This window comes from Talpa occidentalis, unplaced genomic scaffold (genome assembly GCF_014898055.3).
Source record: "Talpa occidentalis isolate TD23 unplaced genomic scaffold, MPIMG_talOcc4v2.1 talOcc4.11, whole genome shotgun sequence".
In the NCBI taxonomy this organism is placed as follows: Eukaryota; Metazoa; Chordata; class Mammalia; order Eulipotyphla; family Talpidae; genus Talpa; species Talpa occidentalis.
The window spans coordinates 3,450,850-3,563,421 of NW_023601104.1; the positions used below are offsets into that span (position 1 = coordinate 3,450,850).

A 112,572-nucleotide genomic window follows, 5' to 3' on the forward strand; every position below is an offset into this window, starting at 1 on the left:
GCCTCGGCTTCCAAACTGCGAGCGGCGCGTCAACAGGAGCCGCGCGCGCCCCGCGTCAGCCCGCGCGCGCCCCGCGTCAGCCCGCGCGCCCGGGGCCAGCCGCCTCCCGCGGACCCGGAGGGGCGCCCCGGCCGGGGAGGAGGCGTCCCCGGCGGAGGCGCCGGGCCTGTGGCGCGGGGGAGCCCCAGCGCCGGCCGTGGGCTCCGTGGGCCGGCGACGACCCGGCGCGACCCCGGGCTGCCGTCCGCGCCGGCCCGGCCCGCTGACCGCCGCGCCGCGCCCAGCAGACGTCCGGGCGGCGGGGACCCGACTCGCCCCTGCCTCCGGCGCCCCCGCATCCGCAGCGGGCAGCGCGGGGCTGCTCCGTTATGCGCGCGCGCCGCTCCCGCCAGGCCCGAGAGGATCCCGGCCTCGCGAGCGGCGGGCGGCGGTGCACACCCTCCTGCTAGCCGGCCCCGCACACCCTCCTGCTGGCCGGCCCCGCACACCCTCCTGCTGGCCGGCCCCGCACACCCTCCTGCTAGCCGGCCCCGCGGGGCGTGCACCGGAGACACAACAGGTGGCCGGGCGCGCCGCTTCGCTGTCAGATCCATGCGGGAGGCGCCCCTCGCCCGGCTCGACCGCGGGACGCTCACGGATACAGAACTGCGGATCCCCGCCCGACCCGGTGCTGGTGCTGGTGCGGGGCAGGCTTTCCCTGCTGCGGAGGCCATGGCGCGGAGCCCCAGCCCCGGGCCCGGGGAGAGAGCGCGATAGCTCTGCCTACGAACAAAGTTACACAAGATTGGCTTTGTTCCTTTTTCTTTTCCTCAAATTTTGTTTTTCAGCTGCTGGTAGTGTGTGTGCACTTTCTAGGACTTCTGCTTGACTTCCGAGTAGCTGGATTCTTATTGGGTGCTTTTTGTGCTGTGTTAATCAAGGTCATTGAGGGTTGTTGGGTTTTTGTTTTTTTTTTTTTTTTTTAAAGTTTTCTGTCTTTGCGATCAAACATAACTAGTGTAGGTGGAAGGATTTTGTGGGGTTTCCCTTTTTTCTTTGACCTAAAGAAAACGGAAAATGCATCCTCCAGAAACCACCACCAAGATGGCTTCAGTTCGGTTCATGGTCACACCAACAAAGATCGATGACATTCCAGGCTTGTCAGACACCAGCCCGGACCTCAGCTCACGGTCCAGTTCCCGAGTGAGGTTTAGCTCCCGGGAAAGTGTGCCCGAAACCAGCCGGAGTGAGCCTATGAGTGAGACGTCTGGGGTCACCACTTCCCTTGCAACTGTTGCGCTGGATCCAGCCAGTGACCGGACTTCAAACCCCCAGGATGTTACTGAGGGTAAGTAGACTTACAGGTGATAGGATGCTTTCACTGCTGCCTTGTTTATCTGGGATGACTGTCTGCTGAGAGCTCGTTTTCTATTATATAATCATCATGATCCAAGGCCCCTCTTTTTGAGATGCTTAGGAACCCTTTGGAATAGTGGTTAGCGCTGTGGCTCTCTGCATTTGGCATGTGGAAAGGTAATTGGCAAGAAGGAAAGTAGATGTATGTGTTGACTTTCTCATTTTAGTCTCCTTAGAATTGAAATGAATATTTCGGGTGGGTATCAGAATTTTCTTGTTTTTTAACCCAGAATCCTAAATCGTAGTGGAGAACTTCAAGACCAACTATGAAAACATAGTTACTGATCTTAGCTTTTGGCTTTCATGCAGGCACTTGTATGAAATTGTGTCTGATATGAAATTATCAGATAATTGTATCAGAAAATTCTATTTAAAAATCTACATTTTTATGAGATAATGGTTAAAGTAGCCAAGCTCACTTGGGATGTGGCTAGGTAGATTTGATGTGTGTTCTGGCAAATTGGATAACTTTAAAGAGGCTTTACATTCCCTCAGAATTGTTTCTCATTGACCTTCAAGTGGAAATGTACCCCATCTTCGAAGTCAGAAGTAGCACACAGGCACTTTGAACTTAGTGACCACTGCAGACCTTCAGTTTCCTAAACCAGTGTATGTCAGTCTTGGGTGTTTTCATGGGATTTGTTGGGAAGAGACATAAAATGGAGAGGTCATAACATTTTTCATGCTCTGGAATAGAAAAGTTTGAGAACTGTTGTACTGCTGTATATATTTAGTCTTATGCTGTGTTCTAGCTAACGTACAGCCCTCTGGTAGTGACTGCTTACTTTAAGCAGCTTCAAGACTCACATGATGATATTCTGAACAAATTTTGAAAACTGTGTCTTCAGCCACTGACTTGTGAAAGCGAGACTGTCTTGCCAAATTTTATGTCAAGAAATACCATTCCCCTAACCTAAAGGGTGCAGGAACTAGATGTTTAGTTCCTCCTTTTTGTTTGTGTTCTTAGTCTCTGAGATGAGGCACATTTGGTAAAGTCTGTAGATCTAGAATTCACTTATTCTTGACTAATCTTTTTTTTTTTAAGATTTATTTATTTATTTATATTAGAACCGGGGTAGTCAAAAGCGTGGGAGGGTGAGAGAATTCACCAGAGCGGGGAACAGAACAGACAGACCGACGAAATACACTGCTGAGGGGAACAGCGGGCGGCAGGAGAGGTCTGCGCGCCATGTGGGACCCTCGCTGGTGGCCGGGGATCGAACTGGCGCTGCAGAGGCTGTGGGCAGCTTCGCAGCCCAGCGCTCAACCGCTGCGCCACCAGGGGAGGCCCTTGACTAATCATTTTTTAAAAAAGGTTTATTTTTATTTATGCATGCAAGAACAGGGGTCTAGGCCAGAGGTGCAAGGGGTGAGAGGATTCACCAGAGACAGAGAGGGGAGCAGAAAAGGAAGATCTACTGAAATACACTGCTGAGGGAAGCAGCAGGAGAGACAGGAGAGGTCTGCTGCACCAGGTGGGTAGCTCCCTGGCTGGGGATCCAACTCAGGCCAAAGTGGCTGGTGATAGCTTTATAGTTCTGAGACTTTAACCCCTGTGCTGCCACGGAGGCCCTAATCATTTCTTTTCTGAAGATATTACATGTTGGTTCCTGAGCTTAACTGTTTTCAACCTCTTGACAAACTTTACACTATGTACCAATTACATTATGGGATGAAAAATAATTTATCATTTCTACTTCCTCAAAATTAATTCTAAATTGTAGACTTAGTTTTTGTCTATTTTATTTATTTAGACTGTAAAAATACCAGATTAAGACTATTCAGATTGCTCCTCAGCCTTTTGGCTAAGATCAAGTGAAGACTAGTCAGTGTTGATTGTTTGATGCTGTAATTGTCATTAGGTAATTTATAGTTAAGTGTTGCTAGATGTGTGACTATATGTTATTGTATTTTCTGTTCTTTTTTAAAAATGGACTTAATTTAGTAATGTTTTAGCCTTTCGGTTACAGGATCTTATCCATGGTGCTGCTTATCTTGTCCGTAAGCTTTCTTTACAGTCTAGACTGGTGTTTTACATTATAGGGTAAAACTGGGGACATGATTATGTGAAATCTCTGTTGTTTAGGTGGTACAGAGTTAAATTTTGGCTCTCTTTCCAACACATTCCTTAATATTTAAATATTCTCTGGTACCAGATAAAAGGGAAATTAACAGTCCAGTCATTAAATCTTTTCCCCTAGTCTGGTGTAACTAGTTTCCTCCTTTCCCAGGTACCTGTTTTTCTCTTCTTATTTCTTCTCTCATCATGGAAATTTTTTTATTTTTTTTATTTTTCTTAGCGAGAACCACCCCATCCCCATACTTGCTTGCTTTTTTTTTTTTTTTTTTTTTAAGATTTATTTATGCATACAAGAACTAGGGTACAAGCCAGAGGTATTGGGGGAGGGGTGGAGAGGATTTACCAGAGACAGAGTGGGGAACAGAACAGGCAGATTCACTGAAATACACTGCTGAGGGGAGCAGCAGGAGAGACAGGAGAGGTCTGCTGTGCCATGTGGGTAGTTCCCTGGCTGGGATTGAACTTGTGCCACAGTGGCTGCCAATAGCTTCATAAGTTGCGCCTTAACCCCTTGTGCCATCAGGGAGGCCTGGAAATTTTTTTTTTTAAGATTATTATGGACATTTTTTAAATTAAAATTTTTAATTAAAATTTTCATGATTATTATCCTATGAATTATTTTCCTATGAATTATTTTCCTATGAATTATTCCCACTATTAGAAGAAACTGGCTAGAAACATACTTATTTCACCTTTGACTTTTTTTTTATTTATTTTTAAAGATTTATTTTATTTATTTATGCATACAAAAACTGAGGTATAAGTGTGGGGGGTGAGAGGATTCTCCAGAGTAGGGAGCAAAACAGGCGGATCTACTGAAATACACTGCTGAGGGGAGCAATGGGCGCCACAGGAGAGGTCTACGCCATGTGGGTTAGCTTTGTGACCAGGAATCGAACTCATGCCACACCAGGAAGGCCCCACCTTTAACTTTTATAATATGTGGATACCCTAGTTAGACTTAAATGTACATCTTCAAAGGATATTATTGGAAAGACAATCAAGGACATACTGTTAAATTACATATGTGTCTGAGCTGAATTTAGTGTAGGAAACAAATTACTTTTCTGCAATTGACTGTTCATAAGCTCATAGTATATTTCAGAATTGTGTTTGCTCTTCACATTTGTAATTATATAATTTTTAAAATTTATTCTTTTTTTTAAAAAGATTTATTTATTTATGCATACAAGAGCTGGGGTACAGGCCAGAGGTGTGGGGGGGTGAGAGGATTCCCCAGAGACAGAGTGGGGAACAGAACAGGCAGACTGACTGAAATACACTGCTGTGGGGAGCAGCTAGCGAGTCAGGAGAGGTCTGATGCGCCATGTGGGTTGCTCCCTTGGCTGGCCGGGGATCGAACTCGTGCTGCAGTGGCTGTGGATTGCTTCGATTGCGTCTTATCCCTTGCGCCACCAGGGAGGCCTCTATATGATTTTTTAAAAATCTTTTCTACATCCTTCTGTGGTTGTGACATTAGTATGATTTGTTCTCCTTTCCCCACAACTCCCATACCTCCCACATTTCTTTCTGTAGAAAATTTCCCACCTTAATTTTTTTTTGTCCCTTTTGTTCACATTGCATTGCATAGCCAGTGGCCAGGGGAGTGAGGCGCTGGAGGCTGTAGTTACACATGAAGTTTTAAATACTTCTATCAGTGCTTTAATTTTTTCTGCTGTTGGCCCTCTGAGTACATAGTTCTTTCTCTGCAATCAAAATATTTATAGTTCTCTTTTCATTTTGTCAAGGTTCCATTAGGTTCCATTTTGTCAAGGTTCACAGGACTGCCCAGTTGGTAAATAAAATCAAGAATCTTAGCACTTAAAAATACAGAACAAACTGTTGATAGTGGAAACATCTAGGGAGTGACTTACGCAAACAGCATGGAGAGTGGAAATTTTCCTTTAGCTGAATAATTGAGAAGGACATGCACAATTTTTTATAGAGTGTATCATTTTTATAATAAAAAATTTTAAGGGGTAAAGCATGTTAAGAAATCTTAGGTGATCTAGAATATAGTTCTGGTCAAACCTGATTTTTATTAATGAGAAAACTTAGATTGACAGAGATGGTTTTTTGTAGATGACAGTGGCAAAACTAAGACTGAAGCATACCTCTTCACTTCTATATGCAGTGCTTTCTATTATGTATTTTGCTTCCAAGTTGAGCATGTTTTGCATTTGCCTAATTACTACCTGGTTAACTTTAATGATTGTTAATAATAACAAAATTATTTTGCTAAACTACTTTTTATGTATCTTATGCAATCTTTTACAATGCAACAGATAGTCCGTGAGGCTGTGGTATGTGTAGGGAACCCAGATAGGAATTATGGGAAGTATGCAGATAAAATATAGATTCTGCATTTGGAAATTCATGGGATAGTGGTGAAAATGACAAGAATATGTTATCCATTCCTTCACCAACACTTACTAAATGTTTATTATGGGTTAGGCCCTGTTTTGGGTGTTAAGGATACAGGCTGAGAAAAAGAACCCAGTATCTGTTCTAAGGAAAGTTATGACCTAATACTTAAAGAAAACACATTTTCACATAAGCTCTAATGCTCTGTGATAAATGCAACAATAGAAATATATAATAATGAAAAAATTAGAAAAATATAGCAAATTTTAGAATTACATATTAGAAAAATACAGTAAAGAAAAATAGGTGAAAGTAAAAAGGAGCCACTAAGCAGTTGGAAGACTTAATGAGGTAAAGTAACAGTGAAACATATAGAAGGATTAAAGGCTAGAGTCAGACAGTTGAATGATCAAGTTCATGGTTTCAGAGGTTGGGGCAGTTCCAGTGTTAACATGATCTAGTGTGCGGCCTTGGGAGTGGGTGTCTAACGTGAAGAAGTAAATGCCAGTTGACTCAGAGAAGCTGTAGTTATACCAACTTTGAGGCTGGGTGTTACCAAGTTTTTATTCAGGGGTGATAGGTGGTGGAGATGCAAAAAAGAACTTAAATTAGTCCCTTCACCTCTCTGAAACTTTTTCAGTCAACCCCACACTCAGAATAGGTCAGTTCAAGCTATTACTGTAGTACCAAATTTTATTTAATTTTGTTGTTTTTATTTGCGTATTTTCATTTTCACCCAGTCTGTAAGGTTCTTGAAGGCAAGGACACAGTTATTTATCACTGCATCTTTGGTACCTACTGATGCCCCACATAACTTGTATTTGAATATATATGGAGTCAGAAGACATTCTTGACTAAAAAGACATTCTTGACTAAGGCAAACATAAACACAAATTTTAAAGCTGCAATGATAAATGCAAGTAGAATGTATGTACTAGAGCAGTGGTGCTTTGACTCCGTATTGGAACGCTCCAGAGAACTTTGTTTTTGAATACTGATTTATTTATACAAGAACCCAGGTACAAGCCAGATGTGCAGGAGGGTGAAAGGATTCACCAGAGATGGAGTGGGGAACAGAACAGGCAGATTGACAAAATACACTGCTGAGGGGAGCAGCGGGTGAGACAAGAGAGGTCTGCTGCGCCATGTGGGTAGCTCCCCGCCAGCCAGGATCGAACCCGCACTGCAGAGGCTGCGGACAGTTTCACAGCGCTGTGCTCAACCGGCTACGCCACCAGGAGGCCCCCCAGAGAACTTTTTTTAAAAGACGTCTCCCCCATCCCCAAGGATTCTGATTTAATTCATTGACAGGTTTTAGAAGCTCTTCAGGTAATACAGAGTCACCATTGAGGACCACAGTTCAAAAAAGAAGAGTTACATGCATGGGAAAAAACTTTCCCACCTGAGCTCAGCTTTGGAGACTAAGCAGTAGTTCACCAAGTAGATAAGGCACCTGGGCAAGTGTTTAATTAAATGTCAGTAGATCTTAAAGAATATTTATCTGCATTTGGAACTATTACATCACACATGAATGAGTTAGCCTACTGGGCTCATCTACCAATTAATTCCATAATCTGTTATAAGTAGCTCTTCATTTTTTTCAAATTTTTGTGTAGAAGAACGGAGGTGTAGGCCAGAGGTAGAGGGGTATGGTGGGGGTGTGTGTGAGAGAGTATTCACCAGAGAAACAGTGGGGTATTACCCGCCTTTTAAATGTTTACTGAGTGCTGCTCAGTTTACTTTGGCACTCTGTGGTTGAGCTGTAATGTATAAGGGAGTAAGATGGGTAGTTTTATTTAGAGAAACAAAGCATTAATTTGGTAACTTCTTTGCTTGGTAACATCCTCAGATAGGTTTTTTGTTTTAAAGGAGCTTTTCATTATCACTTACTTAAAACATTTTGGTTATATGTCACAACTGTTTCCTATTCTTCTCCATATTGCATTGCCAGTGGTTAAATTTTATAATATCTTAGTGTGCACTACAGGAAAAATCAGCCCAATTCTGAATATGGGAAATGTAGGGAATAACTAGATTCCACACAAATGAATGATGCAGAATGGAGGGCCAATGGGAATGGAGGGAAAACTGTTACAGATAAAGAGCAGAGTACTGAAGCGCAGTGTGTGCACTTTGGATCCTGATGTGAACGAATGTGTAAGAAAACGGGCTCATCAAGGAGAGCCTTATAAAATGTTACGTTTTGCTATTTAAGGATGACAGAAGATGGGAATGTCCCAGTGCTCTGAGGACAGTGTTATGCCTGATAAACATGTCTGGACTAGCAAGATCTTTGTGCAGATTCTGAAAAGGTGCCCCTTCCAGCATCACCGGAGAGGGGCAGGTTAGAGCACAGTCCCGCAGCTTCCCCTTCCCCTTTCGCCTGACAGTTTGCAGAGCTGTGCTTGGTGGGCTTATTGACTCAGAATAAACACAAATTGAAAGTGTTTCAGTTCTTGGTGATGTGTTTCTTAGCGTAGGCAAGGAAGTTTGAAGAGCTATATTGCAGAAGCTAGGAAAGCTTTTTAAGTAATGAAATGTAAGACAATGCATAATTCTTAGTGAGATTTCATAAGAAAATGGAAAAACAAGAAATTATTCCCTATTAAATCCTGTGATTAGTACTTTGGTGTATTTTGTAGAATTCTAGCAATTATATTTGAAGATATAGGCACAACAGTGCAAAATATACAACATTCTCATATACACACACACACACACAATTTTGTTTTAACTGCAAAAGTTCAATAGTTGATTAATAGGACATATTATTACCATACTTGCTCAGTTCTAATATGTATATTGGTCATGTTTTTAACATTTCTATCAGGAGCATTAGAATTTTAAGCTACTGTTAAATCATTGACAGAATTTACAGTTAAGAAAATTCCCTGGTGGCACAGGGAGTTGAGCGCAGCGCTATAAAGCTGTCTGCAGCCTCTGCAGCACAGGTTTGATCCTGGCCAGCCAGCGAGATACCCACATGGCACAGCACACCTCTCCTGTCTCGCCCGCTTCTCTGCTCAGCAGTGTTTTCGGTCCGTCTGCCTGTTCTGTTCCCTGTTCTGTCTCTGGTGAATCCTCTCACTCTCCCGCGCTTCTGGCCTATACCCCGGTTCTTGTATGCATAAATAAATAGTAATTATAATAAAAAAGATAAACTTAAAAAGAGAGAGAGAGCGGGCCTCCCCGGTGGCACAGTGGTTGAGCGCTGGGTTGCAAAGCTGCCTGCAGCGTCTGGTTCGATCCCCGGCTGCTCCCCGGCCACCAGAGGCGGGTCCCACATGGCGCGCAGACCTCTCCTGCCGCCCGCTGCTCCCCTCAGCAGTGTACTTCGGTCCTTCTGCCTGCTCTGCTCCCCGCTCTGGCTCTGGTGAATTCTCTCACCCTCCCGCGCTTCTGACTGTACCCAGTGCTTGTATAAATAAATAAACAAATCTTTTAAAAAAAAAGAGAGAGAGAAAGAAAAAAGAAAAAAAGAAAATTTGAGGGGGGCCGTCCTGGTGGCCTAGGGGTTAAGTCTCAGTGCTGTCACTTCTATGGACTGAGTTCAAGTCCCAGTAAGGAAGCTAACCCACATGGCACAGCAGACCTCTTCTTTCTGGCCCGCTGCTCCCCTCAGCAAAATATTTCAGTGGATCTGCCTGTTCTGCTCTTCACTCTGTCTCTGGTGAATCCTCTCACTCCCCTCATCCCTACCTCTGGCCTACACCCTAGTTCTTCTATGCATAAATAAATAAATCTTTAAAAAAGTATTTCAGAATTCAGTCAATAATGTAAATCAACCTGAGAGACAATGCAACCTGAAATTTAAATGTGACCTTTGGATGTCTTAACTGTACAGATTAAGGGCTTTTTACTTTTTAACATAGAATTTTTTATAGATGAAAGGCAAGAAAATAGAAAACAGAAGCTCTTAACCTTAACTTTAGTTTTGTTTTTCATTTTGAAATTTCCTGTTATCTTAGCCCAGAACTGGGTTTCAGTTTCCTTCTTTGTAAAATAAGTCAGTGATAGGTTCTGCTTTGCATTTTTACTGTTAGGTTGCTAAAATTTATTAGATTTTTTCTTTTTTTTAAAGGTTTATTTATGCATGAGAGCTGGGTACAGGCCAGAGGTGTGGGGGGTGAGAGGATTCACCAGAGACAGAGTGGGGAGCAGAACAGGTGGACTGACTGAAATACACTTCAGAGGGGAGCAGCTGGGCATGTCAGGAGAGGTCTCCTGCACCATGTGGGTAGCTCCATAGCCGCCCAGGGCTGCCAATAGCTTCACAGTGCTGTGCTTAACACCACCAGGGAGGCCCCCTAAACTTTATTAGCGTTCTAATGGCCTTTAGAAATCCATGCAAGATAATCAGTTCATCTCTTCACAGTCATAGCCATTTGAAACATAGCTTTAATTGTTGCCAAACTCAGGTTCCAAAATTTCCTTTTATTTACCAGACAAATTTGTTTCTACTTCGGGGTGAAGCTATACATTTTTCATATTGCTAGTTTAAAAAAAGAAAACATCAATAAGTTTAAAAAAAAAACACACTTCATATACATGGGCATTTTCCTTTTTTTAGATTTATTTTTACTTTATTTATGTAGACAAGAACTGGGGTGTAGGCCAGAGGTGAGCAGGGTGAGAGGACTCACCAGAGACAGAGTGGGGAGCAGAACAGGCAGATCCACTGAAATACACTGCTGAGGGGAGCAGTGGGGTGAGACAGGAGAGGTTTGCTGTGCTATGTGGGTTAGCTCCCTGGCCAGGGATAGAACTCATGCCTCCAGGGATCCGACTCATGCCCAGTGGTTGGCAATAGCTTGATAGCACTGAGACTTTACCCCCTGTACCACCAGGGAAGCCCTACATGGACATTTCACTTTGAAGAGCTATGAGAAATGGAATCCAACTATCATTATGCTATTTTGAGAGCATTTGCTACATTTAAACTTTTTTCTTCATACAAATATTTTAGTTTCATTTTAAAACCATTTACATATAGGGCCTCCCTGGTGGTGCAAGGGATTAAGACACAACCTATGAAACTAACCACAGCCACTGCAGCACTAGTTCGATCCCCAGCCAGCGAGTTACCCACATGGTGCAACAGACCTCTCCTGACTCCCCCACTGCTTCCCTCAGCAGTGTTCTGTTCTGCTCCCTACTCTATCTCTGGTGAATCCTCTCACCCCCCCACACCTCTGGCCTGTATCCCACTTCTTGTATGCATAAATAAATAAATCTTTTAAAAAAAACTTTTACATATATTCATACAGAGAAAAATAAATTTCAACATGGAACCTTGGGACTATGGTAGTTTATTTTTTAAAGATTTATTTATTTATGCATACAAGAACTGGGGTACAGGCCAGAGGTGCAGGGGTGAGAGGATTCACCAGAGATAGAGTGGGGAACAGAACAGGCAGACTGACTGAAATACACTGCTGAGGGGAGCAGCAGGGAGACGGGAGGTCTACTGCGCCATGTGGGTAGCTCCCAGGGGATTGAACTTGCACTGCAGAGGCTGTGGACAACTTCACAGTGCTGCGCTTAACCCCTTGAGCCACCAGGGAGGCCTGACCATGGTAGTTTAAATAAAAAAATCACTCTGATCATTAACTACTAAAGACAAGACAAGAGGCTCAGTAGTCATTTCTGGGGGTTAGATAGTCATTTCTCCCCACACAGGGGACAGATGAGAAGAATACAAGATGCTTCCTCATCTTCCTCCAATCTTCACCTTGTGCAGATTTATGGGGCTAGGAGATTTTTTAACAATTTCCCTTAGAAACATTTTAAGAAGTATAGCAAAGGCCTGTGGTAACTAACACTAAACTCCCCTCTTTGTTAGGAATTTGGCAAGCTAGCAATTCCTGAACCAACTTTCTGGAAGAGTTAGCTCAATTCCTACTTGCAGGTCTCTCTAAAAGGAGGAGGGATTGCTCTACTCATCATATCCCTTGTTCCACTTACTCTGTCCTCTCACCAAAAGCCCAGAACTAAGTCCTTTTGTCTGAGCTCGTCTAGTTCCCTTAAGCTCGTTGCACAAATAGGCCTTCCTCCTGCTCCAAACACACTCTGAGCAATTGACTTGCCAGAACCTAGAACCCCTAGGTGATGGCAGCATCACTACAATATGCAACATCGTGTTCATGGAGTTGATTGACCACCAGGAGAGGTCCAATGACAGAACTATGGGACCCCTATTAAAACTCAGCTGTGCCGTGCCAAATCAACATTTAAATCAAGCAGGCTAATTCCTAATGCATCCCAGTCTATCTACAGTCAACGTAGAGGTGCACAGTAGAAGAACTTCCCCCACACAGCTGTCTGAGGAAGCTGTGCTATTATCAATTCCCAGTAAAAGTTGGGGGTAAGGATAGACATTACAGAGTAGTGCACCCTAACAGAAATGGCAACTGATGATAGCAATTACCCTTTATCTTTGGGTCCTACTCAAAAAGCAGCATGAAGAAGGGGCAAAATGAACAGAGAGAAGTACCTTGAATTGCCAAGGGATTCAGAGACAGCACAGCTCATTTTCCTACAATTCTGTAGAAACTAGAACACTACCACCCCTATATTGAGGCAGCTCCTAACATGGACACATTTAGAGATGAATTCTTGGGACTAGTCACTCTCTTTATAATCCTGAGTTACATTGAAAGCATCTCTCTTAGGCCCAATTCTCAGAAAAGGCAAGTCTGCTGCACCGGGGACTCTGGGGTGCTTGGCAGAAGTTTCTTCGGTTTCCTGTGACTCTACCAGGGAGTCATTCATCTTGGAGGTCTGAGGGCTGGAGGACACAGTGATACATTCTGGTCCTGGAGGAATTTGGCCGCCAACTCATCTCCAGAGGCCTCTCCCAAAGACTTAAAACCTCAAAGATTAGGGTCCCTGAGGTACAGGAGCCAGCCCTCAACTTCTCCTGCCACAGGGCCTTGCCCTGGATGAAATACCTGGCCAACTTCCTGAGTGTGTTGGCACCAGCTCAAACATTGCTATGGGGGCTGACAGTTCTTGTTCCATAGATGCTGTGCAACCAGCTTTGGGGCATCTGGTGTGGGTTGGAGGAAGGAGTAAGGAGGGGGCTGAAGTTTTTCTTTATAGCCAGAAATAATACTTATTTTCACAGCTGGCAAATTTACATCATAAGATGCTTATAAAAGATTATGCTCTGTTGAGTATTTTTTCCAGCTTAGCAGTATGCTAATTTTCAAATAAAATGTTAAAAATTAATGGAACATAGAAAACATTCTTTCCTACTAAATAAGGTTAATTCTTTACTGAAAAATCATCAGCTTTTCATTGTAGAAAAAGTAATTTTCTTATAAACTAAGGTGGGATTTTTTCCTCATCTGTGAGAAAACTAAAGCAGATAAGGTTAAGTAGCCTGCCTGGGTCATACAAGCAATTGAAGAGCTGTGATTTGAATCCAAGTGTGTATGATTCTAATACCAGTATTGTTGTCATGCTCTCTCTGTTATGTAGAGAGTAGTTGTCGAAACATTATGTTTAAGGTATAGGGTAGAAGATGCATAAGAGAAATACAATTTTTATGTTCTAGGCACATTTTTGTAATTATATCGCCTGACATTGGGGGCACAAAAGTTAAATAGTTAAAAAAAAAGTAGTAAAATGAGATGCTGCCTGGACAGCTTAAGGTAGTACGTTCCTCAGAGGGATCTGGCTTGAGGGTGTGTGTCTCACTGTCTCTTACACACATGATCTGCAAATGCGCATGGCGGTGTTTTTAATGCTGAATTACATGAAGTGACTAATTTTATTACCTTAGTCCATCTGTCGCAGAGTTAATGACTATTCATATTTTGACCCAAGTCTAAGTAGATCTATTTTAAGGTGAAATTTTGTTGCAGAGGAGGAAGAAAACAATCTCTCATAAAAGCACTTGTTCTCTGAGGTGAAAAATTAACATGGAAATTTTGTTTTGAATTTTTTTTAAAGATTTATTTTTTATTTGTACAAGAGCTGGGGTGCAGTCCAGAGGGTGAGTCGCGGGAGGGTGAGTCTCTGGAGTCTCTGTCTCACCAGAGACAGAGCAGGGAGCAGATTAGGCAGACGGACCAAAATACACTGCTGAGGGGAGCAATGGGCAAGACAGGAGAGGTCTGCCTCGCCATTTGGGATTCTCCCTGGCCAGCCAGGAATTGAACCAGCGCTGTGGAGGCTGCGGACAGCTTCACAGCACTGCGCTCAACCTGCTGCACCACCAGGGAGGCCCCTGTTTTGAATTTTTTTCATTGTCATTTACATTTTAGAAACATGTCCAAAGTTTGTTTTGTTTTTTTTTTTAATAGAGGCATGTTTTTATTTATTTATTTGTTTGTTTTTTTGTTTATACAAGCACTGGGTACAGTCAGAAGCACGGGAGGGTGAGAGAATTCTCCAGAGCCAGAGCGGGGAGCAGAGCAGGCAGAAGGACCGAAGTACACTGCTGAGGGGAGCAGCGGGCGGCAGGAGAGGTCTGCGCGCCATGTGGGACCCTCCTCCTGTGGCCGGGGAGCAGCCGGGGATCGAACCAGCGCTGCAGAAGCCGCGGGCAGCTTCGCAACCCAGCGCTCAACTGCTGCGCCACCGGGGAGGCCCATGTCCAAAGTTTTGACAGTGTTGCTTAACGTCAGTTTTCTTTTTTAAAAAATATATTTTTATTTATTTATGCATACAAGAACTGGGGTATGGGCCAGAGGTGCAGGGGGCGAGAGAATTCACCAGAGACAGAGTGGGGAGCAGAACAGGCAGCTCTACTGAAATGCACTGCTGAGGGGAGCAGCGGGTGAGACTAGAGAGGACTGCTGTGCCACGTGGGTAGCTCCCTGGCCAGGGATCGAACTCATGCCTCAGTGGCTGGCTATAGCTTGATAGCGCTGAGGCTTTAAACCCTGTGCCACCAGAAAGGCCCAGTCAGTTTCATTTTCTATATACTACAGTGTTGACTAGAAGCCTATCTAGCAGTATTTCATATTAGAAATACATCATACATCAACAATAAACTTCAAAGAGTTACAGAGTAGTCCTTGTGCATAGCTGCCAGTGGTTGATCTCTGCTTGGTGAGTCTTGGGTCTGATCACACCTCAGCTACAATGACATTAGACTAATGAAAGAGATGGGCAGACTTACCTAGAGAGTTGCATTGTTATGAAAAAGGTAATATTGCAATATGAGCTCTCTAAGTACTCAGTCTTTTCGTTATACTGCCTTTAGTATTTGGGTCAGCAACGAAAATGACTGACGCGGCTAACACATTAGCTAACTATCAGCTGCCTTACTGCATTCTTTACTATAGTGAGGGTTCACAACCGTAAGTCCCTGAGGAAGTAACTGGGCATGGTGTTAGCGTGCTGTACTTGTGAGGTTCTTTGCGTGTGCTCCTTTGTGCGCATGCGCACGGACACACACACAATTGAATTACAGTCCTGGGTAATACTCTGTTGTATTTACACAGTTCTGGTTTTGTATTACTGTTTATTCCATAGTTAATTGGACAACAAGGCTATAGCTCCTGAAGGAAGGAATAGTGTCTTGTTTTCCATTGAACTCCTATTTCCTGGTGCATACCAAACAGATACATATCGAATAAAATGTATAACTCCTTTGTCCTAAATACAGCATGACATTTTAGTTCAGAGAATTCCTGGCTTTACAATATTATGAATTAATCAAAAATGATGTCTTTTACATATTATCTTTCAGTTGTTAGCCTCTAAAATATATAGTCATTACCAATGCCATTTTATAAAAATCTATTTCGTTGACAATTTTATGTAATTTTGAGATTTACAAGTTTTAAGTTCTTCCTTTCCATGATAGTTGCTCTTTACCAAAATGATGATTAATTCATGTAAAGCTTATAATTGACTGTATAGAAGGTAAAATTTAGAATTTGTGATCATTTTGATATTTCAGACTACCTTAAGTCCTCACTTAGAGTTGTCAATAAGTTCTCAGAAACTGCAATGAGGTATAACAAAAGCAGGTACTCAAAAATAATGTGGTTTTGTACAACCTCTGTGACGATTGTTTTGTTCTCATCACTTAGAACCACAAAGAACAAAGCGATGTTGAGGACCTGTTGTTTACTGTCCCATTATCAGAGGGAGAAAAGAATTTGTGGAAAATAAGGAACATAGATACACATCTCTGATTTTAAAATGAAAGTCAGTATATTTTTCAGAGTCTGGATAGAGTTCTAAAGTTAAGTAAGTGAAATGCTCATCCTCCTCTAGTAAAATATTTACAACTGTCTGTAATAGAGCTTTTCAGTTTGGTATGCAGACTGAGCTGGTCTCTGAGCTGTTTACTGCTTGTTGTGAGGCGGTAAGTTCAGAAATTTGAGAATTTCTAGAAACTTACATAGCAATTTGATAATTCAGTATTTTTAAAGAAATTCTTTAATTTAGACTTTCCCTGTCAACATCTCTCTTAACAGAATGAATTATTACAGATAGATTGTTGTAAAGACTTAAAGATTAAAAACTATGAAGGGTTTACAGCTGAGAACGAAACAATATACCTTTGTCACTCAAAGTTCTTTACCTTGATAGAGAAAATTAAAGTATAATATAGTTAATTTTCTACTTAAATTTAGTTGCTGGCTTGTTAATCACTCAATAGGAATGTGCTCAGTAAATATCTTGAAATAACAAAATTCCACTTTATTTACTCTTTCTGTTAAAACACCATTTGTAACAAAGCAAATAATGTAAGCACAGTACCATTTATGGTTACAATATTAAAGCTTTCCAGATGTGTATGGCTAGACTTCAGTAGTGGGGAAAGCATGCTGAATTGTATCTTCAAGTTTAGGAGACCTGAGTCTGTTCTTTGCTCAGCACGCCCCTGAACTTCTATGTATGTGCGTGAATCTTTTAGGTACTTGTGTAAAACCTTGTGTGTGTTAAGATTGAGAATTTTGTGAGAAGGTGTAGAGGGGTAAAAGGGATTGTCTACATTGTATGTGCTATTGCAATCTATTCTCTTATATTTTGTACCTTTCCAGCTTTTTAAAAAAGATTTATTTATTTATGCGTGCAAGAGCTGGGGTGTAGGCCAGAGGTGCAGAGGGTGAGAGGATTCACAGGAGACAGAGTGGGGAGCAGAACAGGCAGTGAAATACACTGCTGAGGGGAATAGCGGGCGAGACAGGAGAGGTCTGCTGTGCCATGTGGGTTACCTCCCTAGCCAGGGATAGAACTTGTGCTGCAGTGGCTGCTGATAGCTGCATAGTACTGAGAGTTAACCCCTTGCGCCACCAGGGAGGCCCATCTTTCCAGCTTTTTAAATAACATGCTGTTCTTTAATAGGTCCTTTTGATCAGCATTAGTTTCAGTTCTTATTTTAAAAAAGAGTGCTGGGCCCCCTGGTGGCGCAGTTGGTTGAGTGCAGCGCTGTGAAGCTGTCCGCAGCCTCTCCAACACTGTTCTATCCCGGCTGGCCAGGGAGATACCCACATGGCGTGGCAGACCTCTCCTGTCGTGCCCGCTGCTCCCCTCAGCAGTGTATTTTAGTCAGTTTGCCTGTTCTGCTCGCCACTCTGTCTCTGGTGAGTCCTCTCACCCTCCCGCACACCTGACCTGTACCCTTGTTCTTGTATGCATGAATAAATAAATCTTAAAAAAAAAAGAGTGCTACTGAATATGTTACTAAAACCATAAGTCATGTTTACATGATGCTCTTAAGATGAACAAAAGGACACTTGGTAGATCTCGTACTCAAAATCAATGTGGCTTTTTAATCCCAGGGATTTTGCTTACTGCTCATTGAAGTTTTCCTGCATCATCATCATGGATTTTTTTTTTAAGTTTTATTTATTTATGCATACAAGAACTGGGGTACAAGCCAGAGGTGCGGTGTGTGTGTGGGTGAGAGAGAGAGAGAGAGGATTCACCAGAGACAGAGCAGGGAACAGAACAGGCAGACTGACTGAAATACACTGCTGAGGGGAGCAGCGGGCAAGTCAGGAGAGGTCTGCTGCGCCATGTGGGTTAACTCCCTGACCAGGATCAAACTTGTGCTGTAGTGGCTGTGGTGAGCTTCATAGGTTGCATCTTAACCCCTTGCACCACCAGGGAGGCCAGCGTCATGGATCCATTTTAAGCTTGATTTACTTTACTGGATTCTTTTTAAGGAATCATTTATTTCAAAAATAAGATATGGTGGTTTTGGTTTGTATGGCTTTCAATTGTACACAGTCCTTAGTTTCTGAAACTATGGAAATACATGATTTCCTATAAAATGGAGTGATTTTTTGTGATATGGTATAACAATCTATTACAATTGAACATTGAACCCTTACTGTTGAAAATAATTTCCCACTGACTTTCCCTTAATTGTTTTAATCTTTTTACTAAATTGAACTTTTTTTTTTTAAATGGGCGGGATAAGGCAAAACACTGCTTATTGTTAGCTGTGACTTAAAGTAAGTGAGTAATGTAGCATGGTAAATTGTACTTTCAAAATATTATCAGAATGGGCACACTGTTGTTTGTAATAAACCTGATACAGTCATCATATGTTTTACTGAAGTAAAGTAGATTATAAATATGATATTATATTTGGTCTAGTATATAAAACACTGTGGGAGTAATGCCATTTTAACTACCCCTTTTGCGCTTACCTGACTATGCCTTTCTACTTAAAAATACCATAGTTCTTTTCTGTTATAATGTAAATATTTCAAACCTGTCTGATGACTCATTTCAAACAACTTTCAATACTCTCAAATTATTTTTTTTAAAGATTAATTTATGTCTGCATACAGGACTGGGGTGTAAGCCAGTGGTGCGGGGTGGAGGGGTGAGAAGATTCACCAGAGTCAGAGTGGGAAGCAAAACAGGCGAATCTACTCAAATACAGTGCTGAGGGGAGCAGTGGGTAAAACTGGAGAGTTCTGCTGTGCCATGTGAGTAGCTCCATGGCCTGCCAGGAATCCAACTCGTGCTGCAGTGGCTGGCTATAGCTTGATAGTGCTATCTTTAGCCTATGTGCCACCAGGGAGGCCCAGTACTCTAAAATTACAGAAAAAGCATTTGTGCAACTCCCCAAATTTTAGGTGAAATGCAATTTGACCTGTAAATGATTTGCTTTATTTTAAAATCCAAAGATTTTTAGATTTTAGCTCATTGTAATTTTTAAAAAGGATTTTATTTATGCATCCAAGAGCTGGGGTGCAGGCAAGAGGTGCAGAAGGGTGGTGTTGAGAGGATTCACCAGAGACAGGGACAGCAGACCAAGCAAATCCACCGAAATACTCTGCTGAGGGAAACAGTGGTCAAGACAGGAGATGTCTGCTACACCATGTGGATCAGCTCCCTGGCGGCCTGGGCTGGAACTTGTGCTATAGAGGCTGAAGATAGCTTCACAGTGCTGTGCTTCACCCCTTGCGCCACCAGGGAGGCCCAGTTCATTGTAATTTTTTCCAATATTTTACTATGAAAAATTTCAAACATACAGAAAAATTGAAGAATTATCTTCCAGATGCTACAATGAAAATTTTGCTGTTTTATCACATAATTATCACTTCCTTTGATCCTTCTTTTTTTTTTTTTTAAGAGGCATGTTTTATTTATTTGTTTGTTTGTTTGTTTGTTTGTTTGTTTTGTTTATACATGTACTGGGTACAGTCAGAAGCACGGGAGGGTGAGAGAATTCACCAGAGCCAGAGCAGGGAGCAGAGCAGGCAGAAGGACCGAAGCAGCGGGAGGCAGGAGAGGTCTGCGGGCCATGTGGGACCCTCCTCCGGTGGCCGGGGAGCAGCCGGGGATCTAACCGGCGCCGCAGAGGCTGCAGGCAGCTTTGCAACCCAGCGCTCAACCGCTGCGCCACCGGGGAGGCCCTGATCCTTCTATTTTTGAAGCATTTTAAAGTAGATTGCAAACATCAGTATACTTTATCCCTGAACACCTCATTATGCATATAATTGATGTATTACTTATAATGCATAATGTTTTTTAAGATTCCTCTTTGTTATTGACTGTATTAAGTTGTTCTTTCCTGTTTATTGTTGGGTAATTGTATAGCGTGTAAATATACTATAGGTTATTTATCCTATTGATGGAGACCTGGGTTGTTTCCTAGTTGGGCTGTAATGAATAAAGCCAATATAAACGTAGCTACTCCAACTTTTTTTTGTGGATTTACGAATCTGTTTCCCTTGGGTAAATACCCAGGAGAGAAATTGTTTCATCATAGAGTAGGGGATGTGTAAAGTTATTTTTAAAACTGCCAGAACTTTTTCCAGTGTTTGTACCATTTTATATTCTTCTTCTTCTTATTATTATTATTCTTATTATAAGAATATTCTTATATTTGTATTCCTACAGTTTTCAATTTGCTTTTCCCTGATGGCCAGTGGTTTTGAGCGCTTTGTCAAGTGCATTGGCCTTTTGTATAATTTCCTTTGTGAATGATGTGCTCAAATCTTTTGCCCATTTTTCTCATTTTTAAATGACCTTTTTTAAAGAGAATTTTTAGGTTCATAACAGAATTGAGAGGAAGGTACCGAGATTTCCTGTATAATCCCTGCTGCTATTGATGATATATATATACATAACTCCTCCACTGTAATATCCACTATCAAAATCCCGTCTAGAGTGGGTAAATTTGTTACACTTAATGACCTACACTGACACATCATAATCATCAATTTCCATAGTTTACATTAATATTCACTCTTGGTGTCCTACCAGACTTGATACTGAATTGTTATGGTTTTTTTTTAACTACTAAGTTAGGGATATGTAAGTCCTTTTTCAAGCATATGTTCTGTAAATATTTTCTCCCAGTCTGTAAATTGCTATTCATTTTTCACACTGGTGGCAATTCATTATATTTTTCAACATTTTATCATGAAAAATAGAAAGTTGAAAGTCTTGCAGTAAATACCCTGCACCCACAACCCAGAGTCATCATTAATGTTTTATTGTGATGTGATAAATGTGATCATACATTTCAAGGTAAATTGTAGACATCAGTCTACTTCCCTTGAATCCTTCAAAATTCATGTTACTTATTAGAATTCAGTATTTGTTTGCAGCTTTTTTTATTTTGAGGTAAACTTTTCATACAATGAAATACACAGATTTTTAAGTGAGTATTGCCTGAGTTTTGACAAATGCATAGTTGAACTTTGCTTTGTTCCACATTCTCACCACATTTGGTATTGTAGATCTTATCCGTTTTAACTATCATGTCGGTTTGTAGTGCTGTTTGATTTGTGATAGTTCATTGTGCTTCAACAGGTATTTCTCACATACCATCTTCTCTAGCTAACCTCTCACACACATGACTCAAATCTGTCAGCTTTATCATTTCCCTCACAACCTTTTGTCTTAACACTTTATCTTTGCATACGATTTTCTGTGCCCCCGCACTTTCATCTAAAGTCCACTCTATGGGACAACTACTCGAAAAATCGCTGACCCCTTGTTGGTAAATAAGTTACTCCTATTGTATATTAACAGCAATTTGTTACCTTCTTACTTGTTTAGTTGGGGCTTTTTTTTAAGAGGGAGAGGTGACATTTGTACTTAAGTTTATATGGACAACTGTACATAGATTTATAAACACAAGTCATTATTTCTGTCCATACACTAGAGGTTAACCACAGCTCAATGCCCTTTATAAAATAAATATAGAAGGCAAAGTCCTACTGAAAATATCTATTGGCACGAAAGTATTAATAGGTTTGCAACCCAGAATATAATACTGAAATATTTGACCATTTGGTAATTGTTTTAAGTTGTTTTGAATAAATTAACTTTCTGAGTTGTAAATATGGAAAAAGCTAAATGAAATAAGTCAGAGGGAGAAAGACAAATGCCAGATGATTTCACTCATGTGGGACACAGAGAAAAGATAGGAACAGGCAAAACTAAACCAAAACAAATCCTAGAAATAAAACTGTAGATTAAGGCCCCTAGAGAGGGGAGGGAGGGCAGCAGTGGTAACAAAGGGGGCTGGAGCCCCAGGGGTCTATGGTAAACAACTGGGTGCTTTGGCGATGGGTGTGGTATGGTGACCGACATCTGAGGAGGTGTGAATCCCCTAGATCACAGTTTTATAAACCAATGTTACCTCATTTAAAAATAAAATAAATCTGTCTTTGCAAACAAAGCACTTAAGCAAAACAAAACAAAACAAAACAAAAAACCCACCTCACCAACTGCAACTACCTGACTTAGTTTATTTCAAAGGTAGAATTACAAAGACTCCTCAGGTGATAAATTTCTCTCTTTCCCTTATGGTAGTAATTATCTATCTTGCTTGCACATTAGAGCCATGTGGGGGAACTTTCAACAGTCTTGTTGCCCAGGTTTAACTCCAGAGCAATTCAATCAGAATATCTGAGATTTACCCAGCCATCAATACTTTAAAATCTCCCAGGCAATGCCAGTGTACCACCAAAATTACAAGCCAGTGCTATACAGGAACTCGTAGAATATAATTGAAGTGAGTGTAGATGAGTTTTCTTTCTATGAAATGTCTTCTGGGCTGCCTACCTTGAGTATCAGAGGTTCTAAAGTTGGGCTTCACCATTTACAAGCTCTGTGACTTTGGGCAGATTGCTTAACCTAATGTTTTTGTTTCTGCGGTGACTAAGCAAGATTAGGATGTACAGCTTCTAGTGGAATGCAGAGCACAAAGCAGGTCTTCAACAATTTGGTTTCCTTCTTTTTCATATTTGTATTTATTCTAATAAGTGGAGAAGTATAAACTGCCATCCCTTCTCTTAAATTTAGTGCAACCTTGCCAGGTGTCACAGCAGGCCCTGATATTACACTATCAACGTGGAAATTTAGCACAAGTTTCAATTTACTGAACTCCCTTGTCTGAGTGCAGAGGTAGGGCCTCATACTCTATAGTTCAAAGTCAACAGTTAGAACTTGATACATTTACCTGATAAAAATACACCAAGAGTAAACTATGTTATTTTAATTGTATGCTGAAGGAATTGCGCACCTCTTAATCAGAGGGATTTTTTTTCCTTAGATTTTTCTTTAAAACTCCATATTTAAGTTCTTTGCAATACAAAAAATTCTGAATGCTTCCCTTTCAAATATATTTTACTTTCTTAAAGCAGACTTGGACTTTTGGCAAAGTTAATGTTTACTCTTGGATGTTCTTGTACACATCTAGAACTTGCATAAAATGTGAAGGTGTTCATTAAATACTTGCTGAATGTTCTCTTCTGAAGGATAAAAACAGGTTTTATTGGTTTATATGACTTTTTTACATATGCTTTGAAATAAAGCAACAACAGAAGCTTAAAAGTAAGTTGATGTTTCCTTTTCTAAATTGATGCAGTACCAGTCTAAGAAACTGTAAAATGAACTGTTCCCTGGTCTTTCTCATGTGAAATAGGGGGGCAGAGGTGGAGATGGTGACTTGCACAGAGGGATGGCAATAACTAAGTGAAAGGAGTGAGCACCCAGTGGGTGGCTCTTTCTGCGTTCTGCACAGTCCCCAGCTTTTGGCAACTCTGGGAAAGCAGCCTAAACAGTCCTTGGGATTCCTGAGCTTGATAACAATGAGCAAGGGGTGGAGTGCTTAATCCTTTTAAATGAAAGATAAACACGGTGGAAGGCGTGTCTTCAGAGTTCCACATCCTTGGGGCTGCAGGTCACGTGAGCCTGAAGTACTTCCCGATTCCCAGCCTTGGTCACCCCAGGCAGTGGTCAGAGTCTGAAGGGCCGCTGCGAGGAGGAGCAGGAGGGAGGTTTCTCCGAAGAGCCCAGGATTTCTGACGCTTACTATGCCACATTTCACGGTGACTAAGGTAGAGGACTTAGAGGAGGGGGCAGCTGCTTCGGTCTCCCAAGAGGAGGAGCCCCGCTTAGCAGAAATAAAAGCCCGGATTCAGCCTTCAGAGGAGCCAGGTGAGTCCCCAGGTTAGGAGCCTCTGGAACCTGTAGCCCTTGTCAAGTGAGTGGGAAGGTAACTAAAATAATCAAAAGGACTTGATTAATAATCATGAGGACTTTAGGGATGGACAAAAATGCTCTCTGGAGCGTTTTTCAATCAGCTGTTTCACGCCCTTGTGTGTGATAGCTTCTCTCTTTCACGCCGGCTTGTTTCTTCCCCCAGTGAGTGCAGTGCTCCTTCCCTACAGGTGAGATTGAATCGTGGCAACATGCGAAGAGTTTTAAGAGTTTTCAAGCGCACTAAAAGTCAGTTTATGCGCAATTTAGAAGTTACCTTTTGCTCGGCTTAAATTCTATCTGGGCAAGTGCACGAAGAGGCAGCACGGCTCAGTAGTTTCATACAGTGGACTTTGCGCTTGTGACTTCTCAAGTTAGTCACTATTTTGCCTCAGTTTACCAGCTAAAGAGCCAATAGTGAATGCTCTAAGAATTCTGAAAAGAACACGAGTATAATAGACAATCACTATGGTGACTGTTATAGCCTCAGGTTTAATGAATTTGATGAATTTATTCTTTCCTAATGTGATAGTCCCGATTTTCTCTAACTGGTAACAGTTACACTTGCTAGGGGAATTGTCATTTTGAATTTTTAAACAAGCAATTAAAATTTTAATGTTATGGTATTAAATATAGTCATAGTTTGAAGCCCTATATTTTTTAAGCCTGTAAATTTTGTCAGTTGTCCACACGTTCTTCAGTGTGTGAATGAAGGCTAAGGCAATAAATAACTGTTCAGGATTCCTTTTGATTTCATGATTTTAACTTTTCCCTACAGCGAGTAATGCAGTTCTTTGTTGTAAACAGCTGTTGACTAATTTCTGTTTTACCAAACCTTCATGAATTTTTAAGAAACACTAACTTAAAGATAAGGGCTAGCCCAAAAAATCGCTCTTGTTATTTTTACCCTCTAGTGAGATTATTTGTATTAGGGAAGATAAGGAAGGCTTTGTGGAAATTCTTTGACCAGGTTTTTTTCATATTACCAAAAAGTCAGGGTGATAAGGACTTTGCAAGTAAGTATAACCTACTTTAAACTTGAACCTTATTATCCACATCTAATTTAGTTGTGAGAAATTAGGTTCACTTTCAGGATTCTGTGTACTGGAAGTTCAGGTTGCAGTCACGCTAGGCTTTTGTCATTGTTGTCTTCATTAGTCTCACAAAAGGCAGACAAGTTATATCTTCACCTCACTTCACTTTTTATTGTGTTTTGTTTTTTTTACTTTGTTTTCTTCACCAACTCTATTTAATTTCATCGTTACTGGTCCCATTATGTTTGGGGGAATCTGCTTGATTCATATTAGAACAATGCTGAAGTCTTTTCATTAACTAGCACCACATAGAAAAGTCACTGGAATTTTAATAGCAGACAGCTTTGTAATAAGTGATATTGTTAGACTTGGTTTATTTTCTTCCATAGTAATTGCTTTGGACAAGGAAGAAGTGACAGGTACAGTCTAACTTGAATTTAATAAGGCTTTTTATTTTGGCACTTTCCATGACAGCTCAGAAAGTACCCACTGGAATGAACCATTTGGTTAAATGGACAATGCAATGGAAATGAGATTATAGTATCTAAATTGGATTTATCTTTATTGTAAAGTTGAGAGGAAGAAGGAGGGAAACGTATATGAGAAAAACCAAAAAGTTTTGGGTTTTTTACATAGGTATAAAATATTGAAGATAATGGTCCTTTTGTAGCAGTTGCTTGGAATGTCTAACTTTTAGCCCCTTGTTCTCCTAAGGTCCTAAAATGATCGTTTTTTTGTTGCAAACACTTGCAGCACTAGCCAGTTACATAAATACTCATTTTTCCTTTCATTGAGTGTTTTTCCTTCTATACCTGTGCTGAGATAAATTTGTAGTGTCATAAATTGAACATATTTAAAAAACAAATTATCTTTTTTTTAAGATTTATTTATTTATGCATACAAGAACTGGGATGTAAGCCAGTGGTGCGGGGGTAGAAGCAGCAGTCAAGGCAGGAGAGGTCTGCTGCTCCATGTTGGTTGCTCCCTGCCTGGGGATCGAACTTGTGCAGCAGTGGCTGGCGGTTGCTTGATAGTGCTGTCTTTAACCCCTGTGCCACCAGGGAGAACCAGCAAATTATCTTTGAAAATATGGTTTTGTTTGTTTGGGTTTTTTTTTAAAGGTTTATTTATTCATTTATACAAGCACTGGGTACAGTCAGAAGTGCGGGAGGGTGAGAGAATTCACTAGAGCCAGAGTGGGGAACAGAACAGGCAGACTGACGAAATACATTGCTGAGGGGAGCAGCGGGCATGGCAGGAGAGGTCTGTGCGCCATGTGGGACCCTCAACGGCAGCTGGGGATCAAACTGGCGCTGCAGAGGCTGCGGGCAGCTTCGCAGCCCAGCACTCAACTGCTGCGCCACCAGGGAAGCCCAAATGTGTTATATATTTTTTTTTTTAAGTGAAATTCAATTGAGGTACATGGGTGAGTAATTTGAGATAGAACTATGACTATAGATTTAATCTAATTTCAAAAAGAAGTTTATTAATCCTTGCCATACTGGCTTCTACAATGTTAACATAAAAGAACCCTGCTTAATTTTGACTTCTAAGGGAAAGGCAGAGACCTTATACCTTCTTGACTGCTTTCCCCCTCCCTAGTTCAGTTTATCTATTTCATCCTGTTTTCTCAGCAGCCTGTCAATAAAAATAGCTCATACTGCACTCTGTTACAATCAGCTGTTTACTTGTGTATAATCCCCAGTAGGTGGATTATAGGCTTCTTGAAGATAAAGACCTTATTGGATCATTTTGTATCTCCAAAAGATTTGCACATAAGGCAATAATTGAATAGATTTGTTCTCTTTTTTATTTACCAAACACATGTTCAGTGCAAATATCATGCTAGTTGTTGTATGTTTTTCCTAAGATTATAAGGACATGGAAAGTATAAGTTACCCACCAAAGGCACAGTGTGACTTTTGAATCTCTGTCCTACTAATTATTCCTAATTAGGTATAGCGATAATTTATATTATCACTTGAATGACTTTGGGCAAGTTATTTAATTTCTTTAAGTCTTTCTTTACTCATCGATAAAACAAAAGGAATGACAGTACCTACTTTACAGGGTGCTTATGAATTATATAGGATAATGAATATAAAACTCCTAATGCATTTATGACACTGCACACAAAAATAAGAGCTACATTTTACTTACTATTTTTAGTGGTTAACAAAAACAAAAAGAAATAGCTTTGGATAAATGATGATGGAGAATAATAATACTGCCTGGGCTGGGTCGGGAATAGGTATCTCTAGGAAGAAACACAATTGCTATTTGGAGAGATCCAGAGAAGATTACAAGCAACAGGAGCTATTAGGTGGTATAAGAGTAGGGTATAGCACACATGGGAAACCAAAATTTATGATAGTTAGCACCTTGCTATGTGATAGAGAGGTTACTTCATAAAGTGTTATCAATTTCATCCTCTCCCCATTCTGTGGAAGTCTTACTGCCCCCTTAGAGATAAACTGAGGCTATTGACAGTAATAACATTCCTCTAACCATATAGCAAATGGTAGCAGAGCCACTAAATTTTATGTACTTTCATCAAACATGCCAAGTCCTAGATTTTTTTTTTAAATAATAAATTTTATTTTTATATTCCCCATACAATTGCAGCCCCCCCATTCTGACCCCAATCCCTCCCCTCCCACCCCTCACCCCCCAAAAAGTGTCTCTGGTTCATAGTTTTATGTTGATTTTGATTTTCACTTTCTTATAGTTATTCGTTTTCCTGGTCCCTTATTTAAGTTTTCTAGATTCCTGCTATGAGTGAGACCATCCGGTATTTTTCTTTTTCTTTCTGGCTTATTTCGCTGAGCATGATCCCTTCCAGCGCCATCCATGTTGCTGCAAATTGCATGTGTTTATCTTTTTTGAATGCTGAGTAATATTCCATGGTGTATATGTACCACATCTTCTTGATCCAGTCATCTGTTTTTGGGCATTTGGGCTGTTTCCAAAGCTTAGCTATTGTAAATAGTGCTGCTATAAACATAGGGGTGCAGGTGTTCTTTGGAATGGATGTTTCTGTGTCCTTTGGGTAAAGACCTAGGAGTGGAATTGCTGGATCATATGGAAGCTCTATGTTTAGTAGGTCCAGAAATCTCCACACAGCTCTCCATAGTGGTTGGACCAGTTTGCACTCCCACCAGCAGTGCAGAAGAGTTCCTTTTTCTCCACACCCTCGCCAACATTTGTTGTTGCTAGTTTTTTTAATATGTGCCATTCTCACTGGTGTAAGATGGTATCTCATGGTAGTTTTGATTTGCATTTCCCTGATGACAAGTGATGTTGAACATTTTTTCATATGCCTGTTGGCCATTTGCATTTCCTCTTCAGAGAAGTTTCTTTTTAGCTCTTCTGCCCATTTTTTCACTGGATTATTTTCTTTGTTGTTGCTGAGTCTCATCAGCTCTTTGTAGATTTTTGTGATCAGTCCCTTATCATTAGTGTTGTGTGCAAAAATGTTCTCCCAGTTGGTGGGGTTTCTCTTTGTTTTTGTTATTGTCTCTTTTGCTGTACAGAAGCTCTTTAATTTGATGTAGTCCCAGCTGTTTATCTTTGCCTTCACTATCACTGCTTTGGGTGATGTGTCTGTAAAGATGTCTTTGAGGTGCATGTCATGTAGTGTTTCGCCTATATTTCCTTCTATGTATTTTATGGTTTCAGGTCTTATGTCTAGTTCTTTAATCCATTTTGAGTTGGTTTTTGTGCATGATGTGAGGTAGTGGTCAAGCTTCATTCTTTTGCATGTAGCGACCCAGTTTTCCCAGCACCATATATTGAACAAACTTTCTTTGCTCCAATGCATAGTCTTTGCTCCTTTGTCAAAGATTAGTTGACCATAAATCTGTGGGTTTATTTCTGGATTTTCTATTTGATTCCATTGGTCTGTATGTCTGTTCTTGTTCCAATACCATGCAGTTTTGATGATTATGGCTTTGTAGTAGAGTTTGAAGTCTGGGAGTGTGATGCCTCCATTCCCTTCTCTTTTTTTCAAGAGAGCTTTGGCTATTCGGGGTTTTTTGTGATTCCATATGAATTTCATCAATAATTGTTCTATTTCTTTGAAGAATGACATTGAAATTTTGATTGGAATAGCATTGAATCTGTATATTGCTTTTGGTAGGATGGCCATTTTAATAATGTTTATTCTTCCAATCCATGAGCAGGGGATGTCTTTCCATTTCTTTGTGTCTTCTTCTATTTCTTTTTTTTTTTTTTTTAAGATTTATTTATTTATTTATTTATACAAGCACTGGGTACAGTCAGAAGCGTGGGAGGGTGAGAGAATTCACCAGAGCCAGAGCGGAAAGCAGAACAGGTAGACCGAAGAAATACAATGCTGAGGAGAGCAGTGGGCAGCAGGAAAGGTCTGCGCGCCATGTGGGACCCTCGCCCAGCGGCGGGAGATTGAACTGGCGCTGCAGAGGCTGCAGGCAGCTTCGCAGCCCAGCACTCCACCACTGTGCCACCGGGGAGGCCCTCTTCTTCTATTTCTTTTAACAGTGTTTTATAGTTTTCTTTGTATGGGTCCTTTACCTCTTTTGTTAGATTTATTCCCAAATATTTGATTTTTTTTTGTTTCAATAATAAAAGGGATGGTTTTTTTGATTTCTTCTTCAGATTTATTGTTTGTGTATAAGAAGGCTACTGACTTTTGCGTGTTGATTTTGTATCCTGCCACTTTACTGAACTGATTGATGAGTTGAATTAGTTTTTCTGTGGAGTTTTTGGGGTTCTCTATGTATATTATCATATCATCTGCAAATAGTGATAGTTTGACTTCTTCTTTTCCTATTTGGATTCCTTGGATGTCTTTCTCTTGTCTTATTGCTCTGGCTAGGACTTCCAGTATTATATTGAAGAGCAGTGGTGAGAGTGGGCATCCTTGTCTTGTTCCAGATCTTAATGGAATTGCTTTCAGCTTTTCACCATTGAGAATGATACTGGCTGTTGGCTTGTCATAGATGGCCTTTATGATGTTGAGGTATGTTCCTTGTATCCCAAGAATTTCAAGGGCTTTTATCATGAATGCATGTTGCACTTTGTCGAAAGCTTTCTCAACATCTATTGATATTATCGTATGGTTTTTATATTTCGTTTTGTTGATGTGTTGGATAACGTTGATTGATTTTCGGATGTTGAACCATCCTTGTGTCCCTGGAATGAATCCTACTTGGTCGTGGTGAATTATCTTATGGATACATTGTTGGATTCTGAGAGCTAAAATTTTATTGAGGATTTTTGCATCAGTGTTCATTAGGGAGATTGGCCTGTAGTTTTCCTTTTTTGTGTTGTCCTTGTTCGGTTTTGGTATTAGTGTAATGTTGGCTTCATAGAACGTGTTTGGTATTGTCCCTTCCTTCTCAATTTTTTGAAAGAGTTTGTGAAGGATAGGCACTAATTCATCTCTGAATGTTTGGTAGAATTCATTTGGAAATCCATCAGGTCCTGGGCTTTTGTTTTTGGGGAGGTTTTTGATTACCATTTCAATTTCGCTAATTGTAATTGGTCTGTTTAGGTGTTCTATTTCTTCTTTATCTAGCTTTGGGTGATTGTAGAGTTGTAGGAATTTGTCCATCTCCTCTAGATTGTTGAACTTGTTTCCATACAACTGTTCATAGTAGTTCCTGATTATTCTTTTGATTTCTGCTGTGTCCGTTGTGATTTCTCCTCTTTCATTTGTGATCCTGTTTATTTGTGCTTTCTCCCTTTTTTCCTTTGTGAGCCTGGCTAGGGGTTTGTCTATTTTATTTATTTTTTCAAAGAACCAGCTCTTGGTTTCATTGATCTTTTGGATTGTTTTTTTAGTTTCAATTTCATTTATTTCTGCTTTGGTTTTTATTATTTCTTTTCTTCTACTGGTTTTGGGGTTTTTTTGTTGTTCTTTTTCTAGATCTTTGAGCTTCGAGATTAGGTTGTTTCTTTGCGTTCTTTCTTGTTTCTTGATGTGAGCTTCTATTGCTATATATTTTCCTCTTATTACTGCTTTTGCTGCATCCCATACATTTAGGATATTGGTGTCCTCCTTGTCATTCAATTCAAAGAATTTTTTAATTTCTTCTTTGATCTCATTAGTCCAGTGGTCTTCCAGTAGTGTGGTTTTTAATCTCCATGAGGTAGGAAAGTTCCTTGCCTTCTTTTTATGGTTTATTTCTAGTTTGATGCCTTCATGGTCAGAAAAGATGGTTGATATGATTTCAATCTTGGTGTATCTGTTGATGTTTGTCTTGTGCCCCAGTATGTGATCGATCCTGGAGAATGATCCATGTGTGCTTGAGAAAAATGTGTACTCCGTTTTTTTGGGGTTTAGTGTTCTATAGATGTCTGTTAAGCCCAAATGCTCTAGGTCCTTATTTAGAGCTTTAGTTTCTTTACTTATTTTTTGTCTTGTTGATCTATCCATTGTTGATAGTGGTGTGTTGAAGTCTCCCACTACGTATGTGTTTTCTCTGATGTCTGTTTTCAGAGAGGACAACAGTTGTCTGATATATTTTGGTGCTCCTTCGTTAGGTGAGTATATGTTAATGAGTGTTATTTCTTCTTGAAGTATTGTCCCCTTGATCATAATGTAGTGACCATTGGGGTCTCTTTTTATTTTTTTGAGTTTGAAATCTGTTTTATCTGATGTAAGTATAGCTGTTCCTGCTTTCTTTTTTGGTCCATTTGCTTGTAGGATTGTTTTCCATCCTTTAACTTTGAGCCTATTTTTATCTTTTGTAGCTAAATGTGTTTCCTGGAGACAGCAAAAGGTTGGGTTTTGTTTCTTAATCCAGGCTGCAACTCTGTGTCTTTTTATTGAAGAGTTTAGTCCATTTACATTTAGAGTTAATATTGATATGTTAGCATTTGTATTTGCCATTGTGTTTGTCTTTCCTTTGATTTTATTTATTTATTCTTTTAATAACTTTTTTTTTTTTTTTTGGCCTTCTTTCGTTGTTATTCGTCCCTCTGAGGTTCTGGCTTTAGGATTCCTTGTAGTATTTTTTGGAGTGGGGGTTTAGTCGTAATGAAATTCCAGAGTTTCTCTTTGTCTGGGAAGGTCCTTATTCTTTCTTCATAGAGGAAGGAGAGCTTTGCGGGATAGAGTATTCTTGGTTGGCATCTGTTTTCTTGGAGTCTGTTGACTATGTCCCTCCACTCTCTCCTTGCCCATAGTGTTTCTTCAGAGAAGTCTGATGTCAGCCTGATTGGTTTTCCTTTGAATGTTATCTGTTTCTTCCCTCTTGTCAGCTTCATTATTTTTCCTTGTCCTGGATTCTTGGGAGCTTTACTATTATGTGTCTTGCTGTATTTTTCCTTTCGTCGTGGAAGTTTGGTGTTCTTCTTGCTTCTTGTATATCAATTTTCAGCTTCTTCTTCGCATTTGGGAAGTTCTCTTGAGTTATCTCCTGGAATATTTTCTCTGTTCCTACATCTCTCTCCTCTCCTTCTGGAATTCCTATAACTCTTATATTTCCTTTCCTCATGGAGTCAGATAGTTCCCGAAGTCTTTGTTCATTCTTTTTCCTTCGTACTTCTCTTTCCTTTTCTGTTTTGGTTCTTTTTATTTCTGTGTCTTCAAGAGTACTTACTCGTTCTTCCATTTCATCTATTCTGCTTTCATTGCTTTTCCCAGAGTTCTTTAGTTCCTCCATTAATTCTTTGATCTCCTGCGTTTCTTTTGCTTCCCTCTTTAGGGACTCAATTTCCTTCTTCTGATCATTGTTTTCCTTTATGAGTTCTGTCATTTTTTTAATCATGGCAATTTTAAATTCTCTTTCTGGAAGGCTCAGAAGTTCTTCCAAGTTACTGTCGTTGCAATCTGGGGGGTGGTTTTCTTTTTGTGGTGTGCTTCTTTCCTGAGGAGTTGTTAGGTTGCGTGTGGTTCTTCTACTCCCTACTGTCTGTTTTCTAATTTGTCGTATGCTTTGGAACACTGTTGCTCGGACTGGCCGGCATCTTGGGTGAACTTCCCCGCTCCCCTCTGGCTCCTCCAGGAGCCATCTCTGGCTTCTGAGGGAGCTTTCTGCTGGTTTCAGGAAGTCTTTACTGAAGAAATGTCCCTGTTCTAAAATGGCAACGCGGGACTCAGTCCCTGCGCATCCGGTCTCAGGCACACTCTTCTGCGTGCCTGGTCTGCCCCGGCCGTGGGTGCCTGTTCCCTCTGTGGGCTCAGACTGCTGGTCGGAAGGGGCCTGGCGTGGGCTAACTTCCCAGCTGGCCACTGTCTCCTCCGGGAGCCTTCTGCCCTTTTCAAGCAGTCTTAAGAAATTTCCCTGTTCTATGGAGTGTTAGTGACTTTTTTTTTCTGGTCGCTAGGTGGCTCCAGAGATCTCTCCTATTGTCCTTGGGGGGCTGTTTTTCGCACCCCCCACCCCGTGGGACAGGGAACAGAGCGGGAATGGTAGGGTAAACCTCAACGGCTTTGGGGTGCTGTGTCTGCCTTGTGCCCCACCGTTGTGGAGAACCCACGCCCCGAATTTCGTGCCCCGGGTCTCGGTTCCAAAGCCCTCAGGTCCAGGACGCGGGCTGTAGCCCAGTTCAGTGGCGCGGGAATGGCGCCTTTTGCACCCGCTCCCGTGCCTGGGCGCCTGGTTCCTGCTCACTCAGTGAGGGACTTTCACCCCAGTGAGGGCCTCCGAGTGTCTCCCGGCAAGCCTAGGTCGCAGGCGCGGGGACCTGGGCAGCTGCGATCCTGATCCGCGTTTGCTTTTCAAGCGCGCCAAGCGTGCCGCTTTTCCGCGCAAGCTTACCGGCCGGCCGGGGGCTGAGTGCAGGTCTCCTCCAGAGTCTCTTTGTTCTCCAATGGCGCCTGGAACCGTTCGCTCACCGCCGCAGCGAATCCTGCAGGGTTCTCCACAGCTCCCGTTCACGGGGTGTGGTGGCTGCAATAGTTCCTTCACTCACAGTCCCGCTTGCTGCGTCGTTTGTTCTTGTTGGTCGTTTTAGTTTGTTGTTTTCCTCCTCTCTGCCGGTCGGAGAGTGCCGACTCTGTGGGTGGGGGAGGGGAGCAGGGTTCTGCGCTTCCCTCCCTTCTAGTCCTCTTTTATGGCAACTTTCTTCTTCGGGTAGTTTGCTGGAGTCACCCGTTTATCTTCTGTGTCCCAGTTCTCACTGGGACCTGCCGCTTTTCTTCACTATTAACTTTTTTTTAATGGGAGATCTTACTCGCATCGTCTCCTCGCCGCCATGTTGCTCCCCCTAGATTTTTTTTTTAAAGATTTACTTGCCGCGGACATGGTCCCTGAGGGTCACTGCAGGGGGAGGTGCAGCATTTACTTATTCATGCATACAAGAACCGGGGTACAGGCCAGATGTGTTGGAGGGTGAGAGGATTCACCAGAGACAGAGTGGGGAGCAGAACAGGCAGATGTACTGAAATACACTGCTGAGGGGAGCAGCGGGCGAGACAGGAGAGGCCTGTCGCGCCATGTGGGATTCTCGCCACCCGGTGGGGATCAAACCCACACTGCAGAGGCTGTGGACAGCTTCACAGTGCTGCGCTCAACTGCCTGCGCCACTAGGGGAGGCCCCAAGTCCTAGATTTTTAAGGTAAAGAGAAACTTGATATGTTAATGTGCATGGACTACATGATTTGATGGGAACATTATCAAATATCTGATATTCTTTATAAGAACAGTATAACAGTTTTACTATTTATTGCATTTACTTAATCAGGCATAAATGTTGTATTTGTGTATTTTAAGAATTACTAAGTTGTATTTCTATGAAGTAATTGTTCAAAATCTTCTCTCCATTCCTCATATCTCTTTATAGTATCTGTGGATTAGGCAGATTTCAGCTACTATACTTGCCTTCACTTGATGCGGACAGTAGATTGGAAGATTTTCAGAAATGAACCTACGACAGAAAAGAAAGGACTTTATATTGGTATTGAACAGATTCTCTAAACATTTACTCTCAAGTAATCCAAATGGCATGAGAGTGTAAACTGTGAGAGAGATTTCTCTTAAATGGAGTTTAAGAATCTACAGGATGTTAGACTGTTAACTAAATATTAGTTCTATAAAGAATGTTAGCTTTGGGGGCCTCTCTGGTGGTGCAAGGGGTTAAGCACCACACTGGGAAGCAGTCCTCAGCCTTTGCAGCACGAGTTTGATCCCTGGCCGGCCAGGGAGCAACCCACATGGCCCAGCAGACCTCTTCTGCCTCCCCCGCTGCTCCCCTCAGCAGTGTATTTCAGTCAGCCTGCCTGTTCTGTGCCCCACTCTGTCTCTGGTGAATCCTCTCATCCCCTGCATCTCTGGCCTACACCCCAGTTCTTGTATGCATAAATAAATAAAATCTCTTAGAAAAAAAAAGAATGTTAGCTTTGGGCCTCCCTGCACAGCATTGTGAAGCTATCCACAGCCTCTGCAGCATGAGTTTGATCATTGGCTGGCCAGGGAACTGACCCACATGACGCAGCAGACCTCCCCTGTCTTGCCTGCTGCTCACCTCAGCAGTGTGTTTCAGTAGATCCGCCTGTTCTGTTTCCCACTCTGTCTCTGGTGAATCTTCTCACCACCCCCCCACACCTCTGGCCTGCACCCCAGCTCTTGTATGCATAAATAAAAAAGTCTTTTTTAAAAAAAATCTTTATATTTCTCAGAGCTTAACATATATTTCTCAGAACTTAACATGTAATTAAAAATAATACAGCCCACAGATGTTTGAACTTCACATAGCTTTTTAAATTTTTGACTTATTTACCAAGGTTTGAATGTTTTTGGATTCGTCTATAAATACGACTTACTTTGCAGTGAGGTTCTGGGAAGATGAATATCTTACTATCCCTCTGTTCTTAATTCCAGTCTATATTTGCCTCTTTTGAGCCAAAAGAGGCCTGGATCCAGTGAACTGCTACGTGCATGTGAGGCCCTGGCCTCTGTTTGAGCTCTTTCAGGGAGAACTGGCACAGGACTTGTTCCTTAAGGGCTGGACAGGAGCTTCAGTATGTGGATCAGAAGGGCAGATTCAGTAAGGAACTTGGCTTGGTTGAGATCCATGAACTCCCGGGGGAAGGAGACAGGAAAAGAGCCAGAGGTCTAAGACCTTATCCCTGAGACTTGGAGCCATAAGGAGACCTGAGAGCACGAGGCTTCCTCCTGGGCCCTCACTGTGATGGTTTGCCTGCTGCTGCTGCTGCCCACCCACAGGGCTAGAGACTGTTTTGCTTTTGCTTTTCTGTTCTTTTGAAGTTGTCACCCTTGTGGTCCTCCAGCAATGAAACCTAAACCCCTGTGAGATGACAAAAAACAACCCAGTTGGGGAGTCAGGGAACCAGAAAGAGAAAAATCACTTGGAACAAACAGTGTACTAGACCAGCTCAATAGAAATGCTGGAGGAGGCACTAACTTGAATATAAAAATGATAATAGCAACATTTAAGGGAATTCAAGTGCAGTAAAAAAAAAAAAAGACTTTATGGAGCCAACAATATGATTTCTCGGTTAAATAATGACTACTGTCTAGCTCTCAATTCATGAACACTCCCTTTTTTAAAAATATTTTCTCTTGTTTACACTGTTGATTGGAAAGGGATTCTTAGAAAGGGCCACTGTACTAAACAGCACTGGTTACCTCAAGGGCCTCTATTAATCTAATGCTTTTATTTAGCTTCTATGCCAGAATTTGAATGATATTGTTGACAAGTACCCAGTATTGGTGGCAGGTCTCTCTGTACCTTCCAGTGTCTCCTTTCCACTGTTTCCCGTACCTTCCAGTGTCCCAATATTGTCTCCCAGTGCATCAGTTTCACCTCCGATATCAAGCTCTTCCCGTTCCTGCACTGCAGTGGGCCTGGGTAACACTCATGACTGGTTCTAGTTCTTTGTCCACTCCAGCCTCAGCTACCTACCTGCTGGTTATTGTTGTCGCACCATCTTTTCTTTTCAGTTAGAAGGGTCAGAGGAAAGATTGCTAAATATATTCTGTGGCGTGTCCAGCCAGATAGTAGCAGAATGAATACACTGGACTTAACTCCTTCATATATTCACAACTAAATTGCAGCAGAAAAGAGTCTATATCCCCTGAAAGATAAGTGGACAACTGCATTATACATTAGGAGCAACAGTAGATGGAAAGGGGTAGGGGAAATTTTAATTGAACTGTGTCTGCAGCACTTCCAGGAGGGAGGGGTGGCTGCCATACAGAGCCCCCTACAGATGTTGACTCGGGGGCACATACCTACATTAGAGACATGGCGCTGTGTTGGATAAGGGGGTGCACAGAGTTGGCATTCAGGCCCAAGGCTGCATCAGAGGAAGTAGAGGAGCAAGGGGACAGAGTTATTACTGACTAGAGCCTGACAATGCCAGTGTAGAACAGGTGGAGGCCAAACCAGTGGGGAGAGCCAGCTCAGATGACCTGTGTCTTCTCTTAAGACAATGCTATTATTATTTACGTCCAGAGGCTGTGATATTTGAAACACCTGCCACCCCCGCCAGAATGGGGACAAGTGAACTCTTTCACTAACCAGAGTTTGAGCATCAGGATTTTAACAATAAGAAGAAACACCCCAGGGTAAGGTTCTGTTCTGGAAATGCAAAGAGAGCAACTCCCAGCTTGTGGTCCTGTCTCAATTACAACTGTGCCCAGTGCTGCATCTAGTGCTCAGACATAGCCAAGAGGCTGGGGTGGAATGGCAGCCCATGCTCATGCATGGGGAGATTGAATATTACCTAAATGACTAGCCTATCCTACCTAAAGTGATATATATATGTGTGTGTGTGTGTGTGTGTGTGTGTGTGTATATATATATATAAAAGATTTATTTATGCATACGAGAGCTGGGGTACAGGCCAGAGATGCGGGGGGTGAGTGGATTCACCACAGACAGAGTAGGGAGCAGAACAGGCAGGCTGACTGAAGTACACTGCTGAGGGGAGCAGCGGGCGAGTGGGGCGAGGTCATGTGGGCTGCTCCCTGGCCTGCCAGTGCTGCAGAGGCTGTGGACTGCATCAGAGTGCCGTGCTTAACCCCTTGCGCCACCGGGGCGGCCCCTAAAGTGATATATAAATTTAACGCAATCCCCATCAAAATACCAACAATATTCTTCAAAGAATTGGAACAAAAAACACTAAAATTTATATGGGAAACCTAAAGGGCCTAGCATAGCCAGGTAATTCTGAGGGAAAAGGAGAGAAATGGAGGCATCACTTTATCTGACTTTACACTGCAAAGCAGTAGTACTAAAAACAATACCGTGTTGGCATAAAAATAGACACATGGATGAAAGAAGCAAAATTAAAACCCAGAAATAAATCCATATAAATAGCAAGACTTAATTTATGGGTGCTAGGAAAACCAGAGTGACATGTGAAAGAATGAACTTATACTACTCTCTAATCCATGCACAAAGGTAAATTCCAAAATGGGTTAAATTTAGAGGTAAGACCTGCAACAAAGTTATAGAAGAAAACACTGGTGATGTGTTCTGTGACATCAGTGCTAAAGATTTTTTAAATTTCAGTCTTGACCCCTATGGCTAGTGAATAAAATTTTAAAACTTACACAGTGAAAGAAAATATAAGTACATTAGAAAAAAATCCTGCTGGGGCCTCCCTGGTGGCACGGGGTGAGGGAGGAGGGGGTTTTAAAGACAGCGCTATCAAGCTATTGCCAGCCACTGCAGCACGAGTTCAATTCCTGGCCGCCAGGGAGGTGACCCACATGGCACAGCAGACCTCTCCTGCTTCGTCCACAGCGCCCCTCAGCAGTGTATTTCAGTAGATGTGCCTGTTCTTCTCCCCACTCTCCTTGGTGAGTTCTCTCACCCCCCTCCTCTGGCTTACACCCCAGTTCTTATATGCATAAACAAATAAATATTAAAAAAAAAAAGAAATCCTACTGAATGGGAGAAAAATATTTACACATTACATAAGGGGTAATATCCAAGACAAAAAATTTATACAATTCAGTGGTAGAAAAACAACCTAATTAAATGATCTGAACAGCCACTTCACAGCCAACAGATACCTGGAAAAGTGTACATTGTTTCCAATAAGAGAAATACAGGTTAAAACCATGGTGAGATATCATCTCAAATTCGTCAGAATGGCACTTTTAAAAATATATATTTAAAGAACAGGTTTATTAGGAAAGGGACAAAAGAGTAAAAGACTTGCATAGACACAGGCGGGCAGGTTTGCTGAGAGGGGCCTGCGTGGGCTCCCAACTAGCAGTGCTGGAGAGGATGTGGAGAAAGAGGAACCCTATTACACTGCTGGTGGAGTTGTAAACTGGTGTAGTCATTATGAAAGACATCTGGATTCACACTAAAAAATTAAAAATGGAAAACCCAGCAATTCCACTTTTGGACATCTACCCAAGAAGGTGAGGCCACTTATATATACAAGAACTGGGGTGTAGGCCAGAGGTGTGGGGGGTGAGAAGATTCACCAGACACAGAGTGGGGAGCAGAACAGGCAGATCTACTGAAATACACTGCTGAGGGGAATAGCGGGCGAGACCGGAGAGGTCTGCTGTGCCATATGTGGGTAGCTCCCTGCCCAAGGATCGAACTCAGGCTATAGACTTAACCCCTAGGCCACCAGGGAAGCCCAGGTTGGTGCTTTCTTCACAGGGCATCCACGTGCCTCATGCTCTAGAGCGTTGCACCATAGCCACCTCCTGGTTTATCACTCTTTCCCACGTTCTCAACGACAGAGGGAACATATTCTTGGATGTTTCTGTTATTTCCACACATTTGCTCCATCTTCCTGGAATGATTTAAGCAAATGCTCTTCCCGTATGACTGCCCTCAAATCACATCTTCCTTAATGGCTCCTTCATTACATTCTCCAGGGAATGGAATGGAAACACACCCTCTCACATCTCTTTGTCCATACCTTTACTATAATACTTGAGCCACGTGGACATGATTACTTGTCTTACCTGTGTATGCCACAAGCCCCTTACAGGTAGCTGCTGTGTTCTGTTTGTGTTGTATATTCCCCATGCCTGCCATAGTTCAGCACAAGTGCTCAGTAAATATTTGTTAAATTAATATGTTGGTTAATTAAAGGGTGATACAAGGCAGCACATACTCAACAGTTCAGAAGAAGATTAAACCTGCTAGAAAATGAAACACCAGGGTTAGGCCTGGTAAGAAGCAGCTCTTAAGTTGGGCCATTGAAAGATGTAGAAGTTAGGAAGTGGAGGAGGAGGAGTTTTCTGTGAAAAATAGATAGAAGCAAAGATGTATGGGTCTGCAGTCAAGACTCATAAAGCATTCCAGAGTGTGTAGAGCAGAGGGCTCATGCCTGAGAACAGCAAAACATCAGGGTTGAGAGGTAAGCTGTTGGAGTAAGGTGTCAGGTTATAAAGGGATTTAAATGACAGGGTGAGGTTTATAGAATCCATCCTATGGTCCAGACAGATAAACCAGGATCTTTTCATCTGTGTTCAAGCTTTTTGTCTCCCCTCCGGCTACCACGCCCTCCGCATCTGGCCTAAGAACAGGAGTGGGGGAATAGAGGCCACTTCCGCAAAGGTGGCCCCTTCCCTTTACCTTGAGGAACTTGCCGCAGTTCCCCACACAGGACATTAGGGTGTGAAAAAGAAAGGCGTGAGAATGATCTTCTAAAATGGTTGGGAACTCCTGGCACTGTCCCTTGGAGACCTTTGAAAGTGTTGGTTTTGTTTTTTCAACAGTGAAATAACCTGATCAGGCAAAATTTTAGGATTATTAGTGGCGGCGGGGGGGGGGTGGGTGGGAATGCAGGATTGTTTAAAAATGGAAAAATTGGTCATGAGGAGAATAATTGAACTATTTTTGTGATCCAGGTTGGAAAGGATATGACTCTAAATGATGCCAGTGCACTGGAAAAGGAGGTTGGTTTGGAAGTCACAATCCACTGAACTTAGTGAATGAGGGAAAAGGAAGAATCAAAAGTTAGAAAATACGTACGCTGACTGGTTCTGCTGCTTTCCCCTATTTTTTTGGTCAATTACAACATTTTTCGCCTCTCTCTATTAATTAAGTATATTTTACATTATGTTTTATGTGTAATATATTTGTATGTGTGAAGAGGATAATTTATATATTATTATACATTATGTATAATAGATACCTAATGTCATATATAGATATATTATTAGATATTTATTTCCTATGTCACCTTTATGACTTCTCCACTAGTTATGTCCTTATGACCGTTCCTTCTGACTAGGATGTTTCCCTTTCTCCATTTTCTCTCATCCATTCTACTTTTTGATAAACAATCTGTCCCTCAAGGTGTAGCTCAGTTAACCCCTTAACATCATTGCAGACCTTTTTCTTTCTTTTTTTGATTAAACAATATCTGTACCTATACTTAACAATTATTTTCATTGTTTCATGATTGTGTATTTTTTAAAAGATTTTATTTATTTATGCATATAAGAACTGGGGTACAGGCCAGAGGTGTGGGGGTGAGAGGATTCACCAGAGACAGAGTGGGGACAGAACAGGCAGACTGACGAAATACACTGCTGAGGGGAACAGCGGGCACGGCAGGAGAGGTCTGCTGCACTATGTGGGTAGCTCCCTGGCCGATCAGGGATCAAACTTGTGCTGCAGAGGGTGCAGATAGCTTCACAGTGCTGTGCTTAACTCCTTGCACCACCAGGGAGGCCCTGTTTGTGTATTTCTTTGCTTCCCAAACTTCTTGAAGACAAAGGGTCACTCTTGGTATCTGTGGTGTGTAGCATAGTACCTGACGTATACTAGGCATTCAGAGTTTTGGTTGAATAATAACAGCCACCCATTAGCACTATCCTAGAGACCATGCATTGTTTTTGCGTACAGAAATTACATTGGTCTAATAGTGCTTGCCTCTGTCTAATAAATCGTTGTATTTTATATTTTGTACTCATGTTTCCTTAACTGAAATACTGCTTCAGTTTTTAGACTTGTACATAGAGAAGTTCAGTTGTTTTCCATCTCCTTTAGACTTCTAAGACTTTCCCTGATATGACCTAGCCCTTCTAAGCCTTTCTTCCTCCCTGTGATTTTGAATTATTTTTAAGGTTTTTAACAGTTCTACTTAAAACTCAGATTGCCTTGATCTAAGTTACTTGTCTTTGGGCCCTTGATGCACCACAGGGTATACCACAGGTTGTTGGCTATACCACCAAGTTATTTCTGTTTTCTCTCAGCTGATTTCTTCAGGAGCATGACAATATTTCTTCACAGGATTGTGGTACATATGTAGTACCATAGCAGTAGGCAGTTTTCCCTAAATTTGTCATTTAGAGATTACCTTTAAAATCTTTGCATTTTTGTGTATTACCTTTGCATTTAGTATTTTTTTAAATCGAGTCACTGCTTTTTTATTTCTTTCATAAAGGAAACTTTGTCACTAAATGAAATACCAGCATGCTTGCCATAAATAGGGTGTAAACTAAAAATAGATATAATACAAGCCATATTAATCTTGCTAGATACTGTTGCCAAGCAGAAGCTCTGAACACTTTAAAAGAGAGATCAAGTTTTGAAGAGATGTTAAATTCTAATGCACACATAGGAAAAAAATATATGATAAAGGCTTCGTCTCTTAACAGGGTTAGTGGCAGGGGTGGAGAGAGAAAGCGGATCACACCCTGATAATCTAGTCACAGTTAAGACTTACCAAGGTGTTTAGGACAAAACGAATTCAATAAATTTTTCAAGATAAAATTATAGTAAGTATTCATGAATACTTGTAGAACTAATCAAATAATCTTATAGGACTAACCAAAAGTAATACATATAAAAATAACAAAATACTTTGGTTACTGACCTTTTTAAATATTAAAGTCAGGATCATATTTACTGTTCTAGGTGGATGATGTTTATCTCTTGCTCCTTTCTCTATTCTTTCAGCCCTGCTTCTGTATTGGAGTCTATAGTCGCATGAACTGTCCTTCACCTTATTTAAGGAGGGTGGGCTCTAGAGGTGGGAGGGGGGGGCTGGATCTTCCTAAGGTAAGTACTGTTTCTTAACTCTTAATGTTGCGGTAGACATGATATGATCATTTGTGGACACTGTAGCTACACACACTAAATACTTATTGCTGACCTATAATTTATTTTATAAATGTCTTATTGTAATTTTTTTTACCTTTGTTATTTGATCCCTTTATAATTGAGTTACCTAGAGTAACTAGTGTTCATTTTTACACCTGAATTTATGAACAACTAGCATAATGTAATAGAAAAATCAGAATCCAGGTAAGAATCAAATGAAATGTATGAATACATTTTAAAAGCTATAAAATGCTATTAAATAGGATACTATTATTACTGACATTCTTTTATAGTTTTGTATGTTTGACTCTTCAACTAGATTATGAGCCTCTTAATGTCAAGACATATACTCATTCCTTTATTTTTGTGTGGAAGAACTGGGGTGTAGGGCAGAAGTATGGCATGAGAGCACTCACCAAGACAGAGTGGGGAGCAGAACAGGTAGATCTACTGAAACACACTGCTGAGGGGAGCCGCGGGCAAGTCAGGAGAGGTCTGCTGTGCCATGTGGGTAGCTCCCTGGTCCAGGATCAAACTCGTGCTGCAGTGGCCGTGGACAGCATCATAGATTGTGTCTCAACCCCTTGCACCACCAGGGAGGCCCTCTTGTGTGTTTTTCACTGCCTCATTTTTACTTCTTGACAGTTGCATGACCATCACAGTAGGCTTCCCTTCACATTCTTTATTCATCATCACCGTCATGGCTTTTTCCCATTCTTCTACAACTCAGTATATGGTATCTCTGTTCATCTAATTCCTCTGGAAGAGAACTTTGTCTTCTTTAATTCACTGTCATCCCATCTCTAATCTATGAGCATGCTAATCTGTGAGTCCTTCCTTTGAAGCGTACCTGGCATCTCACAACTTTCAGAACCTCTACTACTTTTGACCTGATCCAAACTACCATTGTTTTTTTCTTTAATCATTGCAAACGCCCTGTTTTTTACTTCTCTTGCTTCAAGGTCTTTGCTCTAACTGTCGCCTCTACCTATATAATGTTCTTTCTGTCAATATTTTTTTTTAATTTAAATAATAAATTTTATTTTTATATTCCCCCATACAATTGCAAACGCCCCATTCTGACCCCAATCCCTCCCCTCCCGCCCCCCACCCCCAAAAAGTGTCTCTGGTTCATAGTTTTTTGTTGATTTTGATTTTCATTTTCTTATATTCATTTTCCTTGTCCCTTATTTAAGTTTTCTAGATTCCTGCTATGAGTGAGACCATCCGGTATTTTTCTTTTTCTTTTTTTATAACTAGATATCTCCCTTTAAGTGTCTGGGCAATTGTCATATTACCAACAGAACTTTTTAGAATGAGTATCTAAATTAGCACACTAACCATCCTTGCTGCCCTCCTCTCCCACCCCTCACCCCCCAAATCCTCTCTATTCTCTTACTCTTTTTTAAAATTTTTTTTAAAGATTTGTGTGTTTATGCATGCAAGAGCTGGTGTGCAGGCCGGAGGTACGGAGGGTGAGAAGATTCACCAGAGACTGAGTGGGGAACAAAACAGGCAGATCTACTGAAATACACTGCTGAGGGGAGCGGAGGGCGGGGCAGGAGAGGTCTGCTGCGCCATGTTGGTTGCTCCCTGGCCAGGGAGCGAACTCATGCTGCAGTGGCTGCTGATAGCTTCACGGTGGTGTGCTTAACCCCTTGTGCCACCAGGGAGGCCCTAAAATTACATTCTTATATTAAAAAGTAAGAATCATTTGACCCTCCTTTATGGTGTGGGCTAGAAACAAAGAACTAAATGACTTAACTTTTATATGCATTGCTCTACCTTTCCATCTTACCTTTGCCTAAAATTGCCTGGTATTTTTCACCCTTCTAGTCAGTTAAAGCCCAGTTAATTACATGCAAACATTTCTAAATCTATCTGGTTTCACTGCAGTAAATTTAAAATCTATATAAAAAGAACAGACCTTCAGACCTTACCTTATTTCAACTTGTTTTATCTCTTAAGTGTCCCATCATAGTTAGAACCTACCTTTAGAATCTAATAAACATGAATGTTAGAATAATTGTCTTTAATTTCATCTTTCATCATCTTTGCCTAATTTTGAGTCAAAATAGTTTCTTAAGAATAATGTTGCTTTGGTTTTTTGAAAGTGATTTTAGATGTTTAAAATCCTGAAATCATTTTTGTAGTATGTCCAGATAATGCAGGCCATACCATAACCTTATTGGCCCAGTGTATATGCACTTAGTTATGCCTACTTCTTTTTCTATCTTTAATGAAGACTAAAACCTTTTATACTGACTTTCAGATGCTAGATGCAGGTTAACTCTAGTTTATTTCAAATTCTCTATGAAAAATGCTAGATGAAGTGATTATCAAAGGAAATTCAGAAAAAGATTATCGTTATGGACAAGCTGAGAGAAATAAGGCTCTCAGAAAAACTTTTTCCAGAGACAGTTCTGCAAGTGAGTACCATGCGCAATCATTTTTTCCGCTCTCTAGTCTCCAGGGCATATGGCAAGAAACTAAATAAAATATCTATTCCCTACCATTTACCCAGGATAAGTTAAGTATGTTGAGCAAATGTCCATTTGTAAAATTACTCATTACTGTTAAAAGGAAATATTTTCAGGTCATTTTTTCTGATTGCATTTATCTGTTGTGAAAAGGTATATGTTTCTGTTTTTCACATGAACCACCATTTTGACTGGTAGAGTATCACGCAGACTTGCTAATATGGCCTAGTTGCATTATGACCCAGGAGTACCTGGATTTATGAAAGCTATTGGAGGATAAAAATAGTTGCATTATTGGGAATTACAGTAGCAAATAAGATATTACAGTAGCAAATAGATATTACAGTAGCAAATAAGATTTGTACTTATTACAGTAGCAAATAAGATAAACGTTATTTTTTAGTAATATTTAGGACAATCTTAGACAAACTTTTACTTACCAGTAAAAATGTTAAATGGAAGAGTTCAGATATAGGACAATAGAAAGTAGAAAGGTGTGCCTCCCTTGTGGTGCAAGGGGTTAAGACGCAGCACTATGAAGCTATCCCACAGCCACTGCAGCACGAGTTTGATCCCCGGGCTGGTGAGGTGACCTGGTGAGGTGACCGACATGATGCAGCAGATCTCTCCTGTCTCACCCGCTGCTCGCCCCAGCAGTGTATTTCAGTAGATCTGCCTGTCCTGCTTCCCACTCTTTCTCTGGTGAATCCTCTCACCCCCCACACCTCTGGCCTGTACCCCAGTTCTTGTATGCATAAATAAATTAAAAAAAAAAAAAAGAAAGTAGAAAGGTACCCAGCCATATCTCAGAGTGTTATCAGGTTGACTGTATTATGTGGATTGCATACCTAGAAACTCTCTTCAATTTAAATCCACTTACCAATTGTGATTTTTATAGGCATGGGTAATTTCATTCCAGTGGCTTTATTTCCTTGTTTCAGCTTTTGATATATTAATGAAACATTTGCAGGTTGTTGGAGGTTTGTCTTCAAATTAGTATCAACTAAAGAGTGCCTTGCACTCCTTTAATTATAATAAATGAAAACCAAAATTGAACTTATAGAGAACTACACAAAAAATTTACTTCTACTCATCTCAAATATAGGAGGACATTCAAAGGAAGAGCATTGGCTTGCTAGAAAATGCACATATATCATGTATGCACAGCTCAGAAGGCAAGGAGAAATATACAGTACATAAAGAGGCATTCTTTTTCTCTTTTTTCTTTTTTTTAAAGATTTATTTATTTATGCATACGAAAACCCGGGTACAGGCCAGAGATGTGGGATGTGAGAGGATTCGCCAGAGAGAGAGTGGGGAGCAGAACAGGCAGGTAGACCGAAATACACTGCTGAGGGGAGCAGCAGGCGAGATCTGCCGCACAATCTGGGTATCTCCCTGGTGGGCTGGGAATCGAACCCGCGCTGCAGAGGCTGTGGACAGCTTCACAGCGCTGCGCTCAACCCACTGTGCCACCGGGGAGGCCCTTATTACTTTTTTAAAAAAGATTTATTTATTTATACATACAAGAACTGGGGCACAGGCAAGAGGTGTGTGGGGGGTGGGTGAGAGGATTCACCAGAGAGAGAGTGGGAAGCAGGACATGTAGATCTACTGAAATACACTGCTGAGGGGAGCAGTGGGCATGAGGTCTGCTGTGCCATGTGTGTTAGCTCTCTAGCCGGGGATTGAACTCAGGCTTCAGTGGCTGGAGATAGCTGGATCGGGCTGTGTCTTTAACCCCTGCGCCACCAGGGAGGCCCTTTATTACTTCAGTGTTATAGACCTAAGAGTAGACTTGCTGGTTCACATGGTAATTCTGTTGTTTGGCTTTTCAAAGAAGATATGTAATTATTTTTTATAATAGCCTATTTTATTATTACTATCTTTTCATTAATGTTTCTTTAGCATTGAAAAGTGGGGTTGTTGTTTTGTTTTTTTAGTTTATTTCCTTGATTGACTTTTGTTGGGTTTTTAAAAAATATTTGTTTTGATCATTCATTTTTTCCCTTTCTTTTCAATTGTTTGTTTTTCAGACCCGAGTCAGAACTCCATCACAGGGGAACACAGCCAACTGTTAGGTATAGTATTACTGTGGGGATTGACTCTCTAAAGCCACCCTTTCCCCACTTACAGTAAGAGACACTACTCTCTCTGTAATTTCATTTTATATCCCCTTCTTTTCTACTTTTCATTTCTCAACTTTCCCCCCTACTGTTTCTATTCCCAGCCTGGTGAGTTTTGGGAAATAACTTCTGCAATTGATTGCTGAAACTCAATTTAGTTACACTGAAAAGTAATTTTACATGTTCTGAGATTAAAAAAAAAAAATCCATAAGAAGTAGCACTTCTTTTTATATATATAATTTTGAAAAGAAGGTATAAGACTTTATACTACCTTGAACTTTGCAACTATTTTGCTTTTAATTACTTTTCTTGATCCTTTGATCACCTTCATTTTAGTTACTGACAGTACTTCATAAACTTCATGGTCTTGAGTAAGCCATAGACATTAATATTCCAGTTCCTTATCTGTAAAAGATGTTTAGAAATTAATTGATTTCTTATAGATAGTACATCAGAGTAAGCTTATAATTTGATAAGAAGTTTACATCTAAGGACTGATAATTTTTTTTAAATATATGGTTGTTGAGGAATTCAGACAATACAAAAGTATATATAAAGAAGGTAGAAGTCCCCACTACCTCACCTCTATGCCCCTAGTATTCTGGCTACTGATACCTTCTTGGGAATTCTTCTAGAAAATTTTAATTATACATTTTTGTGTTATATGTCAGTGTGTAACTCTCCCCCCCCCCTTTTCTATTAATGGAATTATACAGGTTATTCTGTGACTTCCTTTTTTCACTTGACGTTTTATCTTGGACATCTTATATCAGTACATAAGGATCTGCTTCATTTCTTTGTGATGGAATACTATTCCATTGTATTCCTGTATTATGATTTTACTCAGTTCTAAGTTATCTTCAGGTATTTACTGTAACAAATTATGTTGTGGTGAGCATCCTACACACTCCTCCTTGCATTCTCATTTCCAGTATATTTGTTGGATAAATGCCTAACAGCGAAATTTTTTGGCCCAAGGCTACATACATTTTCAAAAAGAAAACAGCTTAACTGCCCATCAATAAGGAGTATGGAGGCATGCTCAGCTCTCTAGCATCAGAAATAGTTGTTGTCAGTCTCAGTGTTTTTTTATCTAGTTGGCGAAAATAACATCTGTGGGTTTTTGGTTTTTTTTGTTGTTGTTGTTTTTTACTGCTTTAATGTGTAAGGCTAATACTTTCAGATATATAAAGAACCATTTTATATTGTGTGTGACTTTTGAGGGTTATTTTGATTTGTATATTTGCTCAACTTTTATGTGCTAGAATGTGTGCAAAAGCAGCTATGGAAAACATAAGCTACCAAAAAAGTCCAAAGGAAGGACGTTACTTAACTTGTGTATTAAGGATTCAGAGTATTAGTTGAAGAAACTGGAATAATCTTTTTCTGCTCTTATGTGAAGAATATATGTTTTGGGTCTTAATTCTCATTCCTTTGAGTGAGCTTATGAGATAGAATAGTAGCTGACGGCCTGGCAATCAATAAATATCTGTTAAGTAAGTGGTTTGACATACATATATATCTAGAGATCTGGTCCCCAGAGTTCTAGTCTTATGGTTTTGGGGGCTGTCACTATTCTCTTTATGGTTTACTTAGTTTACTGGATAGTTTATTTTAAGCTGTTAAAAATTTGTCTTCTCCATATAAAAATTTCATATTTGGAGCAGAAATGGTTTAAGGTTTCATCAAATGATTTCCCCCCTAAGCTTTAAATTGCTTTTAGTCTCTGATACATGCGTGGAAAGTCGAGAAGTTTGAGAAGTAGTTTATCATCTGACCTGGAGAGGGTGTAGTGGAAGTAGAGAGGAAAGGCCTATCGAATGAAGTGGCCAGTCTTGGGGCTTGGTACTGTGCTGGAGTTGCTAAGCTGAACTTTGTTTCCAGTTCAGTCCTTACTGTAAAAGAGAACACATTGTAGGCAAAAAGTAGTATGTGAAGGTGAAGAGTGTCTTGGCAGTACTAGCCAGAAGCTTTAGAGTTTACGGAGATCACTCCGGACAATAATCTCATCTGGCACTCTACAGTTTCGTTCAGTTTCAAACAAACCTGGCCGTTTATCACCACGTGTTCCAGTTAGATCTCAGTGAGTTCATCCTGCTACACGGGTGTTCTCTTCTAAGTTCATTAGGTCAGATTTTATTCTCCTTTTTTTTTTTTTTTTTTTTTTTAATTTTCTAGAGGCATGTCTTATTTATTTATTTATTATTTGTTTGGTTTATACATGCACTGGGTACAGTCAGAAGCGCGGGAGGGTGAGAGAATTCACCAGAGCCAGAGCAGGGAGCAGAGCAGGCAGAAGGACCGAAGTACACTGCTGAGGGGAGCAGCGGGCGGCAGGAGAGGTCTGCACACCATGTGGGACCCTCCTCCGGTGGCCGGGAGCAGCCGGGGATCGAACCGGCGCCGCAGAGGCCGCGGGTAGCTTCGCAACCCAGCGCTCAACCGCTGCGCCACCGGGGAGGCCCTATTCTCCTTTTTTCTTGTGCTTTTAATAACTATCATCTTCTGTTTTCCATCCTAAGTATTTTTGTTTTAACTATGTCTTAAAAATTCTTAAACGACTTTAAAAAAAAAAAAAAAAAACATCTTTGAGTTTGCCAAAAAGCAAAAGGTGATTTCTTGTTGTAAAGCATTAGCAGCTTGAACTAAAATCTTTCCAGTTTACTATTAAAACCTCATTTAGAATTATTTGGCCTAGTGGGTGAGAAACTGGTTCAGTTGTTTTTCCTGTTGAATAGAATTGATAGTCATCTTTCAAACCTAAATGTTTTTTCTGTCAACAGGGGGCAGTGATTTTAATGTACCTACTGTTCCCACTGACTGAGATCTCTTATAAAAGCAAAGATCAGGCTGAGGCGATATATGAAAGGGTGAAATTGTATTGTGATAAGGATTCAAGCTGTAGTCTTATTATTTATGAAGTGTGTGTATGTGTGTTTAATTTAAAACTTTTTGAAAGCAAGCAAACAGATGATCATTGGGCCCTGGCATTTTTAAAAGTTTTACCAAGTTTTACATTGAAGGAAAAATAATTCCACTCTTTATAATTTCTCCCAAGGAATGGAAAAATAAGTAACCCCTCCCCAACTCAGTTGAAGCTTATATAACCTTCATAACAAAACTTAACAGTGACAGTATGAGAAAAGTTTAGAACAGTTTTACTTATGAGCACAGATACAAATATTCTAAGCAAAACATTTGCAATCTGAATCAAGCAATATATATTTTTAGTTATCCCTGTGACCAAAGTGGATTTCTACTAAAAATACATGGTTAGCTTACAGTTAAAAATCAATTTATATTATTTAGTATATTAATAGGTTAGAAAGTAAACATCATATGATCATCTTAGTAGATGCACAAAAAGCATTCAGTTTGAAATATGTCTAATATTTAAGCTTATGAATTGGTAATGATAGTTAAAGAAATTGATCATCATAGGAGTATTCTTTTTTTTTTTAAGATTTATTTATTTATGCACAGAAGAACTGGGGTACAAGCCAGAGGTGTGGGGATGTGAGAGGATTCACCAGAAACAGAGTGGGGAGCAGAACTGGCAGATCTACTGAAATACACTGCTGAGGGGAGCAGCGGGCGAGTCACGAGAGGTCTGCTGCGCCATGTGGGTCAACTCCCTGGCCGGGGATTGGACTTGGCCTCAGTGGCTGGGGATAGCTTCATAGATTGTGTCTTAACCCCTTGCACCAGGGAGGCCCCATTGGAGTATTGTAATGAATCATTTTATTATTCTAATTGGCCAATAAAGGGACAGATTGAATTATTTATCTTTATACCAGTGGATAAACAAATGGTGTATTAGTGGAAATATCTCTTTATAAATGTATTCCATATTCCATGCCATTTGCAGCAGCATGGATGGAACTGGAAGGGATTATGCTATGAGAAGTAAGTCAGAAGGAGAAAGATAAATATTGGATGGTTTCACTTATAACTTAGATGTGGAATATAGAGAAATCAAACAAAGGGTCAGACAAAGACAGATCTTGAAAACTGACCCAAAAAATCTGGGCTATCAGGAGGTGAGGGGGAGGTGGGAGGAAGTAAGGATGGGATGAGTGAGAAAATTGGGGGGGAAGCACAGGCAACTAGGGTGATGGACTATGGGTATTTTGGTGGTGGGAGAACTGTGTTTACTGGAGAGTTCTGGGGATGGGCGGTGGAGGTTGTGTAATGCTCTAAATGTACTTACTGCCGCTGGGCTGTGCTTCTAGAAATGATTAAAATGTTAAATTTTCTTTAAATAAGTAGTCTAGCTAATAAAGAAGGAAGAATATCTAATAAGTAGATTAAGAATACCAGAACTTTGTAAACGCCTTAGAAAGTAATGGATCTCTAGATATTTATCATCAGTAATTGCTAGTATCGCCAAAAAAAAAAAAAAGATGACCAGGTGACATACACTTTCTGATGGAACATCAAAACACCACCATGAAGGCAGTTTCCCCCCTTAAATTACTGAATGTGACTAAACCTCTGGACCCAACTGTCAACTTACAGGAACTATAAAAAGCAGAACAACATGTTAAATGGCATCACATGACTTTGTAAACAAATAAATTACAAATAAAAGAGAGAAGGCTAATAGATAAGAGATCTAGCAACCAAAATGTAATTTATAACACTTTTTAGAAGATTTATTATGCATATAAAAACTGGGGCGCAGGCCAGAGTGCAGGGGAAGGGGTGAGAGGATTCACCAGAGACTGAGTAGGGAACAGAACAGGCAGTCTGACTGGAATACACTATTGAGGGGAGCATTGGACAGCAACACAGGAGAGGTCTGCTGTGCCATGTGTGGGCCTGCGATTGAACTTGGGCTGCAGAGGCTGCAGATAGCTTCACTGTGCTGTGTGTAACCCCTTGTGCCACTAGCGAGGCCTAATTTATAACATTTGAGCGATCTTTCATAGTCACATAGTTCAAACTCAACCTTTATGAAAAAATTAAGTGCGTTTAGTGCTTTACTTCCAGCTAACTCAGACCAGCAAAGGCCTTTTGACAAGATCAGGAAGAAGACTAAGGGAGGAATATGAGATTTCTCTTAGGTTCAAACTGTATATAAGTAGTAACAGCAAAAAAATGTATACCATAAAAAATGGAAATCTGAAATCTTCAATAGAATCAATAACAGTGTCATGTCACTTTGGGTTTGACTTGTATAATGGAACACCAATATGTTTCCAATTAATACGAACATTATTTATATAGTAAAATGAGAGAAAAACCCGTAATAGTGACAAATTCATATTGGGGCTGTTAAATTGAAAGCATTGCTCGGACCAGTCTCAGTAGGTATCCTCCAGAGAAATCATTTCAGGATTCTGGATAATCGGAAAACAGCCCTAGGATATAGATTTGGGTCTTGGTTACTGCAGAATAAAAGTTATTTTCTGTTCAGAAACCCTAGAAATTCTACTAACATCTGGAATTTCCTGGGATCAGAGTAGTGATCCAGACTTCTGAAGATGAAGTGATTTCATCTGAAACAGCATGATTTCCCAACAAGATAAGCAGACTGAGAATGATCTGTGCCTTTCATTATCACCACTCCTGATGAGACCTTTGTTCCTTCCCTGGGAAGCCTCCACCTTTTATGATTGTGTACGAATCATGTTCACCAGTAACGGTGGCACATGTCACACCACACTTGGTAGGGCATTGTTGGAGGCTTCATTGGTCTACTAAAGGTAGGCAAAGTCTCCAGGTTCTTACATCCCCTAAAATTAAGCAGAACCAAAGTGTCTGAAAGGTAAGTAACACTCAACATTTGAGCCTAGAGAGCCCTCACCCCCAAATAGAAGTGCCAGTTCTGCATGCAGCAGGGGGATCTGAGCTGCTAGGAACCTGGACCTGTGGACTGCTGTATGGGACAGGATTGTTCTGATGCCAGGTTTTTATAGAAGCACTATTATAAGACTATTGAATAGCAAGAAAATGGCATGCTGCGGCTAGAACCCCTATTCCTGTCAACCTAAAGAGGGATGAATGCTTCTGAGTCTGGAACAAAAAAAAAACTATAAAATGTCTAAATCAATAAGGCATGCAATTAGGAAGATGAGCACACTGCTCAGAACGGAAGACTGTTCAGAGAGAAGGAAAACAAATATAGCTGCTAGAAAAGAGAAACATCTAATTACTTATATAAAAATGAAGTGATTAACCAGTAGATTAGAAATACATGAAGGGTGTTTATAGCCGGAAAGAAAACTACATGTAGGCATAGTAAGAAGGACGGCTAAGACCTTAAAAGCCCTTAGGAAAAAAGACAGGTCATCAAAGGAACAACAGAATGACAGAATCTCAACAGCAAAACATAATGTCTTAAAATTTTGTTGAGCTAGAGCTAGGGGAATTTTTCACCATGAAACCTGATCATATGGGGATGGTATGACACCACAGGGGATATTTGGAAATGTTTAGAGGCATTTTATTTTTTTGTTTTAATTGGCATTTCTTTAATGACACGAGTTTCAGTATAATATATTCTTTTTTTGTATATTTTTACATCATTTTTCATTTTTTGTACGATGTATGTATTTTCATCTTGGTTATAGACCCCGTACAATTCCAACCACTCTTGTGTTGATCGTAACTACTGGAGATGCTACTAGCATCTAGTGAGTAGAAGCCAGGAAAGCTCGTAAATATCCTACAGTTAGTTAATTGAACAGTCTTCCACAACAAATACCTATTTGATTTAAAATTCCAGAGTGCTAAGTTTGAGAAACACTCCTGAAGGAATTTTATGGACTGTACCCCAAGTAAGTGGAAATTAAGCTCAGAAGACTAGTACTCTGAAATACAGCAAAATATGTTGAATAAATGAAATGGTAAATGTGGACCTTGAGCCAAACGAGTGTCTTTATGAAATAATTTTAGTGTCTTGTGAAGTAAAAAAAATTAGGAAAAAAAGACTACTGGAAGTTTTGAACAATAATGTTATGTAAGCCCCAAAGGAGAGAGTGTTGAAAGTGACGCATTTGAAAGTTTTTGTGGTGTTTGGGAGGATGACAAGATACTGTTTAAGCTTACTTAACTGCTTTAAATAAAAATATGTGGGAAAATCTCAATTGCAAAAACACTGTAGGAAGTCCAGGAGAGGAGAAAATATAGAATAAGGGGTAAAGAAATAACTAAGAGGGCCTCCCCGGTGGCGCAGTGGTTGAGCGCTGGGTTGCGTAGCTGCCCGCAGTCTCTGCGGTGCCGGTTCGATCCCCAGCTGTTCCCCGGCCACCGGAGGAGCGTCTCACATGGCGCGCAGACCTCTCCTGCCGCCCGCTGCTCCCCTCAGCAGTGTATTTCGTCAGTCTGCCTGCTCTGCTCTCCACTCTGGCTCTCGTGAATTCTCTCACCCTCCTGCGCTTCTGACTGTACCCAGTGCTTGTGTAAATAAATAAAAATAAATCTTTAAAAAAAAAAAAAGAAAGAAAAATAACTAAGAAATCAGAAAAAGAGAATGGGAGTAAATGATAAAATAGAAATTAAAAAATGATAGAATACAGTTCAAATATATCAACTATTGAGGCATGGACTAAACTTGACAATTTTAAAGACAGATTGTCAGATTTTTTTTTTAAAATCTGGCTAATTGCTATTTACAAGCGATCTACCTAAAGCATAAGGACCCAGGAAAAGCAGAAAGTTGAAAGATAGGAAAAAAAGGTCATTTCACCAAATGATAGTACAATTATCTTTTTCCTTTTCCTGTCTTAGGATTTATTCTGCCTTCTTCCTTGCTTCCTAAAATAGTTAGCTCATGTAATTTTTATTTTTCCTTTGCTAATGTAGATTTTAAGGCAGTAACTTTCCTTTGAAGTTATACTTTTGCTACATCCTACAAATTTTAATAAGGAGTGCTTTCACTGTCATTCAATTTTTGTCTTTTAATCTTTGATCCTTGAGTTATTTAGCAGGGTTTTTTTTTAATTTCTAAATTTGCAAGGATTTTTAAAATTTATATATTTAAATTCTAACTTAATTATTCTAGACCACGATCATGGCTTATATTATATCTGCTTGAAATTTGTTCACTCTTTAAGATTTAGTACATGGTAACTTTTTATAAGTTTTCTATATATATTGGTTAAAATATATATTTTATAATTTTAGATGCAGATTTTTATATATACTTTAGGTTAGTCACTGTAGTACTCCTTGATTACTTCATCTATCAATTATTGAAAGAAGCATGTTTTTAAAAGTTTCCCAATATGATGGTAGATTTATCAATATCTCCCTACAATTCTGCCCATTGGAGGGATCAATGGATGGTTATGGTAAGTAGCCACTTAGGTTAGCAACCAATGAAACTTTCTTCCTGGCATTCATGACCTTGTGTAATCTTTTCCCCTTTGAGTGAGGGCTGGATTTAATGACTCTAATTAACAGAATATGGCAGAAGCTATTTCACTTTCATAATGAGATTACTAGAAGACAGGGAGATCTGCCTTTTTCTCCTCTCTGCCTCTCTTTGATGGCTTACTTTAAGGGAATCTAGCTACCATGCTTAAGCTGTCTTGTGGAAGGGCTCACATGGTAAGAAACTGAGAGATCTTGAATCTCTCAGCAACAGCCAGGAAGGAGCTCTTTTAAGCCAACAATATATATGAGTGCTTGGAAGTGAATGGTCTTGGGCCTTCAAATGAGACCACAACATTGGCAAATGTTTGATTTGAACCTCACAGGAGACTGAAATAGGGAACTTAGCTAAGCCAAGCCCAACTAAATTATCTCTGTTGTACAGACATAAACAATACATGTATCTTTATTTTTTTAAGATTTATTTTTTTTTATTTATGCATACAAGAACTGGGATGTAGGCCAGAGGTGTGGGGGTGAGAGGATTCACCAGAGACAGAGTGGGGCAACAGAACAGGCAGACTGACTGAAATACACTGCTGAGGGGAGCAGTGGACGAGACAGGAAAGGTCTGCTGTGCCATGTGGGTTAGCTCCCTGGCCAGGGAGTGAACTCATGCCACAGTGGCTGGTGATAGTTTGATAGCACTGAGACTTTAACCCCTGCACCACCAGGGTGGCCCTAGATATATGTTTAAAGTTGTTATAGTTTCTTGATTAATTAAAACTTCTTTTGTGGTTACCTTCTCATTACTAATAAAGGTTTTCTCTTAAAAATAAATTTATCTGGCCTCCCTAGTGGCGGAAAGGGTTAAGCACCACACAGTGTTGTGCTCAAATTGCTTGCACCACCAGGGGAGGCCTGGTTTTGTTTTGTTTTGTTTTAATTTTTGAGAGCCCACTTCTCATGGCACCAGTGTTCTTACCTAAATTTGTCTTTGCCCTCCCAAGTAATAATCTAGACCATTATCTGTTTAAGTTTCTTCATTAAACTGACTACTTTTTTAAAAGAAGAGTTATTTATTTATGCATACCAGAACTGGAGTTCAGGCCAGAGGTGCAGGAGGGTGAGAGGATTCACCAGAGACAGAGGGGGGAACAGAACAGGCAGATCTACTGAAATACACTGCTGAGGGGAGCAGCGGGCGAGACAGGAGAGGTCTGCTTTGTTATGTGGGTATCTCCCTGGCTGGCCACGGATCAAACCAGCGCTGCAGAGGCTGAGGACATCTTCAAATCTCTGCACTCAACCTGGGAGTCCCTGCGCCACTTTGGAGTCCCTAAACTTACTACTTCTTGAAATATCTTCTTTTTAGTTGCTTATTTTCTGTCTTCTGTGACTTCCGAATATACACAATAAAAGAAAGATATATATATTTTTTAAAAAAAGATTATTTCTTTATGCATACAAGAGCTGGGGTGCAGGCTGGTGCAGGCGGGTGAGAGGATTCACCAGAGACTGTTTGGGGAGCAGAACTGGCAGATCTACTGAAATACACTGTTGAGGGGAGCAGCAGGAGAGACAGCAGAGGTCTGCTGTGCCATATAGGTCACCTCCCTGGCTGGGATTGAACTTGTGCTGCAGTGGCTATGGATAGATTCATTGTGCTGAGACAACCCCTTGCACCACCAGGGTGGCCCTATAACTGCCTGTTTTTTTTTTTTAAATTATTTTACTTTTTATTCTTAATTTTTTAATTTATTCAATAGCTAGGGTACAGGCCAGAGGCATGGGAGGGTGAGAGGATTCACCAGAGACAGAGTGGGGAACAGAACAAGCAGACAGACCAAAAGCACTGCTGAGGGGAGCAGCAGGTGAGACAGGAGAGGTCTGTCGCGCCATGTGGGAATCTCCCTGGCCAGCTGGAAATCGAACCCGTGCTAGAGAGGCTGCGGACAGCTTCACAGCACTGTGTTCAACCCACTGTGCCACCAAGGAGGCCCTATAACTGCCTTTTCAATGCTTTTTCCCCCAGATCTCGAACAGTACCCAACACATCATAAGAACTTAATAAATGAATTAATTGAATGAATGAATTATTCAAAAGCAGTGTTTATTTTAAGCTGTGTCATTCTCTTCAGAATTTTCTGGAAACATTAGAGGAAAAGAATTACATTTTCCTTATAACTTTTTATTTTGGAAGTTTCCAAAGGTACAGAAAAGTAGATATGATAATAAACCTCTATCAACCCATCACTAAACCTCAACAGTGTTTCAGAGCTGTTTTCAAGACTACCTATTTTTTTTCCTGGAATATTTTAAAGATTTATTTGTTTATACAGGAACTGGTGAACAGGCCAAATGTGCAGGAGGGTGAGAGGATTCACCAGAGACAGAGTGGGGAACAGAACAGGCAGACTGACGAACAGAACAGGCAGTGTTGCTGAGGGGAGCAGCGGGCGAGATAGGAGAGGTCTGCTGCGCCATGTGGGATTCTCCCTGGCCAGCCAGGATCGAACCCACACTGCAGAGGCTGCGGACAGCTTCACAGTGTTGCGCTCAACTGCCTGCGCCACCAGGGAGGCCCTTCCTGGAATATTTTAAAGATTTTAGATGTCATATGATTTTACCTAGTAAGCCTTAAAAAAAAGAAACCAGCCCATATTAAAATGTCTCTCATTTCAAAAATGTCTTTTTACATTTCATTTGAGTTAGAATTCTAACGTTTGGTAAGAATACATCATAGGTTGCACAGTACTGTTTTCATTATATTGCTTTAGAAGATTGTGTTGTCCTGCTTTTAGTGATATTAAGGTTGATCAGTGAGTTCCAAATTACCCTGATCATCCATTTAAAATTCTGCCTCAGGGCCTCCCTGGTAGTGCAGGGGGTTCAGACACAATCTATGAAGCTATCCAGAGCCATTGCAGCACGAGTTCGATCCCCAGGCAGGGAGCAACCCACATGGCACAGCAGACTTCTCCTGACTCGCCCACTGCTCCCCTCAGCCGTATATTTCCATCAACCTGCCTGTTCTGCTCCCCACTGTCTCTGGTGAATCCTCTCAACCCCCACCCCACACCTCTGGCCTGCACCCCAGTTCTTCTATGCATAAATAAATAAATAAATAAATCTTTAAAAAAAAAATTCTGCCTTAGAATCCATTATAGTGTAAACGTCTATCACCAAAAATGGTTTTCATCATTTGATGGTCCATTGATAATGATCCATTTGCTATCCATTATCTCATTAAAGGTTATAAATTGGTGATGTTTTCTAATGATACTATTCCATCTGCATTTATTAGCTAGAATGCTCCTTTAACAATTTTTCTTTGACATTTGGTTATCCCAAAATGCAGTTGTTATAGGAAAGGCAGGATAATTGCTTGATTCTTTCCATTTATTATTTTTCAGAGTTATATATGTTGTTTCCTTAGCAACTCTGCAGAGATGACTAATTTTTTAAGATACCATTTGGGGTATTTCACATATTTGCATTTCATTCCACTGCATTATTTATTTTTAGTGCTCATTGATCCCATTTTTAGCCAGTGGGAATGCCTTTAGGTTGGTTTTTCTGTCCTTTGGTATTACTCACTTATTTTGATAACTTGGTGGCTACTGCCCAAGCTCATCTATTTAAGGTTATAAAACTTAAAAGTTTTAGATTGGTGTCTGTTTCCTTAGTATTTAAAATCTCAATTCTTAATGACATCTTCATATTTTTTAATTTTCTCTTTCCTACCAGATGATTGCAATTATATAACTTTTACATAATAAAGAGCAAAAGTTAAGGAAGTGCTCATGCAATACACACTCTACTGTCATAGGGAACCCAGTCTTTTTTTTTTTTTAAGTGTTTTTGTTTCTTTTTAAAAGTTTATTTAGGGCCTCCCCTGGTGTCACAGGCAGTTGAGCACCGTTCTGTGAAGCTGTCTGAAGTCTCCGCAGTGCCAATTCCATCCCAACCGGTCAGTGAGGGTCCCACATGGCGTGGCAGATCTCTCCTGTCATGCCCGCTGCTCCCCTCAGCAGTGTATTTCGTCAGTCTGCCTGTTCTGTTCCCCCCTCTGTCTCTGGTGAGTTCTTTCACCCTCCCATGCATCTGGCCTGTACCCTGGTTCTTGTATAAATAAATCTTTAAAAATAAATAAATAAATATTTATTTAGTGAAAGAACTGGGGTGTAGGCCAGAAGTGCATGGTTGGGGGTGAGAGGACTCACCAGACAGTGGGGAGCAGAGCAGGTGGATCCACTGAAATACACTGCTAAGGGGAGCAGCAGGAAAGAGGATAGGTCCACTGTGCCATGTGGGTTAGCTCCCTGGCTGGGATCAAACTCAGGCCTTAGTGGTGATAGTGGTGATACTTAACCCCTACACCACCTCGGAGCCCCTTTTTTCTTCAAAGCTGGTTCATCAAATTATTTTTTTTTTAAGATTTAATTATTTATGCATACAAGAACTGGGGTACAGGCCAGAGATGTGGGGAGGGGGTAAGAGGATTCACCAGAAACAGAGTGGGAAACAGCAGGCTGAGGGGAGCAACCAGCGAGTCAGGAGAGGTCTGCTGCACCATGTGGGTAGCTCCCTGGCTGGCCGGGGATCGAACTTATGCTGCAGATGCTGCAGGTAGCTTCATAGGTTGTGTCTTAACCCCTTGCGCTACCAGGGAGGCCCTCATCAAATTCTTGTTGGGTGACTTTTTTTTTTTTTTTTAAGATTTATTTATTTTACACAAGAACTGGGGTACAGGTCAGAAGCGCTGGAGGGTGAGAGAATTCACCAGAGCCAGAGCGGGGAGCAGAATAGGCAGACAGACCGAAGACACTGCTGAGGGGAGTAGCGGGCGAGGCAGGAGAGGTCTGCCAAGCCATGTGGGGTTCTCCCTGGCCAACGGGGAATCGAACTGGTGCTGCAGAGGCTGTGGACAGCTTCCCAGTGCGGCGCTCAACCACTGTGCCACCGGGGAGGCCCTTAGGTGACTCTTTTAACATAAAGCATGAGCCAAAAGTTTGTACAAAAATAATATTTGGTTAAATGACCTAGTATTAATTATGAAAAGTTGGACAGACTCAGAAGCAGAGAACTTTCACTGCCATTGTCATCAGCAGCGGTATGTAAAGTGGGCCTTGTCCAGCACAGTATTGTACTGAAGGTTGTTGAATGGTACTTGATAATTTTTTTTTTTAGCCGCTATGTGGGTCATTTTCAGAGTCAGGTCTCTATAGGCTAGAAACCTGAATGAGTAGTGTTTCCAGAAGTCTTTCATTGCTAAGAAGTAAATGACTCGTATTTAATCCTTAGAGATGTGGTTTGTTCCTTTTGGAAACGGCCACATTCTCCAAGCAGTGCTGATTAAGTTCAACTATACTCAGATTACAATCTGAATATAAAAATAGGTTCAATTAATGCAGAGGCAGCATACAGTTATTTGCATCTTCAATACAATGAGAAACTAACGTGGTTTACTTTTTTTCCCAGATGATGGCCATAAGAAAGCTCGGAATGCTTATCTCAATAATTCTAATTATGAAGAAGGCGATGAATATTTTGATAAAAACTTGGCACTCTTTGAGGTAATATTTGAGAGAAAGCTAAGGCAGAGATTTCAGGAACAGCGATTTCAAGAGAGCTGTTTCCTGAGGCTACTGAAAAGGGAGGTTGTGGGGTGGAGGACAAGAAGGCTAAGGAGGCCCATTGATACACAGCGAAGGGTTATTGGTGCTTTGATGGTGGATATGGTGTGCTGACATTCATCTGAAGAGGTCTAAACCAGTTTCCCTATATCAGATACAGGGTTGTAAACTCATATTACAGAAAAAGAAAGGTAGCTGTTTCATACCCTATTTAGTTTTAAAACAGTACAGACTGGATAGCTTAATAACTCGTTAAAATACAAGTTATTCTAACTCGTCACATTTAATTTAGTCTACATATCTAACTACTGCTACTTAATGAGTATTCATTAAATCAAATTTCTATAAAGGAAAGAGGAGGATCATTGGCATCACAGGCACATGGAGAACCTTATTGTTTCGTTCAACTAGGATTTAAATGTTTACATTGAAGTTAGCTTTCCTCGAGTATAAAAGTGTGTTTTTCAACTCCATATTTGGGAAGACTATCACTTACCCTTGAACTACTCAACAAAAATCAGTGTAGGAAGCCGGCTACCAGAGTAGAAGGATCTGATGTCCTGTCTGACTAAGACAGCGCGGATTCTGATGGAATCTGTGGCCAGGTTGTTGAAAGGAATCGGCTTTAGTCCAGCGCTGTCTTTGTCTAACTTTGGACAGTGATGTGAGTGCCACTTCCCCCAATGTGTCTAGTTTTTAAATGTTTTCTCTCAGATTCCTTAAAGACAAAAGACCTGAGGTGAATATTTAATTCAGCACAAAATGTTTTCGTTGACCTGTCCTTGCTTGATACTATAAATAATAATAACCATCCATGTTAGTAGAATGTCAGTAGCCTAAAGAAAGGGGGTACTGTGATTAAAGATCATTTCATAAGTGTTCTTTATGAGGTTACACTTCTCTGTGGGAGCCAGTATAATTTTGTTTTTACTGTAAAGTTACCAAAAAGAATAATGAAGCTTTTCATTTAAGAATTTTACAAGGATTCCTGTAGTCTTGCTAAGTATGGTATCTTAATGTAGGGGAGCTACAAAGTCTCACAATTTTTAAAAAAATATTGTGAAATGTTTTCTCATTTGCTTTGTAGTTTTCTGGTACAGAGATCATTTTGATTCTTATTTCCAGCATGTCACTTATTTCTCCCATATTTCTGGTTTTGTAGGAAGAAATGGACACCAGACCAAAGGTGTCTTCTCTTCTCAATCGTATGGCCAATTACACTAATCTAACACAAGGAGCAAAGGAACATGAAGAAGCAGAGAACATCACTGAAGGGAAAAAGAAACCCACCAAGGTGAGGTCTTAGAATAACAAGGACAAATAAAAAGGGCCCCATTTATAAGGAAGGAGGAAGTATCCAGGGCATCACTCTATTTATTGAATTATTATTTTTTAAAGATTTATTTATTTATGCATACAAGAGCTGGGGTACAGGCCAGAGGTGTGGGGGTGAGAGGATTCACCAGAGACAGAGTGGGGAACAGAACAGGCAGACTGACTGAAATATACTGCTGAGGGGAGCAGCGGGTGAGTCAAGAGAGGTCTGCTATACCATGTGGGTAGCTCCCTGCCTGGGGATCGAACTCATGCTGCAGTGGCTGCAGACAGCTTCATAGGTTGTATCTTAACCCCTTGCGCCACCAGGGAGGCCCTATTTATTGAATTATTGATGTGTGCCAGACACTGTTCTGGGCATGGGGGGTCACAGCACAAGCAGAATGAACAGTGTCCCACTGTTATGTGGTCTAAATTCTACTGTGGGCAGATATTTCTTAAGATGTTTCAACTGTGTTAACTATATAGCATATTAAGTGTTGGTAAATGCTATACCACAAATGTAAGCAGGGTAAAAAGACTGAGACTGGCCACAAGGGAGCTAGGGGAAAGGGGGGTGGCCATTTTAGAGGAGTTGATCAGGGAAATCCCTCTGACAGGGTGACACTCGCAGAGAAAGACTGTGAGGAAGGGAGCCATGTGATAGCTGGGAGAAGAGCATTCCAAGGAGAAAGAACAGCACTTCCATCTGTTGGTACCATCTGTCTGTTGTAAAGTTGTTGGTCTTTTTCAAAGACCAAATATCAGTTTTTCTCAAAATGAAAATATGGAACAATATTACAAGTTAGCTTTCTGGTTGTTAGAAGCAAAATGATCCTTAGATCTTCACCAGCTACTGTAAAGGATTTATGCTGAATTCTGAAGGAATTCCATCAAGTTATTCTATTTTTAAATGAAAAGAGAAAGTTAAAGCTTTGAAGAATAGAAAAATTTTAATTGTTGGAGGCACACATAAAATTTTTGTTTGTGGCGCCTCTCTGCTGGTGCAAGGGCTGAGCACAGCACTGTGAAGCTGTCTGCAGCCTCTGCAGAGCAAGTTTGGTCCCCGGCCAGCCAGGGAGCTACCCACATGGTGCAGCAGACCTCTCCTGACTCACCTGCTGCTCCCCTCAGCAGTGCATTTCAGTAGATCCACTTGTTCTGTTCCCCACTCTGTCTCTGGTGAATCCTCTCACCCCCTGCACCTCTGGCCTGTACCCCAGTTTTGTATGCATAAATAAATCTTTAAAAAAAAGTTTTTTAAAAAAAAAATTTTGTTTGTGGTCAAATGTCTATGTAAAATTATGTGGGTACCTATGTAAAGTAAAAATGTATAACTCTAGGAATAATAAAAGGTATGATAATAAATATTTATAAGGTGGCAATTTTATATGTACTTTTTTAAAAAAAGATTTTTTTATTTATGCATACAAGAACTGGGGTACAGGCCAGAGTTGCGGGGGAGGTGAGAGGATTCACCAGAATGGGGAGCAGAACAGGCAGATCTACTGAAATGCACTGCTGAGGGGAGCAGCGGGCGAGACAGGAGAGGTCTGCTGTGCCATGTGGGTTGCTCCCTGGCCGGCCAGGGATCACACTCATGCTGCAGTGGCTGGCAATAGCTTGACAGCACAGGCAGGCCCTCTATATGCGCCTTTTTAAGATATCGCTTAAACTTACTATCTATGCTCTGAGATTAATTTGGTAGTTAGGGAACAAATTTCCATATAAAAGTAAAGGAATAAAAGCATCTTTTCTAGATGGCTATCTAATTTTTTCCTTTTGTCACATATTTTATTCCAGAGCCCCCAAATGGGTACCTTCATGGGTGTCTACCTCCCATGTCTGCAAAATATCTTTGGAGTGATCCTGTTTCTACGCCTTACATGGGTTGTGGGCACGGCTGGAGTTCTCCAGGCCTTTGCAATTGTTCTTATCTGCTGCTGCTGTGTAAGTCTTGAGTTGTTGGTTCCTAGAGATCACTGGGAACACTGGGAGTGATCAAGAGTACATGCACTTGACTTCTTTGAGAGTAAGACAGATAATACTAGAGGGGAATTATGACCTCAACAGAAAAGATTATTCTGTTATTAAAATTGAAAGCATTTTCAGATGTATTAGAAATTATAAAGGAGGACTTATATAGGAGGTAGAAAATGCAGTTTCTCTCTTCAAAGAATTCAGAATACAAATCATTTGAGCATAAAATGTAATAGACATAAATGTACTATGACATAAAATGTACTAGAAAATTTGATATACTTCTCCAGTGCAAATGAGAAACAAAACTAATTGTTGTTTGGGGGTGAGGAATATTTGTTTTATTCTGAAGTGTCATTCATTGTCTTTTCCCAAGAAATGCAGGTGTTCTTTCCAAGTCTTTTTTCCTCTCTTCTTCCTCCTCTTCCCCAAGTCTGCTCTCCAAGATCGTTCTGATCTTCCTTTCATTTAAAATACTCATCCTTGTACTCCAACCACATCTATCATTGTGATTATAAGATCATATATTATTAAAATTTGTATATATTTTTTATTTATGCATGCATGAAAGAGCTGGGGTGTAGGCCAGAGATGCAGGGGGGTGACAGGGTTCACCAGAGACAGAGTGGGGAGCAGAGTGGGGAGCATAACAGGCAGATTGACTGAAATACACTGCTGAGGGGAGCAATGGGCGAGATAGGAGAGGTCTGCTGTGCCATGTGGGTCACCTCCCTGGCCTGGCTGGGCAATCAAACTCATGCTGCAGTAGCTGGCAATACCTTGGTAGCACTGTCTTTAATTCCTGTGCCACCAAGAGGCCCCCAAATTTGTATTTTTTAAAAGATTTATTTATGCATACAAGAACTGGGGTATAGGCTAGAGGTGCAGGGGGTAAGACAGGGAGGTCAGCTGCACCATGTGGGATCGAACTCATGCCTCAGTGGCTGGTGATAGCTTGATAGTGCTGAGACTTTAACCTCTGGGCCACTGGGGAAGCCCCAAAATTTGTATTTTATTATTCAACTGTATACTGACCTCTTTTATTGCTGTCAACCGTTATCCCCTCCCTTTGCATTATTTTCAGCTGAGTATTACAAAGCAGGGTAAGGATGAATAGTCTATATCATTAATAACTTCATATAAATGCTACCACTTTTTTATGTACAGTTTCTTAGTCTTAAAACTTCAAGACCATATTTGACTCCTTGATTGCCTCTCACATCAAATTAAATCAGGTTTCCCTCAAATCTCTTACATCCAACCCTTTCCTTACATTCCCACCACTAGCACCCCACCCATCCTTATCTTTCATTAAATTGCTATAATAGCCCACTAACACATCACTTTGCCTCCACCTGTCCCCTATCTGCAGTCCATTCTGTACTCTGCCTGTAGGCCATGTTTTTAAAATGCAATTTAAAATACAATTCTTTCCTTCCTTGCTGAACATTGTTGTAGTCAGTCTTCAGTCAGTTTCCAGTCTGTTTTCTACGTGGTTTAACTAAAAGATCCAGAGCGGAATCAGTGGTTCTTAATAGCACCTACTTTACTGATTATGATGTAGGGGCATTTTAACAGAATACTCCAGATAACAGTAGTGTGGCTGGGATGATGAGTTAAACCATATCATCTTATTTCCATACCCACTAGGTATGACAAGCAACTCCATGCATGAGTCAGTCAAGCTAAATGTTTGATTAGTGCTCTAAGGTCCACAGGTGGGAAAATAATAAAGAAATGTTATCTTTGTATAGTAACAACCTTCTCCTTTCCCCCTTCTTTACAGACATTGTTGACTGCTATCTCCATGAGTGCCATTGCCACTAATGGAGTGGTGCCAGGTCAGTAGGCTAAGATTGGATTTCAGTAATTACTCTATTTATGCTGTAAAGCCAGAGGTACAAAAATTGAGGAATGGAACTTTTCAGTCTATTGCCCACAGACACTAATACTAATTGACTTTAGGATACCTTCTTTTAAAATCTCTTTTGTTCTAAGCTATCGAATGCATTTATTTCCATCACATTCTTAGCTTATTTTAGGTAAAATGTGCCTTATTAGACTATCTCACACCTGTGGTAAGTAGTCTCTGATCTTTTTCTAAGCAATCATGTTGACAAATTGTGCTTCTGCTTCATGTGATGCGTTAGACATGCAGTATATTCTACCATAAAAGTGTCAGCTTTTACTTCCCACTAGCAAATTTACTTTTTATCACATACAAAATTTTCAAAAGCCTGAAAAATGTATCCTTCCTGCATATTCTTCTTATCAAGACTTGTTTTTACATTCTTCTTCTTAATGTGCTTTCTTTATCCTGTATTTTGTCTTTTAGCTGGGGGCTCATACTTTATGATTTCCCGGGCATTGGGCCCAGAGTTTGGTGGGGCTGTTGGCCTCTGCTTTTATCTTGGTACCACATTTGCAGCAGCCATGTATATCCTTGGTGCCATTGAAATTTTTCTGGTGAGTAATGATGACTTAATTGTGGCTTGCAGAATGGAAGAGAGAGAGATTTGGATTTTATTTTCAACAAGATTTTTGAGAAATCAGCCATAGGAATCAGTCAAATGATTACTGACTGCTTATTGGACTCCTGGTATGAATAGGGGCAGTAAAGTTTAGGGTATCATTTGCCTGCCTGCTCCTTCCCTCCACTCAGTCACTACCATCCTCCCTTCTCACCCAGGAAGTTAATCTCAGAGGCAAGATTTGTGCAGTAAAAGGAGGTTTATCTCTTCTGTTATTTTTGTCCTACTGAAATAAAATGTTTTTCATTTATTTGCTGGAATATATTTTTTTTTACTATTTAACAAAATGATAGCAGAAGTAGGAATCAAGATAGCCTTATAATTATTTTAGATAATGCTCTAGATTAATTACTAATGCATTTGTTGTTTTTTTCCACTTGGAAATGTAGGTGTTAAGAATAGCATTTAAAAAATATTAATAATATTCCAACTTACAGTAACCCTATGTTTGACTACAAGTTGATCAAATTTTCTAATTCTTTTGCTTATTAGATATATATTGTCCCCCGTGCTGCCATCTTTCGAAGTGATGATGCACTCAAGGAATCAGCAGCCATGCTAAATAACATGCGTGTCTACGGCACAGCTTTCTTAATCCTCATGGTGTTGGTGGTTTTCATTGGTGTGCGCTACGTGAACAAGTTTGCTTCCCTTTTCCTGGCCTGTGTCATTGTGTCCATCTTGGCCATCTATGCTGGAGCCATCAAGTCTTCTTTTGCCCCTCCAGAGTTCCCGTATGTGCTTTTCTCTCTGTCATTATTGGGTAGTCTTTGCCAATATCTAGTAATGTGATCATTTCAAGTTAGAATTTGATTGTGTTTCTGAGATTTCCTTCCTGTATAGGCCAAGTTAGCATTTAGGCAGGAAGCCTTCACCAAAAACTGTGTCATATTGATTGTCATCCTTATGTTTCAAGCATGGAACTGGAAGCTATAACCATCATTTGGAGGCGGCCCTGGCTTGCCACCCGCACGCCACCTGCAGGCCACATCCCTATCACCATACTTGGATATAGATAGAGGGTTTTTCCCAAAATCCTCTGATAAAACTTGTACGTATTTGAAGTACTCATGAAGGGCTTTACAAACAATGTAGTTATTGTCAGCACCTTATAAAGTTTTCAAATGTTAGATTCTTTTTATTAATAAATTAAGAGTCAAAGGAAAACTAAACTCCTGTCTATGTATTTGTAATTAATATAAACCTTTTTTATAGTGCTCTTAGTACCATAATCAACTTTCTTTTTTTTTTTTAAAGATTAATTTTATTTACTTACGCATATAAGAACTGGGGTGTAGGCCACAAGTGCAGGGGGTGAGAGGATTCACCAGAGACTGAGTGAAGAGCAGTACAGACAGATCTACAGAAATATACTGCTGAGGGGAGCAGTGGGCGAGACAGGAGAGGTCTGCTGCACCATGTGGGTTAGCTCCTTGGCCGGGGATCAAACTCGTGCTGCAGTGTCTGGCAATAGCTTGATAACATTGAGATTTAACCCCTGAACCACCAGGGAGGCCCCATAATCAACTTGTTAGTCATAAAATAAAATTTTATTTTATCATAAAATAAAATAAATATTTTTTTGAAGTAGTAGTGAGTTTGTGTAGATAGGTGATGCATAGACTCACCTCTTTTCTTTTTGACTTGTGGCATGGGGGCTAGCACCATTGAGTGTTGTTTGTAATCTTCTTCTAGAGATTGTCTATGAAAAGTCATCTGGATGATCCAGAGGTCAACTTCATCAATCCTATGTTGATTTAATCTGATGACAGAAGAATTGATTTGAAAAAAGCTCCGTAGAGATTAAATAACCTATCCCAAAGTTAATTAATGGCAGAGTTAGAGTGTGAAGTCTGACTCCCAGTTCCATATTTCCTGACTCCCAGTTCCACATTTCTTCTGTGCCTAATGATGTCAATAATAAATTCCATCACAAACTTTTAGTCTACTCATCTAGGAACTGCAAACTAGCTGAATATCCATTTTAGTATTAAAATATAAAAGGCTGTGTTCTGTGTACTATGTTAAGTATATCGGCCACATAAAGGCTACATTAAGTATACTATATACTTGGGGAAATTCCATTTTTCCTTAAGTTCTCCTTTGATGTTTCTTTTTTCTTGGTGAGTAAAAGGTCATGGTGCCTGGTATTTTCTTTAAAATATTCAAACAAAAGAAAACAAAAATCAAAAAAGCTTGAAGAATGAATGGAACAAGATGGAGATGTTGAGAGTTGAAGCTAAGCAGTGGATACATGGTTCGTTATACATGCTCGTTATAAAAATATTTTTAAAATATATTTGTTTAAAGATTTGTTTTATTTATTTATGCACACATGTGCTGGGGTGTAGGCCAGAGCTGCCAGGGATGGTGAGAGGATTTACCCGAGACAGAGTGGGGAGCAGAACAGGCAGGGTGACTGAAATACACTGCTGAGGGGAAAAGCAGGTGAGACAAGAGAGGTCTGCTGCTCCATGTGGGTTGCTCCCTAGCCTGGGATTGAAAAATACCCTCATTCCCTGTGTGTCTACACTTAAGTTCAAAAACAGTTTTCTCTTAGTTCATTAACTAGGTGCTTTTTAATTCTAGCCAAGCCGTCCTCCTCAAGACAATAACCAGAAACATAGTATTTTCAAGGGGATGTTAAAAACAATAGGCTGGTTCTTCCTGGCCCAAAAAAAGGGTGGGAAATGATTTTTTGGTTTTGGTAGATGAGCAAAAGGACTGTGGGATTCCTTTACACCTGCCAATTGACTAGCTGCCTAGAAATCTTGGAAGATATAAGCACAATGTCTTCTGATAAATCTTCTATTTGAATTCTTTCATTACACCTGTGGCATGACCCTAAACTTTATTTCTTATACCCACAAAATAGGAATAAGAATACATGGATTGTGAGTTCACTTAAGGATTAAATTGGCAGAAAAATCTGTGTCACCATTTAGAGACCTAGTCAATAAATATTAGTTCCTTTCAATTCTAAGAGTGGAATTTCATAGAGATGGAAATTTTTTCCCTTAACTGACATATTTCTAATCTAATTTCTTGTTTAAGTGTTTTTTCCCCCCTTTCTTCATTGTTCTCCTTGTTTGTTTTCACTTAGGGTCTGCATGCTGGGTAACCGCACCCTTTCGTCAAGGCACTTTGACATTTGCTCTAAGACTAAGGACGTTAACAACATGACAGTACCTTCTAAGTTATGGGGTTTCTTCTGTAACTCAAGTCAGTTCTTTAATGTCAGCTGTGATGAATACTTTGTTCACAATAATGTCACTTCAATCCAGGGCATTCCAGGACTGGCTAGTGGTGTCATTACAGGTAAGTTAGGAGGATTTTAGACTAGTCTTTTTTTTTTTCTCCAAGGAAAACAGGATTTGCTATTTTAGACTTCGATTGGCCATAAAGACTCACTGCCAGAGAACTGCTTTCCTCTTTAAGCTAAACACACAACTCTTTTTTTTAATCTTAGTTTTCTTTTTATTATTTACTTTAATTATGACTTTAATTTGATTGTGGTAATGTTGGCTTACAATTCTGTGTATGATTTAGGGGGATAGGTTCACTCCTCCTCAGACACCATGCCCACTCCCAAAACCCCCGTGGTCCTTCACCCTAACCCTGGTAGCCTCAATGTAGATTTTCTCAAATAACTGTCCTTTTTTCTATGCTTTGTTTCCAATATTATTAAGTTGATTGTACTAGTTACTTCCACCCGACCCCCCACCCAAGCTTGGATTTGACCCCAAGTTCTGCTTAAGATCTGTGTAAACTTCAAATAAAATCCCTGTATAGCATGCAACTCTTAATTCAACATCTTCCTGCTTTTCTGTTAATGAATTTATCCTTTTCCAGGACTCCCTTACAGAGTGATGTCTGCTAAAATTTACCTCCTTTGAGAGCAAAGCTGAGTAAATCACTTTTTAACTCAGGATGAGTTAAGAAAATACTTTGTGTGTTATTGTAAAATAGCCAGTTCCTAGAATGGAACTCTTACTGTCACCATTAGGTATTTTCTTAACTCAGCTAAATTTCTGAAACTCTTTCCTTAAGTGACTTCTATCTTAAATATTTAGTCTATAGGATTCTTTGCAGGTAGGCAAATTTATGTACTAAGATGTTAGAAACAATGTTGATGACTAAAAAATAATAAACTTTGTGCGGTGGGGCATTCATCTTTAGTCTGCTTAACTTTTGGTAATTTTCATTAGCATGCAACTTAATTGCACTTGTTTCTTATACCAATATTTTGTCAAATTATATTTTAATCAGATAAAGGGCATTAGGTTTTTATTTATGTGTGCTTTATTGTGAAATGTTATACAGACACATTATATGCTCATGTAGAAGTAAATATGTCTATAAAAACTATAAATAAGAAATCTGATTTAGAATGTTTGGGAAGAAAATTACCTAATTATAAAATTATTTAATTATTTTTTAAAGATTTATTTATATATATATACAAGAACTGGGGTATAGGCCAGAGGTGTGAAGGGTGAGCAGATTCACCAGAGACAGAGTGGGAAACAGAACAGGTGGATTGAATGAAATACACTGCTGAGGGGAGCAGCTGGGGAGTCATGTGGGTTGCCCCCTGGCTGGGGATCGAACTCATGCTGCAGTGGCTGTGGAGAGCTTCACGGGTTGCATCTTAACCCCTTGTGCTGCCGGGGAGGCCCTATTTAATTATTTTGCTTCCATAATGCTGTTTTTTGTATCTCCCTTTACCCCCTGTTACCCCGCTACAGAAAATCTTTGGAGTAATTATCTGCCAAAGGGAGAGATCATTGAAAAGCCCTCAGCCAAATCTGCTGATGTCTTAGGCAGTTTAAACCATGAGTACGTGCTTGTTGACATCACCACTTCCTTCACTCTTCTGGTGGGCATCTTCTTTCCCTCTGTCACAGGTAAGCAGATGAGCTGTTGTCTAGTTTAGAAGCTCTCAGACCCAGGGAGTGATTTTTCTAAGGGTTCTTAGATTTGTCTCTAGACTTTGATATGAGTGTAAAGATCAAAGTGTCCAGGAGCCCAGGAAGTTAATTTGTTCTCTCTTCCTTCTTTAAAGGTATCATGGCTGGATCAAACAGATCTGGAGATCTGAAAGATGCCCAGAAGTCTATTCCCATTGGCACTGTCCTTGCCATCCTGACCACCTCCTTTGTCTGTATCCTTTACGTAGATTTGGTTTAGTCTTAGTGATGGGGATGTCCAGCACAACTAGGGTGCTCAGTGTTTTTATCTTGGTAATAAAAATAACTGCTCTCTGTCACCTCACCTTTCACCAGATAATCTACCCACCTCATCTCTAAAATTCAGGGTAGAATTTATAGGATTTGTGAATTTAGCAATGCATTTAAATGATAGAAATATCCTGAATGGCTTCTTTTTATATAATCTTAGCAAGTCGGTTTCCTTGACTTGAGATGTAGATTTAAGCAATGTCGTCCTTTTTGGGGCATGTATTGAAGGTGTTGTTCTAAGAGACAAGTGAGTAGTTGATTTATTTTTTAAAATTACATATCTGTCTAACAGTATGTGTGATCATTCCACTAGGCTTCAAGATTGTTATAAGCTCAAATCCCAAACTGAGGTTTATTATGACTAACAATTAGAAAATATGTGATCATTCCCCAAAAGATGAGTGAATAATAAAGGTCGGTATTTTGTTATAAATATGTGAGATACAATAAAGCAGTGGATTTGTCTGAATAAGAAGGACTTCCCTCTACATTAAGACCTATTAGAAAACTAAGACCAAAAGTAAAGGAGGGCAAGTGAAATAAAAATAAACTTTCAGGTTTCTGTAGCATATCCTACACGAAACCTAAGTATGTATTTAATTCCATTGGCATTCCAAATAAAAGCTTAAAATTTTTTTTACTTCCTTCATGAAGGCTGCTGAGTGTTTTATCGTTTTACTCATCTATGAATATAAAATGCTGGTTTTTTTTTTCCCAAGAGAATCCTAGAAAAATTCAACCCAGAAACCTCTGCTACCTCTTTCTCATTTTTCCTATCTTTGTTAATCGCCTCACCTTGCACCTTCTCTCAGAACAGAGTCTTAAGTGTCACCCTAGGTTTTTTCCTATATTGCAGTTAGTTCCTAAGCCCCTGTAAATCCAATTGTTCCCCAAAAAATATCTCATTCTTTCTACTTTTTTCTCCATCATTTTGTACAGTCCTTCAGGATTTTTTGCCTCGATTATTGTAATAATCTCCCTGTCACTTTTTACCACTTTTACTATCTTCCAATCCTTCTTGCACATTGCTACCAAAGTGATTTTTCTAACATTTGATCATACAAATCTTCCTACTTCAGAGCCTACCAAAGTCCCTTAAAACTTACCACGTTGGGGCCTCCCCGGTGGCGCAGCGGTTGAGCACTGGGTTGCGAAGCTGCCCGCAGCCTCTGCAGCGCGGGTTCGATCCCCGGCTGCTCCCTGGCCACGGGAGGAGGGTCCCGCATGGCGCGCAGACCTCTCCTGCCGCCCGCTGCTCCCCTCAGCAGTGTACTTCGGTCCTTCTGCCTGCTCTGCTTCCCGCTCTGGCTCTGGTGAATTCTCTCACCCTCCCGCGCTTCTAACTGTACCCAGTGCTTGTATAAATAAATAAATAAATCTTTAAAAAAAAAAAAAAAAACTTACCATGTTGATCTGGCTCTATCTTCACCTTTCTCTCATAGACTGCAACTGTAATTTAAAGTTAAATATGCCTTGTTTCAGCTCTCCATCCATCCATCCACACATTTTTTTGTGCTGTTTCTTTTCCTTAAAACAATTACTCCCAGCTGACAAACATATTCATCCTTGTAGACTATACTGCTTCTGTTTTCTCTCCTCTGAAACTTTCCTAGACTCACCCAGAGATAACCATTCATCCCTTTGTTCAACCAATATTTTTGCATATACTATATTATTGCACTTAGCATCTTATGTGGCAGCTCTTTATTTTCATGTCACCTCCCCTACGAGATTGAGTTGTTTGAAGACCGGAACCTCGTACATGCTCTATAAATATTGTTGACCAAAGTAAATAGCACAGTTTATTATGACTATGCTATTGTAATTGAAAATTTATGGGTTTATAGAGCTTTGGCAAAGTACACCATAATATAAAAATTACTGACAATATAAATTGGAATATATGCTTTGGAAAGCAATTGGTCATTATTCCTTAAGCTGAACATGCATGTCCCTTATGATCTGTCAATCCCACTGCTAGGTGCAGTCACCAGAAGTGCATACACAAGTGCACTGTAATCATACACAGGAATTCTCACAGCAGTATTTTTCTTAATAATCAAAACCTGGAAGTAGTCCAAATGTCTGTCAGTAACAGAATGGATAAATTATGTATTAATGCAATGGATAACCATACAGCCATAAAGATAAATGAAGCACAGTTATAGATAAAAAAAAGATGTATTTCACAATGTTGAGTGAAAAAAACACAACATAAAACATGTATCATGTGTTTCATTTATTTAATGTTTAAAAACAGGTAAAGCCACATAATAATAAAAGTCAGGATAGTGGGAAGGAAGAAAGGACTAATGATTAGAGAGGTTTGGCTTTCTTGACTGGAGGTTAATTACATGCACATTTGCTTTGTGGAAATTTATTGAGATGTACATTTATTTTTCCACTGCATGATGCTTAATTTAAAAATTATAAAACCATAAATAAACAATGAGATGCTATGTTTCACCTGTCAAACGAGCAATGACTTTAAGATTTTAATACTCAGGTCCTCCCTGGTGGCACAGGGGTTAAGTGTGAGTGCTGTCAAGCTATTGCCAGCCACTGCAGCTTGAGTTGGATACCCAATCCCTGGCCAGGGAACTAACCCACATGGCACAACAGACCTCTCCTGTCTCACCCGCTGCTCTCCTCAGCAGTATATTTCAGTTGATCCGCTTGCTCTGCTCCCCAGTCTGTCTCTGGTGAATCCTCTCACCACGCCCTCTCCGCCCCTGCACCTCTGGCCTATACCCCAATTCTTGTATGCATAAATAAAGAAAAATCTTTTAAAAAAGATAGTAATACTCAAGGATGTTATGAAATATGAGTGTGCTGTAAGGCTTGAACCTTCATATACATCCAGTGGAAATAAACTTAGTATAACCTTTCTGAAAATCAGCACACTTATTTTGAAATATTTAAGATATTGATTGCTTTTTTTTGGCAATTGTCACCTCTTAGGACTCTGCCATGGTAAAAAAAAAATCTGAAGTATGAATGTAGATATGTGCATAAAGATGTTTATCCCTGTATTTTCATGACATAGGAAAATGCTTTTTAGTTTAAAAGAACACAGATGTATAGGTGTATTGTGACCAAATACAATCATAATAAACTGACTGAAATGTGCAAAGTATAATAAGTGTAGCAATTAGGTTATAATTACCAGTTTTCTTCCTGTTTTTCTTGTATTTCTCTCTACCTTTCCAGTTTTTCTGCAAAAAGCAAATTTTTTTTTAAATAATAAATTTTATTTTTATATTCCCCATACAATTTCAACCCTCCCATTCTGACCCCAATCCCTCCCCTCCCACCCCCCACCCCCAAAAAGTGTCTCTGGTTCATAGTTTTTTGTTGATTTTGATTTTCACTTTCTTATAGTTATTCGCTTTCCTGGTCCCTTATTTAAGTTATCTAGATTCCTGCTATGAGTGAGACCATCTGTTATTTTTCTTTTTCTTTCTGGCTTATTTCGCTGAGCATGATCCCTTCCAGCGCCATCCATGTTGCTGCAAATTGCATGTGTTTATCTTTTTTGAACGCTGAGTAATATTCCATGGTATATATGTACCACATCTTCTTGATCCAGTCATCTATTTTTGGGCATTTGGGCTGTTTCCAAAGAAAAAGCAAATATTTTGATTTGAAGGGAAAAGGTAACTTAAACTTAGATTATTTTTTGGCCTTATAGGTTACTTTTAGGTTAAAGTTCCTTTTAATCAAATCTGCATACCTTTACATTTCTTAATATTCAATTCTATTTCAATTTCAGTCCTCAGAATTTTATAAAGAGAAAAAATTTCCATGAATATCTTCCTGCTCTGTCTGTCTAAAGTTGTATTTAGGTTAAATTTCCTCATTGTTATTTCTCTCCCAGGTTTGGGGATGCTGTGAAAGGTAATCTGGTGGTAGGGACCTTATCCTGGCCCTCCCCATGGGTGATTGTCATTGGCTCCTTCTTCTCAACATGTGGGGCTGGACTGCAGAGTCTCACAGGCGCACCGAGACTGCTACAGGCTATAGCAAAGGATAACATCATACCCTTCCTAAGAGTAAGTGACCCTTTCCCGTGCCCTCTTACTTGTTCCTCAGGTTTTCTGAGAACATGATGGTCTTCATAGGCTTAGGAATTACTCAGTCATATTATGTGAAGACATGTGGGTACAAGATCCTCTAAATTCCTAGTGTGAGTTTATAAGTGAGTGGTAGTAGCATTAAGGCATTTAAAAGATATCACAAAATGGCATTGGCCTTGGGTTGTTTGAACAACTTAGCCAAAAATATGAATATCAGATTAAATCATACATGATATATCAACAAAATGAATGACAGAATCAAAAAGGATTAATTGAAGTGACCTCTATAGGCTCTGTTTTCTGAGTTTGGCCACATGGTAGATATTGTGGCTTTAAAGACCATGAAGATGAAGGGGCAAGTCTTTGTTGTATATAAGGAGCTGGGCTTACTCACGAATGCTTTGACAAGGATCTCCATTTGTGGTAAACCAATGTGAATTCAGTATGCAAAGGTCAACTCTGATACAGCATCTAAAATTCATGGCACTTTTGCTGACAAAGAAAAGAAAAAGGCCAGGTAGTCAAGGGGTTAAGACGCAACGTATGAAGCTTCTACAGCCACTGCAGCATGAGTTCAGTCCCCGGCCAGCCAAGGAGCTACCCACATGGTGAGCAGACCTCTCCTGTCTCGCCCGCTGCTCCCCTCAGCAGTGTGTTTCAGTCAGTCTGCCTGTTCTGTTCCCCACTCTGTCTCTGGTGAATCCTCTCACCCCCCACACCTCTGGCCTGTTTCCCAGATCTTGTATGCATAAATAAATAAATCTAAAAAAAAGAAAAGAAAAATGCCAAAACTGTGAAACAGACTGAACAACCACAAACAAAAAGTCTGGTCAGGGGCCACCAAAATTCATCTGGTGCTCACGGAAATCCAGTAACACACCCTTGGCTTCCTGATTACCCGAAAACCGTTTTATTCCTTGACAACTTACCAGAAGACACTAATGAGGTGATATCATCTGTGTTGAGTCGGTTCCCTGGCTTTAATTCGGAAGTATGTTCGGTACCTGGGAGACATGACAGTGCTTTTGTTGAATTTGAAAATGATGGGATTGGCTGGAGCTGCCAGAGACTTAAAAGTACACCATCTCATGCCAAGAAATTACTTTGGGATGGCCATCTTTAAAAGACTTGGTGGTATTTATGATGTTTGTTTTGATAACATTTGGCCGGGTCATTTTAAAGTTGGGGGAGTGGGAAAAGGACATGAAATTGTTGTAAAGGATTAAAAAATTACCTAGTATTTCTTAAGCCTTAGTCGGCTGTGAAATACTATGGCCTTAATTTTGTACAATAAATATTTGTATTCTCTATATTAAAAATGGTAAAAGGAAAAGATCCCACAATTGTAACACTATTATCTTTCAGATATCTGAAACTGTAGCATAGAGGAATCAGGGAGAATTGACCGAACACTTTCCTATATCTGTGATATTTACCCTCTATGTACAGGTTTTCGGTCACAGCAAAGCGAATGGGGAGCCTACCTGGGCTTTACTTTTAACTGCTGCCATTGCAGAGCTGGGAATCCTTATCGCCTCCCTGGATCTTGTGGCCCCAATCCTTTCCATGTAAGAACCAGATATTCCCTTTACTTTATCTTGCTTATATGATATAGAATACATGTTTATTTCTATCAGGCTTATAGCAATCATGAAAACAACAATACAGATATAGCTTCACCTAAATAATAAATATTACTGAGTTTTCATGTTAGGTTAACTTTCATAAATTGTAGTGTTTTTTCCTTAGCTATATAACTGCAGAAAATCTTTATTTCTGACATGTTATCAACAGGTTGAGTTTTTACTGCTACTGTTAGCTTTTATTCATTCTTTTGTGACTTACTGATAACTTCACACTGTGCAGTATGCTGGAAATACAAAGGTGAATAAGACACAGCCTTAAGGAACTGATGGTAGATAAAGAAACCAATAATCCTTATGTAGTGTAATGAGTACTTGTGGTGGCAAAGGTGGACACTGCATGCTGCCAGAGCTCTAAAGTGAGAATATTAAGTGGATTCAGAGGTTTTCTGGAGGGTGTGACACTTCTACATTGAAGAATGACTTCATTTGCTAAGCAACAAAGGAGTGAAAGATATAGGCAGGGAATGTGTGTAAAGTAACTGAAAGATGAAATAATGCAGCACATCCAGATTATCAGAAGTACTTTGATAGAGAAGAGAGTGCATGTTGGGGAGAGGAGGCCAGAGAGTAGATAGAACTAGACTGCAAAGGACCTGGAAATAGTGAGTAAGCCTTTGAAAAACAAAATTATTGTATTTATATTTTAGGATGATTGACATGGTGTAAGGGATAGATTAGAAGGATGCCAAAATTGAACAGGGAATGCCTAAATAAGTCTTGAGACCTATTAACTAATCCAGCAAAGAAGTGAGATCCTGAACTAAGATGATAGTAGTAAAGATAGAAAGGAGAAAAAAAGTATAGAAATTTCTAAATATGTCAAATCCATAGGACTTGATAGACAAATTTGGGACAAGGATGAATAACAAAGAAAAACACTGGGATTATCCCAAGAGCAATTGGATAAATGATTTTGGTGTCTTTCACTGAGAGAGGATGAGCAGGTTTGTGGGAAGTTTACATTTTCCTAATTTCCAGTCTAAATCCAGAACTAGTGGACAGGAGAGTGTCCAGTTATTTTAAATAGCTCTTGAGTTATCCTTTAAAGGTTATAATAATTAGCTCTTCTATTTTTCCTGCCAGGTTTTTTCTCATGTGTTACCTCTTTGTAAACTTAGCATGTGCCTTGCAAACATTACTTCGAACACCCAACTGGAGACCCAGGTTCCGCTACTACCACTGGTAAGTCTGCTTTTTTTTTTTTTTTTTTTCCCCTTCTTCCCCCACATTTGGATAAAGAACTGATCAGTGAACTAGAAAACTAGGAGATTCTAGGTTCTTGATACAATTTTTTTTCTTTGCCAGCCTTTCCATACTGTCTGTTCCAACTTTCAGTGCTCACCTGAATTTCCCACCTTCCTACCATGTTTTTTCATATATTGTGTTAAAATAACTTTAACACTCATTGGAAAATAAAAATCACAATTATGAAATATTTCAACTTCTTATATTCTTCAGGTTAAACCAACCTTTGCATATGTACTTTCCTGTTTCCATCTTGGCTAATCACTGGACTTCATCTTTTTTTTTTTATGCTTATAGTCTTACCAATTTTCATTCTTAAACTGTCTTCCTTATGACAATTTCATTTAGTAGTTGAGAGTGTGAGTTTTGGAGTTAGGTGTCCTAAGTTCCAATAGCAATTCTGCTGTCCTATAACTTTGTAAATTTCAACAAAGCATATAACCACTTAAAATTTCAGTTCATTTTATTCATTTGCAAAGGGGATTAGTATTATTACCTGTACATTGGCTTGTTTTGAGATAATGTAAAGTGCTGCCACAGCTACTGTTGTTGTGGCCTGGACTTCTCAGTCCTGAAGGAGCTGTCAGTTTTTTAGCTACATCCCATCCCGTTTCTTTTCTCTTATAGCTAAAAGTTCATTAATATGTTCTCTATGTACCTTTCACTACTTTCCTGTTTGCTGACTTTCATCATCACTCCCCTTGCCTTCACTTATTAGTGGTGGGCCATGAAGTGATGTTTATTTGGCTACACCTCTTTCCACCTTTAACGTTTGAAGTTTCTCTTATGGAGAATATGGAGACCAATGGCAATTTTTTTTGTAGATGGTTCTGCAGTTGTGCTGCAGATCTCAAAGATTCTAGGAATGTTTACATGAAATACTTTTTTAAAAAAACATCATGATGGTGTTAATAATTTTGACTCTATGTCCCATCCCTGCTTTGCTAACTAGGCATTAATTATCTTCGTAACTACAGATGACTTTTGTAGATCCTGTTCATTTATGTTTTCCCAGCAATCAAGTATCCAGCACAAAGGATGGTTTGAGGCTCAGTGCATAGCTACTGACTATTACCAGTTCTTGATAAGACAACTGTAGTAATTGAGTAATTTAGGAATTTTTATAGCAATTTGACATTGCCACAGCATCCAGGCATATGATAATTTTTCTAGTAATTATCACTGCATTTTGCAAATGTTTTGCATGCATTAGATTGGAATTTTTAAAAATAATCCTTTGCCAAAGTTTAAGAAGCATCTCTAGCAGAGGCTTCTGTTTTTAGCTAGCTGGAAAGATACTTTTTTGTGTTCTTAATTCTCTAGGGCCCTCTCTTTCATGGGAATGAGTATATGTCTGGCTCTGATGTTCATTTCTTCCTGGTACTACGCCATCGTAGCCATGGTGATCGCTGGTATGATCTACAAGTACATCGAGTACCAAGGGTAAGTCTGTGGATTTGACCTTGATCTCTCCTAAAAGTATAACTGGCTGATTTCATTAGAATCAGTCCAATGAAAATTGCATGAAGGGACAGGTCACTTCATCCCTAACTAAACTTGTATCCCTAATTCTTTTACCATCTTATAGACACATCCTTTAATTCTAAGGGAAACCTGTTTAGAAAGTGTGAATGGATGTATGAAAAAACATCTAAAATGACATGTCTAAATAATAATATGAGTATTAAAAAAGTATAACACAGATAGAAATATTCTTTTTATAGCTTTTTTTTTTTTAAGATTTTTATTTATTTATACTAGAACCGGGGTACAGGTCAGAGGCGCGGGAGGGTGAGAGAATTCACCAGAGACAGAGCAGGCAGCAGAACAGGCAGATGGACTGAAGACACCGCTGAGGGGAGCAGCAGGCAAGGCAGGAGAGGTCTGCCATGCTATGTGGGTTTCAAACCCACAGCCGGGAATCAGACCCACGCTGCAGAGGCTGCAGACAGCTTCACAGGGCATTGCTCAACCTGCTGTGCCACCCAGGAGGCCCTAGAAATATTCTTATTTATCTCATCAGTCAGGGATTGTCTCTGAGATAAAGAAAATTCATGCCAAATAACTTTGTAACAACTAAGACTTCACTAACAACTTCCAAAAATTAGGAGTAATTAACACTGATTCAGTGTTAACACACTGAGTTTTAAATTAACCCCCCACCCCCATTATTTTCAAAATAGTTTAAACTTTGGATCTGTATTAATTTCCTAATCCTGATTGCTATTTTATAGTATTGCTTTTGAATATCTAGAATACTTAAGTAAAAGACAGTGACCAGCCCTATTGTGCAGTATAATCTGTTAGTGAATGATAGTGTTGCTAAGCTTACAAAGGACTCACTATGTTACTGTAAAGCATTATGTGAATTATTAATAGGAGTTTTAATCTTTTTTTTAAAAATGCCTTTTTTTTTATTTTTAAGAAGTGAGGTACAGGCCAGGTTGGAGGGGGGAAAGAAGGTACAGGTACAGGTTTGGGGCGGGGAGAAGATTCACCAGAGAAAGCGGGGAGCAGAACAGGCAGATGTACCGAAATACACTGCTGAGGGGAGCAGCGGGCACGGCAGGAAAGGTCTGCTGTGCCATGTGGGTTGTTCCCAGCTGGCCAGGGATTGAACTCGCGCCACAAAGGGCATGGAGAGCTTCACAGCGCTGTGCTCAACCCACTGTGCCACCAGGGAGGCCCCAGGAGTTTTAATCTTTTACCTTATACATATATTACTTTTAGATTCAGAAAAAATAAGCTTTGTTTTTTTTTTTTTTTTTTTTTTTTACATTGTACCTGCTATAGTTTTAATCTGTCCCTGCTCTGTTCTCCTTTTTTTGCCCCAGAGCTGAGAAAGAATGGGGTGATGGTATCCGTGGGCTGTCCCTCAGTGCAGCCCGGTTCGCTTTGCTTCGACTAGAAGAAGGACCTCCACACACTAAAAACTGGAGGTAAAGAAAAAAACTGAGCCTAGTGTTTGGCATTTGGTTAACAGAGAAATGTGTGCCTCATTGATTATGGAATAAGGAAATCCTGTGGCTTAAGGAATTGGTATAACAGACCAAATTCTTCTTTTTTTTTTAAGATTTATTTATGCATACAAGAACTGGGGTACAGACCAGAGGTGTGGTGGGTGAGAGGATTCACCAGAGACAGAGTGGGGAACAGAACAGGCAGATTGACGGAAATACATTGCTGAGGGGAACAGCGGGTGAGGCAGGAGAGGTCTGCTGCGCCATGTGGGTAGCTCCCTGGCCAGGAATCGAACTCGAGCTGCAGTGGCTGCGGACAGCTACATGGGTTGTGTCTTAACCCATTGCGCCACCAGCGAGGCCCATGATCCCAAATTCTTGATTCCCTTTTTTTTTTCTGCTTTATGATCTAGATTTTTTTTTTACCACTTTTATTCTTTCTTGAAGATCAAATAATTTGGGATAATACTGGAAGGATTTAGAATAACTTTTTTAAGATTTATTTATTTATGAGTGCTATATGTGTAGTAAGCACTTAGAAAGGGTAGGCCAGAGGTGCAAGGGGTGAGAGGATTCACCAGAGACAGAGCGGGGAGCAGAACAGGCGGATTGACTGAAATACACTGTTGAGGGGAGCCGCAGGCGAGACAGGAGAGGTCTGCTGCGCCATGTGGGTCACCTCCCTGGCTGGGGATCAAACTTGTGCTACAGTAGCTGAGGATTGCTTCATAGTGCTGGTGCTTAACCCCTTGCACCACCAGGGAGGCCCCCTAGAAGAACTATCTATATTCTTTTTTTTTTTTTTTTTTTTTAAGATTTATTTATTTATTTATACAAGCACTGGGTAGTGTCAGAAGCGCGGGAGGGTGAGAGAATTCAGCAGAGCCAGAGCGGGGAGCAGAGCAGGCAGAAGGACCGAAGTACACTGCTGAGGGGAGCAGTGGGCGGCAGGAGAGGTCTGTGCGCCATGCGGGACCCTCCTCCGGTGGCCGGGGTGCAGCCGGGGATCGAACCGGCGCTGCAGAGGCTGTGGGCAGCTTCACAACCCAGCGCTCAATTGCTGCGCCACCAGGGAGGCCCCAAGAACTATATTCTTATCCTATTACTTTCTCTAATAAATTGTTTCTGTCAAATTATGTTTCATACAGATCTCCTGACTTAAAAGGTAGAATTCTCATTCTGTTTCCCAAACCCAAAGTTTTTTCTCCCCTCTACCCTCTCTCAACTTCTTTATAGGCCTCAGTTACTGGTTCTGCTGAAACTAGATGAAGACTTACATGTCAAGCATCCTCGCCTCCTCACCTTTGCTTCACAACTCAAAGCAGGAAAGGGTCTCACTATTGTGGGCTCTGTCATTGTGGGGAACTTCCTGGAGAATTATGGTGAAGCTTTGGCTGCTGAGCAGGTAAGAGTCAAGACTTGTTGAGTTAGTGCAGTTTAGCTTTGATCTTGTGATATTAAGTAGTAAGACCTCAGATGTCTAAGTTAATCCCTTCCCTGAATGATCTAGGCGGCTTCGCCCTTAGTCTGAGTTTTGACTATAGTCTCCCAAATAATAAGATGTCAGAAGATAGTAATTTATTCTTTCTTTCCATCTATTAAATGAAGTATTACTTAACTGTAGCTTATCAAGACTAAGAACTATGTCCAAATAGACTACAAACATTGACTCAGCCCTGAGAGCAATCATGTATATAAATCTATCCCTTGAAATGGTGCCTGTGATCTTGACACCAAGCAGTAATAAGCAACTTTTCTTACCCTTTACTCATCTGTGTGGTATCATAAGCAAGATTCCTTAGCTGTTTCTGACAAGTTGTACTGAATATTAAAGCTCTACCTGAAGAAAAAGAGTAGTTTCTCACTCTAATACTATTATAAACGGTAGAGCAACTCTGATATTTGGAGAAATTTTCAGTTGCATTTCAAAAATTTATCAGATTTCATTTTGGAATGTTTTGAAACCCTACAAACTAGAAAGAAATGTGAAGAAACTTTAGGATTATGGTAAAAATTAATATAAAAAGAGCACAGGATTGGAAATCAAGAGCCTTGTTTACTATCTTAGCTGTACCACTGACTTAATCTATGCCTTTGAGAAAAACCATCGTTTTTTCACACCAAAAGGATAGAGTAAGAGTAAATGAAATCTTACCTCCAAATTGGCATGAATAAGTAAGGTAGGTATAAGTGTCATAAATAATCACCATTAAACTGGCTAAAAGGATACAGAAATAGGAGAAACAAAAAAGAAAAACATACCTGAGAAAATTCTAAAGTGAAACTAAATCATCAGATTAAGTTTCTGGTAATGAGTCAGGGCATGACGGGGACTGCAGCAAGAAGATCATGTTCACACCAGTGAATGCACCCTGGTCAATTAAGAAAGAATATTTACTATTTCCTTTTTGAAAATTCCAGCTGTCTGTTTTGTTGGTCTGTTACGAAGAAAGAAAAACATAATCTAAGAAAAGGCAGAGGAACTGCACGTAGACAACCCACTCTCTGTGTAGTGTGCACTTAGAAGGTGAAGAAAGACAAAGGAGAGTGAAATTTCATTGGGATAATTTTAACCTTTGAGCTCTTCTGCAGGAGACAGGGCTTCCGTGGAGTTGGAGAAGAGGAGGGTGACATGGAGAAGAGCAGTAGGTTAAGGTCCAGGATGAAGCAATTTAGTGTTGAGGTTCTTTGTCTCTTTCAGACCATAAAGCACCTCATGGAGGCAGAGAAGGTGAAAGGATTCTGCCAGCTGGTGGTGGCTGCCAAGCTGAAAGAGGGCATTTCTCACCTCATCCAGTCGTGTGGCCTCGGGGGCATGAAGCACAACACGGTGGTGATGGGATGGCCTAATGGCTGGCGCCAGAGTGAAGATGCTCGAGCTTGGAAGACGTTTATTGGTACAGAACACTTAGACTAGCCTGAGAGCCCACACAGGGCATTTACCCCTAACCCCACCCCCTGGCCTCCTAGAGGCTGAACCCTCGCTGAGGCATTGTCTTCGAAGGGCACTAGCTTTTAGTCATAATCACTTGACTCTGCTCACCCCTTCCCGCTCTGCATTATGGCCATGAATTGCTTATCTCTGGCAAGTTTTTACTTCAGGAGTCATCTCTGAAATTGCCATGGTTTCCATTTGTGATCCCCATGTTGACATTCTCACAGGAATTGGAAGGATTGTCCTTCAGCATCAGAATCTGCTACATTCACATTCTCTCTTAGAATAAGAATATGTGTATATATGTATAGATGCATATACAGATGGTAATACAAAAATCGTGGTTCTTAGTTTAAGTCTATTAGCTATTAAGATTTTTTTCAGTGATCTTTATTACTTTATTACACTGTTGCGTAAATAGGACAGCTTTTTTTTTTTTAAGCTTTATTTATTTATGCATACAAGAGCTGGGAAACAGGCCAGAGGAGTGGGGGGTGAGAGGATCCACCAGAGACAGAGTGGGGAAACAGAACAGGCAGACTGACTGAAGTACACTGCTGAGGGCAGTAGCAGGTGAGACAGGAGAGGTCTGCTGCGCCATGTGGGTTGCTCCCTGGCCGGCCAGGGATCGAACTCGTGCTGCGAGGCTGCGGACAGCTTCATAGGTTACATCTTAACCCCTTGCACCACCAGGGATATCCAATAGGACACATTTCTCCAAGATATGTAGGAGAACGTTAGCTTCAATTTCCTTACATGATGGGAAGCAAAGTAATCCTGAGGATTTTTTTCTGCTTATCCTGATTTTCTCTTTTCTCCTTAGGCACAGTGCGAGTCACAACTGCTGCCCACCTGGCTCTGCTGGTGGCTAAGAACATCTCCTTCTTCCCCAGCAATGTGGAGCAGTTTTCCGAGGGCAACATTGATGTGTGGTGGATTGTGCATGACGGGGGGATGCTCATGCTGTTGCCATTCCTGCTCAAGCAGCACAAGGTATTTTAGGCAGCTCTACCCCTGAATACCTTTACCCTTGAATCTGTCCTGGTTTACTACACAAATTCTTCCTCTTTGAGTTCGAATCAGAAGAATTAGAGTCTTGACTCTCCCATGATCCCCATTTTCACCTTATGAGAAATCGTTTTCTTTGTGATTGATGTTAACCTATCTTCTAGTGACACTCAGCAAATTAATAAAGTTCTGTGTGAGCCCTTGGAAAAAATAATAAGTGAACACATCTTTTAAAAAAAAAAGAAAATCTCACAAATATTAGAAACCTAAGGATGCATGTAGGGGGCATGTGTCTTACACATATACACATCCTTCAGTAGGACTAAACTGAAATTTAAATGAGTAAATGTTAGTCTCAATGGTATCCTCACCATGCTGTCTAAATAAAGCGCCCTCATGTATACCATCTTTTCCTTTTTTATTAGTTTTCTCTTGTTATGAAATTAATCATTCTAAACACCGTATTTAGTGTGTTGCTTAGTTCAGCTTTTGCCCTCATGTAGCAGGGTGTTGAAATATGTGATTTTGCTCAACCTTGTGTCATTATGACATGGATAAGAAAAAAAGTCCCGCTTAGCAGTGACCAAAATCACCTTACTCCTCGACCTGCTTTCTTTATAATTGTTTCACTCAAATTGAAGTTAGAAAGAACCTATTTATGACATTAAGTGAGGCCTCACTGTATAAGAACATAGCAAGTAGGAAATTAGGAACAAATACCTGGTACTAATAGCAAGGTGGTTCTAAGCAAAAATGCCTTGTATTTTATTCAGGAAATAACAATTTTTTGCCTTCTTGCATCTAATAATTCATGCAAATATTGTACACTCTCAGGTGTGGCGAAAATGCAGCATAAGGATCTTCACAGTGGCGCAGCTGGAAGACAACAGTATTCAGATGAAGAAAGACTTGGCCACCTTCTTGTATCACCTGCGCATTGAGGCAGAGGTGGAAGTGGTGGAGATGGTAAGAAAGTTGAGATTGAAATCAGATGACCACTGCTTCCCCATCCTCTACCCTTTCTTCCCAGAACATTTTCTGGTTTAGAAAAAATTGTGCAGCTACTGGGGCCTCCCTGGTGGCGCAGCGGGTTGAGCGCTGTGAAGCTGTCCGCAGCCTCTGCAGCACTGGTTTGATTCCTAGCCAGCCAGGGAGATTCCCACATGGCACAGCAGACCTCTCCTGTCTCGCCCGCTGCTCCCCTCAGCAGTGGACTTCGGTCTGTCTGCCTGTTCTGCTCCCTGCTCTGTCGCTGGTGAATTCTCTTACCCTCCCACGCCTCTGGCCTGTACCCCAGTTCTTGTATAAGTAAATAAATCTTAAAAAAAAAAAAAGAGGGCCTCCCTGGTGGCTCAGGGGGTTAAGCACCACATTATGAAGCTATCCGAAGCCTCTGTAGCACGAGTTCGATTCCCAGCCAGCCAGAGAGAAACCCACTTGGCACAGCAGACCTCTCCTGTCTCTCCCGCTGCTCCCCTCAGCAGTGTATTTCGTCTGTCTGCCTGTTCTGTTTCCTACTCTGTCTCTGGTGAATCCTCTCTCCCTTCCTCCCCCATCTCTGGCCTGTATCCCAGCTCTTGTATGCATAAATAAATAAATCTTTAAAAAAAAAAGAAAAAAAATTGTTCAGTTATAAATGTGGGTTAATGTTTTAGGTCCAACAAAACCCTAATGTATTGATCTAGATAAGCAGAATGTGTATGTGATGCATATTTAGTGCCGCTTTTGTTTTTGCTTTTTAAAAATATTTATATACATATTTTTTTTTTACATTGTTGTTCACTTTTGTACAATGTATACTTTCTCCTCTCAGGTGTGGTCCCCATAAAATTCCCACCCCCCATTCACCCGTGAACCATCACCACAGTCCCTTGTGCTGTTCCCTCCCTTGTTTTTTCATCCCTGTCTCTTCCCCTCCCTTGCACGATGTCTCTGATTTATAGTTGCCTGCTGATTGTGTTTTTTTAATTTATTCTTGTTGTTTTTTTCTGATCCCTTATTTGAGTCTCCTATATTCTTCCTATAAGTGAAAGCATCTGATATTTTTCTTTTTCCTTCTGGCTTATTTCACTGAGCATGTCCCCTCTAGCTCTCTTGAAGTTGCTACAAATGGCATGAGTGTCTTTTTTTGTTTTTGTTTTTTAAAAATTTATTTATGCATACAAGAGCTGGGGTACAGGCCAGAGATATGGGGGCGGGGGTGGTGAGAGGATTCACCAGAGACAGAGTGGGGAGCAGAACAGGCAGATCTACTGAAATACACTGCTGAGGGGAGCAGTGGGCGAGACAGGAGAGGTCTGCTGCGCCATGTGGGTAGCTCCCTGGCCAGGGATCAAACTGTGCTGTAGTAGCTGAGGACTTCATAGTGCTGATGCTTAACCCCCTGCACCACCAGGAATACCCTATCTCATTCTTTTTAATGCAGATTTTAACTCTTTGTGTTTGTTAACACAACACAACCTTATATTTCTGTCAGTCTTTTTTTTTTTTTTAATATTTAAAAAAGCAGGTTTATTAGGAAAAGGGACAGACAAATAAAAGACACTTGCGTAGACACAAGCAGGCAGAAAGCTGCTCCAAAAGGGACAGGTTTGCTGAGAGAGGCCTGCATGGTCACAGGTGGGCGGCCTAGAGGAGAGCGGCCTCTGCCGAGGGATGTCAGTGAAGAGAAGTCCAGGCATGCTCACGGGTTACGGGTGGGCCGGAGGCTGCGGCGCTGCAGACAGGGAGGGTTGGTGAGAAGAAGCACCTGCATAGTCACAAGTGGGCAGAAGGACTGCTGCCTTCTGTCAGATTCTTATCTGCTTAATATAATTTTCAATTTTAATTCAGATAGCCCTACTAAAATCACTCATAACTTTTTTTTAAATAACCTAGCAATATTAAAAAAAAAAGACTAGCATTTGCATTTTCTACTTAAAAGAAACATCTGTATGCAATGTTTACATTATAAAAAATACTCTCAGAACTTCTAGATTTAATCTACAATCCACTTTAATGTGTTTATGTAGCTTCATGACTAGGCAAAGTGGGTGTGAAACTTTGATAGTCACATGTTCTCTGGTTTAGTAAGTAGAAATGAAAATGTGTGGTTCGTCCTCCTCTCTCCTCTGTGCTTGCTGCCCACTCTGGATGATGTCTGTGACTGACAGCATGACAGTGACATATCCGCATACACCTACGAGCGCACCCTGATGATGGAGCAGAGGTCCCAGATGCTCCGGCACATGCGCCTGTCCAAAACAGAGCGGGACAGAGAGGTGAGACCGTGTTACATTGTTTGACCCCGAGCTATGTGGTCTGTCAGCCGAAAGGGGTGACACGACCTTGTTTACAGAGGGTGATAGTCTCATTTTATCAGCTTTTCTACTGTAGCCACATTATTTTCAAAATCATGAAGATGAAGCAGGGGAGAAAATTGCACTCGTCATAGCTATGTTGGTCCTTCCTCAGGCACAGTTGGTGAAAGACCGGAACTCAATGCTGCGCCTGACCAGTATTGGCTCTGACGAGGATGAAGAAACAGAAACCTATCAGGAGAAGGTGCACATGACTTGGACAAAAGACAAGTACATGGCCTCTCGGGGGCAAAAGGCCAAGTCAATGGAAGGATTCCAGGACCTGCTTAACATGCGTCCGTAAGTTTCCCAACTCACAAACTTAGAGGATCCTAGGCAGTGCCACCGCTGCCGGGCGTGGAGTCTGGTCTTCATTTCATCTCGAGCCCAGCCATCTCTCTCTGTTGTTTGCTGTACCTATCAGCTCCCAGTTAACGTTGAATGGGAGCGTCTGTCCTCCTTTCTCTCCATGCACTTCTAGTATGACACGAGCAAACAAAAAATCCAGGACAATAATATAAGTAAATCACTTGTTCATGACATTATTCATAGCCAAGGGGGAAAAACTCAAATTTTTTTTTTAAGTAATAAATTTTATTTTTATATTCCCTATACAATTGCAACCCCCCCATTCTGACCCAATCCCTCCCCTCCCGACACCCACCCCCGCAAAAGTGTCTTTGGTTCATAGTTTTTTGTTGATTTTGATTTTCACTTTCTTATAGTTATTCATTTTCCTGGTCCCTTATTTAAGTTTTCTAGATTCCTGCTATGAGTGAGACCATCCGGTATTTTTCTTTTTCTTTCTGGCTTATTTCGCTGAGCATGATCCCTACCAGCGCCATCCATGTTGCTGCAAATTGCATGTGTTTATCTTTTTTGAATGCTGAGTAATATTCCATGGTGTATATGAACCACATCATCTTGATCCAGTCATCTATTTTTGGGCATTTGGGTTGTTTCCAAGGCTTAGCTATTATTAACAGTGCTGCTATAAACAGGGGTGCAGGCGCTCTTTGGAATTGATGTTTCTGTGTCCTTTGGGTAAATACCTAGGAGTGGAAGTGCTGGATCCCGTGGAAGCTCTATGTTTAGTAGGTCCAGACATCTCCACACAGCTCTCCATAGTGGTTGGACCAGTTTGCACTCCCACCAACAGTGCAGGAGAGTTCCTTTTTCTCCACACCCTCGCCAACATTTGTTGCTAGTTTTTTTAATATGTGCCATTCTCACTGGTGTGAGATGGTATCTCATGGTAGTTTTGATTAGCATTTCCCTGATTACAAGTGATGTTGAACATTTTTTCATATGCCTGTTGGCCATTTGCATTTCCTCTTCAGAGAAGTTTCTTTTTAGCTCTTCTGCCCATTTTTTGACTGGATTATTTTCTTTGTTGTTGTTGAGTCTCATCAGCTCTTTGCAGATTTTTGTGATCAGTCCTTTATCATTAGTGTTGGGTGCAAAAATGTTCTCCCAGTTGGTGGGGTTTCTCTTTGTTTTTGTTATTGTCTCTTTTGCTGTGCAGAAGCTCTTTAATTTGATGTAGTCCCAGCTGTTGATCTTTGCCTTCACTATCACTGCTTTGGGTGATGTGTCTGTAAAGATGTCTTTGAGGTGCATGTCATGTAGCGTTTCGCCTATATTTCCTTCTATGTATTTTATGGTTTCAGGTCTTATGTCTAGTTCTTTAATCCATTTTGAGTTGATTTTTGTATATGGTGTGAGGTAGTGGTCAAGCTTCATTCTTTTGCATGTAGCGACCCAGTTTTCCCAGCACCATTTATTGAACAAGCTTTCTTTGCTCCAATGCATAGTCTTTGCTCCTTTGTCAAAGATTAGTTGACTATAAATCTGTGGGTTTATTTCTGGATTTTCTATTCGATTCCATTGGTCTGTATGTCTGTTCTTGTTCCAATACCATGCAGAAAAACTCAAATTTTTAAAGGTTAACTGTACGCCCCGCTGTCTCTCTGCCTCAGCTGCCTCCCTCTTCCCCAACAGGGACCAGTCCAACGTGAGGCGGATGCACACAGCCGTGAAGCTCAACGAGGTTATCGTTAACAAGTCCCATGAAGCAAAGCTGGTTTTGTTGAATATGCCAGGACCACCCCGAAATCCTGAAGGTGACGAAAACTGTATCCTTTCCAAGAACAAAGTCACCAGTAGGGGAAATCTTCTTAGCCCGTATTCTTAGATGAGACTGTTAGGTTAGCATAAAACTCATTGTCGATGCCCCTATTTTTTCCTTGGAGGAAGGAAGACTTAAAGGTCCTAGGCAAGGGCTCTTACAAAGTAGTGACATTAACTGGGTGTTGAGCCCTAAAGTGATTTTTTAGGTGGTATTTTTATAATTTGACTTCTAACATCCAGCGTATGGAACCCTTTCTGACATTCCTGGAGGCAGGATAACCGCATCATTTCTCTACCCATTTTGCTCTTGCTTATGGATGGGAGTTAGGAAGAGGCAGTTAAGATGAACCTCCTTTGAGGGGAAAAAATTCATTCCCTAATCCCAGGATTGTTTTGATGGCACCCCTTCAGACTGTCATATAGGCCAGTCAGTTCCCACCAGAACTATTACGCGAGAAAAGTAAAAAAACAAACTCCCCCCCAAATCTGACTTTGAACAGTTTCATTTAAAAATTGAGTCCTCTCTAGGAATTTTACAAGCTGCCTATTGTAGCTTTTTTCCTATTTAACTTTTGGGGATTGTTATACTAGGTAGTAAGGACACATTACTTGCAGGTTTCCCTCGTTTTAAAATACCATTTAGGAAAAAAATCTAACAGATGGGAAAGGTTCTTTTCTATGTAAAGGGACTAGCTCTCTGGGTTCCTTCAGAGTTAAATTGAATCCAGTGTTGAGACTTGTCCAGTTCTGAGTATATAACAAAACAAGCATGTTAATTTTGTGGCTCTGTAATCAGATTAATTCACAGTATCATGCCAGGTTGTAAAGTGTGCTCTTCTGCGTATTTGGCTCCTTGACAAATTTTGAAGATATGGAATTCTTAGAAGTGCTCACCGAGGGACTCGAGCGCGTCCTCCTTGTCCGAGGTGGTGGCAGTGAAGTTATCACCATTTATTCCTAATCTGCATCCTGAAAGACTCTGCTTGGCCTCACCTTTCCTAAAAGGTTTCCATCCTCCATGGAAGTGCCAGCTCTTTACTACCACTCCCATCAGAGGCTTGTGTTCTGTACACATCACACCGAACTCTTGATGAGATGAGCCTCAAATACTTGTGCAAGAAAGTACAAATAGGTGTATTTGCTCTTTGTTCCCATATGATCTTCTGTCTCTACAAAAGCAGCAAATACTCCCTCAACATCAGAACAACGGTCGGGTCCTAAAAGCCATGTCTGAACTAGTTGAAGAGAGAATTAACAGGCTAAACCCACAAAATGAATTGGCAAAAGGGGTGCTAGGGAATTCAACTGGAGAAAAAAGCAAGTACAAATCAAATGTTAAAGATGGGTCTCAGTGACACACCATTATGGTTCTGTAACACCGTGGGAGTAATAGCCAGAGACACAGCCTTACAGTAAAGAATTCATAGCCAAGTACATGAGGATTCTAATCTCCTGGTGGAGATAACCCTTTGCAAGCCAAGATGGAAACCTATTGTAGCTAATTTTCTTTAGTGTGCACTCTGCTTTCCAGGACTCTAATTTTGTATTAGGGTACTAAGTACAAAAGTGAAACATGGCTGCAAAAATAAGAGGATTAAGTGCACAGAACTGTGTTGGTGTGTATTTCAGCTGTCTCTCAAAGCCCATGCTGTGATGAAGATTGTAATAGAGGCAGTGTTACCATGGAAATTGTATTTTTAAGTTGGCGTAAAAATTATTTCTTTCAGGTTCTTTTCAAATGGCAAACTCTTAAGATATATTAAAATATAGTCTATTTATGTGACATGAGCAAAACATACAAGCTGATATCTAAGAAATACCGATAATGATACACATTGACCAGTAGGTTCTCCTGTCCTCCTCCTTGTTATGCCCTCTGGGTTAGTAGGCACAGGTCAAAAATCACCAAATTTTATCCAGGAAGACTGGCTAAAATTTTTCTCCAAGAACTTTGGACTACCTTTAGAGAACTCAGCAATGGAATTGAAGTTCTAGAGCCATACTTTTTCCACAGTGCCAAAGTTTTTGAGCTGCTGCTGCTCTCCTTACCTGCTTCACTAAAGTGGCAAATAATTGGCATTGTCCTAATTCAAGAGACTGTTCCTCACTAAGACTCATTTCCAAAGCCATACTGAAGATGTGAGGCACCAAGCTAGATGCCCAGGGTATGAGCGTTTTTCAATTTTATTCTTCATTCTGATTGCAGAAAACATGGCTCTGAACTAAGAGACTGTCCAAGCCAACACACACTATTTTTTTTTTTTTTTTCCCAGAAAGCTGTATGTGTGCCAAGGAAATACTTGTGCAAGCTTAACTCTTTTTTTTTTTTTTTTTTTTTTGCTAAGTTACTGATCACAAGACACCTGGCTTTCAAGTATGGGGAAGCTAGCATGTGGCTGAGTGGTTATTTCTCATGTGAGAAGTCTTCATTTCTTTTTCAGGATAGTTATTTAAACTGTCTTGCCTGTATTTGTGGCGCCTTTTGAATCTCACTTTACCAATGATAGAGCCTCTCATTTTTTGATTATCCAATAGGATGCAGAGCAAGCTGACCTAGGTATCCGCAGACTATTTGTTTGACCCTATAGACAGAGAATACCCTTCAATATGGCTTAAGAAATTGAGCCATTTTGAGTTGCTCCCTTTGCTATTTGAACCTGCCGCCCCAGTTAGGGTAGCAAAGCACACAAGATATTTTTTTTACTTGTCCCTTACTGCAAAGGGCAGAAGCATCGTTTATAATGTCCATTACAGCACTCCATTGCTTAGTTGAGTACAGCTAATAGTGGGACAGGTCCCCTAGGACCCAAGATATTTAAGATCTGCACTCTGAGGTCGGCACACACAGCAATTCTTCTAAATTTACATACACTCTGGCCAAAGTGATAACGATTTTCCATATAGAGGAAATATGGGCAGGAAATAAGGTTAATAATATTAGACGAGCTTTTTCTTGTAAAGACAAAGGGAATTAATGGCTGTTAATATAGCCATTACTTTAGCCCCTAAAAGACAAAAATCACTGTTACATGGGGAAGTGGTTATTAGGCCAGATTTCAATTCACCTCTGTCTAGAGCATTTCATATCTATGTGTTGCTTACGTTGTCTGTCTATGAAGTGTCTTGTCTCTTTCAATCACTGCAAATAAAGCAATACCGAAAACTTGAGAGAAAATGCACCTTAGGGGAAGGGGCTTTGTGTTTCAAGAAGGAAAGGAAGCCCTCCTCCTGCCTTTTGAATAAAATCCAGCTTTTATCTTAGCTATGACTTTTCTGGGGCAGGTTATGATAATACTCATTCTCCAGCTGCTGGCCCGCTGCCTTCACTAGCTGTCTTAAAAGCTGAAGTTAGGATTGTGGCCTCTTGTTTGCCAGGTGCCAGTCCCGCTAAGCAAGGGGAGGTGACTACTCTGTACCTTCCATTTCCCCCGCGTCCTACAGCCCCAGCCATCCCGCCAACCTTCATTCCCCCAACCGTTAAAAATCCATTCTTGCGGATATTAAAGTAGCAATTACACTGTAAGCATATTTATGTGCTCCTTTGTGTGGGTTTTTTTTTTTTTTCATCATGTATAATCTGAATCCAGCATTAGTTTCTCACATCTTCCACAAGTGTCTCTGCAGAATTTTTATGTCCCAGCTTGTGTTACATAGAAGTAAAATATTAAGGAAAATAGATTTTAAGGAAATTTGTGCAACTTTTTGCAGGCATTGTCCTCTATAACCATATAATTTATTGAAAGGAGATGCTGCTGTGCTTCTTGATTTAGCAGCAACCATTCTTTTGTTTACATAGAGTTACGGTTTTATTTGTTTTTCTCTGGAAACATAAATAAAGTTTTCTACATTATTTTCAGTCAAAGGTTGTGATAAGTTTGTGTCTGTGGTGACAAGTACATTGTCTTTCTAGGATTTGTCTCCTCATGATAGAGAAAAAGAGCTTTTGGGTCTTTTCAGCATGCGTGATAATGTGTGCTGAGGAGGAGCTGCTGGACATAAGGGAGGCTGTAAATGAGAGCCAGACATATGGGCATCAGGTGCTTCTTTCTTAGTTTCATAAAAGCAATCCTCCTCCACTGAACTCCATCCTCTGAAATAAAAAACAGGTAAGTGGTAAATGAGTAAATAATTTCCAGAATCAATTACTTAATACTTTAATCACAAACTATTTTGCTGATCCTTAAAAAAACAGTAACTTCCAGACTCCTCACAGATCTTATTTCTTAAGAAATAAGGGCCTCCCTGGTGGTGCAAGGGGTTAAACATCGCACTTTGAAGCAATCTGCAGCCTCTGCAGCACGAGTTCAATCCCTGGCCAGCCAGGGAGCAACCCACATGGTGCAGCAGACCTCTCCTATCTTGCCCGCTGCTCCCCTAAGCAGTGTATTTCAGTCAATCTGCCTGTTCTGTTCCCCACTCTGTCTCTGGTGAATCCTCTCACCCCTGCACCTCTGGCCTGTACCTCAGCTCTTGTATGCATAGATAAATCTTTTTTTTTTTAAATAAGTTCTAGGTCCTCCCTTGTGGCCTGAGGGTTAAGCCTCAGTGCTATCACCACAAAGGCCCGCTGCGAACACCTGAGTTCGATCCCCAGCCAGGGAGCTACCCACATGGCACTGCAGACCTCTTCTGTCTCACCCACTGCCCCATCAGCAGTGTATTTCAGTCAATCTGCCTGTTCTGCCTCCCACTCTGTCTCTGGTGAATCCTCTCGCCCCCTGCACCTGTGGCCTGCACCCTGGTTCTATGCAAAAATAAATAAAATTGAAAAAAAAAAGTTCTAAGATCGACTGTAGCCATCAAATGGGTAGGTCACATTACCACTGGCCTAAAGTTAACTTTTGACTTACCTCAGGGGGCTCAATGAAGGCTAACCAATCTGACGCATGTGTAGGCAGTAGTCCCATGGACTGACACTTATAAACAGCCAATGCCAAACCCATGAGGTTTCCAATGAGATACACCAAACCCTGAAGAAACTTTTGGCTTGAACTTTCTAGCATTTTGAACGCTGTTGGGGTAACAGAAAGTGTATCAGAACCAAAATAACTTCTTTTTCAATATGAATCAGAGTTAATATCTATTAAAAATATAATAGCCACAGACCCATAGTGAGATAGCAAATAGGATCAATAAAAAGGAACAAAGAAACCATATTAAGCACTGTTTACCCCTCTATGCCACCACGACCATCATTACCCTTCACACCCTCCTCCTGCAACTAGCCACTAGCCAACAGCTGTGCCAAAGATTTCCAAACTTGGAGTTTTGCCTAAGAATCTGCCTTAATTTTTAGAACTTAAAGGTTATTATTTCAAGAACACTTACTGGCTGAAATGGCCATAAGTGCCTGGATGGGCCGCCACGCCATCATACACACCATCATTGTAGGGAAGATGGAGATAGTGTTGCCCGCCATGTACATGATGAAGAGGTTCATAGGAATCTGTTTGAGAGGGCCCAAGGCAATATCCCAGCAGCGCTAAAACAAACACACAGTGTTAACCTCTGACCATTATCCCAAATCCCACATTTATTGTATCACTGACAAAATGAAACCCCAATTCTGTGCTGCTGATTGTGCTGACTCAATTCCACCTTTACCCTCTGTGTTGCTACTGAAAATTCATTCTTCCACTAAAGATATGGTAGCCTCACCATCTGTTTTTTCGTGTAGATTTTCTAAATGTAATTTCTCGCAATGATTCTGGCTAATGAAGTTTTCCCTGATTTTGTCCTTGTATTTCTGCATTGTTCACTATCCCATCTATACCTTAAAAAACAGATAAATCCATGTAGTGGGAGATTAGCACATACTGAATCAATAATAGATCAAATAGACAAAATACAGAAGATCTGAATGACGACATAAACAATCCAACTAACACACAGAGAACACTGCACCCAGCAGCTACAGAATTCACATACATATGGGACATTTACCAAAACTGACCACTCGCTTGAGCCATGGAGAAAGTATAACAGAATTCAAATCACACAAAGCATGTTCTTTAATTACAATGCAATCAAGCTAGAAATGAGGAACAAAAAGATAACTACATGTTGGAATTAACAAATGTACTTTAATCCATGAGTCAATAGAAATTACAATAACAAGCTACCACTTACTAACACTTGTGGGGGACAAGAGTTTTGAGAAATTTATAACCTTAAATACATATTAGAAAAATAAAAATAAACATCTTCAATAAGTTAAAAAAGAACAAATTAAACCAAAAGAAATAAGAGCAGAAATTAATGAAATTGTCTTTATCTCAACAAAATCAAAGATTTTTTGGAGAAGAGTAATAAACTTAATCAGGTGAGCCTAATGAAAAAGGAGAGGAGATAAATACTCGACATCAGAAATGAAAGGTACTTCTCTACAGGTCTTGCAGCTTTGTGTGATCACATTATGAATTCTAAGGATAAATTCCTACATGGCGTAAGAAAGTGGAAATGTCCTATTTAAGAAACTAATTCTGTAATTAAGCTAAGATGGGTTCCCTTGATAAATTCTAAACATTTAACAAAAAATAAAAACACTCTTAGACAAACTCAAAACATTTGACTACTCACTATGTGGGTCCTCACAAATAACAAAACCTGACAAGGACAATTTATGAGAAATGTGTATAGACTAGTATCACTCATAAACCTAAATGCAAAAATCCTAAACATGATAGCAACTAAGTAAATCTAGCTATATAGAAAGAATAATATACCACTATCTATGGAGTTTTACTCACATTAAAAGAATAAATAGTCGCATTTGTAAACAGCTCCCTATTATGTCATTTACTTAAAAAATCATTAACCTGAGAGTTTAAATATTAAATTATCCATACAATAAAATTGTTCTAGAAGTAGTACCTTTAAAATCAGGCCATTTCAGTAATACTTTATTATTCATATTATACTTTGATATACTAAGACAAAAAATAGTAAGATACCTATCAAGAAATTGCTAATAGGGTCTCCCTAGTGGCACAGGGGTTAGTCTCAGCGCTATCAAGCTATCACCAGCCACTGCAGCATGAGTTTGATCCCTGGCCAGGGAGCTAACCCTCATGGCTCAGCAGAGCTCTCCTGTCTTGCCTGCTGCTGCTCCCTCAGCAGTGTATTTCAGTAGATGTGCTGTGCTCCCCACTCCGTCTCTGGTGAATCCCCTCATCCCCCACACCTATAGCCTATACCACGGTTCTTCTATGCAAAAAAAAAATTTTAAATGATAATAGCTGTTATTTTCATGTGAAAATTAAGTGCATTTTATGAAACAAAGATCATTTAATATTGAACATTATTAATGCTGCAAGGAAAGAAAGCACCAGGTATTGTTCTGGGCACTTGACAAAATCCTGCTCTCAAGGCGTGATAAGATGGGTAATAAAATACATACACTATGTCATAGATATGAACAGTACAGAGAAAGCAGAAAAACAGGATAGGTGTGTGAGGGTAGGCATCACTAAGATAACATCTGAGAAATCACGAGTGGACAGAACAAGTTACAACGGTATCTGGGGGGAAAGTAATCCAGGAAGAGTGAAGAATAAGTACAAAAAGCATGAGATGGGAGCTTGCCTGGCAAATTTAAGGAGCAGTTTGGTCATTGTAATTACAGTGGATGAACGAAAAGTGGTAGGAAATGATGTAAAAAATGATACTAAGGGCTCCATCAATACAGAGTAATGTATAACAAAGACTTAGGCTTGATATAAAATAATGTAGAAAAAAAACTACCCTGGGGAGCTACAGAGGGATTTTGAGTAGGAATTATCTGACTTATAAAAGGATCATTCTGGCTGCTGTGCTGGGAACAGACTAGAAGGGGCAAAGTGGAAGTAAGACCAAACAGAAGTTACTACAGTGAATAACAATTTTTTTTTAGGGTGGAATAAAATGGTCTCCCACACGATGGTGGTGGTTTCATGGGTCTTCACCAGTGTCAGAGCTCATCAGATTGCACTTTTTAAATAAGTTATTCTTGACTAAGGGCAGTTAGCTTCCTGGAAGACATTAGCAATGTTGGTGACATTTTTTGGTCATTACAACTGGAAAAGGACATTTTGGCCTTTAATGGGCCAGGGATTATTAGAACTATTACTACGATGCAATTACAGACCCATAACAAGAACTATTCAGCCCAAAATGACAATGGTAAATCACAATTTAAATGAATGCAGTTTCTTGTACATAAACTGTCTCAAAATAATTGATTTTTTAAAAACTATTTAGAAATTTGGGTGAAGGATGACAGTGACTTAGAATAGGATGTCAGGTGAAGGTAATAGTTTGAATCTTTTCAAAGGTAAAGCCAACAACTAGACTGACAGATTGTGTGGTGTAAGCGAAACATACCAGATTAGTGTGATTTCAATATTGTCATCAATAGATGGTTTTTTTTTTATACTTAAAGAGCAGGTTTATTAGGAAAAGGGGACAGAAGGATAAAGGACACTTACACAGACACAAGCGGGCTAAAAGAGCTGCCTGAGAGGGGCAGGTTTGCTGAGAGGACTGCATGGTTGCAGGCAAGGGGCCTTGAGGAGAGCTGCCTCCACTGAGGGAGGTTAGCCAGGGGAAGTCCCGGCATGGAACAGGTCACGGGCAGGCAGAAGGCTGCTGCCCTGCAGAGGAAGAGTTGGTGAAATGAAGCACCGGCATAGTCCCAGGTGGGCAGACGAACTGCTGTCCTGTGCCAGTGCAGAGACTGCACTCCAATAGATGATTTTTAACCTACTTTTTAGGCCTTCTGTTCCAAACGTCTTTTATTTTTTCCGATTTTAGGAGCTGAAATGTAACTTACTGTAATATTCATCTCAAGCAGTTTAGTTACCGAATATTTGGGATAAGGGCCATCTACACTTAGATATTCATATGCTGCCTGGGAGAAGGGCGTGGCTGTGTAGGTCAGGGATGGTTCAAGGGCTGCGATGCCATCTATACCGCTATACCTTCTCCACCAGGATCCGGTCTGTCTCTTGAACGCTCGTATCAGGCACTTGCTTGTCCAAGTAACCGACTGGGTACAGTGAGTCTCCCTGGCCGCCTCCCCGGTCACTTCGGCCCCTAGAGAACCAAATCAGGAAAGAAACCAGGGTTGCAGACTCCCACACCTGATGTCCCACCTTTTCTGTTCCACTAATCCAAGAACTGAAGATCCTCAGATACACCTACCCAGATTAGACCAAGCCCCTCGCGGGGTCGTCAGACCCCGGCCTAGTGGGTGGACTGAAACAAGCACCCTCTGGCAGAGACGCTCCGAGGGGGAGACGCCTGCAATCCCCCAGGAGTCATCAGGAGTCATCATTCCAGGTCAGCTGTGCCAGAGAGTTCGGGGCTCTCTCTCCGGGGCAGGCCTGGGGTGCGGGCCCCTCACCTGCTGCCTCCTCCGGGCCCGCTCAGCTCAATGGCCCACTTGAAGCGCCGGCCTCGGTTGGCCACGAGGCTCCCCTGGGCCGTCATGACACCGGCGCCTCCCGAAGCCGCGGAGCCTCTCACGCTCAATCTCAGCAGCGCCTCCAAAGCCCCCGAGAGATCGCCGTCCAGGTCGCGCTCTGTGACGTACTTCCTGCGCGCGGACATGACGTCACGGCCGCGCGGAAGCAGGAAGTCGGAGGGCGGTGGGGCAGAGTGCTTGGAGCTGGAGGCGCGGGGAGGAGCCGCGGCTGGAGTTTAGGGGCTCCTGGAGCTGCGCTCCCCGGTTCTGGACAAGCGCGCGCACCCTGGCCCCTGAGTTGGGGCTGACGGGACAGGGGGCGGGTTTATGCCCCGCGTTCCAAATGCATCCAAGTCCGGAACCGCTGAGTGGGCGCCCAGCGCTCAGCCGCAGCCCAGACAACGCCGTGGAAACGCCGTGGAAACGCCGTGGAAACGCCGGGTTCGCGGCGCGAGGACCTCGAGCGAGTCGCTCCCGGGTGCTGCTTGTCCGCCGCGTCCCAGGGACTGTGGGTTTATTATTTAATTCTCAGTGGCACCGAGAGGAAGTCGTAGCCTGGGTCAGCACAAGAACACGGAGGCAGTGTGGTGTGGAAGGGGTGTGGCTGGGTTCGAGATTTAGAGGGCCGCCTTTGGAAACCCGGCTTCCCTCCTTTGTAATCGGAATTTAGGCAAGTGAAGTCCTTTGTATTTCACCCTCACCGCTATAAGTTGGATAATCTGCCTATTTCGATGCTTATTAAGAAGTTAAATGGCGTGCCCGTCACACTTACTAAGATTTTTAAATGTTAAGTAATTACATTCTCCTCTGCGATTGGCTTTGGTATTAAGTCGTAAATCTAGGTCATACAATAACATTGTTGGATATGGGGTATTTAAGTTGTTTCCTGTTTTTCACCCCTTTTCTAACCAATGTGACTGTGAGCAACCTTGTACGTCTTACATAAGTTAAATTCCTCCAAGTGCAGTTGCTGGACCAAAGAGCAAGCACATTTTTAAGGACTTTTCATTTTAAATGCCCACTGGGAAAACTGCACGCATTTGCATTCCACCAGCTTTCTAAATGTTTTGATTTGCCAGTTTGAAAATGCTACTGGATTATTTTTGCTGCGGTTACTGGGAGGATGAGAGGGTAGCAAGAGAAGGGACGAGGGAAATTGCCGTGAGAGTGATTGGAGGTAAGGTGAAAAGGGTCTCCTTGGCCAACTAGAGTTTGGATCCCTGAAAGTGACAGTAGTCTGGAGAAAATTTCCACTCCACTTGTTTTCTGATTTTAAAAATATTATGTGTTCCTAGCAGACTGAACAAGGCTGAAATTAAAAAAAAAGCTTTTCCTCTTCCAATCTATCCTAAAATGTTTGTCTGTCTCATATAGGAAGACCCAGCTTTTAAATTGCTTTCTTGTTTTCTTCTTTTCCCCTGAGCACAGATCTTTAACCCCCCCTAACATCCTTGAGTAGAAGTTATGTGTTAATTGTCTTTGATTCTGTAAACAATTGCCTTGCACATGTAAAGTACTGAATGAATGTTTAGTGACTATGAGTATATTAATTGAAAGTAAATGTAATACAAAACTGAATATGCTATATTTATATAAAGTAAGATGTAAAAATTGGAAGGGAATACTTAAAATGTTATGTATTCAGTTATTCGGGTTTTCATGCAATTTTGTCTAATTAAGCATTTCTTACGGTTCTTTAATAAATTTAAAGGAACATCTTTGAAAACCTCAGTTACCTGAATAATATATTCCTTCTTTTTTAGAGTACTCCCTACTGATTGTGTTAACCAAAGTTAGGCAGAAGGAAAAAGATAAATACGAGATGGTCTCACTTATATGTGGAATATAGAGAAACCAAAAGGTCAAGAAAAAGTAAAAACTAGCAAGCTAAGGTATACATGGGGCCTCCCCGATGGCGTAGCAGGTTGGTTCCATTCCCGGCAGGCCAGGGAGCTACGCACATGGCACAGCAGACCTCTCCTGTCACGCCCACTGCTCCCCTCAGCAGTCTTGTCTGTTCTGTTCCCTGCTCTGGCTCTGGTGAATCCTCTCACCCTCCCGCACCTCTGGCCTGTACCCCAGCTCTTGTATAAAAGAACTGAGGCATACAACAAAGACGGGGTGGGAATGGGTGGCAAAACGGGAGGGTGAACATAAGGGAATATGGTGATGGTTCATGGTGTGATACTGTGGCAGTGGTGGGAGAACTATGGAGACTAGAATGATGTAAGGAAAAAACTTAATAAATAAAGTACTCCCTACTTACAATCAAAAATTTAAAACTATAGGGCCTCCCCGGTGTCACAGCGGGTTGAGCACCGCGCTGTGAAGCTGTCAGCAGCCTCTGCAACGCGGGTTCGATCCCTGCGGACCAGGGAGATTCCCACATGGCGCGGCAGACCTCTCCTGTCTTGCCCGCTGCTCCGCTCAGCAGTGTCTTCGGTCTGTCTACCTGTTCTGCTCCCTGCTCTGTCTCTGGTAAATTCTCTCACCCTCCTGCACATCAGGCCTGCACCTCAGCTCTTGTATAAATAAATAAATCTTAAAAAAAAAAAATTAAAGCTGTAATTCATGTCAAAATTGCTTTGACGTCAATAGAATATTCCAAGTTCATTTATTTCTTTATCCTAGGCATCCTCACTGTTAACAGGCATATCTAGGAGACATTGTGTGTTCATTACCATACTACCACAATAAAGCAAATATTACAATAAAGAGTCACATGAATATAGGTATTACCTATAAAGCTCACCTTGATTTTTTATATTATTAGAATATCCTTAGAAATAAGTCCTTTATGAAAATGGAGACTGAAATTATACTTTTTGACATTAATGTTTTGAGGATTCAAGTTTTGCACAAAAAATTTTTCATTTTGCAAGAAAATGAAAGGGCGCCTAGATTGTAATCCTGACTCCAAATGAACTTCTGAAGTCACTGTGAGTTGGGAACTTTCTTGGCCTTATTTCTCAACCGCTGCGCCACCAGCAGGAAGCCCTCTAAACTGTATTTTTTAAAAAACATTTTTTCCTATTCATAGAAAAAAGGGCTCAAATGAAAAACACTTGAAAGATTAATGGAATTTTAGATTTTGGGGTTTTTTTAAGTTGCTTTTTTTCTATACTTTTCCCAGTTCTCTGCATTGTGCAGGTACTACTTTTGGATTTAGAAAAATAAAAATGTTGTTAATTAATACATGACATGATTCTAAACATAGAAGCATAATGGTCCTCTGTCCTGGATTCATAGAAGAATTACCTTGGGAGCTGTTAAAAAGTTCATCTGGGAGAAGCAGAACCACGAGAAGAAGCATAGAGAAGGGGGAAAAAAAAAAAAAAAGTACATCCGGGCCACACCTCTAGAGTCCAGTTCTTTGACTTGGGGTGGAGCATTGCTCTCCAGGTGATCCTACTGTGCAGCAAGGTCTGAGAACCACTGACCTGGAGCATTTTATTGCTTTAAAATAACAAAAGCGGACCTCCCCTGGTGGCGCAGGCGGTTGCGTGCTGGGCTGCGCAGCTGCCCGCAGCCTCTGCAGCGCCAGTTCGATCCCCGGCCGCCGGCGAGGGTCCCACATGGCGCGCAGACCTCTCCTGCTCCTGCTTTGCCCGCTGCTCCCCTCAGCAGTGTACTTCGGTCAGTCTGTCTGTTCTGCTCCCCGCTCTGGCTCTGGTGAATTCTCCCACTCTCCAGCACTTCTGACTGTACCCAATGCTTGTATAAATAAAGAAATCTTTTTTAAAAAATTGCTTTAAAATAACAAAAGCTATGGATTGTTTGAGTTACTTTGTGTAAATTCAAACAATCCATAGCTTTTGAAAGACTTCTTGTGTGCCTCCACACTAAATTTGAGTTTGAGGGGCCTCCCCGGTGGCGCAGCAGGTTGAGCTCGTGCTGTGAAGTTGTCCCCAGCCTCAATAGTGGGAGTTCAATACTGGTCAGCCAGGGAGATTGCCCCAGGTAGCTGCCTGGCCGGGAATCAAACCTGTGCTGTAGTGGCTGCAGATAGCCTCATAGGTTGCATACCAACCCCCTGGCCCTGGTTTTGTGTCTTACCCCTTCCTGTTTTCAGGGTTCTAAGAAAGTGACTACTTTTAATACTTCCTGCCATTCTTTTCCGAGCAGTTGCATTCAGATTGAAACACGAGCCAGGACATTTCTATTCAAACAACCAAATTTGCAAGAAAGAATCCATAAAAAAAAAAAAAGTTTTTCTGGATATGTCTGAAATTTTTGGTCTCTGCCTTTTAGCAATGTCTCCATGATGATTCTATTCAGCTCTCCTGCCTAGTCTGACCAGTTCCCCCAGTGCACTCTAAAAGCTCCTAAGTCTTTTGGCAGCTTTAATAAAATGGGCTTTTATTGCAAATCCCCAGTTATTTGTGTCATTTAACTCTAGCATCATTATAGCCTTCTGAAGAAGAACCACCTGATACTATTTTATTCATGATGCAATTTATTCTGTTTCAGTAATAGGGTCTTAAGAGGATTTTTCCCTTTTCATTTTGTCTGTTTGGCTATTCAAATCCATTGGTGAAAGCAAAATGTGGGAGTTAAGACACCGCCTTGCTAGTTATTGGGTTTCCACATCATTTCTGTATGGGTTACAGTATTTTTCTCTTTCTGGTTCATGACTGCAGCATCTTGACATGAACTGGTGTGGTGCTGGGAGAAGATGTTGGTTAGTAATACTATTCTTCCTTAGCAGTTACATTTTTTTCATTTCGGCAAGGCTGTTGTGCAATTCACATCTTAACAAGTTCCCATTATAACACTTCCCTCCAGCACTTGCTTAGGGAGCTGGGAGGATTGCCATTCCCACAGATCCTATTAAAGGATAAAAATGACAACCATAGAATGAATCATAATAATATATTACTGATGGTATAACATGTTTCTTCAAGCTTGGTTATTCTGGGATTTATTCTGGTAATTTATTTCAACTATCTTGGAGGTAGGCTAAACTGTCTCTATCCACATCAAATACCTGAATGACTAATGCAGGCCTTTTGTGGGATATTTTCTACTGTGCTAATTTTTAAAAGCCTCAATTGATTCAGATACAAAGAATTTTTTGAAGGTTTTTGTTTTCTTTTAAATGTAAGAGCAGGGAACGCAGCTGCCAGCACAGCCTGTCCCACTTTTTTTTTTTAAGATTTATTTATTTATGCATACAAGAACTGGGGCACAGGCCAAAGGTGTGGGGGTGAGAGGATTCACCAGACAGAAGGTGGAGAGCAAAACAGGTGGATCTACTGAAATACACTACTGAGGGGATCAGTAGGCGATACAGGAGAAGTCTGCTGCACCACGTGGGTTAGCTCTGTGGCTAGGGGTTTGACCTCATGCCACAGTGGCTGGTGATAGCTTGATAGTGCTGAGATTTTAACCCCTGTGCCACCAGGGATGCCCCCTTTTTTTTTAAGGTCTCTTGGACAGAGATTGTTATGGATATGATGTTTGCGTCCTTCCAAAATTCTTATGTTGTAGCTTTAAACCTCAGTCTGATGGTTTTTGGAGATGAGACCTTTGGGAGGTAATTAGGGTTCGATGAGGTCATGAAGGTGGGGCCCTCATCATGGGATTAGCATCCTCATAAGAAAAGACAGAAGAAAGCTTCCTCCCTCCACCATGTGAGAACGCAGTGAGAAGGTAGCTGTCTACAAGCCAAGAAGAGAACTCTCACCAGAAAAGAATCAGCCAGCACCTTGATCTTGGACTTCTCAGCCTCCACAACTGTGAGAAAGTAAACATCTGTTATTTAAGCCACCCAGTCCATGGTATTTTGTATGGCAGCCCAAGCCGATTAAGGCAAAGATGAAATGGGATTCAGAACTGAAGAACAATAGGTACTTTTTGGTACTTGAAAGACAAAGTCATCACTTAAAACATACAAAAACGTGGGTTTGTTTAACTTGCAGGAGTTTAGTTCCTAAATGGAAACAGACTAAAACTGTCTCCTGACCTGCTTTTCACCTAATGTATCTTGATGTTTTCCTGTCTATCACTCAGTTCTACCTTGTTCTTTGTAAAGGAATAGAAAACACATAGCATGGATGCATGATAGTTTCATTAACCAGTCACTAATTAATGGGTATTTATTTATATTGTTCCCATTTGTCACATTTAGAAAAATTTGTGCTGTGAACACCCCTGTGTATCTCATCGACCCAGATCTGTAAGAGACTGACACAATTGGGATTGCTTACCACAAATGTTATACAATTAAAATGCTGATTGTTCCATATAGATGCTCTGAAATGTGTTGATTTATACTTTATTTTTTTTATAGAGGCATGTTTTATTTATTTATTCATTTATTTGTTTTTGGTTTGTTTTTGTTTATACATGCACTGGGTACAGTCAGAAGCGCGGGAGGGTGAGAGAATTCACCAGAGCCAGAGCCAGGAGCAGAACAGGCAGAAGGACCAAAGCACACTGCTGAGGGGAGCAGCGGGCGGCAGGAGAGGTCTGTCGCGCCATGTGGGACCCTCCTCCTGTGGCCGGGGAGCAGCCGGGGATCGAACCGGCGCCGCAGAGGCTGCGGGCAGCTTCGCAACCCAGTGCTCAACCGCTGCGCCGCAGGGGAGGTCCTGTTGATTTATACTTTAAAGGGTTTGTGGACCAAATTATTTCTAGAGTCTTGAATAATATTCCTCCAAAATTCACATCCATCCAGAACCTCAGAATATGACATTATTTGGAAATAGGACCTTTGCAGACATAGTTAAGGTGAGGTCACACTGGATTATGGTGGATCCTCAATCCAATGACTAATGTTCTTACAAGAGGAGAGGGCACACCGATATACAGGGAAGAATTCCAAGGGACAAGGGATTAGGTTGAAGTGATGCAGCCACAGGCCAGTGACCATCAGAACCACCAGCAGCTAGGATGAAGCAAGGAAGGCTAATCCCCGAGAGCTTTCACAGAGAACATGGCCTGTGACCCCCGATCTAGGTCTTCAGCCTCCAGAACCATGAGAGACTGTTTCTGCTGTTGTAAGTCATAAAGTTTCCAGTACTTTGTTTCAGCAGCCCTGGGAAAATAATATAAGTTTCTTTCTAAAAGAGGTTCCGTTCAAATGAATTAAACTAATCAATGGTAGCTCAAGCAGGAAATAATAAGTATTAAAACAATATTAGCAAAGTTGCTGGATCAAACCCTAAACTTTCAAAACTTCGCATGAAAAGTTTTGTTTAATTACCTAATTATGATAAGTTCCTTTAATAAAGTGATTTTTTAAAAGATTTATTAATTTATGCATACAAAAACGGGGAGGGGGTACAGGCCAGAGATGGGGGAATGAGAGGAGTCACCAGAGACAGAGTAGGGGAACAGAACAGGCAGATTGACGGAAATACACCACTGAGGGGAGCAGCAGTTGAGACAGGAGAGGTCTGCTGTGCCATGTGGGTAGCTTCCTGGCCGGGGATCGAGCTTGTGCTGCAGTGGCTGCAGATAGCCCCATAGGTTGTGTCCCAACTCCTTGAGCCACCAGGGAGGCCCAATAAAGTGATGTTTTTAAATTACTTTAAGTTCAAATGAAAGGCATTTAATGTATAAATGGATAATACAAATAAGTGAAAAAAGAAGATAATCAACAAATCCTGTGCAAAAAAAAAAAAAGCAATCTCCATAAAAATTGATTTCTACTCCTCCAGATTCGTAGTTACATTTATATTTATTTAACATGCTATTTCAGGAAGTCATTTTTAATTTTTTAAAAAGGCACAAAGTGGGGCCTCCTCAGTGGCTCAGGGGTTAAAGTTTCAGTGCTAAGCTATCACCAGCCACTGACTTTGGCATGAGTTTGATCCCCCAGGGATCTAACCCACATGGTACAGCAGACCTCTCCTGTCTCGCAGTTGCTCCTGTCTCACAGTTGCTCTGTATTTCTGTAGATCCACCTGTTCTATTCCCCACTCTGTCTCTGGTAAATCCTCTCACCCCCACCCCGCACCCCAGTTCTTGTATGCATAAATAAATAAAACAAATCTTTAAAAAATAAATTAAAAGGCATAAATTATGGCTATTTTGGGTTTTAAGCAAATGTTTTTGTGGCTCTGTCAGATGTTCAAGGTCTGGTTCATCCAGCCCTTGGCCAAAATCATGAGGCTCCAGCTTTCACACTCCAACTTTCACACTCCTCCCCATCCAGCCTGCATCTGGCACCATATACCGTCTTCCGGGACAGGGACTGGTCCCATTGCTCTCTTTAGGTAAGAGTAATTCTTTACCATACTTGCACCTTCACCTTTGAAATATTCAGAACTGAGGCCTCCCTGGTGGCTCAAGGGGTTAAGACTCAGGACTATGATGCTATCCGCAGCCACTTCAGCATGACCTCAATCCCCTGCCAGGGAGCTACCCACATGGCGCAGCAGCCCTCTCCTGTCTCGCACGCTGCTCCCCTCAGCAGTGTATTTCAGTCAGTTTACCTGTTCTGTTCCCTCCTCTGTCTCTGGTGAATCCTCTCACCCCCTCACACCTCTGGTCTGTACCTCAGTTCTTGTATAAATAAATAAATAAATAAATAAATAAATAAATAAATAAATAAATAAATAAATAAATCTTTTTTTAAAATTAAGAAAAAAAATTCAGAGTTCAGTTAAGTTTGGGAAGCACTGCATACATTTTTCTTTTAGAGATTCACAATTAATGTAATTTTTAAAAGAAATGTTTATTTAATCCAGCAATTACCAAACTTTTTTGGCCAAGGAAACCATCCCCAGCAAGCTCTGCCTAACTTTTCCTCTTTTTTCAACATATCACCATCTTGTAGAACCAGTGTTCTGAAGACCATAGCTCATTTTGGGTGGGAACTCAAGCAGTTAGGATTCACACTCAGTTTCGTCGTTATTGCTGAGCGGCTCTGCCTTTATGGATAGTTCCAAAGCGTGGACTCTCGTCTTGGGAATCTACCCAGTGCTCCCTCTCCCAGACTGGGGACCTTCTTTCTTTCTACTGTCAAGTTCCTTTCAAGGGTATTTTCCTGTTTCTGATAATTGTTGCCCTGCCCACTGCATTTCCTTCCTGCCTGTCCCCCCCAGTCCTTGAACTCCCCTCCAATATGTCTGTTTGTTATGAGGCCCCAGTGGTGCTCAAACCCTTAGGTAACTGTGTAATTAGTCTTGGTTTGCATGTGGTACCTCCCAGATACTCTATTCTGATGACCAGGCTGCCAGCACCACAGAGATTCTGCCTCCCCAGTATTGCCTCCCTGTGGGAGCTGGCCTAGTCCCAGGACCTGCATTACCAAGGCACATGGCATTCTGTATCGGGAAAAACCACTCAACAGGCAAAGTGAATGGGGGCTGATTTGCAGAGAGAGACACAGTCACTGTACTGGGGGTAAGTGCAATGTTATGTTATCCTTTCCCCACACACACACACACACATACTAAAAGGAGCAGCATTATTCCCAACGTGCAGTTAAGGAAGATTGGTAGAGAGAGGGCTCAAAGGCAGTGGTCTGGGCTTCTCATAGAGATGAACTTTGTTCCAAAGCTATGTTCTTTCCACTCTAATATGCTGCCCCCTGCTGTCTTTCAGTTGGTGAGTTTACCCTAGTTATAGAAAACTACTTGAAGGGAGCATGGTTTCTTGGATTCAGACTCCAAAATTTATAAATAGCAAATATTGTCAACTGTTTCTCAGCTGTCAAGGTGTAATAAAACTGCAAGTGTATCAGAAACAAATTGTCTTAGGAGGGGGATCCCCTAGCACTCAACACACCCATTACTTCCAGTCTCTACTCCACCCTCAAACCCTTCTCCACCACCTTCCTCACCCTATCCCCACAAACTGCTTTTCTGCCACAGGGCATCGATACTGTGGTGGTGTTCGCAACAATCACAAATCTCGTAATGTTGGAGTTTCTTCTGCTATTTTCCTTATCTGAGAGGTCTCTACTGCCATTAACTTCCTTCCACAGTCCCCACAGGAAGATGGAAAGGGAGGAGCAGAGAAAAGGGGATCCATTTCTCACTTGGATTGCCAAAGTCAAGGGCCTGGAATTTTCCAAAGGATGTGAAATCAAGCTGTACATGTAGTTACTTAGGGAATAAACGAGCTCTTGCTGCCTTTTAGGTTTTTTCAAACTGTCCCATCAGGCCTGGCATGAGTCTTAGTCAGAGACATGAGAAAGAAACTTCAGTAAATGCTATGGTCCTTAGTCCCCAGCAACATGAGAGTCTGGCCGTCCATCCCCCCCACCCCCCAACCCCCCTCAGAACTCTGACCAGTTCTGTCTCTGCTCCTGCCTCTCTCCAGAGCCCCCTCCCCTCCACTCAGACCGGAAAAGCCAGTGGGCCTGGAACCTGCTCTGCACCTCTGCCATTGTCTGGAACATCCTGTCTGTCAAATCCTGTCTGGTCGGTCCTGCCCAGTTCAAACTTGCCTCCATAGTCCTTCCCCTGACCCTCTGCTGGGAAGCGCACAGATGACTTGGCATGACATACTTTTCTCATGTGTGTATCTATGGGTCAGACGTACTCTGCACACTGTCCCTGAATGATGTCCATATGCCTGAGAATGGGGGAAGTGGGGTAGAAAGCTAACTCAGCTGCCATTTCTTCAGCTGCGGAAGAAATATTTAAAGCAGTCAGAGGCAGCAATGCAGGATGGCCAGAGGGTAGAAGACTCCCTGGGTGACCCTGCTCTGTGGAGTCTGGTGGGGACTGGCCCTCTGTGCACAAGAACTGGGGCCTGGAGAATATGCACAGGCCGCAGTTTTGTGTTTGTTTTTAATTTCCTTAAATTAAACAAAAACGAAATGTGATTGAGCCCCAAGGGAAATAAATTTAACTTTATTTACTGAAAAGTGTCAATGAAGAAAATAGACCTGCATTTTTTCATCACTAAAATGGCAGATTTCAAAAGTGGCAATATGAAGGCAATTGTAAAAAATTTCTCCTTATATCATACTGACCCTCAACAGTCACATGCAGTCAATGAGTTAGGGTTATTCACTCACTGCTGGCGTAATACCTCAGAACCTGAATCCGGACATGAATCTGAGAAATTGAGAACAATGAGATTCTCCTCTGGCCTTCAGACAACCCAAGGCTTTGTTTTCATTGAGTTACTTCGCTGTTAATGTTAGGGGGAAAAGGCTGTCCCAAAGCAAATTCCATACAGGCTTTGTGGACTCCACCCCCACCCCAGGTCAAAGCCAAAGACACTGGGAACTCCAAATCCCATCACCACCCAAGGGAAGGTGGCTGGGACCTGAGGGTGGGGTTAAGCAGCCAGGTGGATACAAAAGGCAGACACGTGGGCTTTGGGGATCCCCCATTTTGGCTCTCGGCCAGCTCGCAGCGTCAGGCCAGGTCTGAGAGTGCCTTTGGGTTTCCAGGTCGTGGGATCGGGTAG

The 112,572-nt window shown here is 40.9% G+C and overlaps 2 protein-coding genes across 5 annotated transcripts; one reads left to right on the forward strand and one right to left on the reverse strand.

Annotated features, from left to right (window-relative positions):
- The first annotated feature begins 502 nt into the window (after positions 1 to 502).
- On the forward strand, positions 503 to 95,632 carry SLC12A6 (solute carrier family 12 member 6). Of its 3 annotated transcripts, none has more exons than XM_037502141.2 (25): positions 504 to 1,327; positions 47,303 to 47,347; positions 61,197 to 61,291; positions 62,514 to 62,645; positions 64,469 to 64,615; positions 66,432 to 66,486; positions 66,981 to 67,111; positions 67,669 to 67,910; positions 70,280 to 70,494; positions 71,925 to 72,083; positions 72,242 to 72,340; positions 72,606 to 72,663; positions 76,294 to 76,468; positions 77,942 to 78,060; positions 79,222 to 79,320; positions 80,707 to 80,826; positions 82,218 to 82,322; positions 83,580 to 83,748; positions 85,045 to 85,240; positions 86,102 to 86,271; positions 87,121 to 87,252; positions 89,439 to 89,546; positions 89,740 to 89,924; positions 91,626 to 91,759; positions 92,624 to 95,632. In XM_037502141.2, the coding sequence occupies exons 1-25, from the start codon at positions 1,057 to 1,059 to the stop codon at positions 92,713 to 92,715; spliced, it is 3,453 nt and encodes a 1,150-aa protein (XP_037358038.1). In that variant the 5' UTR covers positions 504 to 1,056; the 3' UTR covers positions 92,716 to 95,632. The 3 variants fall into 3 exon arrangements, with proteins under 3 accessions (XP_037358039.1, XP_037358038.1, XP_037358040.1); XM_037502143.2 differs by lacking the exon at positions 504 to 1,327 and adding an exon at positions 23,425 to 23,725; XM_037502142.2 differs by lacking the exon at positions 47,303 to 47,347 and having other exon boundaries at positions 503 to 1,327.
- Positions 95,429 to 101,314, reverse strand: EMC4 (ER membrane protein complex subunit 4). 2 transcript variants are annotated; one of them, XM_037502144.2, is made up of 5 exons: positions 101,137 to 101,313; positions 100,712 to 100,826; positions 97,083 to 97,236; positions 96,605 to 96,765; positions 95,429 to 95,844 (listed from the first exon to the last, which is right to left on the reverse strand). In XM_037502144.2, exons 1-5 carry the CDS (start codon positions 101,220 to 101,222, stop codon positions 95,809 to 95,811), a joined length of 552 nt encoding a protein of 183 aa, XP_037358041.1. In that variant the 5' UTR covers positions 101,223 to 101,313; the 3' UTR covers positions 95,429 to 95,808. The 2 variants fall into 2 exon arrangements, with proteins under 2 accessions (XP_037358041.1, XP_037358042.1); XM_037502145.2 differs by lacking the exon at positions 96,605 to 96,765 and having other exon boundaries at positions 101,137 to 101,314.
- Between the last annotated feature and the right edge of the window lie 11,258 nt (positions 101,315 to 112,572).

Excerpts from the sequence above, each read along its gene's own strand:
- EMC4 (XM_037502144.2), bottom strand. The coding sequence starts at position 101,222 with ATGACGGCCCAGGGGAGCCTCGTGGCCAACCGAGGCCGGCGCTTCAAG. Across the intron at positions 96,766-97,082 it reads ACTTATGGCCATTTCAGCCA|CGTTCAAAATGCTAGAAAGT; the intron begins GTAAGTGTTCTT and ends TTACCCCAACAG. Across the intron at positions 95,845-96,604 it reads CCTTCATTGAGCCCCCTGAG|AGGATGGAGTTCAGTGGAGG; the intron begins GTAAGTCAAAAG and ends TTTTTATTTCAG.
- SLC12A6 (XM_037502141.2), top strand. The coding sequence starts at position 1,057 with ATGCATCCTCCAGAAACCACCACCAAGATGGCTTCAGTTCGGTTCATG. Across the intron at positions 72,341-72,605 it reads CCTGACCACCTCCTTTGTCT|ATTTAAGCAATGTCGTCCTT; the intron begins GTATCCTTTACG and ends CTTGAGATGTAG. Across the intron at positions 89,547-89,739 it reads AAACAGAGCGGGACAGAGAG|GCACAGTTGGTGAAAGACCG; the intron begins GTGAGACCGTGT and ends GTCCTTCCTCAG.